This window comes from Petromyzon marinus, unplaced genomic scaffold (assembly GCF_048934315.1).
Source record: "Petromyzon marinus isolate PM22_M1 ecotype Great Lakes invasive population unplaced genomic scaffold, UKy_Petmar_22M1.pri1.0 PM_G_Scaffold_59, whole genome shotgun sequence".
In the NCBI taxonomy this organism is placed as follows: domain Eukaryota; kingdom Metazoa; phylum Chordata; class Hyperoartia; order Petromyzontiformes; family Petromyzontidae; genus Petromyzon; species Petromyzon marinus.
Window position 1 is genome coordinate 1001577 of NW_027423012.1, and position 144179 is coordinate 1145755.

Consider the following 144179-nt stretch of genomic DNA (forward strand, 5'->3'; position numbering starts at 1 on the left):
AATTACTGCAGCGAAATTGACTGCATCACGTTACATCGTATTAACAAGAAGTTATTTTACAAATACGCACCGTCTGCTTAACAGTGTATGTACACCGTACTATTGTTGCATCATTCAAAACGAGTAGGCTGTTGCATGCTGGCGTCTGGGTCAAAATGTAGCAAATTCTAAACATTACGCTACAAATAATAGATCACTGCGTTTCGATGGCAACACAAGCAATCGTCATCACGTGGCACAAGCACAGCAGCAAGAAGAAGCTGCTGGAGTAGGCGCCTACTACTTCAGGAGTTTCTCTTGCTGTGGTTGTCCCACCTGATGACGATTGCTTGTGTTGTGATCTAAACGCCGTGACCTGTTATGTTTCTACCCACGTGGTGACTTTACCGAAATAACTCAAGAGTGTGGATTCCTGCAGTCACGAAAGCTTCGAATCAAGATTAGCTACACACTACACAACTGAGATGACGCATCAATCATCGCCCCCTACTGACAGGCTCTTGTCCACATGCAGGCCGGTGCAGGGCCACCACCTTGTGCCACACAGGGGCAGCTGCTACTTGGGGATGCTCTTCGAGTGTTTCAGACGAGGTACGACACAAAACTCCAAGATGCTGAGGCGGTTCAAAACACAACACGATTCAAAGATGTTTAATTTTAAATCTTCAAAACGGAGCACGGGGCGCTGGCGTGAATGCGTCCTTCGTGTGCCGTAAATGTTGTGACTTTCCTGGCCGAAGGCCCTAAAATGCTCGGACCCTCATTGGTGCACAGCGTCTCAACAGCAGCAGCAGTGGGGTTTGCTTCAAGCGATAGGTACGAACATCCAGACGTGAACCAGCAAGGTGCATTTCTAGTCCTAGTTAGACAAAATCTACGTCAACACGTAAGACAAAACTACAATTCGTGTTGTAGAGAATGTACCTCCTCCTATACGTGTAACTTTCAAGTGGTATGCCTTGTAACGATGAATGATCCGAGCGTGCTCCCTATTTCAAAGACGATGAGTTGCTGCAGAGGCCGACGCTTCGTGAAACACAAAAGCACCCTTTGACCTGTATCACAAGAACAACGGGTCTCACTTGAGATATCTGTACAGGTTACTTCCAAACACACACACATTGTCCTAACATCACTTATTCAATGTGTGACCCTCAGACAAAATGTTACATGTACGCGCACAATCAGACAAGTATTAATTCTAAATGATTGACGGGCATATCAACAACATTGAATTACTGCAGCGAAATTGACTGCATCACGTTACATCGTATTAACAAGAAGTTATTTACAAATACGCACCGTCTGCTTAACAGTGTATGTACACTGTACTATTGTTGCGTCATTCAAAACGAGTAGGCCGTTGCATGCTGGCGTCTGGGTCAAAATGTATCAAATTCTAAACATTACGCTACAAATAATAGATCACGGCGTTTCGATGGCAACACAAGCAATCGTCATCAGGTGGGACAAGCACAGCAGCATTAAGAAGAAACTGCTGGAGTAGGCGCCTACTACTTCAGCAGTTTCTCTTGCTGTGGTTGGCCCACGTGATGACGATTGCTTGTGTTGTGATCTAAACGCCGTGATCTGTTATGTTTCTACCCACGTGGTGACTTTACCGAAATAACTCAAGAGTGTGGATTCCTGCAGTCACTACAGCTTCGAATCAAGATTACCTACAAACAACACAACTGAGATGACGCATCAATCATCGCCCCCTACTGACAGGCTCTTGTCCACATGCAGGCCGGTGCAGGGCCACCACCTTGTGCCACACAGGGGCAGCTGCTACTTGGGGATGCTCTTCGAGTGTTTCAGACGAGGTACGACACGAAACTTTGAGTTGCTGAGGCGATAAAGGAAGCACCGTGTAAATGCAATTGTTATAACATAGTGAATGCTTGGGAGCTTATTGTCTCTCGCTCCTGGTTACAGATCTACCCAACCCATGGGCCCACAAAGTGTTCAACTTCACGTTCTTGTCATTAAAGGCCTGTGACAAAGGTGCATCTATTGGAGCGACATTGTCTCTGGCTTACACATCTACTGGGTCTCCACTTGACTTTGTATTGTCTCGGAGGAAGTCCACCCACACCTCCACTTCCACAAACTGCTGGGAGTTGCCTCACTCTGCCTCACAGTCAGAATTCTCCTCCTGCTTCACGATGTGAAGGTCCCATTTTGGAGTTGAATCTTCACCTTCACATTTTACCTTCACCATCACCTCTTCACATTTCACCATCACCTCTTCATATTTCACCTTCACCTCTTCATATTTCACCTCGATACCTTCAAAAGTGTCCAAGCTGGGATTTTCTTCCGGTTCGTGTTTCATGAGGGATGGGCTCATTGCGGCACTTTGACTTTCACAAGCTGATTTCAGACGCCACTCCTTGTGGATCTTCTGATGCTTCTGTGTTCTCTGGTGTACTTGAAGATTTGATGAATGTGCAAATGCCTTCCCGCAAACACTGCACTTGAAGGGTTTCTCTCCCGTGTGTGTTCTCTGGTGTTTTTTAAGAGCAGATGACTGTGAAAATGCCTTCCCACACACAGTGCACGTGAAGGGTTTCTCTCCCGTGTGTTCTCTGGTGTGCTTTAAGAGCAGATGACTGTGAAAATGGCTTCCCATACACACTGCACTTGAAGGGTTTCTCTCCCGTGTGTGTTCTCTGGTGTTTTTTAAGAGCAGATGACTGTGAAAATGCCTTCCTACAAACACTGCACTTAAAGGGTTTCTCTCCCGTGTGTGTTTTCTGGTGTCTTTGAAGATTATATGAATCTGGAAATGCCTTCCCACACACAGTGCACTTGAAGGGTTTCTCTCCCATGTGTGTTCTCTGGTGTGTTTTAAGACGAGATGACCATGAAAATGCATTCCCACACACACTGCACTTGAAGGGTTTCTCTCCTGTGTGTGTTCTCTGGTGTTTTTTAAGAGTAGATGAATCTGAAAATGTCTTCCCACACACACTGCACCTGAAGGGTTTCTCTCCCGTGTGTGTTCTCTGGTGTGTTACAAGAGGAGATGACTGTGAAAACGCCTTCCCACACACACTGCACCTGAAGGGTTTCTCTCCTATGTGTGTTCTCTGGTGGTTCTGAAAAACTGATGGCCATGCAAATGCCTTGTTACACACAGTACATTTGAAGGGTTTCTCTCCTGTGTGAGTTCTCTGGTGCCGTGTCAAATCTCCAGTCCGATCCGTGCTGTATGCACACCAGTCGCATTGGAGCCTTGTCCTACCGAGCTGCGCTGACTGCATTTACTCCATCAGACCAATTCTGCGGAGGAAGCGTCAGAGGAAGTGTCAGCTGCAGACAGAAAAAAATAATATCCACACCATCTACACGTCAGTATCGAGGCACAGAGGAATGCATATATAGTCACATGTGACTTACACGTTTATATTCATATATTCATGATGTAGTAAAAACTTTCCCAAATTAATCACAGGGCTGTTATGGCACACAATGAGAGGGCAAATGGTTATAAACATGCCTGGAAGCCCTCGTATCTTCAAAATTAGTGTTCACCCAAAACTCCGAGCACACAATTTCGGCTGTCTGGCTACAAAAGGAATATTTATGAGCGCTAAATTCAGCTGACATAGCAAAGGGTGTTGAAAACAATACTATCTGTGTTAATTCATAAATTAATTCATAAATCAATGTTCAATCGCAACTTAGAGGTGTGAATCCAGGCTCAGATCTCCTTGAATGCTGGGATGAACAGTTCCGACTTCAGCTGCATGTGCGTGCTGTGTTAACTTCCTGTTTCCATTCGTATAAAGAGTTCCAGAGGAAAACAAAAGTAAACTATTGTTATGATATAACCTCCGTATTAACAAGAAGTTATTTTACAAATACGCACCGTCTACTTAACCGTGTATGTACACCGTACTATTGTTGCGTCATTCAAAACGAGTAGGCCGTTGCATGCTGGCGTCTGGGTCAAAATGTAGCAAATTTAAAACATTACGCTACAAATAATAGATGACGGCGCTTCGATGGCAACACAAGCAATCGTCATCAGGTGGGACAAGCACAGCAGCAATAAGAGGAAACTGCTGGAGTAGGCGCCTACTACTTCAGCAGTTTCTCTTGCTGTGGTTGTCCCACCTGATGACGATTGTGCGTGTTGTGATCTAAACGCCGTGGTCTGTTATGTTTCTACCCACGTGGTGACTTTACCGAAATAACTAGAGACTGTGGATTCCTGCAGTCACAAAAGCTTCGAATCAAGATTGTCAACAAACTACACAACTGAGATGACGCATCAATCATCCCCCCCTACTGACAGGCTCTTGTCCACATGCAGGCCGGTGCAGGGCCACCACCCTGTGCCACACAGGGACAGCTGCTACTTGGGGATGCTCTTCGAGAGTTTCAGACGAGATACAAAACTCCGAGTTGCCGAGGCGATTAAGTAAGCACCATGTAAAAGCAATTATCATTAGAACATCGTGAATGCTTGGGAGCTTATTGGTTCTCGCTCCTGGTGAGAGATCGACCCAACCCACAGGTCCACAAAGACTGGCCGCTCTTACTCTGCAAGTTGAACCTAGGAGCTGAGTGTTCAACTTCACATTCTTTTCATTAAAGGCCTCTGACAAAGGTGCATCTATTGGAGCGACATCGTCTCTGGCTTACACATCTACCGGGTCTCCACTTGACTTTGGATTGTCTCGGAGGAAGTCCACCCACACCTCCACTTCCACAAACTGCTGGGAGTTGCCTCACTCTGACTCAGAATTCTCCTCCTGCTTTACGTTGCCTCCATCGATGTGAAGGTCCCATTTTGGAGTTGAATCTTCATCTTCACATTTCACCTTCACTTCTTCGCTTTTCACCATCACTTCTTCCCTCTTCAACATCACCTCTTCATATTTCACCTCGATACCTTTAAAAGTGTCCACGCTGGGATTTTCTTCCGGTTCGTGTTTCATGAGGGATGGGCTCATTGCGGCACTTTGACTTTCACAAGCCGATTTCAGACTCCACTCCTTGCGGATCTTCCGATGCTTCTGTGTTCTCTGGTGTACTTGAAGATTTTATGAATGTGCAAACACCTTCTTGCAGAGTGCACCTGAAGGGTTTCTCTCCTGTGTGTCCTCTGGTGTACTTTAAGATGTGATGACTGTGCAAACATCATCCCGCACAAAATGCACTTGAAGGGTTTCTCTCCCGTGTGTGTTCTCTGGTGTTTTTTAACAACAGATGACCGTAAAAACGCCTTCCCACACACAGTGCACTTGAAGGGTTTCTCTCCCGTGTGTGTACTCTGGTGTCTTTGCAGATTTGATGAATGTGCAAATGCCTTCACACACACACTGCACTTGAAGGGTTTCTCTCCCGTGTGTGTTCTCTGGTGTAGTTGAAGATGTGATGACTGTGCAAACGCCTTCCCGCACATTGTGCACTTGAAGGGTTTCTCTCCTGTGTGTGTTCTCTGGTGTTTTTTAACAACAGATGACCGTAAAAACGCCTTCCCACACACAGTACACTTGAAGGGTTTCTCTCCTGTGTGAGTTCTCTTGTGCCGTGTGAAATCTCCAGTTCGATCCGTGCTGTATGCACACCGGTCGCATTGTTGCCTTGTCCTACCGAGCTGTGCTGAATGCATTTGCTCCATCAGACCAATTCTGCAGAGGAAGCGTCAGAGGAAGCGTCAGCTGCAGACAGAAAAAAATAATATCCACACCATCTACACGACCGTATCGAGGCAGAGAGGAATGCATATATATTGTCACATGTGACTTACACGTCTATACTTATTCATATATTCATAATGTAGTAAAAACGTTTCCCAAATTCATCACACAGGCTGTAATGGCACACAATGAGAGGGCAAATGGTTATAAACATGCCTGGAAGCCCTCGTATCTTCAAAATGAATGTTCACCCAAAACTCCGAGCACACAATTTCGGCTGACTGGCTACAAAAGGAATATTTATGAGAGCTAAATTCAGCTGACCTAGCAAAGGGTGTTGAAAATAATACTATTTGTGTTATGCAGAAATTCATAAATTAATGTTCAATCGCAACTTAGAGGTGTGAATCCAGGCTCAGATGTCCTTAAATGCTGGGATGAACAGTTCCGACTTCAGCTGAATGTGTGTGCTGTGTTCACGTCCTGTTTCCATTCTTACAAAGAGTGCCAGAGGAAAACAAAAATAAACTATTGTTTTGATATAACTTCCGTGTTCAACAGAGTTAATAGATCTTCTTTGGTTCTTTTGGTAAAGTCACGTAGAATGAGAAAATAATAAAATAAAACAATAAAATTCTCACGACGTTTCGGCCACAACACAAGTGGCCTTCTTCAGGTGAAAGGAACAGACCTGTCGGGACGACAGAGCTACAATGAACGCTGCTAAGATTCGCAGAGTCTTTTAAGCTGGTTGAGAGAAGTGAGGCACCTTGACAAAGGGGTTTACATAACAGGCTAATTTAGCATAGACTTTACTGCAAACACAAACTTGACACTGTCACACACTGGCACGGGTCAAGAGGCAGTGGCATGTCCAGAACCATGCCTGGCCACCTTCATCTGCTCAGCATTAATGCTTCCTCACTCCACCAAGTAATTAATTGAGGATCAACGAACATAGCCGAGGCTAACTGGAGTTTGCGTGTCTCTCTCCGTGGTGAGATGTTAACTACCTCACCTGGTATACAGGAAGTCGTGGGTTCGATCCCGACCATGACGCCTGCTGTATATTTGGAGTTTGCGCGTCTCTACGTATAGTGTCTTTGACCGATAGACATTGACACACGTATTCTTGGTTCCTTCGGTAAAGTTACGTAGATTAAAAATAACAATAACTGATAATACAATTACATTAAATAAAGACCACTTGTGTTGCAATCAAAACGCGGGTTTTTTTTTGCTTTATTTAATATTTTTATGTTTATTATGTTATTGTTATTTTATTTTCTATCTACGTGACTTTACCGAAAGAACCAAGAATATTAATTCCTGCAGTCACCAAAGTTTTAAGTCAAAACATTGACACACGTTGACAAAGCCTCACCTTGTGTTGTTGTGGGCAGGTCGCTTCTGATAACAAGAGCGGTATAGCAGCTCAAGCGGGCTTGGCCTGCTAACAAAAGAAAATAAAAACTGAGTGAATATTTACAATAAAACAAAGTTACAAAGTGGCGAGCCGGGTGAAGACAAATTAAACTTAAGAGAGATAATTAAAGTGAACACAATCAGGCGAGGGCAGGAGGCAAGGCCCCGCGTGGCTAGGCCCCGCGTTGTAAAGTTCCAACCTGGACATCGATTCCCATGCTCGCTGCTACTCAACTGACATCCCTGAGAGAGAGAGCGAGGCTCTACCTTGGTAAACAACAACAACCACCACCACCACAACCACCACCACCACAACCACAACGATGAGAATTTCTCACCTCGGATTTCAGTGCAAGCGCTCACACGGCAGCTTCCTGTTACCTCGCGACAGCAGGAAGTAGCATGACGTCACTTCCCTCCCACGAGCGGCTCTGTAACTGAATAAATTATGTTAATGAGGCCGGCCCATATGTGGAGGGATGGGGGCGTGGGCGCTGAACCCATCGCAAATAAACTCGCGACGGCTTTAATGGTAACATTATGTTAATGAGCCGCCAGTCACTGGGCGTAGCTTTGCCCAAATAAGGATTGCCACTAGAACGATATCGGCAGTGACACGGGCGGAGGTGACGTCACGCTCAAGAGCGCGGTGGACGGGGGAGGGGTGAATACCTTGGTGACATGACGTCCTAGCGAGGTACACCTCCCCCTGGCGTTTCACGCCGATGAGGTAATGCAGAGTGGTGACGTCACACAGTTGGAGTTTAAGTTGATTTAGATTCATTTTCCATTGCTCCCTCCCTTGGGTGTGTGAGCTCAGCAACAACAACGTGGACATTATTGTGTATACACTGTGTGTGTGTACACTGTGTGTATACACTGTGTCACTGTGTGTCGCTGTGTGTGTCATTGTGTCACTGTGTGCGTGTCACTGTGTGTCAGTGTGCTTGTCACTATGTCACTGTGTGTGTACACTCTGTGTGTATATATACACTGTGTGTGTACCCTGTGTGTGTACACTGGGTGTATCCACTGTATGTACACCGTGTGTACACTGTGTGTGTGTACACTGTGTATACCCTGTGTGTGTGTGTACACTGTGTGTGTGTGTACACTGTGTATACACTGTGTGTGTACACTGCGTGTGTGTAAACTGTGTGTACACTGTGTGTATACACTGTGTGTGTACACTGCGTGTTTGTACACTGTGTGTGTGTACACTGTGTGTGTACATTGTGTGTGTACACTGTGTGTATACACTGTGTGTGTACAGTTTGTGTACACTGTGTGTGCACACTGTGTATGTACACTGTGTGTGTACAATGTGTGTACACTATTTGTATACACTGTGTGTACACTGTATACACTGTGTGTGTGTACACTGTGTGTGTCACTGTGTGTCGCTGTGTGTCACTGTGTCACTGTGTGTCACTGTGTGTATGTGTCACTGTGTGTGTGTACACTGTGTACCCTGTGTGTACACTATGTGTGTACACTGTATGTTTGTACACTGTGTGTACAGTGTGTACACTGTGTGTGTACAGTGTGTGTACACTGTGTGTGTGTACACTGTGTGTATACAGTGTGTGTGTACACTGTGTGTACACTGTGTATACACTGTGTGTACCCTGTGTGTGTACACTGTGTGTGTGCACTGTGCGTGTGTGTACACTGTGTGTACACTGTGTATACACTGTGTGTGTACACTGTGTACAGACACTGTGTGTGTACACTGTGTGTTCACTGTGTGTGTACACTGTGTATACACTGTGTGTGTACACTGTGTGTGTACACTGTGTGTGTGTACACTTTGTGTATACAGTGTGTGTGTACACTGTGTGTACACTCTGTGTACACTCTGTGTACACACTGTGTACACTGTGTGTGTGTACACTGTCTGTGTACACTGTCTGTACATTGTGTGTACACTGTGTATAAACTGTGTGTGTACATTGTGTGTGTACACTGTGTGTGTGTTCACTGTTTGTGTCCGCATTGAACCGAACCCCCGGCAAGGCCATCTACTTAATGACGAGAGAAAATTCACACGAAATGTCCTTTTCAATGAAGTGTTCCAGATGTAAATTGAAACAAGCTTTTAATGAAGAAATACAAATTATCTAATTCAAAACACAACACAATTCAAAGATGTTTCATTTTAAAACTTCAAAACGGAGCATGGGGTACTTGCGTGAATGCGTCCTTCGTGTGCAAATGTTGTGACTTTCCTGGCCTGAAGGCCGTCAATGTGTTGGAGCATTAAATGGTGCACAGCGTCTCAACAACAGCAGTGGGGTTTGCTTCAACCGATAGGTAACGAACATCCAGACGTTAATCAGCAAGGAGCATTTCTAGTCCCAGTTAGACAAAATCTACGTCAACACGTAACACAAAACTACAATTCGTGTTGTAGAGAATGTACCTCCTCCTATACGTGTAACCTTTAAGTGGTATACCTTGTAACTGATGAATGATCCGAGCGTACTACCTATTTCAAAGACAATGAGTTGCTCCAGATGCTTCGTGGAACACAAAAACACCGTTTGACCTGTATCACAAGAACAACGGGTCTCACCTGAGTTCTCTGTACAGGTTACTTCCAAACACACACACACACACACTTTGTCCTAACATCACTTATTCAATGTTTGACCCTTACAGATCAAATGTTACAAGTATGCACAAAACCAGACAAGTATACATTCTAAATTATTGACAGGCATATTAACAAAATTGGATTACTGCAGTGAAATATACTGCATCACATTACATCGTATTAACAAGCTTTGAAAAAAAAGTTGCAGTCTGCTTCAGAGTGTATGTAAAACATATTGTGTCATTCAAAACGAGTAGGCCATTGCATGCTGGCGTCTGAGTGAAAATGTAGCAGATTCTAAACATTACCTACAAACTACACAACTGAGATGACACATCAATCATCGCCCCCTACTGACAGGCTCTTGTCCACATGCAGGCCGGTGCAGGGCCACCACCTTGTGCCACACAGGGGCAGCTGCTACTTGGGGATGCTCTTCGAGTGTTTCAGACGAGGTACGACACAAAACTCCGAGTTGCTGAGGCGATTAAGCAAGCACCGTGTAAAAGCAATTATTAGAACATAGTGAACGCTTGGGAGCTTATTGGCTCTGGCTCCTGGTTAGAGATCTACCCAACCCACGGGTCCACAAAGTGTTCAACTTCACATTGTCATTAAAGGCCTGTGACAAAGGTGCATCTATTGTAGCGACATCGTCTCTGGCTTACACATCTACCGGGTCTCCACTTGACTTTGGATTGTCTCGGAGGAAGTCCACCCACACCTCCACTTCCACAAACTGCTGGGAGTTGCCTCGCTCTGCCTCACAGTCAGAATTCTCCTCCTGCTTCACGTTGCCTCCATCGATGTGAAGGTCCCATTTTGGAGTTGAATCTTCATCTTCACATTTCACCTTCACTTCTTCCCTCTTCACCATCACTTCTTCCCTCTTCACCATCACCTCTTCATATTTCACCTCGAAACCTTTAAAAGTGTCCAAGCTGGTATTTTCGTCCGGTTCTTGTTTCATGAGGGATGGGCTTATTGTGGCACTTTGACTTTGACAAGCTGATTTCAGATTCCACTCCTTGCAGATCTTCTGATGCTTCCGTGTTCTCTGGTGTACTTGAATATTTTATGAATGTGCAAACGCCTTCCCGCAGAGTGCACCTGAAGGGTTTCTCTCCCGTGTGTTATCTGGTGTACTTTAAGATGTGATGACTGTGCAAACATTACCCCACACAGAGTGTACCTCAACGGTTTCTCTCCTGTCTGTGTTCTCTGGTGTACTTGAAGATTTGATTAATGTGCAAATGCTTTCCCGCACACACTGCACTTGAAGGGTTTCTCTCCCGTGTGTTCTCTGGTGTTTTTTAAGAGCAGATGACCGTGAAAATGTCTTCCCACAAACACTGCACTTGAAGGGTTTCTCTCCCGTGTGTTCTCTGGTGTTTTTTAAGAGTAGATGAATCTGAAAATGTCTTCCCACACACACTGCACCTGAAGGGTTTCTCTCCCGTGTGTGTTCTCTGGTGTTTTTTAAGAGCAGATGAATCAGAAAATGTCTTCCCACACACACTGCACAAGAAGGGTTTCTCTCCCGTGTGTGTTCTCTGGTGTGTTTTAAGAACAGATGACCGTGAAAATGTCTTCCCACAAACACTGCACTTGAAGGGATTCTCCCCCGTGTGTGTTCTCTGGTGTTTTTTAAGAGTAGATGAATCTGAAAATGCCTTCCCACACACACTGCACCTGAAGGTTTTCTCTCCCGTGTGTGTTCTCTGGTGTTTTTTAAGAGCAGATGAATCAGAAAATGTCTTCCCACACACACTGCACAAGAAGGGTTTCTCTCCCGTGTGTGTTCTCTGGTGTTTTTTAAGAGCAGATGAATCAGAAAATGTCTTCCCACACACACTGCACAAGAAGGGTTTCTCTCCCGTGTGTGTTCTCTGGTGTGTTTTAAGAGCAGATGACCGTGAAAATGCCTTCACACACACACTGCACTTGAAGGGTTTCTCTCCCGTGTGTGTTCTCTGGTGTGTTTTAAGAGCAAATGAATCTGAAAATGTCTTCACACACAAACTGCACTTGAAGGATTTCTCTCCCGTGTGTGTTCTCTGGTGTGTTTTAAGAGCAGATGACCATGAAAATGTCTTCCCACACACACTGCACCTGAAGGGTTTCTCTCCCGTGTGTGTTCTCTGGTGATTTTTAAGAGTAGATGAATCTGAAAATGTCCTCCCACATACACTGCACTTGAAGGGTTTCTCTCCCATGTGTGTTCTCTGGTGTGTTTTAAGAGTAGATGAATCTGAAAATGTCTTCCCACACACACTGCACTTGAAAGGTTTCTCTCCCGTGTGTGTTCTCTGGTGTCTTTGAAGATGAGATGAATCTGAAAATGCCTTTCCACACAAACTGCACTTGAAGGGTTTCTCTCCCATGTGTGTTCTCTGGTGTGTTTTAAGAGTAGATGAATCTGAAAATGTCTTCCCACACACACTGCACATGAAGGGTCTCTCTCCCGTGTGTGTTCTCTGGTGTGTTTTAAGAGCAAATGAATCTGGAAATGTCTTCCCACACACACTACACTTGAAGGGTTTCTCTCCCGTGTGTGTTCTCTGGTGTTTTTTAAGAGCAGATGAATCAGAAAATGTCTTCCCACACACACTGCACAAGAAGGGTTTCTCTCCCGTGTGTGTTCTCTGGTGTTTTTTAAGAGCAGATGAATCAGAAAATGTCTTCCCACACACACTGCACAAGAAGGGTTTCTCTCCCGTGTGTGTTCTCTGGTGTGTTTTAAGAGCAGATGACCGTGAAAATGCCTTCACACACACACTGCACTTGAAGGGTTTCTCTCCCGTGTGTGTTCTCTGGTGTGTTTTAAGAGCAAATGAATCTGAAAATGTCTTCACACACAAACTGCACTTGAAGGATTTCTCTCCCGTGTGTGTTCTCTGGTGTGTTTTAAGAGCAGATGACCATGAAAATGTCTTCCCACACACACTGCACCTGAAGGGTTTCTCTCCCGTGTGTGTTCTCTGGTGATTTTTAAGAGTAGATGAATCTGAAAATGTCCTCCCACATACACTGCACTTGAAGGGTTTCTCTCCCATGTGTGTTCTCTGGTGTGTTTTAAGAGTAGATGAATCTGAAAATGTCTTCCCACACACACTGCACTTGAAAGGTTTCTCTCCCGTGTGTGTTCTCTGGTGTCTTTGAAGATGAGATGAATCTGAAAATGCCTTTCCACACAAACTGCACTTGAAGGGTTTCTCTCCCATGTGTGTTCTCTGGTGTGTTGCACTTGAAGGATTTCTCTCCCGTGTGTGTTCTCTGGTGTGTTTTAAGAGCAGATGACCATGAAAATGTCTTCCCACACACACTGCACCTGAAGGGTTTCTCTCCCGTGTGTGTTATCTGGTGATTTTTAAGAGTAGATGAATCTGAAAATGTCCTCCCACATACACTGCACTTGAAGGGTTTCTCTCCCATGTGTGTTCTCTGGTGTGTTTTAAGAGTAGATGAATCTGAAAATGTCTTCCCACACACACTGCACTTGAAAGGTTTCTCTCCCGTGTGTGTTCTCTGGTGTCTTTGAAGATGAGATGAATCTGAAAATGCCTTTCCACACAAACTGCACTTGAAGGGTTTCTCTCCCATGTGTGTTCTCTGGTGTGTTTTAAGAGTAAATGAATCTGAAAATGTCTTCCCACACACACTGCACATGAAGGGTCTCTCTCCCGTGTGTGTTCTCTGGTGTGTTTTAAGAGCAAATGAATCTGGAAATGTCTTCCCACACACACTACACTTGAAGGGTTTCTCTCCCGTGTGTGTTCTCTGGTGTCTTTGAAGATGAGATGAATCTGAAAATGCCTTCCCACACACACTGCACTTGAAGGGTTTCTCTCCCGTGTGTGTTCTCTGGTGTGTTTTAAGAGCAAATGAATGTGAAAATGCCTTCCCACACACACTGCACTTGAAGGGTTTCTCTCCCGTGTGTGTTCTCTGGTGTTTTTTAAGAGTAGATGAATCTGAAAATGCCGTCCCACACACACTGCACTTGAAGGGTTTGTCTCCTGTGTGTGTTCTCTGGTGTCTTTGAAGATGAGATGAATCTGAAAATGCCTTTCCACACACACTGCACTTGAAGGATTTCTCTCCCATGTGTGTTCTCTGGTGTGTTTTAAGAGCAAATGAATCTGAAAATGTCTTCCCACACACACTGCACTTGAAGGGTTTCTCTCCCATGTGTGTTCTCTGGTGTCTTTGAAGATGAGATGAATCTGAAAATGCCTTCCCACACACACTGCACTTGAAGGGTTTCTCTCCCGTGTGTGTTCTCTGGTGCGTTTTAAGAGCAAATGAATCTGAAAATGCCTTCCCACATACACTGCACTTGAAGGGTTTCTCTCCCGTGTGTGTTCTCTGGTGTCTTTGAAGATGAGATAAATCTGAAAATGCCTTCCCACACACACTGCACTTGAAGGGTTTCTCTCCCGTGTGTGTTCTCTGGTGCATTTTAAGAGCAAATGAATCTGAAAATGCCTTCCCACATACACTGCACTTGAAGGGTTTCTCTCCCGTGTGTGTTCTCTGGTGTTTTTTAAGAGTAGATGAATCTGAAAATGCCTTCCCACACACACTGCACTTGAAGGGTTTCTCTCCCGTGTGTGTTCTCTGGTGAATTTTAAGAGCAGATGACTGTGAAAATGCCTTCCCACACACAGTGCACTTGAAGGGTTTCTCTCCCGTGTGCATTCTCTGGTGTTTTTTAAGAGTCAATGAATCTGAAAATGCCTTCCCACACACAGTGCACTTGAAGGGTTTCTCTCCCGTGTGTGTTCTCTGGTGTTTTTTAAGAGCCGATGAATCTGAAAATGCCTTGTCACACACAGTGCACTTGAAGGGTTTCTCTCCTGTGCGAGTTCTCTGGTGCTGTGTCAAATTTCCAGTCCGATCCGTGCCGTATGCACGCTGGTCGCATTGTTGACTTGTCGTACCGAGCTGCTGTGCTGAGTGCATTTGCTCCATCAGACCAGGGTCAGCTGCAGACAGAAAATAAGAATATCCACACCATCGACACGTCAGTATCGAGCCATGGAGGAATGAATATATACAGTCACACGTGACTTACACGTCTATATTCATTCATGTATTCATGACTAGCTGTACTACCCGGCTTCGCCCGGGACTTGGATCCACCACGTCCGGCCGCCTTTGTCTCCCCAGTGGCGATGTTCACACCACAACAGTTACTCGTTTGAGGCTGAGTCGACCTAGGGGAGGCCCAGAAGCGGTTCAAATAATCATCGCCGGTGGTGGCCGTGAGCGGAAATCGAACTCGGGTCGCCGGGTTCGTAGTGCGGCGTAGCGCTAACCGCTACACTGCAATGCGTTACGCTTACACACACACACAGACACACACACAGACACACACACACACAGACACACACACACAGACACACACACACAGACACACACAGACAACGCTAACTGCTACACTACAATGCGTGACGCTTCCACATGCGAGGGTCACGTGACAAATTTGACGTTACAGCTCACTTGCCGTGCAAAAAATCTATACATTATTGAGCTCCCCCACCCACCCCTAGAAACAAAAGTGTATTTGTATAATGTATGCACGGTGTACAGTCTGGAAAGTACCCACATGGCAAATTTCCAGTTTGTTGCATGTCGGGAAGTACGCTAAACATTTTGAACAGACAACACACACAATCACAACTTTGCCTTTTATATATACTTGGAGATGCAGTGAAAAACTTTCCCAAAATTCATCACGCGGTTTCAGTTTTTTGATTTTCAGTTTGATTTATTTTGGTTATAGTCCTGTGAGCCATTCGGCTCTTGAATCGGGTGCAACCACAACAAGCAACAAAACAAAAACAGGACCAAGAAAAACATCTTACAGTGACTATGTGTGATTGTGCAAACAGCACTGTCATGGCACGCAATGAGAGGGCAAATGTCATAAATATTCCTGTAAGCCCTCGCATCTTCAACATTAATGTTGCCATAGAAACGTTGTGGGGTTTTTTGCTTCATTGTAAAAAAGAAAAATTATTATCTGTTATTTTATTTTCTATCTACGTGACTTTACCGAAAGAACCAAGAATATTAATTCCTGCAGTCACCAAAGTTTTAAGTCAAAACATTCACACACGTTGACAAAGCCTCACCTTGTGTTGTTGTGGGCAGGTCGCTTCTGATAACAAGAGCGGTATAGCAGCTCAAGCGGGCTTGGCCTGCTAACAAAAGAAAATAAAAACTGAGTGAATATTTACAATAAAACAAAGTTACAAAGTGGCGAGCCGGGTGAAGACAAATTAAACTTAAGCGAGATAATTAAAGTAAACGCAATCAGGCGAGGGCAGGAGGCAAGGCCACGCGTGGCTAGGCCCCGCGTTGTAAAGTTCCAACCTGGACATCGATTCCAATGCTCGCTGCTACTCAACTGACATCCCTACGAGAGAGAGGCTCTACATTGGTAAACAACAACAACCACCACAACAATCACAATCGCAATGAGAATTTCTCACCTCGGATTTCAGTGCAGGAAGCGATAGCTTCCTGTTACCTCGTGACGTCACGCGGCAGCAGGTGACGTGACGTCACTTCTGGAGTACAAAACACGCTCCTCCCACAATGAGCTGCTCCGTAACTAAATAAATTAGAGAATTAATATATTATGGTAATGTGACCCGTCCCATGTGTCGTGGGCAATGAACTGGTCGCAATAAACTCGCGACGGCTTTAACGAATACATTATGTTAATGAGCCACCAGTCACTGGACGTAGCTTTGCCCAAATAAGGATTGGCACTGGAACGCAATCAGCAGTGACCCAAGCGGAGGTGACGTCGCGCTCAAGAGCGCGGTGGAATACTTTGGTTACATGACGTCACTAGCGAGTCACACCTCCCCCTGGCGTTTCACGCCGATGAAGTAATGTTGAGAGGTGACGTCACAGAGCGGGATTGGAGTTTTAGTTGATTTAGATTCATTTCCATTGCTCCCTCCCTTGGGTGCGTGGGCTCAGCTACAAAAACAACGTGGACATTATTGTGTATGCACTGTGTGTGTGTGTGTACACTGTGTGTGTGTACACTGTGTGTGTGTGTACACTGTGTGTGTACACTGTGTGTATATACTGTGTGTGTGTGTACTGTGTGTGTACACTGTGTGTGTGCACTGTGTGTATACACTGTGTGTGTGTACACTGTGTGTGTGTGCACTGTGTGTGTGTACTCTGTGTGCATACACTGTGTGTGTGGACAGTGTGTGTACACTGTGTGTGTGTACACTGTGTGTGTGTACACTGTGTGTGTGTACACTCTGTGTATATACTGTGTGTGTGTACACTGTGTGTATACACTGTGTGTGTATGTACACTGTGTGTATGTACACAATGTGTGTGTGTACACTGTGTGTGTACACTGTGTGTGTGTACACTGTGTGTACACTGTGTGTGTGTACACTGTGTGTGTGTACACAATGTGTGTGTGTACACTGTGTGTGTGTGTACACTGTGTGTGTGTACACTGTGTGTGTACAATGTGTGTGTACACTGTGTGTACACTGTGTGTGTGTTTACACTGTGTGTCTGTGTGTACACTGTGTGTACACTGTCTGTGTGTACTCTGTGTGTGTGTACAGTGTGTACACTGTGCGTACGTACACTGTGTGTGCGTACACTGTGTGTGCGTACACTGTGTGTGTGTACACTGTCTGTGTACACTGTGTGTGTGTGTGTGTGTACACACACACACAGTGTATACTGTGTGTACACACACACACAGTGTATACTGTGTGTGTACTCTGTGTGTGTGTACACTGTGTGTGTGCACACTGTGTGTGTACACTGTGTGTACACTGTGTGTGTACAATGTGTGTGTACACTGTGTGTGTGTACACTGTGTGTACACTGTGTGTGTACACTGTGTGTGTACACAATGTGTGTGTACACTGTGTGTGTGTGTGTACTGTGCGTGTGTGTGTACCGTGTGTGTGTGTCGTGCGTGTGTGTGTGTACTGTGCGTGTGTGTGTACTGTGCGTGTGTGTGTGCGTACCGTGCGTGTGTACTGTGCGTGTGTGTGTACTGTGTTTGTGCTGTGTGTGTGTGTACTGTGCGTGTGTGTGTGCACCGTGTGTGTGTACTGTGTCTGTACTATGTGTGTGTGTACTGTGTGTGTGTGTACTGTGTGTGTGTGTATTGTGTGTGTGTGTACTGTGTGTGTGTGTAACGTGTGTGTGTGTAACGTGTTCGGCGGTAGTCCAGCGGTTAGTACGCTGCTCTACGAACATAACGACCCGAGTTTGATTCCCGCTCACAGCCAACACCCAGTGACGATTATTTGAACCGGTTCTGGGCCTCCCCTAGGTCCACTCAGCCTCAAGTGAGTACCCGGTGTGGTGTGCAAACATCATTACTGGGGAGACAAAGGCGGTCGGGCGCGGTGCTGGCCTACCAACTCCCTTCGCGTGCCGCGCCGGCCTTCATAGGTGGTGCTGCTACTTGTTAACCGCACTTGCCCCAACAGTCTGTTAAGGCTACACGGGGGATCTTTGTCTTTGTATCACCACCCAGGAGTCACGGAGCTTTTGAGGCTCCGAGCCACGTGGGGATCCACAACAGCGTGAGGCGGTGCCACTCACCGGTGAGACTCAGGGATATGTGATTTCTAATCGATAGCCTTCCGTCAGTTAACCCATCGCAACTGCTGAGTCTGTCACGCGACTTCCTCCTTCCAGCGAGCCTTTGACGCTTCATGTGGCCTCAAAGTGTACACATTGTGTACGTATACACAATAATGTCCACGTTGTTGTTGCTGAGTTCACGCACTCAAGGGAGGGGGCAATGGAAAATGAATCTAAATCAACTTAAACTCCATGCCCATGACCTCATAGGCATGAAGTGGCAGCGGGAGGTGTATCTCGCTAGTGACGTCATGTCACCAAGGTATTCACACTCCCCCAACTCCGTCCACAGCGCTCTTGAGCGTGACGTCACCTCCGGCGGTTCATTAACATAATGTATTCGTTGAAGCCGTCGAGAGTTTATTGCGACGGGTTCAGCAGCCACGCCCCTTCCCTCGACATATGGGCTGGGCTCATTAACATAATTTATTCAGTTACAGAGCCGCTCATTGTGACGTGGCTAGGTAACAGGAGGCTACCGATCCACGCTTGCACTGAAATCCGAGGTGAGAAATTCTCATGGTGGTCGTGGTGGTTGTTGTTGTTTACCAAGGTAGAGCCTCTCTCTCTCTCGTAGGGATGTCAGTTGAGTAGCAGCGAGCATGGGAATCAACGTCCAGGTTGGAACTTTACAACGCGGGGCCTAGCCACGCGTGGCCTTGCCTCCTGCCCTCGCCTGATTGCATTCACTTTAATTATCTGGCTTAAGTTTAATTTGTCTTCACCCGGCTCGCCACTTTGTAACTTTGTTTTATTGTAAATATTCACGCAGTTTTTATTTTCTTTTGTTAGCAGGCCAAGCCCGCTTGAGCTGCTATACCGCTCTTGTTATCAGAAGCGACCTGCCCACAACAACACAAGGTGAGGCTTTGTCAACGTGTGTAAATGTTTTGACTTAAAACTTTGGTGACTGCAGGAATTAATATTCTTGGTTCTTTCGGTAAAGTCACGAAGATAGAAAATAAAATAAAATAACAATAAAATAAAAAAACTGAAAATAAAGCAAAAAACCCACGACGTTTCGATCGCAACACAAGTGGTCTTTATCTTATTGAATTTAATCTGTTATTTTTATTTTCTATCTACGTGACTTTACTGAAAGAACCAACAATACGTGTGTCAATGTATCTATCGGTCAAAGATGCTAAGCGTGTGCCGCTGTTGACTCTGAATGTGTGGAGGGGAACACCTTCACCACGGGGAGAGAGACAGAGACACGGATAGCCTCGGCTATGTTGATTGATCCTCGATTCATTACTTGGTGGAGTGAGGAAGAATTAATGCTGAGCAGATGAAGGTGGCCAGGCATGGTTCTGGTCACAGCACCACCTGTTTACCGATGGCAGTGTGTGACAGTGTCAAGTTTGTGTTTGAAGTAAAGTCTATTAATTCTGTTGAACACGGAGGTTATATCAAAACAATAGTTTATTTTTGTTTTCCTCTGGAACTCTTTGTAAGAATGGAAACAGGAGGTGAACACAGCACATACATGCAGCTGAAGTCGGAACTGTTCATCCCAGCATTCAAGGACATATGAGCCTGGATTCACACCTGAGTTGCGATTGAACGTTAATGCATTTCTGCATAACAGAAATAGTATTTTCAACACCCTTTGCTATGTCAGTCGAATTTAGCTTTCCTAAATATTCTTTTTGTAGTCAGACAGCCGAAATTGTGTGCTCGGAGTTTTGGGTTAACATTCATTTTGAAGATATGAGGGCTTCCAGGCATATTTAAGACATTTGCCCTCTCATTGTGATGAATTTGGGAAACGTTTTCACTACATCATGAATATAGTAATAAGTATAGACGTGTAAGTCACGTGTTACTGTGTATATATGCATTCCTCTGTGCCTCTAAACTGACTTGTAAATGGCGTGGATATTCTTATTTTCTGTCTGCAGCTGACGCTTCCTCTGACGCTTCCTCTGCAGAATTGGTTTCATGGAGCAAAGGCAGCAGCTCGGTACGACAAGTCAACAATGCGACCAGCGTGCATACAGCACGGACCGGACTGGAAACTTGACACAGCACCAGAGAACTCACACAGGAGAGAAACCCTTCAAATGCAGTGTGTGTGACAAGGCATTTGCATGGCCATCAGTTCTTGAGACCCACCAGAGAACACACACGGGAGAGAAACCCTTCAAGTGTACTCTGTGCGGCAAGGCGTTTTCAGATTCATGTTATCTTGTAATACACCAGAGAACACACACGGGAGAGAAACCCTTCAAGTGCAGTGTTTGTGGGAAGGCATTTTCACGCTCATTTGTTCTTAAAAAACACCAGAGAACACACACGGGAGAGAAACCCTTCAAGTGTACTCTGTGCGGCAAGGCGTTTTCAGATTCATGTCAACTTGTAATACACCAAAGAACACACACGGGAGAGAAACCCTTCACGTGCACAATGTGCGGGATGGCATTTACACAGTCATATAATCTCTTAACACACCAGAGATCACACACGGGAGAGAAACCCTTCAAGTGCAGTGTTTGTTGGAAGGCATGTTCACGGTCATCTACTCTTAAACAACACCAGAGTACACACACAGGAGAGAAACCCTTCAAGTGTACTCTGTGCGGGAAGGCGTTTTCAGATTCATGTCATCTTGTAACACACCAGAGAACACACACGGGAGAGAAACCCTTCAGGTGCACTCTGTGCGGGAAGGCGTTTGCACATTCATCAAATCTTAATGTACACCAAAGAACACACACGGGAGAGAAAGCCTTCAGGTGCACTCTGTGCGGGATCGCGTTTGCACAGTCACCACATCTTAAAGTACACCAGAGAACACACACGGGAGAGAAACCCTTCAAGTGCAGTGTGTGTGGGAAGGCGTTTGCACATTCATCTGATCTTGTAAAACACCAGAGAACACACACAGAGAAACCCTTCAAGTGCAGTGTGTGCGTGAAGGCATTTGCACATTCATCTGATCTTGTAAAACACCAGAGAACACACACAGGAGAGAAACCCTTCAAGTGTACTCTGTGCGGGAAGCCGTTTGCAGATTCATCAAATCTTCAAGTACACCAGAGAACACAAAAGCATCACAAGGAGCGGAGTCTGAAGTCAGCTTGTGAAAGTCAAAGTGCCGCAATGAGCCCATCCCTCATGAAACAAGAACCGGACGAAAATCCCAGCTTGGACACTTTTAAAGGTATAAAGGTGAAATATGAAGAGGTGAAGGTGAAATATGAAGAGGTGATGGTGAAATGTGAAGAAGTGATGAGCGAAGAAGTGAAGGTAAAATGTGAAGATGAAGATTCAACTCCAAAATGGGACCTTTACAACGTGAAGCAGGAGGAGAATTCTGACTGTGAGGCAGAGTGAGGCAACTCCCAGCAGTTTGTGGAAGTGGAGGTGTGGGTGGACTTACTCCTAGACAATACAAAGTCAAGTGGAGACCCGGTAGATGTGTAAGCCAGAGACGATGTCGCTACAATAGATGCATCTTTGTCACAGGCCTTTCATGACAAGAATGTGAAGTTGAACACTTTGTGGGCCTGTGGGTTGGGTAGATCTCTAACCAGGAGCAAGAGCCAATAAGCTCCTAAGCATTCACTATGTTATAATAATTGCTTTTACATGGTGCTGGCTTAATCGCCTCAGCAACTCGGAGTTTTGTGTCGTACCTCGTCTGAAACACTCGAAGAGCATCCCCAAGTAGCAGCTGCCCCTGTGTGGCACAAGGTGGTGGCCCTGCACCGGCCTGCATGTGGACAAGAGCCTGTCTGTAGGGGGCGATGATTGATGTGTCATCTCAGTTGTGTAGTTTGTAGGTAATGTTTAGAATTTGCTACATTTTCACTCAGACGCCAGCATGCAATGGCCTACTCGTTTTGAATGACACAATGGTATGTTTTACATACACTGAAGCAGACTGTGCAACTCTTTTTTTAAAGCTTCTTGTTAATACGATGTAATGTGATGCAGTATATTTCACTGCAGTAATCCAATTTTGTTAATATGCCTGTCAATAATTTAGAATGAATACTTGTCTGGTTTTGTGCATACTTGTAACATTTGATCTGTAAGGGTCAAACATTGAATAAGTGATGTTAGGACAAAGTGTGTGTGTGTTTGAAAGTAACCTGTACGGAGAACTCAGGTGAGACCCCTTGTTCTTGTGATACAGGTCAAACGGTATTTTTGTGTTCCACGAAGCATCTGGAGCAACTCATTGTCTTTGAAATAGGTGGCACACTCGGATCATTCATCAGTTACAAGGCATACCACTTAAAAGCTACACGTATAGGAGGAGGTACATTCTCTACAACACGAATTATAGTTTTGTCTTACGTGTTGAGGCCACGTGATGTGTCGAAGGCTCTCTGCCAGCTCACAGGACAGACCCAAGTGCCGTGTGCTCAATAAGATGACTGACAGAGGCACCACTCCACCGACTTGGTGTGGTAGACGCTCCGCTCGTTGTCGTGAGCGTCGCTCATCCGCCCTCCGTTGTTACTGGAGGGCGACTGCCTCCAACTGCCCAGCAGCGTACTTCACGAGCCTCCTCCACAGAGGCCGATCTTGACACCGCTGGTACCGGTCATCGGCAAGTCCACTCAACTCCACATCCTTCTGTACAGCATCAGTCCATACATTTTTAAGAGTGTTATCGAAATGCCATGGTACAGACAGATGGGCAGATATGAACGAACAGAGCTAATACATTAATATCTCAACCTTGGTTGGAAAGCGTTAAAAAGGAATGTCTTATTTGACCTGAACTGCATATTGCTTGATTTGAGTTAAGGACAATAAAAAAAAACTAATACAGAGATCGTGCACTCACCGGTCCTGGGCCTTCCCTAGGTCGACTCACTTGGTATTAAATAGGTTTATTTCAGCAACTTAGACTTATTAAATAGCCTTATTAAATAGGCTTATTTTAGCGCGTGAGAGGACCTCCTGTAATACTATGATCTTACCAGATACGGAGACAAATTGGCATTAATGCAGATTTGAGGCTATGCGGATGGCTTTGAACCCAATGCACCCTTCAATGGTAATGCACATAATAGAGACATGCTTTGTTCACTTTTCTAAACCCATGCTTTTAATATAATCTCAAGCAATTTTCTCTGCCAGTCATGTTGCCTGATCTTATTGCACACACACAAATGTCCCCCATACAGCCTGCAACAGACTTCTGGGGCAAGTGCTGTTGGTGAGCTCCTATAAACGCCGGCACGCACGGCACTCGAGGGGGAGGGTGGCCAACACCGCACCTGGCCGCCTTTGTCTCCCCTGATATTTACACATCACACTAGGAAGTCATTCAAGGCTACATCGATGTAGGGAAAACCCAAGACTGGTTTAAATATCTGCCAGTGTTGTGTGTCATGAGCAGGAATCCAATTTTGGTCACCGGGTTACGGAGTGCTGTGCGATAGCCACTAAATTACCGCTCCCCACTCGTACACAACAACAAGAACAAAGATCCCCGGTAGAGCATTAACAGACTCTAGGGGCAAGTGCTGTTAGCGAGCACCTATGAAGGCTGGCACGGCACACGAGGGGGGTGGGTAGCCAGCACCGTGCCCGGCCGCCTTTGTTTCCCGAGTGGCGATGCTCACATCACACTGGGTACTCATTTTTAGGCTGAGTCGACCTAGGGAAGGCCCAGGACCGGTTCAGATAATCGTCACTGGCGGTGTTGGCCGTGAGCGGGAAACGATCCCGGGTCTCCGGGTTCGTAGCACAGCGTAGCGCTAACCGCTGCCCTACCGCTCGTACAAAGATACGCTTAAACACGCGCACGCAAATACACATTCTGTTTGACTAACACTTCTTTCAAACCGTACGTAGCCAAACGTTTCCGTTGTAGAGTTTCTGGATAATGTTTGGAATTACCACAATTTTGACCGTGACACCAGCATGCAATGACCTGTGCGTTGTGAGTGACACAATTCTCTGTTTTACATCCGCCGTGAAGCAGAACAGCGCATAATGTGGTGAATGTTACTGGGGTAGCCAAGTGTGCCTGTCGGATTTGAACTTTGAACCTCTGCAACAAATAGAGAATGCGCTACCATAATTCTGGTTCTTTCGGTAAAGAACACGTAGATAGAAAACAAAAAATAAACGAAATAAAAGATAAAAAAAGATTTTAAAAAATACAAATAAATAAAAATAATACATTTTTAAATATTAATTGATATGATGCCACGGGTCGACTGACTGAGATGACTGGCCAACTACACACACTGTTTGTGTGTGTACGTACACACACACAGTGTATACACAACAATGTCCACGTTGTTGCTGAGTTCACACACCCAAGGGAGGGGGCAATGGAAAATGAATCTAAATCAACTTAAATTGCATCCCCGCTCTGTGACGTCACCACTCAGCATGACCTCATCGGCATGAAGTGCCAGCGGGAGGTGTACTTCGCTAGTGACATCATGTCACCAAGCTATTCACACTCCCCCCAACCCGTCCACAGCGCTCTTGAGCGTGACGTCACCTCCGCTTGGGTCACTGCCGATATCAATCCAGTGCCAATCCTTATTTGGGCAAAGCTACGCCCAGTGACTGCGGTTCATTAACATAATGTGTCCGTTATTGCCGTCGGGTTCAGCAGCCACGCCCCATCCCTCGACATATGGGCCGGGCTCATTAACATAATTTATTCATATTCTTAGTTTTTTCGGTAAAGTCACGTTGAAGAGAAACAACAAAATAACAAAATATATATAAAACAATAAAAAATTCTCACGACGTTTCGACCATAACTCAAACGGTCATCATCAGGTGTGTCGGTTTGCATAAATGTATTTTTAAAACGGCACATTTATTTATTTAAAAAAAACGTTGGCGTCACGCGCAGCGATTGGCAGTTTGCCCAGGACTAGTCCATCTATTTTTTTGAAAAGAGGAGGGGGGAGACGACATTTTTTATAATGTATGCTGTCTGAAAGCCACTGTAAGCGTGAACAATCAATCAAGAACTGAAATGATTTATCAAATCTTTCCAATGATTGCTAAGATAGAATCCATCTTCTCGGTTGAAATTGTCTCTGTGCTTGTATATGTGGATAGCCTCATGAACGAATCTCTCATGGAAGCCAGATGGCTTACAAAGAACCTCCGTCTTGGAAAAGTCAATGGCATGTGAGCCTACTGAATTAGAACAATGATCTGCTACGGCCGAGGTGTTGGTCCTACCGTGTTTAAGGTCTGCTTTATGTTCACGAATGCGGTCCGAGACATGGCGTTTGGTTTCTCCAATGTAACTACTACCACAGAGGCAACTTAGTTTGTAGACACCAGGGTATTGTATGTCCGGAATCACATCTTTTATAGACGGAACCAGATCACGGATTTTATGTAATGTGTTGAAACGGACCTGGATCTTGTGTTTATTCAAGATTTTGGAGATCTTTTTTGTGATCCCAGCAATGTAGGGTAAAGTGATGGTTTTGAAAGGCTCCTCAAGAGGGTTCTTCTTCATGGTTTGAGTGATAGCTTTGCGGATTGTATAGTCGGAGTAACCATTAGCCCTAAGAGCTTGGTGTACGTGCTTGAGTTCACTGCTTATGTGTTCCTGGTCGGATATGCATTGGGCTCTATGATACAGAGTCTTGATGAGAGAATTCTTCTGTGATGGATGGTGGTGGGAATCCGGTTTCAGATAAGCATCCGTATGGGTAGCTTTCCTGTAGACAGAGTGGCTCATTGAACCATCAGGTCTCTTTTTAATTAGGACATCCAAAAAAGGTATCTTGCCATCTATTTCGACTTCCATGGTAAATCTGATGGCTGGGTGTATGGAATTGATGTGGTCGAAGAATTGGTCTAGAGCAGGCCGGCCATGTGGCCAGATGACAAAAGTGTCATCAACGTACCTCTTCCATAAGGTTGGGCGCAGAGTGGCAGTCTGGATGGCGTCAGTCTCAAATTTCTCCATGAAAATGTTAGCTATAACTGGAGAAAGGGGGGAGCCCATTGGGGTGCCCTCTGGACCCACCCCTCGGCACCCCTCGGCACCGCCCCTGGACCCGCCCCTGGACCCACCCCTCGGCACCTCTCGGGACCGCCCCTGGACCCACCCCTGGCCCCACCCCTCGGCACCTCTCGGCACCGCCCCTGTACCCGCCCCTGGACCCACCCCTCGGCACCCCTCGGCACCGCCCCTGGACCCACCCCTCGGCACCGCCCCTGGACCCACCCCTCAGCACCGCCCCTGGACCCACCCCTGGACCCACCCCTCGGCACCCCTCGGCACCGCCCCTGGACCCACCCCTCGGCACCCCTCGGCACTGCCCCTGGACCCACCCATCGGCACCCCTCCTCACCGCCCCTAGACCCACCCCTCGGCACCCCTCGGCACCGCCCCTGGACCCAGCCATCGGCACCCCTCGGCACCGCCCCTGGACCCACCCCTCGGCACCCCTCGGCACCGCCCCTGGACCCCTTCATTTCATGTCCTTGCCTTCCATACTCCAGGTAACTTATTTCACGTGTGTGTATAAAGATATGTAGGCCCGCTGGTCTCTTCGTGAAACTGCAATGAAAAAGCACCAGGGGAGGCAGCTCTCACATCTGCCTCACTGAGGGGGACGTGTCTAACACGCCCCCTCAGTGAGGCCACGCCCACATCAGTGAGGCCACGCCCCCCTCAGTGTGTGAATCTGGCTCTGACACTAGCCAGTGCCTCCCCAGCCATTGACCTCACCGCACGTCACTGATAGAGACCCACGGAGAGCCACAGAAACCAGCACACTCACAGAGACCTACAGAGACCCACACAGAGGTGACGGTGTTGGAGGCGATGACGGTTGTGATGGTTGCTGTGACAGCACAGGAGGGGCCGAGCAAGAATCCGACCGGTGACAACCGCCGGCCATGGAGAGGGGCCGAGGTCGAGGAGGAGAAATCAACCGCGGGAGGATCTCCGACATCTCGGACAGGCTAAGGCAGCTGATTGACGCCGACAGGGGGCAGCAGCGGCCTCCGGACAGGGAGGGCCGGGGGCGGGGGGTCAGCAGCGGGGCCGGAGGCGACAGGGAGTCGAGGAGGGACTCACGGGTGAGGCAGAGGGAGGCGGTGGAGCAGGCGAGGGTTGCGATGGAGCGCGAGGTGTTCTTGAGGGAGCAGTTCTCGCGGCATCGGAGTTCTGTCGAGAGGCGACGGGAGCTACAGGAGCTCGCCAGCCGGGGGCGGAACGTCCACTTCAACCCGACGGAGGAGGCGTGGAGACACGCCGGTGGGGGCACGGCGGGGCGCGGGGGGAGAGGTGGAGGGAGCAGAGTTGGGGGAGGGGGGGTTATAGAGGAGGCGGAGGGAGGAGGGCTGGGTGGAGCGGGGGGAGGGGTGGAGAGAGGGGGAGGAGGAGGGAGGGCGGAGGGAGGGGGTGCAGGGGGGGGCGCGGAGAGGGGTCGGAGGGGGCGTGAGTGGATGGAGCAACTGCGACAGGCAATGACGCTGAGATGGAACCCGTATCATCAGTTCGGGAGGGGGGGGTCAGGAGGGACGAGCAGTGGGTGAGGGAGATAGGGAGGGAAGAGAGGGGTGGGAGGGAGGGGAGGGGTGGAAGGAAGGGAGGGGAGGAGGGAGGGGAGAGAGGGGTGGGAGGGAAGGGGGGAGGGAGGAAGGGGAGGATGGAGGGGGGTGTGTGCGGCCTGCTCCAAGCGTCTCAGCATCGCACCGTGCGGGGGTGGTGAGTGGTGTCAAAATGCCTCCAAGGGACCCCAGGTCTCCACGTGGAATCCTGGGGAGGTTTCCGTCTTTTTGCGTTCGGGCCTCGGACGTGGAGTTGTTGTAGACATGTTGGGCTGAGTTAGCCCCCAACCAGGGATTGAACTGGTGTCCTTCCTCGTTCGATGGTTATCGTTTGTTTGTGGACGTTAATTATTTTGACATTAGGTTTAAAGTTACCTTTGCCGAATGCCACAATTGACACTGGGCGTGCGTTCATTAAAAGCGGTTCGAAATGTGTGGAGGATCGAACTGAATTACCTTATACAGGCTGTGTTTATCTATAGTGGGTATTACATCTGGGTGAAAGGATCCACCAGGGAAGCCTCTGAAACGTTCCCGAAGGTTCCAAGAGGGGCGTGGCCAGAGGCGGGGCTTAGCCTCCGCGGAGCGAATATAAGCCGGGGGCACAGCAACGTTAGGGGTCGGTGTTGAAGATCGAGAGGAGCTCCCCATCGCTGCTGCTGCCCCGCCATCTCCGCCGGCCACGTGGCGGCGAGACCTCCAGTCGCTCAGCCGCTCCCCAGCGCGCCGTCAGCCGGCGGCGTGTTGGTGAGCGGGGTGAGCGCGGGTGGACATCCGCAGAGAGAGAGAGAGATAGAGGAACAAGTCTGTGCCGAATATTTATTAATAAACAAACTTCAAGTCTTTACCGTGTCGGAGCCAGTCATTACATGATTATAAAAATTGTGTGCAGTGCAAGGGGCATGTCCCCGCAGCTGTATGAAATACACTACACTACACACTACTACACTATACACTACACTATACACTACACTATACACTACACTACTCTACACTACACTATACACTACACTACACACTAGTGCTGTGCTAGTACACTATACACTACACTATACACTACACTACACACGAGTGCTGTGCTAGTACACTACACTATACACTACACTACACGCTAGTGCTGTGCTAGTACACTACACGATACATTACTCTACACTACACTATACACTACACTATACACTACACACTAGTGCTGTGCTAGTACACTACACTATACATTACACTACTCTACACTACACACTAGTGCTGTGCTAGTACACTACACTATACACTACACACTAGTGCTGTGCTAGTACACTACACTATACACTACACTACACACTAGTGCTGTGCTAGTACACTACACTATACACTACACTACACACTAGTGCTGTGCTAGTACACTACACTATACACTAAACTACTCTACACTATACTATACACTACACTACACACTAGTGCTGTGCTATTACACTACACTATAAACTACTATACACTACACTACACACTAGTGCTGTGCTAGTACACTACACTATACACTAAACTACTCTACACTACACTATACACTACACTAGTGCTGTGCTAGTACACTACACTATATACTACACTATACACTACACACTAGTGCTGTGCTAGTACACTGCACTATACACTACTCTACACTATACACTATTATACACTACACTACTATACACTACACTATACACTACTCTACACTACACATGCTGTGCTAGTACACTACACTATACTATACACTACACTATACACTGCACTATACACTACACTACTCTACACTACAGACTAGTGCTGTGCTAGTACACTACACTATACACTACACACTAGTGCTCTGTTAGTACACTACACTATACACTAAACTACTCTACACTATACTATACACTACACTACACACTAGTGCTGTGCTATTACACTACACTATAAACTACTATACACTACACTACACACTAGTGCTGTGCTAGTACACTACACTATACACTAAACTACTCTACACTACACTATACACTACACTAGTGCTGTGCTAGTACACTACACTATATACTACACTATACACTACACACTAGTGCTGTGCTAGTACACTGCACTATACACTACTCTACACTATACACTATTATACACTACACTACTATACACTACACTATACACTACACTATACACTACTCTACACTACACATGCTGTGCTAGTACACTACACTATACTCTACACTATACACTACACTATACACTGCACTATACACTACACTACTCTACACTACAGACTAGTGCTGTGCTAGTACACTACACTATACACTACACACTAGTGCTCTGTTAGTACACTACACTATACACTAAACTATACATTACACTATACACTACACTACACACTAGTGCTGTGCTAGTACACTACACTATACACTACACTACTCTACACTACCCTATACACTACGCTATACACTACACTACACACTAGTGCTGTGCTAGTACACTACACTATACACTACACAGTACACTACACTATACACTACACTAGTGCTGTGCTAGTACACTACACTATACACTACACAATACACTACACTACACACTAGTGCTGTGCGAGTACACTACACTATACACTACACTACACACTAGTGCTGTGCTAGTACACTACACTATACACTACACTATACACTACACAATACACTACACTACACGCTAGTGCTGTGCTAGTACACTACACTATACACTACACAGTACACTACACTACACACTAGTGCTGTGCTAGTACACTAAACACTACACTGCACACTAGTGCTGTGCTAGTACAATATACTATACACTACACTATACACTACACTACACACTAGTGCTGTGCTAGAACACTACACTATACACTACACTACACACTAGTGCTATGCTAGTACACTACACTAAACTACTCTACACTACACTATGCACTACTATACACTACACTATACACTACACTACACACTAGTGCTGTGCTAGTACACTACACTATACACTACACTATACACTACACACTATCGCTGTGCTAGTACCATAAACTATACACTACACACTACTATACACTACACTATACACTACACGCTAGTGCTGTGCTAGTACACTACTATATACACTACACTATACACTACTATATACTACACTATACACTACTATATACACTACACTATACACTACACTATACACTACACTATACACTCGTGCTGTGCTAGTGACGAATTGGCACGTTCTGTTTACGTGACAACCCTTACTAGTTGGCTGTGTCGGGTGGTGGCGGGTTTTAACGACACAACATTTATATATTTATGCGATGAAACCCAAAAACTTCTATTATCGATTCACTACGTTATACACAACATATTTGCACTCATAAGTCGCTTGCCTACTCGGTGTTTCGTATCGAATCTCATCTCAAACAATCGAAGGGTGCCCCTAAGTGGCAGCTGCCCCTGTGTGGCACAAGGTGGCCCTACACCAGCCTGCACGTGGGCATGAGTATGTCGGTAAGGAGGCGATCATTGACGCGTCATCTCTCTTGTGGAGATTCTGGATAATGTTACTGGAATTACCACAATTTTGACCGTGACACCAACACGCAATATGACCTGTGCGTTTTGAGTGACACAATACTATGTTTGACATCCGCTGTTAAGCAGACTGCGCATATTGTGGTGAATGTTACTGGGGTGGGCAGGTGTGCCTGTCGGGTTTGAACCTTAAACCTCTGCAACAAATTTGAGAATGCGCTACCATATTCCTGGTTCTTTCGGTAAAGTCACGTAGGTAAAAAACAAAAAATAAACAGAATTAAAGATAAAAATAATAAATTAACATTTTAATAAAATTCGTAACAAGTAAAAATAATAAATTGAAAATAATAAATTGATGAAAAGATGCCATGGGTCGACTGACTGAGATGACTGGCCAATGCACCACCTGTGCCTCCCACTACACACACACAGTGTACACACACACAGTGTACACACACACAGTGTACACACACACAGTGTACGTACACACACAGTGTGTACACACACAGTGTACACACACACACAGTGTACACACACACAGAGTGGACACACACAGAGTGGACACACACACAGTGTACACACAGACACAGTGTATACACACACAGTGTACACAGAGTGGACACACACACAGTATACACACACACAGTGTACACACACAGAGTGTACACACACACAGTGTACACACACACAGACTGTTGGGGCAAGTGCTGTTAGCGAGCACCTAACACAAAGACAAAGATCTCCCGTGTAGCCTTGAACAGAATGTTGGGGCAAGTGCTGTTAGCACCCAACACAAAGACAAAGATCCCCCGTATAACCTGAGCAGACTGTTAGGGCAAGTGCTGTTAGTGAGCACCTAACACAGACCAAGATCCCCCGTGTAGCCTGAACAGAATGTTGGGGCAAGTGCTGTTAGCACCCAACACAAAGACAAAGATCCCCCGTGTAGCCTTGAACAGACTGTGAATAAAAAAATATTTAAAATATCACGAAGTCGTGATTTTTTTTATATATCACGAAGTCGTTTCACATATAAGCAAGGACAAAGGATCATGCAACTTAGTCTTGCAGAGGAGAGGGGTGATGTGTTGCTAGGTGCTGACCGACAGCGTCGCTGAAAGTTTCATTCTACATTTACCCTGATAGTTTAAGTCGCTTTGCAGAGTCAAGGATTTCGATGAGCGATAAGAGATGCGAGAAGCTAAGAGCCGCGCGAATACAATTGATGAGTTCTGAGAGTGAGTGAGGAGCTGCGAGCAGAATCGTGCGCCGCCCGGAGAGAAAGACAAAGGCGGTCGGGCGTGGTGCTGGCCACCCACCCCCTCGTGTGCCGTGCCGGTCTTCATAGGTGCTGCTCGCTAACAGCACTTGCCCCTACAGTCTGTTAAGGCTACACGGGGGATCTTTTGTCTTTTGTGTGTGTGACTGCCGCGCGCCAAAGCACTTGCTCGGATGATGCCAAAAACAAACACCCCACTCACCCACCCAACCAGCCGTGTATATATGTGTGTGTATGTGTGTGTATACAGTGAGGGAAAAAAGTATTTGATGCCCTGCTGATTTTGTAGGTTTGCCCACTGACAAAGAAATGATCAGTCCATAATTTTAATGGTAGGTTTATTTGAACAGTGAGAGACAGAACCAAGTTCACTTTGTTGCGAGGAGTCTGCTTCAATACGCGCCTCCGAGAAAGCACACGCGCCCAAAGGCCAACGTGGGCTCCTCCACCACCACCACCACCACCAAACTATTTGATTTTGAAAACATTGTGAAGTTTGGGGAAGGCGTGTTTAACGCATCTTGAGTCGCGTCGTATTTCAGTGACGGAAGTTATTTTTGACCGATACGGGTCAAGGAATTCTAGATTTGAAGCTTTCGTGACTGCAAGGATCCATACTCTTTGGTTCTATTCGGTAAAGCCACGTAGGTCAAAAAATAAAACAACAAAAATCACGACGTTTCGGCCACAACACCACAAGCGGCCTTCATCAGGTGAAGGGACCTTTAAGCTTAAAGGTCCGTGGTCTGAGCGTGGCTGTTCCACTCCAGCGCTGTCCTCGAGACAGCCTGATCCCTTCACCTGATGAAGGCCGCTTGTGTCGTGGCCGAAGTCGTGATTTTTGTTGTTTTATTTTTTTACCTACGTGGTGACTTTACCGAATAGAACCAAAGAGTACGGGGGTCAAGGGGCCATCGGGTCCCCCCCGTACGCCGCACGCCGCACGCTCGATGCCACGGCTCCCCATGGTGGCTCGCGGCAGGGAGCGAGGCGCCCCAGGCTGACTCGACTCTCGTGTGCGTGACCGACACCCGGTCCTCCTCACTGACACGTTAGACCAGCTGACAGACGGACGAGTTTGTGTTTGATCACGTATGTCGACTCGAACAGAGATTCTGTGCGTACGTGTTTTTTTTAATCTGCATTGATGCTAATAATAATGTATCTTTTTTTTTACTTACATGTAAAAACCCGCCTCGATTACATTTTCAATTTCAAACAGCGCACGTATTGGTGTGTGTGCGTGCGTGTGTCTAATGTACTTATGCGGACACAGCGCCAATCGTACAGAATGATAGAGTAAAACCAGGAATTACAGTGCACAGCAGTGCCTCCTAACCCGGGGTGCACGGACTCCCTGTTGGGGGGGTTCGTTGGGCAGATTTCTTTTTCAGAAGGCAAAATAGAATCGAAAACACAAATTAAGCCGCGGGCACGTGTAAGTGGCAACTTGTCTCATCAAACTCTACGTATTTGTTAACAATTGTAAATATATATAAAACAAAAAAATAACGATGGGATTCCTCCCGTGTATAAATAATCATCCTGATGAACGAATCTGATTCTATTTTGATTTAAAGCTTTCGTGACTGCAGTAATTCATATTCTTAGTTCTTTCGGTAAAGTCACGTTGAAGGGAAGCAACAAAATAATAAAATATATAAATAAATATTTATTGCTTATAGATTTTATTATTTTGTTGTTTCCCTTCAACGTGACTTTACCGAAAGAACTAAGAATATGAATCTGATTCTCTTCTTTGGTTCTTTCGGTTAAAGTCACCACCACGTAGAATGAGAATAAAATAATAGAATTGATCAAATAAAATAACACAATAAAATTCTCACGACGTTTCGGCCACAACACAAGCAGCCTTCATCAGGTGAGCGTGGCTGTGTTCGCTCCAGCGCTGTCCTCCAGACAGTCTCGTCCCTTCACCTGATGAAGGCCGCTTGTGTTGTGGCCGAAACGTCGTGAGAATTTTATCGTGTTATTTCTGTTTATCAATTTATTATTTTATTCTCATTCTACGTGGTGGTGACTTTACCGAGAGAACCAAAGAAGATGAATCCTTGCAGTCACGAAAGCTTTAAATCGGAATCTGATTCTGTGGGGCATGCGCCCGTCCGGAGGGCTCGCTGCGTCGTAAAGCGCTCGGTCCATCGCTGCCCTCCGCGTTTCCGCTTACCCGTGGTTTACAATAAAAATGTCCATCTTGACCGCGTTGTAGACGTCAGCTGCGTAGACACGACACGGAAAGAAACCGACGTCCCAATGTCTAGGGCGAGATCCCGCTGTGTTTCGCGGAAACGTCTTCGTGTGATGCGGGGGGGCGGGGGGGGGGGGCTTGGTTTGTGCCGGTGGTCGAGCGGTCGGGCGGTGGGCGGTGCCCACCGCTCGACCGCGGAGGGGTTTCGATTTGAAGCTTTCGTGACTGCAAGGATTCATCTTCCTTGGTTCTTTCGGTAAAGTCACCACCACGTAGAATGAGAATAAAATAATAAATTGATAAAATAAAATAACACAATACAATTCTCATGACGTTTCGGCCACAACACAAGCAGCCTTCTTCAGGTGAAAGGAACAAACCTGTCGGGACGACAGAGCTTCAATGAATGTGTCGTCCCTACAGGTCTGTTCCTTTCACCTGAAGAAGGCCACTTGTGTTGTGGCCGAAACGTTGTGAGAATTTTATTGTGTTATTTTATTATTTTATTCTCATTCTACATGGTGGTGACTTTACCGAAAGAACCAAAGAACGCGGCGGGGTTGTGCGTCGTACGGTGCCGCGGGCCGGTCCCCGCGCAAAGTGCCGTTGCAGCGGGCGGCCCCTTACACCAGCTCCAGCACCTGAGGACAAAGAGAGTGGGTTGGTGGGGGAAAGACGGCGACGATGATGACGACGACGATGACGATGATGATGGGTACAAGCAACGGACAAGTGAAACGCGTTTGGCGAGCGCCTATTGAGACCGCCACACCGTCGCGGTGGTGGCGATGTGGCCCTGGGGTACACCCCTGGCCTGCTTTTGTCTTCCCCAGTGCCGATGTTTTACACACCGCAGCAGGCAGTCATTTCAGCTCGGGCGAGCTCAAGGGGAGGTTCCTTGAATCGGTTCAACATCACTCGTTCCCGATGTTGGCCGTGGCCGGAAATCGAACCGGGGCTCCTGCGGTTATTCAAAGCACAGCTACACCACCGCTACCCAAGTAACCACACTTACACACACAAGAAAATCCCACCCTTTAGTCATTGTAGCAGCAAGTGTTAACAAGCACCTATTAAATTTTGATTGAAAGCTTTCGTGACTGCAGTAATTCATATTCTTAGCTCTTTCGGTAAAGTCACGTTGAAGGTGACTTTACCGAAAGAGCTAAGAATAAGCACCGATTAAAGCCAACAAGACAAAAAATCAAAGGCAGATATGTCCACTACGAAGATCGGAATGATTTCGTCTCCCCAATGCTGGTGTTCACGCACCACACGACATACTTATTTAAGGCATAGCTTGACCTAGAAGGATGCCCGCTAGCATTTGATACATCGACTCGTCTGTGACGTGAGCCGTGGCAGGGAAGTGAACCTCTCTCAATGGGCTCACAGCACAATGCACACATCACCGCACCAACATTCCCCCACACACACACACACCTGGACGAGTGATCGCAATTGAGCAAACAAAAATAAAATCAGCGGGTCACTGCACATCTCATCATCAGCAACAGGCAATGAACAAAGTCCCCACGAAGGTTATACCGAGTAACGATTCTACCACGCCAAAAAAGTCCCACTTGCAACATGGCCGAAGTTACATCCCTCACACAACATTGCTGCCGTGACATCCCCCATGTCACATGGCCACCATGACAACCCCATGCAACATGGCCGCTGTGATATCCCTCATGCAACGTGGCCATCCTATAGACTGCCATGCATCATGGCCACCGTGAAATCCCCCACATAACATGTCCAGAGTGATGTCCCCCATGCAACATGGCCATAGTAATGTACCCCATACTACATGGCTGCCGTGACATCCCCCATGCAAAATTGCCAAAATGAAGTCACCCGTGCAACATGGCTGCCATAAAGTCCCCTAAGCAACATGGCCACCGTCAAGTCCCCCATGCAAAATGGCGGTAGTGACTTCCCCCCATTCAACGATGGACATGTTTGCTCACTGCTGTTCTCACCTCGAGGCGATTTACTGCGGATAGGGCCGGTGCCGGCTGCTGACAGCGCGCTCCACGTGTTGTCAGAGACTCCCTGCCTCCTTCTCGCTCCAGCTTGGCTCGTCTACACGCACATACACACACAAAAACAATATTGGAGTAGGCTCCTCTACACAGACTTCAAATAAACAGTAGGCCTCAGGGTCGGGGTCGAACCCACGACCTCCTGTATACCAAGTGAGGTTGTTAACATCTCATAGCCACCGTGGTGCCACAGAGTAGTGTACAGGCATCACAAACACTCACTCCATCTCGCGGAGGATCGTTCCACGGTTCGGTTCGCAAGTGCGAGTTGTAAGTCGATGTTAAACAAATATATATTTCATGGAAGCTCGTTCGTAAGTGTGGGTGGTGTTTGTAAGTGTGGGTGGTGTTCGTAAGTGTGGGTGGTGTTCGTAAGTGCTAGTGGTGTTCGTAAGTGCTGGTGGTGTTAGTAAGTCGAGTGTAGGGGCCCATGCGTACCTCCATGGTGCTGATGCTCAGAGTGGCTTTGCTCACGCAGCAGTCCCCAAGGTCTCTGTGTGGAAAGCTGTGAGTGGGGGGGTGGGAGGGGGGTGGAGATGGTGTAGAGAGTCACAACACGAACTCACATCCTCACCACTGTCCCACGTCCCCCCACCAGGAACCCACCATCCTCACCACGAACCCCCATCCTCACTACGAACTCACAACACTGACTCACATTATCACCACAAACTCACATGGACTCACATCCTCACCACGGACCCAGCCTCACAAATAACCCACAACACAGACCTACAAACTTAACACAAACCCACAAGACGGACTGACACACTCACCACGAACCCACAACATGGATCTACACACTGACCACGGACCCACACATACACCATGAGCCCACAACACCGACCCACACACTCACCACGAGCCCACACACTCACCTCGTCAAAGGTTTGGCACGGATGGCTTCAGCAGAAGTTGGACGAAGATGATGAAGCTGAAGCAGCTGAAATTTGAGAAGCGGCCGTCTCCTTCACTCCCGTCTCGAACTGTGAGGAAACACGTGGTGATTGCGACGTCACCGGTGCTGTCAGCCACGCCCCTCCGAGTGACGTCCCAGTGCGAGACCACGCCCCCGGAAGCCGCCTCCCGCCCCGCCTCTTTCGGCGACCCCCACCTCCACCCCCAGCTTCTACTTCCGCTTCCGGTCGGGGCGAATGGCGGCGATGGCGGGAAAAATCTGAACCCTGTCTGGGCCTCCTCGAGGTCGACTCAGCCTGAAGATGCCGACACGGGGCTCTGTGTGAGGTGAGTCTGTGTGTGTCTGTGTGTGGTGAGTCTGTGAGTGTCTGTGTGTGGTGAGTCTGTGAGTCTCTGTGTGTCTGTGTGAGGTGAGTCCGTGGGTCTCTGTGTGTGGTGAGTCTGTGTGTGTCTGTGTGTATCTGTGTGTGTCTGTGTGAGGTGAGTCTCTGGGTCTCTGTGTGTGGTGAGTCTGTGGATCTCTGTGTGTGTCTGTGTGTGGTGAGTTTGTGGGTCTGTGTGTGTGTCTGTGTGTGGTGAGTCTGTGTGTCTCTGTGTGTTGAAGTCTGTGGGTCTCTGTGTGAGGTGAGTGTGTGGGTTTCTGTGTGTGGTGAGGGACATGGTGAGCGCTGTCTGACAGTGCTGAGTGGCACCACGCTCTGTGTGCGGTGCCGACCCCTACAGGATAGGGTGTGAGAGTGCTGGCCATGGGAATGGGGTTACCAAGGGCCATGGCACTTGACCACGAAGGACACGTGACCGGTAAAGTGTACACAGGGCCCCCAGGTGGGGGCTAGGGGTGGTCACGTGTCAGGGCCGGGAACCCGCTAGAGGATTCCAGAAGGTGGTCGTGGCCAAGGGCGGAGCCACCCCCGCCACAGAGGATAAAAGCCGGGTCCCTGAGAGGGACCGGCTGCTGTTGTTCATCCTGAAGAATCTACGTCCTACAAGAGTCACCAACACGTGGACCCGGACCCCGGCCAGGGTCCGGTCCGTCGGAGCTAATTCCCGTGTAATTAGTGTAGATAGCCTGGTGGTCCACCACCATAGGTTGTTCATGTGTTAAGGGGTAGTACCCCGTGTGTCGGTTGAAGAAGTGCATCTGTGACTCAGTTGAATTCATTACACATATTTACTGATGTATCCTTTAACAAAAAGCATTACAAATTGACGTAAGCATTTGCCAGTGTTAGTTAATAAAATTCAGTGTAAAACAGGAAATGGCTGTAGTTGATTACCCCAAACTAATTACAGTATCATTAATTATATGGTTCTATTGTACACTAAACGACGCATGTGTTGCTTGTTGTGGCACAGACCTGCCAATACGGCCTTGTGTGCTTTAAACTCCTGGCCACCAACACGAAGCAGGCAGTCAGTGAAGCGGGAATTGTCCCAGATCTCCCCGAAGTCAACTGCCAGCCGGCAATCTGGCACTTTCAATGTACTCATGCTGGATTGACCAGAAATGTTCACGGAATCCTGCACCACACTAACCTGCATAGACATCAACCAGCTTTGAGAAGGCATTTGATGATTTTTTTTTACAAATCCTCACTTAACTACACATTTTGCATGAAGATGTAGGCTTTGGTTCAATCAAGCAAGCAAATCTGCACAGACATCCTATATCAGAACAAGTGTTGTGAATGCCAAAATAGTGGTCCGTGAAATGTTTTTCATATTAATCAATTTTCATTCTATATTTTTGTCAAGTTATTTTACACTGTATAAACAGTTTAAACAGGTAGTGAGGCCCCTAATTATGGGTTCTGCACAACAACAGAGGAAGTGAACAGCCCTTCTTGATGTGCTTCCTTTCATTATCAAAAATGCTTGTATTTTGTAAAGGATTTTAAAGGTAAAAAATGTAAATCTGGCTGATTAAAAGGACCCCCCTAAGGACAAGAAACATTTACATCAAACTGGCTGATGTCCGAGAATAGGAAAAGGAATTCATGTGGCGATATTTAAACAAAACACTTTATGTAATACCTGACATTCTAGTTTATAAAAATGTCAAGGTTTAAATATAAACACTATCCAGAGGGAGAAAACCTAAAAAAAATTATGCTTGATTATTTAATTGTTGTGCTATGTTAACTCTAGCATCAGTGGAGGAAAAAAGTGCTTGTAAAAACGTTAACAATTTCCTTGTATGGAACAGGGAAAGTAATTATTACAATCTTCAATTAAGTAGAATATTGACTCCAACTGTGCAATTGTAATGAATAAAATAGAAAATTTCACATTAGCTGCAGCATGTCATACTTACTTCACCAAAGAGTGTCAGTTTGTTATCTGGAAGCAAGCTATTAGATTCATCAAGCAAAAAATCTCTTCGAATGTATTTTTTAAATCCCCAGTCTTTTCCTTGGAAAAAGCGGTATGCTCGTGGGCTCTCTGTAAAAAAATAGATTTCAAACAATACTCACCAGTTCTTACAATAAACTGTGGTAATTTCATGTAATGGGAAAAAAAAACTTAATTCTATTTTCAAAGTGTAAAGACAGCAATGTATTCTAAAGCCCTGCGCCACGGTGGCAGTCAACTACCTCGCCTGGTATATAGGTCATGGGTTCAATCTCAACCCTGATGCCTGCATATTTGGAATCTGCATGTTCTCCTTGTGGTTGCATGTATTTTTATCCAGGTCTACCGGTTTTTCCCTCCATATTTATAAAAATCCAGAGTATTTGGCTGCTATACATTTCCACACAATAAGCCATCTCATTAAGCTATCGTTTGTGGCCGGGGCACTTCTGAAAAAGAGCTATGTACAGTGAGGGAAAACAGTATTTGATTCCCTGCTGATTTTGTACGTTTGCCCACTGACAAAGAAATGATCAGTCTATAATTTTAATGGTAGGTTTATTGAACAGTGAGAGACAGAAAAACAACAAAATTCAGAAAAACGCATGTCAAAAATGTTATAAATTGATTTGCATTTTAATGAGGGAAATAAGTATTTGACCCCTCTGCAAAACATGACCTAGTACTTGGTGGCAAAACCCTTGTTGGCAATCACAGAGGTCAGACGTTTCTTGTAGTTGGCCACCTGGTTTGCACACATCTCAGGAGGGATTTTGTCCCACTCCTCTTTGCAGATCTTCTCCAAGTCATTAAGGTTTCGAGGCTGACGTTTGGCAACTCGAACCTTCAGCTCCCTCCACATATTTTCTATGGGATTAAGGTCTGGAGACTGGCTAGGCCACTCCAGGACCTTAATTGTGCTTTTTCTTGAGCCACTCCTTTGTTGCCTTGGCCGTGTGTTTTGGGTTATTGTCATGCTGGAATACCCATACAGGACCCATTTTCAATGCCCTGGCTGAGGGAAGGAGGTTCTCACCCAAGATTTGACGGTACATGGCCCCGTCCATTTTCCCTTTGATGCGGTGAAGTTGTCCCGTCCCCTTAGCAGAAAAACACCCCCAAAGCATAATGTTTACACCTCCATGTTTGACAGTGGGGATGGTGTTCTTGGGGTCATAGGCAGCATTCCTCCTCCTCCAAACACGGCGAGTTGAGTTGATGCCAAAGAGGTCCATTTTGGTCTCATCTGACCACAACACTTTCACCCAATTGTCCTCTGAATCACTCAGATGTTCATTGGCAAGCTTCAGACAGGCATGTATATGTACTTTGTTGAGCAGGGCCCCCTGCGGGCGCTTCAGGATTTCAGTCCTTCATGGCGTAGTGTGTTACCAATTGTTTTCTTGGTGACTATGGTCCCAGCTGCCTTGAGATCATTGACAAGATCCTCCCGTGTAGTTCTGGGCTGATTCCTCACCGTTCTCATGATCATTGCAACCCCACGAGGTGAGATCTTGCATGGGGCTCCAGACCGAGGGAGATTGACAGTTCTTTTGTGTTTCTTCCATTTGCGAATAATCGCATCAACTGTTGTCACCTTCTCACCAAGCTGCTTGGCAATGGTCTTGTAGCCCATTCCAGCCTTGTGTAGGTCTACAATCTTGTCCCTGACATCCTTGGAGAGCTCTTTGGTCTTGGCCATGGTGGAGAGTTTGGAATCTGATTGATTGATTGCTTCTTTTATACAGGTAACAAGCTGAGATTAGGAGCACTCCCTTTAAGAGTGTGCTCCTAATCTCAGCTCGTTACCTGTATAAAAGACACCTGGGAGCCAGAAATCTTTCTGATTGAGAGGGAGTCAAATACTTATTTCCCTCATTAAAATGCCAATCAATTTATAAAATTTTTGACATGCGTTTTTCTGGATTTTGTTGTTATTCTGTCTCTCACTGTTCAAATAAACCTACCATTAAAATTATAGACTGATCAGTTCTTTGTTAGTGGGCAAACGTACAAAATCAGCAGGGCATCAAATACTTTTTTCCCACACTGTAGCTCAGTGGGCCTTGCCTGGTAAAATAAAAATAGTTCAGTTTAGCTTTTAACTTCAAGCTAGATGAAAATCAGACCTGGATTTAAGTGTATGAAGATATAGTTCATATGGATTACGTGAATGTGTTTGTGTATTCATAATGCTTGTCTTTGTAAACATGGTTGTGTGACGTGAGTTACATGTTAACATTACCAAAGACAACACCAAAGCAAATAATAAGAAAAAAACATGAAAGTTAAAAACAAAAAGATAGATTTAGACTCTCAGAAAAATGTTAATAGCCTTAGCAAAGCACAGTAAATGTATGGATGTCATCACTTAAAATAGTTATCGCGCATTGAAAGAGTATCCTGAAAGTAATAAGGCATTTATAAAACAAACAATATGAACCACTAAAGCAAGGTAAAGGAGAAGTGTGAAATGGGATGAAAATGCCAACCTTTGTAAAACCACCAGAAATGAATAAAAAAATGGATGAGAATACAAACAAAAATAATGAAGTTGTAATAAACAGTGAGTGCAAGCAGAAAAAATAAAGCCGTCACTTGATAAATTACAATGGAATAACACATGGTGAAGATTGTAAAACTAGGAAAAGAAATGTCCGTGAATGACAATGTCCAGGTACACTAAGCAAAATAAAATTATTATTGGAGGGTCAATATCATGGAAAACACAAAAAATATGCATAATGGCAACTTCTGAAGGTGGAACAGGATCAAGAGCACTTTTGGAATATGAATTTGATAATGAAAAGTTGCAATGTGCTACAGGATGAAAGATTCCAATCTAGTGCATATTACCTACTATGAAACACTGATTACAAATAGAAACACTGACAAATGGAACAAAACTAAAAAGTACACAAAGCGTGGAGAGAAGTATGTTGAGAATTACAGTGAGAAACTGAAAGAGGAACACGTTGGTCAAATCAAAACAGCAAATTAGAGACATCATATTCACTGTTGTAAATATAGATTGGGCTTGGACAGGACACATCGCTAAATGGGATGGTTGATGGATGAGACTAGTGGTCGAATAGGAAGAAAAGTAGAGTACATGCCCAAGACGATGTCAAACGTAGACAAGGAGATATTAGATCAGCTCATGTGAAGGATGAGGGATGGTGTTCGTAAGGTTTATAAAATGTTTCCAGCAGTCGATAAATAATGGCTGATTATGATATAATCCTGTTACCAAATACACATATGACGTGAATTGATACTTAAATACAAGTAGTTTCACCCATAGCCTTGGTTTCCTCTCCCTTGGCATTAAGAATAGAAACCTTGAACTTGGCGTAGACTTCACTCTTGGGACAGCTGACCAATAACAAGTACAACGATAGGTAATCTTTACTCTTTCGATTTAAAGCTTTCGTGACTGCAATGATTCATCTTCTTTGGTTCTTTCGGTAAAGTCACGTAGAATGAGAATAAAATAATAAATTGATAAAATAAAATAACACAATAATATTCTCACGACGTTTCGGCCACAACACAAGCGGCCTTCATCAGGTGAAGGGGGCGAGACTGTCTGGTAGGACAGTGCTGGAGTGAGAGAGCCACGTTCAGATCACGGCTTTTAAGCTGTGTGAGAGGAACAAAGAGTACGGAAATTTGAGGGCTCTTTGTTCCTCTCACACAGCTTAAAAGCCGTGATCTGAACGTGGCTCTCTCACTCCAGCGCTGTCCTACCAGACAGTCTCACCCCCTTCACCTGATGAAGGCCGCTTGTGTTGTGGCCGAAACGTCGTGAGAATATTATTGTGTTATTTTATTTTATCAATTTATTATTTTATTCTCATTCTACGTGACTTTACCGAAAGAACCAAAGAAGATGAATCTTTACTCTCTTCGTCAAGACCCTTGGGGTTTATGCGTAGGCACCTGATTGAACATATAAACAAGACATATTAGGTGTGTATGTACGCGCAGACTACATTACTAAAACAATATAGTATGAACTAAAACATGCACTATGCAAAATTGTTCTAGTAAAGCACCTCCGTGAGCATTGTGATTTTTTTTAATGTCATAAAATAGCCAGAATTTACTGTACCATTTCAATGTATCATTGGTGCCTGCTGAAAATGTAGAACTCTTGAGAACTTGGCCCATTTCTTCAAGACAGAAGCTGAAATTGTTGATGGTCCACATATAAGAGAACTTTACCACCTTAACCTGAAACACACGAGCACATAACAGCTATAAAGCTCATTCATTACCATAAATACATGACCATTGACAAACCCTCAAGTATTTCACCCACACATCATATTGTGCTCAAAAACACAAACTGTCTATAAGGAAAGAAACATTACTGTAAATGAAAGGGTCTTATTAGTGTTCTGGGATTACCTTGCATGTTCATTACTGCACAGCGTTAACACAACAAGTCTCAACATGTCATAGATTAGAGTGTGCAATAAAAGGCCTTTTTATTTTTTTTATTTGATAAAAACTGCTGCCCCTTTTGTATAAATACACTACCAGTCAAAATCAGAGACAATTATCTAGTATAATGTTGTTAGTGCAATTCTATGAACTTTGCAATCTGATGTACAAAAATAGCCTGTACAATGATAATCCATAATTGCACTTACACATAATTATGAAACCATTTTGGATGGCTTTGCGATGAACAAAAAACGTGTGAAAGTGAAATGCATTAGCCATGCGCATACTTTGACCGGCACAAGACGGAGACCCGTTGAATGTGATTGGCCACAGGGGAACAAGTACCTGTGTGTAGCACCAGCTTTCTGCGATGGGCGCATTGGACATTTCAGACGGAGGTGGGGGGCTCGGGGCCGTGGACATGTTTGCATTGAATGCGAGGGAAGTGACATCATCAGGTGACATTAAGAGGGAAGTGACATCATGAGGTGACATTAAGCAGGAAGTAACATCATCAGGCGACATTAAGAGGGAAGTGACATCATCAGGCGATATTAACATGTAAGTGACATCATCAGGCGATATTAACATGTAAGTGATTACGAGTTAAATGTTCTTGCTGTGGTTTTCACACCTGACGATGATTGCTTGTGTTGCGGTCGAAACGTCGTAAGAATTTTATTGTTTTATATTTTTTATTATTTTATTGTTTCCCTTCTACATGGTGACTTTACCGAAAGAACAAAGAATATGAATCGCTGCAGTCACGGAAGATTTAAATAATTAAATAAAATCGCAAGAGATTGATTATTCGTGCAAAAGAGAGTCGCGTAACCGATCACTCAGGAGTGGGACCTGCGCCTTTAGTGGCACCCCGACGTGAAACGAGCACACGGCACCAACTGTCCCCACTTCCTGAAACGGAACGGGGTTTTACAATCGATGCACGTGCAACTAGTCTCAATGATTGTTGCGCACAGGAGTGCTTCAGGAGAGCATCAGCGAGGTTTTACTGTTCCTCCTCCACTGGAGGGGCGCAGGCTACAGCACAGCGGTTTACCACCAGGCACTCCGTAGTTTGGGTTGTGTGGACACAACATCGCAGGGCTGTGAGACTTCTTGAAGGAGGAGATGTGGCACATCAGCCTGTTGATGTTTTGATTTAAAGCTTTCGTTACTGCAGTAATTCATATTCTTAGCTCTTTCGGTAAAGTCACGTTGAAGGGAAACAATAAAATAATAAAATATATATTGTGTTTTATATATATTTTATTGTTTTATTGTTTCCCTTCAACGTGACTTTACCGAAAGAGCTAAGAATATGAATTAGTGCAGTCACGAAAGCTTTAAATCAAGAGTCCATCTATGTTCTGAAAAGAGGAGGGGGGAGACGAAAAATTAATTTATGCTGTCTGAAAGCCACCGTAAGCGTGAACAATCAATTAAGACCTGAAATGGTTTATCAAATCCTTCCAATGATTGCTAAGCCAGAGTCCATCTTCTCGGTTGAAATTGTCTCTGTGTTTGTATATGTGGATGGCCTCATGAACAAATCTCTCATGGTAGCCAGATGGATTGCAAAGAACCTCTGTCTTGGAGAAATCAATGTCATGTGAGCCTACTGAATTATAACAGTGATCTGCCATGGCCGAGGTGTTGGTCCTACCGTGTTTAAGGTCTGCTTTCTGTTCACGAATGCGGTCCGAGACATGGCGTTTGGTTTCTCCAATGTAACTACTACCACAGAGGCAAACTTAGTTTGTAGACACCAGGGTACTGTATGTCGTGATAGCGAACTAATGCGTATAATGCTCCCACATTTATAATGAACTTAGGTGGGTGACCACTATTGATTCCCATGTCACAGGGCTATACCTAATACATGAAAACTTGAAATGAAACTTGAAATAACAGACTGTTGAGGCAATTGCTGTTGGTGAGTAACAGCGTCCATGAAGGCTGGCACAGCACACGAGCAGTGGGTGGCCAACAGCAGGCCCGGCCACCAGAGACCCACAGAGACCCACAGGGACACATAGAGACTGACAGAGACACACAGAGACCCACAGAGACTCAGAGAGACCGACAGAGACACACAGAGACCCAGAGACACCCACAGAGACACACTGAGATACACAGAGACCAACAGACACAGAGACTCATAGAGACCCACAGGGACACACAGAGACCCGTACAGACCCGTAGAGACTCATAGAGACCCATATAGACCCAGAGTGACTGAGACTCGTAGACACCCATAGAGGCTCAGGGACTCACAGAGACCCATAGAGACACCATCACCACCACCATCATCACAACCATGATCATCACCACCATCACAACCACCACCACGATCACACTGCACCAGGTACTCATTTAAAGCCATGCCGACCCATGGAAAGCGGTTTAAATATTCGGCACCATTATTGGTCGTGAGTGGGGAGGAATTGAACTCTGTTCACTGGGTTCGCAACACAGCGTTGCAAGCCACCACACTGCCGCTCCCCATTAGGACGACGCACACGGCATTGACAACCTTGATGCTTCCGGTTGCTTGCGATGAAGTGACCGGTTGGCTCAGCCTGTCAAGAGCACCGAGCTGTACCGCTGAGACCATGGGTTTGAAATTCAGGCAACTTGCTTGTGATTTTAAACCAGGTTTCTCAAGTGTATTGCATTTGGCTAAATTCCAGCTGAGAATGAAAATATCAGTTTCACTCTCGTACGTGAAACATTTTTCTCGGTGGCAGGGCGTGTGGGGAGGTGCTGCTCATGACTGTTTGGGGGGGGGGGGGGTGGTAGTGACACGTGGCCCCCCAATGATCCGATCAAAATCCCTCATTTCGATCGGATCATTGGGGTTTACAGTGAGGGAAAAAAAGTATTTGATCCCCTGCTGATTTTGTACGTTTGCCCACTGACAAAGAAATATAATTTTAAGAAATATAATTTTAATGGTAGGTTTATTTGAACAGTGAGAGATAGAATAACAACAACAAAATCCAGAAAAATGCATGTCAAAAATGCTATAAATTGATTTGCATTTTAATGAGGGAAATAAGTATTTGACCCCCTCTCAATCAGAAAGATTTCTGGCTCCCAGGTGTCTTTTATACAGGTAACGAGCTGAGATTAGGAGCACACTCTTAGAGGGAGTGCTCCTAATCTCAGCTCGTTACCTGTATAAAAGACACCTGTCCACAGAAGCAATCAATCAATCAATCAGATCCCAAACTCTCCACCAGTCAACGCCCTACCTGGTTGATTGACGTTGAGAGACCACGCCCACACACGTGATCGTCTAACGTGGTCGATTCCCACGTCTACACAGGAGGAATCGATTAATGAAGGTTCATTTTAGACCACTGTTGATTCCCATGTTATCCCAATGCAAATCGATTTTATTAGCCTAAGCCACAAATAAATCGATTCCCATGTTATCCCAATGGAAATCGACTCATACATCCGTAACTCTACTATAATGGATTCCTAATGTTATCCCATTAGGAATCGGCGCGAGTATAGTTAATCGAAATTTAAATCGATTTTCACTGCAGGTGACTTGGCGCAGCAACCACGGTGAGCCGAGCCGATCGATACATCATCGGGTGCCAGGTTGTGGTGGACGTGGGGAGCGGTGGTGCAGTGGTTAGCGCACTGTGTGTGTGTGGGGAGCGGTGGTGCAGTGGTTAGCGCACTGTGTGTGTGTGTGTTGAGTTTGTGTGCGTTGGGGTGGTAGCTGTGAACACAGTGGGTACTGTGTGGTTAGTAGTGACAAGTACATTATTATACAGCAGTGCCTTAAACTTGTTATTAGATTCAAGTATAACGTTGCAATGACTATTGTTTGCTAAACATAACTTAACATTTTTAATGACTGAGTTGAGTTTATGCGTGCGTTGGGGTGGTAGCTGTGAACACAGTGGGGACTGTGTACTCAGTAGTGAGTAGTACATTATTATACAGCAGTGCATCTCATACACACACATCTCATACACACACACACATCTCATACACACACATCTCATACACACACATCTCATACACACACACATCTCATACACACACACCTCATACACACACACATCTCATATACACACATCTCATACACACACACCTCATACACACACACATCTCATACACACACATCTCATACACACACACACATCTCATACACACATGCATCTCATACACACACACATCTCATATACACACACACACATCTCATATACACACACACATCTCATACACACACACACACTCACATGCATCTCATACACACAAAGACAAAGACCCCCGTATAGCCTTAACAGACTCGGGGCAATGGCTGGGAGCCAACACCTATGAAGGCCGGCCCAGCACACGATGGGGTGGGTGGCCAAACACCACGCCCGGCCGCATTTGTCTCCCAAGTGGCGATGTTCACACCCTGCACCAAGTACTCATTTAAGGCTGAGTTGACTTCAAAGACGGAAACAGGAATACTTCTTCACAATTATGGCAAATCGCCTGATGAAGCTGGTTGTAATAATCAGTGAAACGTCATACTCTAATGGTAAATGTTCTGGGTTTACTATCCAATACACCAGTGTGCTGAAGCAGTAACTAATTGGCACGTTTTGTTTACGTGAAATATGCTCTGACTTTAACATAGCTATTTCTGTGACCAGTTACAAGCTAATCACTCAGCTATTTCAATGCTAAATTCTATGCTAATTCCTTTGCCAAGGGGTACCTCTGCGGATGTGTATACTTTAACTTAGCTATTTCAATGAGCCATTTCAATGCTAAATTATATGCTAATTCCTTTGTCAAGGCGCTTTGTGTTTTTCTTCTCACACAGCTTAAAGGTCGTGATCTGAGCGTGGCTTCTCTCACTCCAGCGCTGTCCTCCAGACAGTCTCGTCCCTTCACCTGATGAAGGCCGCTTGTGTTGTGGCCGAAACGTCGTGATTTTTTGTTATTTTATTTTCACCTACGTGACTTTACCCAATAGAACCAAAGAGTATATTTTATACTTTTTGCATTGTTTACAGTCTGGAAGCTACCCACATGGCAAATTTCAAGTTTGTTGCATGTCGGGAAGTATGCTAAACATTTCGAACAGACACACATATTCACAAATTTCCCTTTTATCTATACAGACGAAGGGGTGGGTGACAGCACCACGCCCGGCCGCCTTTGTGTCCCCAGTGGCGATGTTCACACACCACAGCAATTACTCATTTGAGGCTGAGTCGATCTAGGGGAGGCCCAGGAGCGGTTGAAATAATCGTCACCGGTGGTGGCCGTGAGCGAGAATTGAACTCGGGTTGCCGGGTTCGTAGCGCAGTGCGCTAACCGCTACACTACAATGCGTTAAGCTTCCACATGCGTGGGTCACGTGACAGATTTGACGTCACAGCTCACTTGCCGTGCAAAAAAAATGCATTATTGAGCTCCCCCCTCCTCCCCCCAGAAAAAAACACAAAAGTGTATTTTAATAATTTTTGCGTGGTGTACAGTCTGGAAAGTACCCACATGGCAAATTTCAAGTTTGTTGCATGTCGGAAAGTACGCTAAACATTTTGAATAGACACACATAATCACAACTTTGCCTTTTACATATGTATGGAGATAATTTCGGCCAGGGCTGCTCTGTGTCAGCGACTCTGAAAAATCTGCTGACACCCGGCACACCACGTCCAGTGTGTACCTTTCGCTATCGCCGTGGCTACCGGGGCTGTGCTGCCCACTCCACTCCGCACCAGCGACCCGGAAAATATTCAGTGACAGATTAAGCCCTGATTATTATTCACACAATTACACATCCAGTGGAATTTGAACACGTGATTTCGTGCTTACGGGACAAGGTGTTTACTCGGTGGGCCATAGCTGCAGCTCCCCAATGCTGCATAAACCCACGGTTCTTGTTAAAATTCCAGTTACAGTAATGCTACTTTATCAGGCACTGGCTGTATTTCCACTGAAATACACAAGGAGAATTCTCTGTTATTACGAATCTTATCTGACATGTTTAAGTGGTGCTTTTCTGTTCGGTGAAATGTGTTGCTATTAAATGTAATGCGAGCAAAGAGACGTGTTTATTGATCGCTTATCGATCGATTGACTTCATGGCCGAGCGGTAGCGCGTTGCAGATGTTTGTGGTACGAGTCCCACGACCGCCCCGGTTAACGCTGTGGGTGTATGAACTGTAAATATTGCGCACTGTCTGCTTCACAGTCGGATGCTCAAGATCTCGGAGATGTAATTTAAATAAGTAGTATGCCACGTGTGTCTGCACAACTTTGTAAATGCGAAAACTACTGTGGGCTGTCCGTGAAGCGTAGCGCCTCCAGGGTGTAGCCTCGTGTGTACTCTGAGCTTGTTTCGCACCGTACGTAGCCAACCGTGCTCATCGGAGGCGCCTCGCGCTGCACGAATGGAGCGAACGCCAACGTGCACTTGCAAAACCCAAAAGCTTTTCGATTGCCCTCGTTTTGTCCGTTGAAGACGATGCAAGCCGCGCCGCAGGACGATGGCCACGAGCACGAGAAGCCGTGCCTCAGCGAGTCCCGCGCGGCGAAGCTGGTGGAGCGCCTCTACGGGGTGAGCGTGGCGGGGGTGAGCCCGCTGGCGAGCTACGTCGACCAGAACTACCGCGTGCTGGCGCGCGACGGTCGCCAGTTTGTGCTCAAGGTCACCAACACGCGGGACAGCCAGCGGCCGCAGCTGCTCGAGGTGCAGATGGCCATGATGAGGTTCCTGCGGGAGAGGGGCTTCCCCATGCAGGAGGTGGTGGACAACGTCAGCGGGAAGATCATGTCGCTCGAGAGCATCGGTGAGCTGCGCCTGCGTGGGTCCCGGGAGCAGAGACATTGGAGAAGAGATGTACATAATACTAAATCTTGTTCTACTTGATGTGCGTCTCCATCTCTCTTTGTCTCCCCCTACATGCTAAGGCCTCGGCACAGAGACCCTATCTCTCTGTGCTCCGTACGTTGTGTCTCTCTTTGTGTCTCTGTGTGAACTCCCTTCTACTTAGGTGTCTGTATATATATCTGCGGTTCTGTGTTTCCTCTCTCTTAAATTTAGCTCTTCTATGCCTGATGATGATTGCTTGCGTTGCAATCGAAACGTCGTATGCTATTATGTAATTTTATTATTATTTCTTATTTCTACGTGACTTTACCGAAAAAACCAAAGAGTAATTCCTGCAGTCACGAAAGCGACAAATCAAGTTTAATAGATGTACAGTGCAGTACAATTGATTTTGCTGCAACTGAACTCTGGCCCCCACAACGTAGCACCACGCAGCAGCCTGTGATGCCTGTTTAATGCACGATTGTCACCCATAGAAGCCCTAATCCAGGCTCAACCTGCTTAGCTTTCAGATCTTATGATAGGGCACATTCCAGGTGATTTAGTAATAGGCTGATAGTAATCATACGAACACAGCATTGGTTTATACTTGCAAAGACAACGATCAATATCCGAGCATGAGGCGGTGGTATAATACTGGGTCGCACTCCACTGACGATAAGTGATGTAAAAGGATCATACTTTTTAGTTTTTGTGAGGTTGGTGGATGTAACGCACTGCTTGTTGGTACTGGCCCAAGGTCCACATTGTGATATTTTGTAAATTCTTCATATATATATAAAAAAAAACAATGTTTGGTGTGTGGGATGAAACTGGAATGACTGCTCACAGCAAAGCCACACGGACGAGACGATAACATCTGTGGTGAGAGATCAGAAGCACACTTGCTGTTTTCTCATCTACTGACCTGCAGGTTGGTAGATATAATGTTTGTACAGTTCACCGACGCCGCCATTCGCCAACTGCACAGTGTGTTCCACCTCCCCACACCTCCGATGAGCACGGTTGGCTACGTACGTATGGTGCGAAAGAATTTCAACATACTTACGAAACCTAAATCGTAATTTTTGTTTCTGCTTATCTTCCCACGAGACCCTGAGACGTTTTAATGGCACAGAGAAGCAAACGTCAAACTCTTTGCATCGAGTTCCGGATTGGCTGACAAGGGGAACACGTCAAACCAAAACCATGTATTACATGAACAAGCATAGACGGGAGAGAGATGTCACAAGCAATATAATGTAGAGATATGAGAGAGATTTATTCATGATAAAGGTTTTTGGGTGAGATCGCGTTATTAATAAATTTGTCGTAACCCTCCACCACCCGACACAGCCAAACAGTAAAAAATGTGTCACGTTGACAACAGACAAAATAGTTCACTACTTTAGCCCACCGGTGTGATGAGTGAATACACAACATTTACAATATTTGAGTACGACGTTTCGCTGGTAATTACATCCAGCATCATCGGGCAATTCGCCAGAATGGTGAAGCCCTCACTTGCTCCCGGTCTTAAATAGAGCAGCAGGGTGATGTCATCATTTAACTCATTCATAGAGAGATTTAATCAGAAATATATTTATATGGAAGAGATAGGAGAAAGATCTATCCGCAAGAGGAGAGATTTAGAGAAATGCAAACATGTCGATACAGAGCTTATCTCTCCCCCACACCCACTCCGACCTCCTGCATCGCATCACTTCTATTAATATTATTGTAATCATCATCGTTACACTTGTTTTCACAGCAGAGCCTCACTGAGTATCGGGAGGGTCTTGTCAAACTTTTCAGTTGGGGGTAGGGCGCGGGGGCGACGGTTGTCGTGTGTAATTTTAAGTGAGTATTGCTGACTGAGACATGTACTTAATTAGTTCTTGTAAGGCGTGGCGGGATAGTTGTCCTGTAGACCAGAATGAATTAATTTTGGTGGTTCGGGCTTGGCCCACGGGCTGTAGTTGGGACAACACTGGGCTGCTAAACATTTGTAAAGCAAAGTGCTTCATAGCTCATCGGATTCCTCCAGTAAAAGTACATATTCTGATTATAATGCCTGGGCTAGCAGCGCTCCTTTAAACCCAGGCTCGGGGTTCATCGCGTGAGCTGACATCGCCACCCAACGCCGTGTTTGGAATGCGAAGATCACGGAATGCCGCTGACCCTTATATTTACGTGATGGAACGAGCGATAAAAGTCGCCTCCTGATGCAGATGGGGCCCCCATTCACCCTGCTCCTAAGTAATTTGCTCAAGCTGAACCCAGGGAATTCAGCTAGACTCGTGGTGCTGACGTATCCATTCTGGCCCGAACCTGGGCGAATTGCCCCCGGTTCCGGCCAGCGTGCGCTAAGGCGTGAGGGTTGCGTGCCACGTTGCAACTTTGGCGGATGCCTTACGCATGGGTGTGGCGAGGTATTATTCCTCTCAAATGCTTTATTTAGCTACAGCGGTTTAGACAACAAGGCCATATAGGAATGCGAATTTCGGAATGCGTTCGTGTTATTAATTTCTGCGTTATAGTACCGTGAAAGAAAGTCATGAGGAAAAAAACACTCCAATTTACTATTTTTTGGGGGGGGGAACAGAAATACTCGATTCAAGTTGCTTGAGAGATTGGCGTTTTAAAGACTACACGAATTTTATGTGCGTTATATATCGGACTTAGCACGTTCATTATTGTTATTAACCATTTAATACTGAGCAGCAAATTGTCGCTTAATTTCCTAAAAAAAGAATAGTAGCCTTGGCTATCAGTTGAGCAATTCATAAGAGACCCTGTGTAGTATAGCACGTGGGTAATGGACACAGGGCGCAAAGTGGTGAGTTGACACTTTGGCCAGACCTTGGAGGTTCCGATATCAGCTTCCGAACAGCTTTTTATGTTCCAGCAAAAGGAAGCGACGGTGAGATTTCACTAACCGTGGTGACCTCTTGACCTCGGTGGCGACTCCTGCTGTGAATTCTCAGACTGCGGCGAAGGAGAGAAGGAGTTCAACGTGCGGCTGCTCACGTACCTGCCCGGCGTGCCGCTGTCCAGGGTGCTGGCGGATGGCAGCCTGTACTACCAGGTGGGCAAGCTGGCAGCGAGCATCCACCAAGCCCTGCAGCAGGTACGAGCGCACGAGCGCCTCTTGACAGGTGACGTGAGACTGCAGGGATTCATATTCTTGTTGCTTTCGGTAAAGTCACCACCACGTAGAAGGGAAACAATAAAATAATAAAAAATATAAAACAATGAAATTCTCACGACGTTTCGACTGCAACACAAGCAATCGTCATGAGGTGTGAAAACCACAACAAGGAAATTTGAAAAAAAAAAATTCTTGTTGTGGTTTTCACACCTGATGATGAAAAAATGTAGTTGTTTTTTCATTCATTCTTTTATTTTATAGTTTTACCTACGTGACTTTACCGAAAAAAAACAAAGAGAAAATAATAAGTCAAGGAGAACATCTTTTTTGAAACGAAGACTATCCTTTGCTAGCTTGACGTTTTGCTGCCTTTAACTTACATATGTACTCAACTGGCCAATGCGATGTTAATCTCGTATTGCATTTTTTGTCATCTTACCGCCTTCATTTTTAAACATCTGCATAGTTTGAGCACCCGTTCCTGCACTCCCTGCAACGAGACGATTTCATCTGGAACCTGTCAAACACCCACCTGCTCGAGTCCTACCTCTTCACTCTGGACGGCGACCCCAACCAGGGTTTGGTCAGGGAGGTCATCGCCAAGTTCCGCGAGGAGATCCAACCCAACCTGCACAAGTTTACCAGATGTACGCTCGCCTCGCAGCTTCACCCGGGACGTAGCTCCATGCCTCAGGGGGCGAGGGGCGCTTCAGGCCACCGACGAGGCCTTGAAGCCACGACGGGTGCCGCGTACGTGTGTACGTTGAACTTCTTTCGCACCGTACGTAGCCAACCGTGCTAATCGGAGGTGCGGGGGAAGGACAACAAACTAAACACAAAAAATCAGTTCAAAAATAAATTAGTGTTCAATCTAGGTTTAAAAGTGCATAGCTCCAGTGCCTTCCTAATATCGGAAAGAAGAGCTTTTCAGACGGCCGCAGAAGTGCATCTGAAAGCGCGCGATGCGGTGACCGTCTTTGTTTGTTCGATGGTTAGCCACAAGCCGCTGCGAGGATCACCCGAATTCGCGTGATGGTTTATGCTGCTTGACGAGATCAGCAAGGTATTGTGATTCATTTGTGGCAAGCATTTTCTTTGCAATGTGCTTTACGTGATTACTTTTACCCAGCATACACAGATGCATTACAGGGCATGCATGTAATGGGGGACACTCGCACAGACACTGATCACAGGTGAAATCAAATGACAGGGTTATGACATTCAGACGCTACTGTATATAAATCATAATTGTAATTTCTACCAAATCCTTTTTCAATGGATGCTAAATTGTGTTCAACAGTTTTTGTTACACATATACTCATAATAATAATGTACAGCCCTTTGTCAATGCACTATCTGGACGAAGGCATTCCCAGGCTGTGTAGGGTCATGGGGGTTGTTTTGCCACCTTCACCATGCTGGTCGGTGAGGAGGTAGGTAGGATCCCAGGACTGGTTCAGATATCAGTGATGTTCTCCATGGCAGGGAATCAAGGGCTCGTGATGCGGTGTGCATACCACTACACACCGCTCCATATCTCACCCCCGTGCAGGGTTGTACGACGCTGGTGGGTTATTGTAATTCTGTGCCTTTGAAGGCAGGAGAAGTCGGTGATTCACTGAGACTCTGCGGGGGCCGTTCTTAGACTCGCACACGCGGCTTGCGCAACACCAATCGTGCGGCCGGAATAAAAACGGCACGGGCACGAACGATGACGACGGCGACGAGGGGAGGACGGTCAACAATAAAAGACAACGGACGAAATCAAATTCGACGTTCCCCCTCGCCGCAGGCATAATCCACGGTGAATTCAATGACGACAACATCCTGGTGCAGGAGGTGGCCGTGGGAAGCGAGCAGCAGCAGCAGCAGCAGCAGCAGCAGGGGCCCAAGTCGGCGGAGGGAGTGCCGCGGCACCGCGTCTCCGGCATTGTGGACCTCAACTCGATGATGTTCGGCTACCACGTGTACGACCTGGCCATGGCCATCATGTACATGATGGTGGAGAGCGGAGAGGCGATGGAGGCCGGGGGTCACGTCCTAGCCGGCTACGAGAGCGTGCAGGCCCTCACCGAGGACGAGAGGAGGGCCGTTTACTTCCTGGTGGCGTGCAGGTGAGAGCAGAGGTGGGGACACTAAAATCCCAGTCGATCAACAAGTCGGCAGCAAAAACCCTCTTGAATAACAAACGATATTAACCGTAACGACAGCAACGGCGACAACAACAATATGGTCTACTTTTCCCCGCAGGTTCTGCCAGTCGCTGGTCATGGCCCGCTACACGATCCTGCGATACCCGCAGAATGCCGACTACCTGCTGATAACGGCGCGCACCGGCTGGGTGAAGCTACGCGAGCTCTGGACCAGGGGCCTGGAGGACATGCAGAGGCTGTGGTCCGATGTTGCGGCACGGTACAGAAACTAGAACCGCGGTGGAGATCGAGCGAACGGCGAGGAGAGAGAAGGGGGAGTTTGGGGTGGGGGGGGGCCCACCGTGAGACACGTCCTCCCACTCGCCCCACCGGTACCTCCCGAGGCTTCGCAAGGAACCGGTTTCAACTTGATCGTGGCGCCGTTGGTTTTGGACAGTGCGATCTTTGAATACGGAATCTGAAAAATGTGAATTGCTCATGCCAGGCACTTAATGCATAGGGGAGGTTTTTCGTGGCTTCAGGTTGAGGAGGCCACAAGTGCCACCTCGGGTTTTCCAGTCTCGGGCGATGGCGCGCGCGTCCGGTGGATTCGTTGAGTAACTGGAATGCGACGGCATTGGCTTCATCAGCAATACGATCCAAGCGCATTGAGAGACCGTCTAAATCCGCATCGCTGGGAATCGCCCAAAAACAGGAAAGTATTCATTTTCTTCTTTGAAACATTTCGGAGACTTGCGACGATCGTAGACAAGAAGGACGAGGAAAGATTTTGGTCTGGACTTGAACAGGGGGCAGTAAGATGGGAGATCTTAGTTGCTGGTGTGCAGATAATATTATAGGCGATTAGAGGGGGGGGGGGAGAGGTTGGAGCGTTGAGAGCCCATGGAAGATCTTGAAGACATTGAAGGCGTCTTCAAGATCCTCCATCTTGCGGTTGAGTCGGAATTAGGTTGAGAGCACAGTGGAGGGATCCGAGTACCGGGTTGATGCGTTCTCATTGATGGGTACAAGTTTGAAGGTTGGACGATCACTTGCACTTAGGAAGGTGGGAGATTTGTGGAGTCCACAGAGAGGGGTCCCTCCATGATTAATCAACGAGCATGATGAAGGCACGAATAAGATTCGGAGCAGCAGTTACATTGGCGCTTTCTCCAACCGGACAGGGGCACATATCTTCCCGGGATAAACTGCTCCGTATAATTGGTCCCTAGCAAAGGAGCTTCATCATCATCATCAGACTTTTTTTTCACGTTCCAGTTCTCAATGAATCCACCTGTACGCGCCAAGTGACGGGCGGGGAAAGCACAGGGCCGTCACAGACAAAATCCATTGTCGTATTGTGCTTCTATGCTCCCGTGTCCATTCTTGGCCGCCTTTAACTCGCACTGACCGGCACGGTGAATTGTGGTCACGTGACCCCAACGGAGCAGCACGACGTGGGGTGGGGGTCATCCTCATACAGCAGTGGATTGACACGAGGCCTGTACGCGTGCCTCTCAATCTCACGTCACCGGAGGTTGAACAAACCTGAAGTGGAAGCTGTTGTTTCCTCAACCTGGAGGCACTGGTCACCCACTGCCTTGTTGCATATGTACATACGCGGATTTATACATATTTCCATACACATGTACATTTGCTTTCCATAGGTTACGTGTGTATGCATGTGTACATTCATACCTACACACATGCATTCATATGTGCAGATATAAATATATAAGTCCACTAATAATTTACATAGGAACATGTTAGCATATCTATACATTTGTAAATACATTTACAAACATATACCCATGTATGTGTACGCAACACATGCATGGGTATATGTCTGTATGGCGCGTACATTGACACGTATACGTATTTCCATACACATACATTTTTTTCCCATAGGTCATGTGTGTATGCATGCATGTATGTATACAATGTACACATGCATGTATGCATGTGTACATTCATACATAGACACATGCATTCATATGTACAGATATATATTTAAGTCCACTAATAATAAACGTAGGAACATGTTTGCAGATATATACATCTGTAAATACACGTACAAACATATACCCATGTATGTGTACGCAACACATGCATGGGTATATGACATTGCTTACTTAGGCCCATATAATTATATTCGTATGTATAGCACATTGTCCTGTACAGGGTGTGTTGTCCTTGAATGTACCCATAATTAAATAATCGTAATTATACATCTAATTGAACTGTGCGGTTCAAGTTTCAAGTTTGCTATGTTCATGCAGATGAGAACCCAAGAGACCAGGATGGTCTCATGTGAAGACTGACCTGGGCCATTCGGATGGGCAGTAGGGAGAGTGATGAACACCATGTATCCAATTGAGATAATTTGCGGTGTAATTTTCGCCAAACGTGGACCCTGACGCCAGCGCACAGTGGTCCCACTCTTGCGAACTACGCCAAGGGATCTTTAACGTGTCCCCCTGGCTGAAATATTGGCAGCAAAAATAATCCTTACCGTGCTTGCATTTAACGATTGCGAAAACCTCGAGCGAATCCGTGTCGGCAGCACGCACAGAGGCGCGTGCCGAGTGCACAAAAATGTCTCCGCCTTGGTCATTGTGCAAAATCACCAATTCCTAAATAACTGCATCCGTTGGTCATCCATCTTTCTAGAGTGGTCGCCGATAGCAGCACACGAGAAAAGCACGTGATGTTGGCAAACACCTGGGACTTTTAAATCTCGATATGATGCGTGTCAACGCGATGGTCGACATGTGGCGGTCGAGAGGAGGGCATGAGACACAGATGATGAAATCTTCACATTACCAAGTGTGTATGGGTTATGTGATTTCATAAACATAGCTAGGACTGCAGTCTACTGTAATCCATTTCCTTCAGTGATTGGTGGACACCCATGTAACAGGTACATTCACAATCTTATACAGTAAACGTGTACATTGAGACATTAAATGCATGCTGTTAGAATTATGATGTATATGTATTACTATTAGGGATGTTCCAGATTTTCAGATTAATCTGAAAAATATCGCAATCCAGGCTGAGACGTAAAATTTGGGACAAAATAAATAAATATTCTTTATATTGATCTGAAAAAGTGATGTCACAAACAGGTGGCATCACCTTCACGCCAAGAGTGGTGTCACTTGACAGGAGGTAATTGCCACATGACATCACTTGTTAAAACCCCAAAATGCATAAAAATTAGGACATCGTGTAAGTGGTCAAAAATCCATAAGAAGATCCATAATTGTTACAAATGCAAGCAAGTAATTTTTTTTAAATCAGAAAATCACCCATAGTATTTTACATGCATAAGCGTATCTGTACACACAAGTATGGGTGTGCATACACAAATACTAGGCGTGTAGCGATGCATAGACCGTAAACAAACGATTCCTACACCCACAAACGTTCGCATCTAATCGTGCATTTGGGAATTTGTTATTTACAAGTGATGCAAACGACGTCCGAGCGACACCGTACGCATCGCAGTCGGGCCAAGTTGAGTGAACGAAAACCGTAGAGACGAGAACGAAAAAAAGTGTGAAACAATACAAATGCGAGTTTCATCATCGATGGTGACCCACTGCAGGACCGGTGTTTTTATCGGTCGTAGTAACGACGCAGCGGATCAGAATCCTCGATTCCGTATGCTCGCAACACGTGTGGCAAATAGTGAACGTTAGAATCGCCCAGTAAACCGTTTGGCCAACGTTGGCCGAACGTTCACCCCTTGCGCTGGTCCAGATGTTCCACTTTTACTGGGAAACCACTTGCATTCCATCCGTGCAATCCACCTAATTGATCCGGTCACCTAATCCACCGCAGGTACTCGAGGTGCCGCGTTCACCACATTTGGTAATTAAAACCAAATTGTTTAATCTTGAATCTATCGCAGCGCCCGAGTGATGCTGGGTGGTGGGGGGGGGGTAGTCTTATTCGTACATGCCTAATATTTACCTACATGCATAACCTGCGCGCACAGGATAGTACTGGCGTAACGCGTGTAGCCAGTTTTCCGCCTTCAAAAGTGCCTTTATTTTTTAACAAAACAGGAGAGACGCGAGCAGCCCAGCTGCGGAGAGCTATCCTCCGGAAACGATGCTTGCGTTCCTCTGCACGGCTACCTCCTGGGGCGACAACCTGTGGTTAATCCCAACATTGCTCCCTGCCATAGCTGCTCGTGCGTTAGGAACGTATTGTTGCTGCATCCAGCGCTGTTGACAAAACGGCGTTCACAGTTGACATGTAGTTCACATGTAGTTCACATGTAGTTCACACAGAGTTTCAGTGCAGCGTGCAACGTGTGCCTAGCTTTGAACTATTGTGTCGTGTTGTTTTAGTTTCCTGCCCCCCCCCGCCCCCCTCCCCGAATATATTTCACGTTAAGTGTATTTTTTTTCGGCGCAGGTGAGAAGCAAAATAAAAATTGGCGCAAAAACAACTTTCGGCACGTAAAATATAAAAATCGAAAAAATAAAAATATAAATGAATGTTATTGAAGATATTCCCTATGGCGCTTGTCGATGTGATTTCCAATTATGCTGTCAATGTCGCGCATATCCATTTGAAAATCCTGCATAGCAGCGCACCACCCTGTGTGCCACGCACTTACAAAAAGAAATCCCCCGAAAATTCAGTTATTGAAAAACGCGACATGTTTCGAATGCCAACCCCCTTCAAAGCACCGTCTATACGTACACACGCAAACCTGAACAGGCTTAGGCTGAAATTAAGCAACAATGCGGATGCCGAATTTTTTAAATTCTGTCATGTTTGGATTTGACATCCTTCAACACTTCCAGACAATACTTTCGCAGGACCCAAGCTTGCAAACGACAAACACACACACACAAGTTTTAGCCCACGGAATTTTTAAGAGGGCAAATCGCAGTTTTCGGATTTTAAAATCTGATGTCATGTTTGGAATGTGTCACCCTTCAGCATCTCCAGATGCAAACTTGATTAAGTCTGAGTTTGTGAAAAATAAGATGCCCAAGTCTAAAATGTTTTGGTCTTACATTTGAGGGGCCTGTCATTAAAATGGCGGTTTTTCAATTTTTCCAAGTCGTAAATGTCGAGACTCTGCTCTCGTTCTTTAAATTTTAAGCTCTCCAAACGCTTTAGAACATCATTATAATTGACATCGCTCGCTCGGTGAACTTACTCGCCACTGTAATTAGATTGGGGAGGCATGAATGGTTATGTTAATTCGCTTATTATTACTGGAATCTTTAGATGTTAATAATGATTTAGTTGCGGTTGATGATCAAATGTGACGGTGCTGTTGTAGGGTCTCTAGCAATTGCACCACAATCGAGGGGTGTCCCAGAATAACCTGGTAACCCACACTTATTATTCTTCTCTCTAACCCCACGTGTGACTTCTTTGAAGCGCTTGACAATACAACTTTCCCCGTACAGATGTTCCGCACAGTGGCCTTAAAACATTCGCTCGCATCATCTCTTCCATCCCCTTACTCTCTTTTACAAAGCCCTACCTCTCACGAAGGTGTGCTGCTTGTGTGGGTTATCAAGTTTTCCTAACACGCCCGCCAGTTGCAGTAGAATCTGGATATAAGCACACCCTTTACAGAGCAAGGCCACCAGTGTAACGTAAGAATGTGTTGCCATATAAGAACTGTGCTTATAGCAGGTGTGCTTATATCCAGCTACTTATCTGTTTTTATTTGCCAATGATTATTGCCCAGGGTCCACAGCATGGCGACTAGTCGCTCGTGACGCCGACGTGCAGTGTTGTCAACGCAAACCACAATGACATGCGATTTGTGTTCTAGAAGTGTCTGCATGCGACCCCTATTGGCCTGCGGCCTAACCGCGCACCTATCTCGTCTGAGCAGGTTTTGAGCCTGGATACTGCTCGGATGGGCGACCACCTTGCACAAAACACAGGTGCAGTAGTAGTGGGCGTTCTGGGCAGTGCAGCTAAATCCATTTTGTGTCTGTACTCCCCCTGAGCTTTATCAAGACACATTGACGTGTGGTCAGATAACCCCTCACTACCGACTGCTGGGTGGCGTGAGCCCTTATCCAGCAGTGGATTGACAAACGGGGGATGTATACACGCACACGTACGGCTGTGTAGCCAAGACGAAAGATAATCCGTTTGATCTCTTCGAAACAATGGCATTGTAATCGAACAAATTGTTCAGTCATTTTCACAAGTGAGGGGGAGAGAAAGAAGGGGGAGGGGGGGGGTGGACTTTTTCCAACTCTGACCTCTTTTTAGCTCGCTGGTTGCCCCCAGTGGTCCGGCAAAGGCCGTGGTTTTATTCCGGGGGTTTGTGCAGTGCACGGAATTTATAGCGGTCCGCATCCAGTTGGGCCAACCACCACACCCCCCGTACATTCCACGTACAACCAGAGGACCAGAGCCCCCCAAAGTCCATTCAGTCTTCACGCGTGGCGCGCCCGCACACGAGGAGGCCTTACATTTCTCATGGAATATTTTCCGGGTCGCTGGTAGACCGGAGGAGGCACACGTGATTTTTTTTTGTGTAGCCACGGCCGTAGTGTGAGAAGTGCGTACTGGACGTGGTGTGCCGTGTGTGGGACGTGGTTGAAATTAAGCCCCGCTCACATGCGCATCCGTGGGTGATAATAATACTGTCAGAATATTTTTTTTTCCCGTTCATTTACTCAGGAAATCCTGACTGTTTCTGAGATTTTGTATTCATGAAGTTCCAGCGTTCAGATGTTCGACCAATTCCTTTGTAGCTTGTTTGGCTCGTGAGAGGAAACCGGAGTAACTCGGAGATTACCTGTGCATACGAAAGGTGGTGGGGGGGGGGGTAACACTCGACAACTGCATAGATGTTTTATATTTTTATTTTATTGTTTCCCTTCTACGTGACTTTACCAAAATAACCAAGAATATAAAAAGCGTCACCGTACACCGACATCTGTTGGCCAACTTGCAGCACAAGGCCTGAAACGTCTGCTTTTCCCAGACAGTCTTTCAATTAAGCACTAAACCCAGGCTCTTCCCCGGCTGAGCTTCAAAGATCTGACGAGATTTGGTGCATTCTGGGTTAATTTTGTTATTTTGTGAGTTGCGGTTGCATTCAGATATTTTTGTTAATCTAAACTACAGTTGACCTTAGAACCCTCAGACACGGGCGTGGGCAGTCCTGGCCTCGTGAAAGATCAGTGGACTTTCTTGCGTTGCCATGACCTTCCACTCGGCGGACTTTGGGAACGGTAGTGGGGTGGGGGTGGTGGGTGTTTGATGATTTTGCTGTAAAGGTTTCCTCTACAAAAGTGGGACACTCCTGGGTTTTGCCACCAAGTACTAAGTCATGTTTTGCAGAGGGGTCAAATACTTATTTCCCTCATTAAAATGCAAATCAATTTATAACCTTTTTGAAATGCGTTTTTCTGGATTCTTGTTGCTGTTATTCTGTCTCTCACTGTTCAAATAAACCTACCATGAAAATTATAGACTGATCATTTCTTTGTCAGTGGGCAAACGTACAAAATCAGCAGGGGATCAAATACTTTTTTCCCTCACTGTAAGTTCGATTACAGGGAATGACTATAACATGAATTGGAAGTGAGATGTGGACCCCTTCAAACAAACCGCATTGACCAGTGTGGTGCAGTATGGTCAAGCGACCCATATAATATGGGGAAAGGCATCATCCAGCAGTGGATTGATCTGAGGCTGTGAAAATTGGCTAAGCCTCGAACGCAGATGCACCACGTATACACTGCCGCCTCCTGTCTTATGCCATTACCGACGAGAATGTTGCGCTCTCATACTAAATTAAAACTATTTTTTATTTTACCAGGGCCCACTGAGCTATGAAGCTCTTTTTTTTAGAAGTGACCTAGTCACAAATGATAGCTCAACGAAGTGGCTTATCGTGTGAAAATTTCTAGCAGCCAAATACTCCAAACGCATGCTTCTGAATGGGGAGGGAAAAACCGGAGGACTCGGAGAAAAAGCCACACGATCAATGGGGGAACATCCAAATATACAGCAGCAGGCGTCAGGGTCGAGATCGAACCAACGACCTCCTGTATACCAGGCGAGGTAGTTAACATCTGGCCACTGTGCTTGCAGCCCATCTTACCCGAGTGAATGTGAGCTTGCATTCTGTGCTCTGGTAACCCGTAATTGTACACAAGCGAGAGTGAGAAAGTACACCGCCAGTTTTTCAGGTCGCCCTATCCGATGAGAGCGATCAAACACGATGTGCGATTCTCAGAGACAGCAATAATATAATCCCATTCCTCTAGAATTACTGTCAGCTGTGCCCCTATGATAGGAAAGGTTATGCCACTCTTCAGAGGTATGGGGTGCTCTCCTTTCCTTCTCACCTCATCTATGCCAACCGTGTCACGATGTATTTATTTCAATTGTGCCTCTCGTTCGCCAGTCTGATTCTTCAGCTTGTGTACGTCTTGTATCGAGTAATTATCGAATCAAGAAGGCGTCCTGTTCTTACGCGGTGCTAAATGGATCGCTACATCCCAGGACCATGAGAGATGCCAACGGTTTTGGGAGTGGATTATGGCTGATGAAAATGATGATGAACATACACATGAATCCAGAAATCTGAGTTGAATTCGCAGCCGTGACTCACATCAGTGGAGAGTTACATATTTATTCATCGTCCCTGGGACTTCCCCCGTTTACCATCCCACACTGACCAGCGTGGTGAAGTATGGACCCTAAACCCGGCCCTCGACCGCAACGGCGTTGAACCCCACCCGGAGGCCGCGAGGGCACTGGCCGAAATCGTGAACAGACAGCGGTTGCTTGATGCGTGGCGCCTCCAACATCCCGCGCAGCGCCAATACATGTGGTGCAGGTGCGGCGCTCAGGGGCGGATCAGCCTCGCGAGGCTCGACCGCCTCTGCATCAGCCCGGACGGGGCCAACCTGCTCGGCAAGAGTCGGGTGGTCCCGACGGGTTTCTCTGACCACCACATGGTCACCGCACGGCTGCAGCCCCCCCTGGTCGAGCGGCGCAGCAGTTGCTGGGTGGCAACTTAGCGTTTTTGAGGGTTGCAGCGATTTCAGATCTTGCTACGTCTGCAGCGATGGGACTCAAGCCCTTGAGTGCAACGTCGACATGGGCAATGATATCATTAACCGGTGTCTCGGTGTGACAGCAAAGTTTAGACCTTTAGCTAAAACGGATTTCAGACCATCAGAAATGGAACTGTTACTGCGATTAATTACGACTTTGTTGACGTCTATCTTTTCGGTGTGTGGGTCCGATTTTTTGTTGGAGAGGTGATTGAATTTGGAAATCAAATTGTCCCTACATTTGGTCGACATAGTGGCAGCCGAAGAGGTAGTCATATTGTCTACATGTTCCCAATCCGATGTAGAAATTGTTGCTGTTAATGTTAAGTGTGATTTGTAGAGTGTCTTGTCTAACTGATCGAGTTCGGTGCGTGCAAGTCTGATTTTTTCCGAGATAAGAGCGAAGCTAGTTCTAGCTAGAATTCGTTTTGCATTGAGAGAAGTTGCAACAGCAGAGGTTAGTGTAAATGCGGTTGGTATTACCTTAGAATCGCGGCATCTCTTCAGAAAGGTGAGAGACTCGATTAGTTGAGCCTTCTTATCCCGGAGTCTGTTGAATGATCTTAAGGATGTGTGAAATCCCTCCCCGTAGAGGCGGTTAAATTTCGATTTAAAGCTTTCGTGACTGCAAGGATTCATCTTCTTTGGTTCTTTCGGTAAAGTCACGTAGAATGAGAATAAAATAATAATAAACTGGCACGTTTTCTTGCTGATATACTGCGACCTTTCACTGGAAAAACCACCTCTGCGGTACTAAATTCTACTCACCTGGTATCGACAATCAAAGGCATTTCCCTGTCCCCAGACGACCTGCTTGTCAGTTTTGATGTGGTGTCCTTGTTCACCAAAGTCCCGGTACCTGACACCATCGCTATCATTGAAGACCTGGTTCATCAAGGACTGCACACTGATGTACCCCCCCTGGTGAGACATTGCTTAACCAACACACACTTCACCTGGAATGGAACTTTCTACAAACAAACTGAGGGCACCCCAATGGGCTCCCCCCTATCTCCGGTTGTAGCCAACGTATTCATGGAAACATTTGAAACTGACTCCATCCAGACTGCCACTCTATGCCCAACCTTATGGAAGAGGTACGTGGATGTCACCTTTGTCATCTGGCCACATGGCCAGCCTGCTCTAGACCAATTCCGCGACCACATCAATTCCATACACTCAGCCATCAGATTTACCATGGAGGTCGAAAAAGATGGCAAACTACCCTTTTTGGATGTCTTAATTAAAAGGAGACATGATGGTTCAATGAGCCACTCTGTCTACAGGAAAGCCACCCATACAGATGCTTACTTGAAACCGGATTCCCACCACCATCCATCCCAGAAGAACTCCCTCATCAAGACTCTATACCATAGAGCCCAATGCATTTCCGACCAGGAACACATTACCAGTGAACTCAAGCACGTACACCAGGCTCTCAGGGCTAATGGTTACTCCGACTACACAATCCGCAAAGCCATCACTCCAGTCATGAAGAAGGATTCTCTTGTGGAGCCACTCAAAACCATCACCTTACCCTACATTGCAGGGGTCACTAAAAAGATCTCCAAAATCCTGAATAAACACAAGATCCAGGTCCGATTCAACACAATACATAAAATCCGTGATCTAGTTCCATCTGTAAAAGATGCTGTTCCAGACATACAGTACCCAGGCGTTTACAAACTAAAGTGCCTCTGTGGTAGTAGCTACATTGGAGAAACCAAACGACATATCTCGGACCGCATCCGTGAACATAAAGCAGACTTGAAACACGGTAGGACGAACTCCTCTGCCGTGGCAGATCACTGTTATAATTCAGTGGGCTCACATGACATTGACTTCTCCAAGACGGAGGTTCTTTGCAAACCAACCGGCTACCATGAGAGATTCGTTCATGAGGCCATTCACATATACAAGTGTAGGGGTGCTATGGGGAATAAACACATGGCACGGGAAGGTGTGGTTCACCCACACCTTGGTGGCTACAACGTCCACTAAGGCTCCAGTGGGCATAAAGTGCGGGGAGCCAGGGAGCTCGGGGCAGAGTGTGGGGCCCGAGGCTGAAGCAACCAGTGAAGAAAGGCCAGCTAGGTGAGACCCTGGAACTCCTGTGACCGTTGCCCTTTTCAGGGCCGGCACAGCAAGCCAGTGGTGCGGCCCCAGAGCCCCAGAGTCAGAGTCCTTCTAAGGGCCAGTCTGGTCGGCGGGGTGCCGAGATCTGTGCCTAACCAGGGCTGGATCTGATAGCCTCCCTTAGAGCCCTACCAGGAGGAACTGGGAGCCTAGAGCTTAGGCTAGAGAGCCTGGGGTGTGTTCCTGAGTTATACGGGTGGAGGGGCCGCTACCCCTTCTAGTGTAACCCTTGTTAAGGTTTAAATAAATAGTGCTGCTTCTATTCTGCCGTCTCCGTGTCCTGGAACCCACTACAGTAGTATAGTGTATAGTAGTGTATAGTAGTGTAGTGTATAGTAGTGTAGTGTATAGTGTAGTGTATAGTATTGTAGTCGTTAAACACCACCACCGCCTGACACTGCCAATTCGTAAGGTTGCGTCAGTATACAAAATGAGTTCCTCTCCAACATCCAAGCTGTGAGTCCTAAACTCATGCCACATTTTGCTAACTTTCTAAACCCTTACTGGTTGGCCATGCCGGGTGGTGGCGGGTTTAATGACATTCATCACCCAAAAACAACGACTACTGGATGTTAATGTAGATGTTTATTGTTCATGTTGTTATTCCTCGTTATTAAAGAAGCCTACTATTACTGGATGTTAATGTAGATGTTGTTTATATTTCGATTTAAAGCTTTCGTGACTGCAATGATTCATCTTCTTTGGTTCTTTCGGTAAAGTCACGTAGAATGAGAATAAAATAATAAATTGATAAAATAAAATAACACAATAATATTCTCACGACGTTTCGGCCACAACACAAGCGGCCTTCATCAGGTGAAGGGAGCGAGACTGGTAGGACAGCGCTGGAGTGAGAGAGCCACGTTCAGATCACGGCTTTTAAGCTGTGTGAGAGGAACAAAGAGCCTTGACGAAGGAATTAGCATAAAATTTAGCATTGAAATGGCTGAATGATTAGCTTGTGACTGGTCACAGAAATAGCTATGTTAAAAGTTAAAGCATACACATCCGCAGAGGCACCCATTGTTAAAAGGAATTAGCATAGAATTTAGCATTGAAATAGCTAAATTAAGGCATTCGCTTGTAACTGCTACAGAAATAGTTACGTTGAAGTCAGAGCATACACATTCACCGAGGCACTTAGTACAAATCAAAACAGGAGAATTTAGCATTGAAATAACTAGGCGAATTTAGCATTGAAATAACTGGGTGATTTGCTAGTGACTGGTCACAGAAATGACTACACATCTGAGCTATTCACAGTACTATATAGTGAACCAATAAAAACTAAAATATAAATTACCTTCATGTTATCAATAAACTCTATATTCTCCAATCAGCTAAGCTACCAACCATAAGTCGTTATATATCACAATGCTATATGGCGAAAAAATGGGTGGATGCTTACTTGAAACCGGATTCCCACCACCATCGATCCCAGAAGAACTGCCTCATCAAGACTCTATACCATAGAGCCCAATGCATTTCCGACCAGGAACACATTACCAGTGAACTCAAGCACGTACACCAGGCTCTCAGGGCTAATGGCTACTCCGACTACACAATCCGCAAAGCCATCACTCCAGTCATGAAGAAGGATCCTCTTGTGGAGCCACTCAAAACCATCACCTTACCCTACATTGCAGGGGTCACTAAAAAGATCTCCAAAATCCTGAATAAACACAAGATCCAGGTCCGATTCAACACAGTACACAAAATCCGTGATTTAGTTCCATCTGTAAAAGATGCTCTTCCAGACATACAGTACCCGGGCGTTTACAAACTAAAGTGCCTCTGTGGTAGTAGCTACATTGGAGAAACCAAAAGACATATCTCGGACCGCATCCGCGAACATAAAGCAGACTTGAAACACGGTAAGACGAACTCCTCTGCCGTGGCAGATCACTGTTACAATTCAGTGGGCTCACATGACATTGACTTCTCCAAGACGGAGGTTCTTTGCAAACCAACTGGCTACCATGAGAGATTCGTTCATGAGGCCATTCACATATACAAGCACAGAGACAATTTCAACCGAGAAGATGGATTCAGGCTTAGTAACCACTGGAAAGATGTGTTAAATCATTTCTGTTCTTAATTAATTGTAATTTTACGATGACCTTCAGACCGCAGCTCTTTCGCCAGCATTGCCTCTTAATACCTCTCACACCACGGTTAATGGTATGGTTTACAACATGGAGTATACTAGGGCTTCGCAGCTGTCTCTCTCCCCCTCCTCTGTTCCGACCATGGACGAACTCGTCCGTCTGAACGGGGCCCGTAGCTATCCGTGGTACGGAAATTTGAGGGTAAGAATCCACCCATTTTTTCGCCATATAGCATTGTGATATATAACGACTTATGGTTGGTAGCTTAGCTGATTGGAGAATATAGAGTTTATTGATAACATGAAGGTAATTTATATTTTAGTTTTTATTGGTTCACTATATAGTACTGTGAATAGCTCAGATGTGTAGTCATTTCTGTGACCAGTCACTAGCAAATCACCCAGTTATTTCAATGCTAAATTCGCCTAGTTATTTCAATGCTAAATTCTCCTGTTTTGATTTGTACTAAGTGCCTCGGTGAATGTGTATGCTGACTTCAACGTAACTATTTCTGTAGCAGTTACAAGCGAATGCCTTAATTTAGCTATTTCAATGCTAAATTCTATGCTAATTCCTTTTAACAATGGGTGCCTCTGCGGATGTGTATGCTTTAACTTTTAACATAGCTATTTCTGTGACCAGTCACAAGCTAATCATTCAGCCATTTCAATGCTAAATTTTATGCTAATTCCTTCGTCAAGGCTCTTTGTTCCTCTCACACAGCTTAAAAGCCGTGATCTGAACGTGGCTCTCTCACTCCAGCGCTGTCCTACCAGACAGTCTCGCTCCCTTCACCTGATGAAGGCCGCTTGTGTTGTGGCCGAAACGTCGTGAGAATATTATTGTGTTATTTTATTTTATCAATTTATTATTTTATTCTCATTCTACGTGACTTTACCGAAAGAACCAAAGAAGATGTTGTTTATAGTTCATGTTGTTATTCCTCGTTATTAAAGAAGCCTACTACTGCTGGATGTTAATGTAGATGTTGTTTATAGTTCATGTTATTATTCCTCGTTATTAAAGAAGCCTACTACTACTGCCTGTTAATGTAGACGTTTATTGTTCATGTTGTTATTCCTCGTTATTAAAGAAGCCTACTACTACTGGATGTTAATATAGATGTTTATTATTCACGTTGTTATTCCTCGTTATTAAAGAAGCCTACTACTACTGGATGTTAATGTAGATGTTGTTTATAGTTCACGTTATTCCTCGTTATTCAAGAAGCCTACTACTACTGGATGTAGATGTTGTTTATTGTTCACGTTATTCCTCGTTATTAAAGAAGCCTACTACTACTGGATGTTAATGTAGATGTTGTCTATTGTTCAGATTGCCACGTATTCTTGGTTCTTTCGGTAAAGTCACGTAGAAAGGAAACAATAAAATAAGTAGGCTCACATGACATTGACTTCTCCAAGACAGAGGTTCTCTGCAAGCCATGTGGCTACCATGAGATATTCGTTCATGAGGCTATCCACAAACACAGAGACAATTTCAACCGAGAAGATGGATTCTGGCTTAGTAATCATTGGAAGGATTTGATAAACCATTTCGGGTCTTAATTGATTGTTCACGCTTACGTTGGCTTTCAGACCGCATCAATTATTTTCGTCTCCCCCCTCCTCTTTTCCGAACATAGATGGACTCGTCCATCTGAACAAACTTGTCAAATCGCTCTCCGTGGTGCTAACGTTAAAAATAACTGCCACTTTTTTCAAATTTTCTTGCTGTGGTTTTCACAACTGATGATGATTGCTCGTGTTGCAGTCGAAACGTTGTGAGAATTTTATTGTTCTATATTTTTATTATTTTATTGTTTCCCTTCTACGTGGTGACTTTACCGAAAGAATATCAATCCCTGCAGTCACGAAAGCTTCAAATCAAAATTTAGATTGCCACGGTTATAGCTTTTAAATCTTTACTGCGGGAGTTTGCCACCGGCGATGGTTCTCCCAAGATCGCCCTCTCATCGAGGTCAGCCTCCCGTGGGACATCTCCAAGTCTTCGCAGAAACGTGACTGAGCAACTCCTGTTTTTTTTTGTCAGTCGCGTGAAAGTACGCCACTCAATCCCGTAGGCATTGTACACGCGCCAGTCACCCGCCCCTCCTCCGCCGTCGTGAATGCAGGGCGCTTAAAAAAAAACAAACGTCAACGCCTCCGAGAATCTGCAACATCGCCACGGGAAACGCGCCGCCGCCTCCGGGCTCCGGAGAGCCACCTGGAGAAGACCCCGGGCGTAGCGTCGACAGCGACGGGGACGACTCATCGACTTTCTGAAGCCGTTAGGACGAACCGCCGTTGACGCCCGCCAGCGGCGACGACGTCAACAACGCCGAAAGTTGCGAAGGGGCCGAGTCGACGCTCGCGACGGGGTTTAACGAACTCGCGACAGCGCTGTCCTCCAGACAGGTCTCGTCCCTTCACCTGATGAAGGCCGCTTGTGTTGTGGCCGAAACGTCGTGAGAATTTTATTGCGTTATTTTATTTTGTTATTTTATTATTTTATTCTCATTCTACGCGGTGGTGACTTTACCGAAAGAACCAAAGAAGATGAATCCTTGCAGTCACGAAAGCTTTAAATCGAAATTGAACTCGCGACCTTTCCCGATGTATTTCCTTACGCTGAACAAACAAAAAAAAAACAGTACGGAAATGCTCGCAGATTTTTAAGCGCTTTAATTTCGAGCGTACGCTTGACGTCGCCCTTACGGGACGGCACTCGATGAAGCGATATTACAGCAACGAACGGAACAAAACGAACATTTACTTTACAATCGCAACGTATACATTACCACGAAAGTCCACGCCCGTCAGTGACGTTGTACTGCTCCTGTTCTGCCAAGCGTCTTTATTAAACAGTTCATGGCCAAATTTCGATTTAATGCTTTCGTGACTGCAAGGATTCATCTTCTTTGATTCTTTCGGTAAAAGTCACCACCACGTAGAATGAGAATAAAATAATAAATTGATAAAATAACACGATAAAATTCTCACGACGTTTCGTGTTGTGGCCGAAACGTCGTGAGAATTTTATCGTGTTATTTTAATTTATTAATTTATTCTCATTCCACGTGGTGACTTTACCGAAATAACCAAATAAGTTTATGGCCAGTTCATTGCTACCGACGTGAACCATGTGTCGCCTATTCCGAATGACCCAGCTTGTTGTTGTTGTTTAATCACCACTTGACTGGCGTGGCCTTCAAACGTCGACCTACACAGAGTTCGCTCTTCATTGCAAGGCCCGCAGGCCACTGGCGGCCACTGATCGGCCTTTAGCGCGGCCCTCTGATGTGCGCCCTCCCCCCCCCCCCGACAATACACAAATGTGAAAACCCCACCCCCCCCCCCCCCCAATCATCATGATCATGCTGCTGTCAACCCCAGCTGTGGTTTCAAATGTGTGGCCGCCCGACTCAAACTTATGGGAGAAAGTGTCCCCCCCCGCCTCCTCTCTGAAAATTGGTGAAAGACACTTTTATTATTCTTGGTTCTTTCGGTAAAGTCACCGCCGCGTAGAAGGGAAACAATAAAATAATAAAAATATAAAACAATAAAATTCTCACGACGTTTCGACTGCAACAAAAGAAGCAATCATCATCAGGTGTGAACACCACAGCAAGAAAAAATTTTCACCGCCACTTATTCCAAATGTTCTTGCTGTGGTTTTCACACCTGATGATGATTGCTTCTTGTGTTGCAGTCCAAACTTCGTGAGAATTGTATTGTTTTATATTTTTATTATTTTATTGTTTCCCTTCTACGCGGTGGTGACTTTACCGAAAGAACCAAGAATATAAATCCCTGCAGTCACGAAAGCTTTAAATCAACAGAAAGACACTTACTTAAAACTGAACACCCAAAACATTTTAACCGCGGTGGCTAAAAGTCTCCACCCTGGCCACCATTTCGCCAAGAACATTAAACGCAAAACATAGCGTTAAAACGTTAAAACAATGTTAAAACAGCGTCAAAACAACGTTAAAACGTCAAAACAATGTCAAAACGTCAAAACAACGTTAAAACGACGTCAAAACAACGTTAAAGCAACGTTAAAACGTCAAAACGACGTCAAAACGACGTCAAAACAACGTCAAAACGACATCAAAGCGACGTCAAAGCGACGTCAAAACGACGTCAAAATGACGTCAAAATGACGTCAAAGCGAAGTCAAAACGACGTCAAAACGACGTCAAAACGACGTCAAAGCGACGTCAAAACGACGTCAAAACGTCAAAACGATGTTAAAACGACGTCAAAACAACGTTAAAACAACGCCAAAACAACGTTAAAACAACGTTAAAACAACGTTACAACGTCAAAGCAACGTCAAAACGTCAAAACAACGTCAAAACGACGTCGCTCGAAAAAAACCCCCGCTTATTTTAAAATCCTCGGGTTCAAAAGCGTCGACGTCTGGATCCTCAAACCAGTCAAAGATGTTGCCCCACTCTTTTGCAGGACGCTTGCCGGGAGGCAACGCAGGGACCATCCTCCCTCGTTTCACCTTTCTCGTCGACGCGGCTTTTCTTGAGACCTCGCTCGCCTGCGACAAGCGGACACATCGGAGACGCCGCGACAACACCGCCATCGTTAACGGCCGCAAAGACGCGGGGACGCAAACGCAGAGGCGCTCGTAAAGAAGCACGGCGAGATGCTCCGCTTGGGATCACGCCGAGAGACGGTGAAAGGAACAACGTTTTCGTCGTCCGTCCAGCCCGCACCTCCTCCGATTGGCACGGTTGGCTACGCACGGTGGTGCCAAAGAAGTTCAACACGTACGTACGCACGTACGTACGTACGGACAACACGAGGGTCAGATAATGTACACGGGGTTCGTGGCGACGCACCGTGGTGCCAAAGAAGTTCAACACACGCACGTACTGCACGGACAACACGAGGGTCGGATGATACACACGGGGGTTCGTGACGTCGTTCAAACTGTCGAGAGAAGCCGGCCTGGGCAGGAGAGGGACGATGGGACGATGGTCTGGGAAAAAACGGACCGGAGCGGCGCCCAACGGAAGATACTCGGCCGAGGCGGCGCCAACCGAGGAGACGGAGCGACGAGTTGAGCCCCGCGTGCACAGGCGCTAAGTGTGGATCGTTATAGATCTGCAGGATCGCGAGAGAGGTGGCGATTGCGCGGGGAGGCCTCCGTCCGGAAAGTGGAATGATTACGGCCGACGGGAGTCTCCATGCCACAAAAACAAGATTGTAGAAGCGTGAAAACGAGGGCTCCAAACGTCTGACACGAACACAATATTATTGCAAACATTAAACAGCGTTTACATAAAAGAGGGGGGGAGGGGGAGCACTCAAAAGCTCCACACTTGATAGATTCAAGAATCCATGGCTGCACTGCCATCTCCTGACCACCTCGTAGGCCAAGCCTGGTAGTCCCCGGCAGTCTCCCATGCAAGTATTGCACCGGCTAAACCCTGCTTGGCGTCTGAGATTTGACAAGAGTGGGCCCTTTTAAAGATCGGTAAAAATTGTTGGCTTGAATTGGGTGGGTGACCGATCGGGTGACCGGCATTGACGCTGCAATACGCGGACTAGGAATGGGAGCGACCGTCTAGAAGCAATGCAATGAGATAAGCAGACAATAGAAGTGACGCTGCTATACGTGGACTGGGAATGAGACGCCTAGAAGCAATGCAATGAGATAAGCAGACAATAGAAGTGACGCTGCTATACGCGGACTGGGAATGAGACGCCTAGAAGCAATGCAATGAGACAAGTGGACAATAGAAGAAATAAAACAAACTTTCGTGTTGTTTTATTTTTACCGAAAGAACCAAGAATATGAATCCAATACTATGCAGGCATATCCTCGGCAACTTCGCAGCAACACCTGATATCGTTAGCAGACCCCCGCAAGGTATATTCAACATTTGCCATGAACAATTTTGCCAAAAATTTAAAGTGTAGTGGTAAAGCCTCACTCGGATTGTGTCCGTGTCATCGTCATCGGAGTCACCTGACCCCTCGGCATCACCAAGGTTCTGAGGGAAATGTAAACAGTGATTAGAAACAAATTAACTTGGGCAGCTTCAGAGGTCAAATCAATTTCTAGGTTCACCTCCTCCAACCACATTTTGCCACACCGCGTGCACTCCAGCCACGACCAATTTCATTCCACAAATGCCTCAATGACGTAGCTGCTGCAACTTGGCACAGCCACGTTTCAAAGCTTGCCTGAGTCGTTTCAAGGCCCCGGTTACGGATATTCAGTTGAGGAAATTGTTTCCATTAAAAGTGAAGTCGCTTGAAGTAATCAATCCCATTCATTAAAACAGCTCATTCGGGGGGGGGGGGGCGACGGAGCCGGGGGGGGGGCGACGTTTCGGCCACAACACAAGCAGCCGTCCTCAGGTGAAGCAACAGAACTGTCGGGAAGACGGCGCTCCAGTGAACACCGCTAAGCTTGGCAGTGTCTTTTAAGCTGGGAGGGAGGAGCAGAGCACCTTGACAAAGGAGTTTACATATCAACAGAAGGATTTAGCATTGAAGTAGCTGTGTTAATGTGTTGGATTAGCAGGGTGTTAAAGTGACAAATTAGCATGTAACTGGGAGATTAGCATGATGTTAATGTGAGGAATTAGCATGTAACTGGGAGATTAGCATGATGTTAATGTGATGAATTAGCATGTAACTGGGAGATTAGCATGATGTTAATGTGAGGAATTAGCATGTAACTGGGAGATTAGCATGATGTTAACGTGAGGGACTAGCATGTAACTGGGAGATTAACATGTTATTGTGAGGAATTAGCATGTAACTGGGAGATTAGCAGGATGTTAATGTGAGGAATTAGCATGTAACTGGGAGATTAACAGGATGTTAATGTGATGAATTAGCATGTAACTGGGAGATTAGCATGATGCTAACGTAAGGGACTAGAATGTAACTGGGAGATTAGCATGATGTTAATGTGAGGGACTAGCATGTGACATAAACAGTTCAGGTTGAACCTGGTCCAGGCACCATTGGTGCCGCGTCAGCGAAACCTCGACATCCACATGAGGAAGACGTCGGAGACTCTCACCTTGCCTGCTGCCCTGGCCTTGCCGGTTCGCTTGGACGGCATCGCGCCAGACGCACTTTCTCTCAGCTGTTCATCCGCCTAACGAGCATTCGTAAATATCGACGACGATAAATCTTGATGTAAAGCTTTCGTGACTGCAGCGATTCATACCCTTAGCTCTTTCGGTGAAGTCACGTTGAAGGGAAACGATAAAATATACGTAAAACAATAAAAAAAATTCTCACAACGTTTCGACCGTAACGCAAACGGTCGTCATCAGGTATGAAAAAACCAATGGCAAGAAACATTTGAAAGAAGTGGCGGTTTGTATTTATTTATTTATAAACGGTGCTTGCATTTATTTATTTTTAAAACGTTAGCGCCACGGAAAAAAGCGATTTGGCAGTTTGTTTATAAGGAAGAGTCAATCCATGTTCGTAAAAGATCCTACAATTTAACAAAACATATTCGGCCTTGCTGGAATACGGCGTTAAGACAAAAGGCTTCCTGAAATTTTTTTTACGTAATTTACTTTACAAAAAAAAAATCAGTTCTCCCGTCCGCGCATCGCACGGGCAAATCTGAAATCTGCGTCGAGGTGTTGCACGTTGAGATGTTTGAGAATTCAGAAACCCGTCCCCCTGGTCACGGGCATGCTTTGTGAGCGCTCCGTCTCTGGCACATCCATCCTACGGTTATTTAACAAAATGCTTCAAGCTCGCCACGATGTTTATTCCACCTCCACGCACCCAGTGACCTCGGCCTTTCGTTCCGCTTCATGGTGATGGAGACTAGCATTAAACTGCAGAGTAGAGATTGTTTGTTTTATTTAAAATTTATATTTTAATGCCAATTGTCAAATTAATGCCTTAAGATTCCAATTACACAGCCATGCAATTATCAAGCAACTATTTTCTTTAGATTATAGCAAATGTTTAATTATCTGCGGCATGCCAGTCAGCCCCCATAACGGGAAAGGCTCTCCCCCCAGTTGTTCCGGCGTTGAGTGTTTTGACTGCGCGCCGTACATTAGGAGGAATGCCTCGAATCAGCACGAACATCCACAAGTGACCCTGGCATGAGGCGAATCATCCGTGGGGTCAAGCGAGCCGCTCCTTCCCCTACGAGAGTGGATCGAGTCCCATTGCGGCGTCCAAAGAATCTCGATCAAAGCGGTCGCGTTAACTCACCGTCAAATCCATGCCTTCCGAGCTCTCAAAGTCCGACCTGTAGGGTGACTTTCGCTTTTTATTCACCATCTTCGCCGTGGCAAGGGGCTCGCGAACGCCCTTGGAAGCCGAATTGGCCACTGTTGCTGGTGCGGGCAAAGGTGGAATCTTGCAGATCACACGATACACAGACAAAGATCCCCCATTTAGGTCTCGCAGGCTGTAGGAGTGAAGTCTTGTAGATCACACGACACACAGACAAAGATCCCACATTTAGGTCTCGCAGGCTGTAGGAGTGAAGTCTTTAAGGTCACACGACACACGGACAAAGATCCCACATTTAGGTCTCGCAGGCTGTAGGAGTGAATTCTTGCAGATCACACGACACACAGACAAAGATCCCACATTTAGGTCTCGCAGGCTGTAGGAGTGAAGTCTTGCAGATCACAGGACACACAGACAAAGATCCCACATTTAGGTCTCGCAGGCTACAGGAGTGAAGTCTTGTAGGTCACACGACACACAGACAAAGATCCCACATTTAGGTCTCGCAGGCTACAGGAGTGGAGTCTTGTAGGTCACACGACACACGGACAAAGATCCCCCATTTAGGTCTCGCAGGCTGTAGGAGTGAAGTATTGTAGGTCACACGACACACAGACAAAGATCCCACATATAGGTCTCGCAGGCTGTAGGAGTGAAGTCTTGTAGATCACACGACACACGGACAAAGATCCCACATTTAGGTCTCGCAGGCTGTAGGAGTGAAGTCTTGTAGATCACACGACACACAGACAAAGATCCCACATTTAGGTCTCGCAGGCTACAGGAGTGAAGTCTTGTAGATCACACGACACACAGACAAAGATCCCACATTTAGGTCTCGCAGGCTACAGGAGTGAAGTCTTGTAGATCACACGACACACAGACAAAGATCCCACATTTAGGTCTCGCAGGCTACAGGAGTGAAGTCTTGAAGGTCACACGACACACAGACAAAGATCCCACATTTAGGTCTCGCAGGCTGTAGGAGTGAAGTATTGTAGATCACACGACACACAGACAAAGATCCCACATTTAGGTCTCGCAGGCTACAGGAGTGAAGTCTTGTAGATCACACAACACACAAAGATCCCACATTTAGGTCTCGCAGGCTGTAGGAGTGAAGTCTTGTAGATCACACGACACACAGACAAAGATCCCACATTTAGGTCTCGCAGGCTGTAGGAGTGAAGTCTTGTAGATCACACGACACACGGACAAAGATCCCACATTTAGATCTCGCAGGCTGTAGGAGTGAAGTCTTGTAGATCACACGACACACAGACAAAGATCCCACATTTAGGTCTCGCAGGCTACAGGAGTGAAGTCTTGTAGATCACACGACACACAGACAAAGATCCCACATTTAGGTCTCGCAGGCTACAAGAGTGAAGTCTTGTAGATCACACGACACACAGACAAAGATCCCACATTTAGGTCTCGCAGGCTACAGGAGTGAAGTCTTGAAGGTCACACGACACACAGACAAAGATCCCACATTTAGGTCTCGCAGGCTGTAGGAGTGAAGTCTTGTAGATCACACGACACACAGACAAAGATCCCACATTTAGGTCTCGCAGGCTACAGGAGTGAAGTCTTGTAGATCACACAACACACAAAGATCCCACATTTAGGTCTCGCAGGCTGTAGGAGTGAAGTCTTGTAGATCACACGACACACAGACAAAGATCCCACATTTAGGTCTCGCAGGCTGTAGGAGTGAAGTCTTGTAGATCACACGACACACAGACAAAGATCCCACATTTAGGTCTCGCAGGCTACAGGAGTGAAGTCTTGTAGATCACACAACACACAAAGATCCCACATTTAGGTCTCGCAGGCTGTAGGAGTGAAGTCTTGTAGATCACACGACACACAGACAAAGATCCCACATTTAGGTCTCGCAGGCTGTAGGAGTGAAGTCTTGTAGATCACACGACACATAAAGATCCCACATTTAGGTCTCGCAGGCTACAGGAGTGAAGTCTTGAAGGTCACACGACACACAGACAATGATCCCACATTTAGGTATCGCAGGCTGTAGGAGTGAAGTCTTGCAGATCACAGGACACACAGACAAAGATCCCACATTTAGGTCTCGCAGGCTGTAGGAGTGAAGTCTTGTAGATCACACAACACACAAAGATCCCACATTTAGGTCTCGCAGGCTGTAGGAGTGAAGTCTTGTAGATCACACGACACACAGACAGAGATCCCACAATTAGGTCTCGCAGGCTACAGGGGTGAAGTCTTGTAGATCACACGACACACAGACAAAGATCCCACATTTAGGTCTCGCAGGCTACAGGAGTGAAGTCTTGCAGGTCACACGACACACAAAGATCCCACATTTAGGTCTCGCAGGCTGTAGGAGTGAAGTCTTGCAGATCACACGACACACAGACAAAGATCCCACATTTAGGTCTCGCAGGCTGTAGGGGTGAAGTCTTGTAGATCACACGACACACAGACAAAGATCCCACATTTAGGTCTCGCAGGCTACAGGAGTGATTGTAGGTCACACGGACACACAGACAAAGATCCCACATTTAGGTCTCGCAGGCTGTAGGAGTGGAGTCTTGCAGATCACACGACACACAGACAAAGATCCCACATTTAGGTCTCGCAGGCAGCAGGGGTGAAGTCTTGAAGATCACATGGACACACAGACAAAGATCCCACATTTAAGTCTCGCAGGCTGTAGGAGTGAAGTCTTGTAGGTCACACGGACACACAGACAAAGATCCCACATTTAGGTCTCCCAGGCTACAGGGGTGAAGTCTTGAAGATCACACGACACACAGACAAAGATCCCACATTTAGGTCTCGCAGGCTGTAGGGGTGAAGTCTTGTAGATCACACGACACACAGACAAAGATTCCACATTTAGGTCTCGCAGGCTGTAGGAGTGAAGTCTTGAAGGTCACACGACACACAAAGATCCCACATTTAGGTCTCGCAGGCTGTAGGAGTGAAGTCTTGAAGATCACACGGACACACAGACAAAGATCCCACATTTAAGTCTCGCAGGCTGTAGGAGTGAAGTCTTGTAGGTCACACGGACACACAGACAAAGATCCCACATTTAGGTCTCCCAGGCTACAGGGGTGAAGTCTTGAAGATCACACGACACACAGACAAAGATCCCACATTTAGGTCTCGCAGGCTGTAGGGGTGAAGTCTTGTAGATCACACGACACACAGACAAAGATTCCACATTTAGGTCTCGCAGGCTGTAGGAGTGAAGTCTTGAAGGTCACACGACACACAAAGATCCCACATTTAGGTCTCGCAGGCTGTAGGAGTGAAGTCTTGTAGATCACACGACACACGGACAAAGATCCCACATTTAGGTCTCGCAGGCTGTAGGAGTGAAGTCTTGAAGGTCACACGACACACGGACAAAGATCCCACATTTAGGTCTCCCAGGCTACAGGGGTGAAGTCTTGAAGATCACACGACACAGACAAAGATCCCACATTTAGGTCTCGCAGGCTGTAGGGGTGAAGTCTTGTAGATCACACGACACACAGACAAAGATCCCACATTTAGGTCTCGCAGGCTGTAGGAGTGAAGTCTTGAAGGTCACACGACACACAGACAAAGATCCCACATTTAGGTCTCGCAGGCTACAGGAGTGATTGTAGGTCACACGGACACACAGACAAAGATCCCACATTTAGGTCTCGCAGGCTGTAGGAGTGGAGTCTTGCAGATCACACGACACACAGACAAAGATCCCACATTTAGGTCTCGCAGGCTACAGGGGTGCTGTGCCGATCGCAAACGCCGAACATCGGCGCCTAACGCAGCGGGATTTATTTAACGAGCCCGACTCATCGAGTAGAGACCCAGAAAAATCTGGACTTGAAGTTGTCGCGACCGCAGGGACCCACGCTCTTTGGTTCTTTGGGTAAAAGTCACGCGGTAGGCAGAAAACAAAATAAATTAAATCACGACGTTTCGGGCGCGCGACGCCGGCGACTTCGGGTCGGCTGCGACACGTCAATGTTGGCTTCCCCACGGGGATGAACGCGAGAAATCAAATCGCCACGGCGAAGCTGCGGGCTCATTTGAGGGGCGAGTTCCATCGGCAAGCGGGAGCCAGTATATTTTTTCAAGTAGTGGTACCCCAAACTTTTGCGGCTTCTTAAAAAAATCCCTTTTCACACCACCACCAGCATGTGGACTCCACCTTGCCCCCTCGCCAGCCTGCACAGGTTGACCCTCTGCCCACCTTTCATCATGCTAAGTCCGCCTATTAAATGCTAATTTTTACGCTAATTCCTTTGTCAAGGCACCTTAATTACTCTCACACAGCTTAAAGGTCCGCGGTCTGAGCGTGGCTGTGTTTCACTCCAGCGCTGTCCTCGAGACAGTCTGGACCCTTCACCTGATGAAGGCCGCTTGTGTTGTGGCCGAAACGTCGTGATTTTTGATGTTTTATTTTTTTACCAATGTGACTTTACCGAATAGAACCAAAGAGTATGGATCCTTGCAGTCACGAAAGATTCAAATCTAGAAGGGAGCCAGACTCTTTGTGACTTTCGGTAAAGTCACGTGGTGGGTGATAAAAATATGAAATAAAAACATTGAAATAAATCACGACGTTTCGATTGCAACACAAGCAATCATCATCAGGTGTGACAACCACAGCAAGGACATTGTTTACTCAAGTGGGAGAGAGACCAGGGGTTAGTTAACTGCCCGAACCCTGGTCACTCTGTCTCTCTGTATCTGTGTCTCTGTCTCCGTGTCTCTGTGGCTGTCTCTCTGTCTCCGTGTCTCTGTGGCTGTCTCTCTGTCTCTGTGGTTGTCTCTCTGTGTCTCCGTGTCTCTGTCTCCGTGTCTCTGTGGCTGTCTTCTCTATCTCCGTGTCTCTGTCTCTGTGGTTGTCTCTCTGTGAGTGTCTCCGTGTCTCTGTGGCTGTCTCTCTGTCTCTGTCTCTGTGGTTGTCTCTCTGTGAGTGTCTCAGTGTCTCTGTGGTTGTCTCTCTGAGTGTCTCAGTGTCTCTGTCTCAGTGTCTCTGTGGCTGTCTCTCTGTGAGTGTCCGTGTCTCTGTCTCTGTGTGTGGTTGTCTCTCTGTCTCAGTGTCTCTGTGGTTGTCTCTCTGTGAGTGTCTCAGTGTCTCTGTGGTTGTCTGTCTCCGTGTCTCTGTGGTTGTCTCTCTGTGAGTGTCTCCGTGTCTCTGTGGTTGTCTCTCTGTCTCCGTGTCTCTGTGGTTGTCTCTCTGTGAGTGTCTCCGTGTCTCTGTGGTTGTCTCTCTGTGAGTGTATCAGTGTCTCTGTGGCTGTCTCTCTGTCTCCGTCTTTGTCTCTGTGGCTGTCTCTCTGTCTCTGTGGTTGTCTCTCTGTCTAAGTGTCTCTGTGGTTGTCTCTCTCTTTGGTTGTCTCTGTCTCCGTGTCTCTGTGGTTTTCTCTGTGATTGTCTCTGTCTCTGTGTCTGTCTCAGTGTCTCTGTCTGTCTCTCTGTCTCCGTGTCTCTGTGGTTGTCTCTCTGTGTCTCCGTGTCTCTGTGTGTCTCCGTGTCTCTCTGTGTGTCTCCCTGTGAGTGTCTCCGTGTCTGTGTCTCCCTGTGTGTCTCCATGTCTCTCTGTGTCTCCCTGTGTGTCTCCATGTGAGTGTCTCCGTGTCTCTCTGTCTCCCTGTGTCTCCGTGTCTCTGTCTCTGTGTCTCCCTGTGTGTCTCCGTGTCTCTCTGTGTCTCCCTGTGTGAGTGTCTCCCCAACTGCGGTTACAAGTTACCTTCCGCTTCAACTCTTCCTTTAACTTCGCTATCTCTGCTCTCATTTCATCAGACTGAGCCTTGTTCTGTTTTTCGTACACAAACAAAAAACGTCACGGTGATTGACATCGCACGCTTGAGTTTTGTACACACGCCAAGAGCCTCGTCTGTAACGCAGGCGCCACTGGGGATATGAACGACACACGCATTATAAGCTACACTATGAGACCTCCTTTGCCAGTAGCAAGATATAGTAATAGGTTTTTACCCTTTTATCTGGCACAAAAAACTGACACCTTTATACAAGGCATCATGTTTGCAATAACCACAACACAATCAGTCAAAATGCAAACAAAAAGAGACAACTCTGATAATATTGGCACTGTCCTTGAAATTGATTGGTCCACACCCGAAACGGCTTTTCATAGAGCCTAGTCTCCACTGGTGTTGGACCAGATGACGCCTTTTGGCCCTTAGTCTCCACGAAAAGCCGTTTCGGGTGTGGACCAATCAAATTCAAGGACAGTGCATATTATTATCAGAGTTGTCTCTTGTTTGCATTTTGACTGCTTGTGTTGTGGTTATTGCAAACATGATCCCTTGTATAAAGGTGTCAGTTTTGGTGCCAGACAAAAGGGTAAAAATCTATTACATTATAAGCTACTCAAGGAAACTTCACGTGCATCTCTGTACGTGTTTCTGTGCCTCCCTATCTGTGTGTCTGTCACGTGGCTCAGTATCTCAGAAGAGTGGGGAGCGGTAGCGTAGCGGTTAGTGCGTCGCGCTACGAACCCCGCGGCCAACACCGTCAGTGACGATTATCTGAACCGGTCCTGGGTCTCCCCTAGGTCGACTCAAGCTCAAATGAGTACCTGGTGTAGCGGTGTGTAGTAAACATCGCGAGCACTGGGGAGACAAAGGCGGTCGGGCGTGGCGCCGGTCACCCACCCCCTCGTGTGCCGTTCCGGCCTTCATAGGTGCTGCTACTCGCTAACAGCACTTGCCCCTGCAGTCTGTTAAGGCTACACGGTGGGGAATCTCTGTCTCTGTGTCTCTGCGTGCATCTCAGTGTCGACTACTTTCACGATAATTGAACTGCAGATCCGTGGAGTGTTTCACGGGTAACGCAACTGAGCGGACCGTCTCTCGGTTAGATTTGTACGCGGTGTGCGACCGTGCAAAACGGAGCGCTCGCTCTGCCTTCACCAAATTGTCACCGTTCTGATTTAAAGCTTTCGTGACTGCAGTGATTCACATTCTTGGTTCTTTCGGAAAAGTCACCACGTAGAAGGGAAACAATAAAAAATATATAAAAAACAAAATTATTATTTTATTGTTTCCCTTCAACGTGACTTTACCGAAAGAACCAAGAATATGTCACCGTTGTGTTTCTACGATGAGTCTTTAATCTGCTGCGTGACTTGGCAACATGGCTCGCCTGCCACAGCGTCACCGGGGATCGTGAGGCTGGGGTGAACGTGAGCGCGGCGACTCCCAACGACGATTCACCGAATGGGGAAGATCCAAGCAAATGGTGCAACAAACGGGAAACTTACCGACGTTCGCGCACGTTCAAGTGCTTCCTGATATTTGTGGTCGAGAGAAGAATAGTCTTTGTCTTTAGCTTCCAGCTTCCGGTCACACTCGCGCTTTACGTCAGGGATCGCCGCGAAAAACAAAAAAAATAATCGCGAAACATTTTAACGGCATTTACCAACTGCACAAAACACTCAGGAAATGCTTGTAGATGTGTGTGTAACACTTGTAGATGTGTGTGTAACACTTGTAGATGTAACACTTGTAGATGTAACACTTGTAGATGTAACACTTGTAGATGTAACACTTGTAGATGTAACACTTGTAGATGTGTGTGTAACACTTGTAGATGTAACACTTGTAGATGTAACACTTGTAGATGTAACACTTGTAGATGTAACACTTGTAGATGTAACACTTGTAGATGTGTGTGTGTGCTTGGGCTACGGTTAAAATTGCGTCTCGATGTAATCTTGCGAACATGTCGCGAACACTGTAGGGGCGGAAGACGGCGCTTCGAAAATTCTAAGACGGACTCGCCGCTGAAAATAAATAAATAAACCTGCAAGATAAGTAAGTTGAAACATAAACGCCGGCGAATGTACGTTCACAGAGCTCCAACGCATCTGTCAATAAAACCGCCCCAAAGAGGAACAAGATAAGACACGAAGGGGCCGTCTAGAACGCTCTCCCTTTTGATATTAGGAAGCTACCGGAGCGACTCACTTTGAAATCTAGATTCGAGGAAAAACTAATTTCTACCGGACATCTGTGAAAAAGAGCTTTACGGCTCATCTGATTCCTCCTGGAGTATAAAGAAATATTCAAATTGTTGCTGCTTAGTCTGTTGTCCTCCCACCTACGCCTGCGGTAAACACGGGTTGGCTACGTACGGTGCAAAAGATGTTCAGCATTAATCGGATGGTAACACCGGCATATAATATATATAAATATCGATTTAAAGCTTTCGTGACTGCAGGGATTCATATTCTTGGTTCTTTCGGTAAAGTCACCACCACGTAGAAGGGAAACAATAAAATAATAAAAAAATATAAAACAATAAAATTCTCACGACGTTTCGACTGCAACACAAGACGCAATCATCATCAGGTGTGAAAACCACAGCAAGAACAATTTGAAATTTTCTTGCTGTGGTTTTCAAATGTTCTTGCTGTGGTTTTCACACCTGATGATGATTGCTTCTTGTGTTGCAGTCGAAACGTCGTGATATATTTTATCGTTTTATATTTTTATTATTTTATTGTTTCCCTTCTACGTGGTGGTGACTTTACTGAAAGAACCAAGATTATGTTCCTGTTGCTGTTAAGAAGAGGGCCATTGCAGAGCGTGCTAAGTTATTTTACAATCCAACACTGCCGATGAACTATCAGAAGACAAAAAGGCATTTCCTTATTTTCCTTTTACAAACTTTGCAGTTATTTTGAAGCAGCTTAAAAACACACGTGAGGGCGTATCCAGGACGAAGTGCCAACTTCCGCACGTTACCTTCCACTCTTCCACCACCGCAGTCATTTCTGTGATTTTGAACTGTGCGGTTTCTTCCGCTCTGATTTTCGCCTCCTCAATCTCAGCTGAAATGTTCCGGGATCTTATCTGGAAGAGGGAGATTTCAACAACGGTCACGCTATGCGCCTCGGATTTTGACTCGGTTAAGAAATTCATTACGAAATGCCGTGAAGGCAAAATCTTTGCCGCTTTTTTATATATATAACATCGACGCAAGTTGACGCTCCGCGTGTAGAAACGTAACATCTGCCACGGCACCATTAGGCTCCACCGCACTTGTGTAAATCACAGCTCGCACGCGACAACACGCAGCATCCTCTTCGTCATGAGCGGTGGGTTTGGCTGTCTGCGAATCCGGCACCCTTCGAAGCAAGGCCAAGGTCGTTGATCGTTTGCAGAAACCCCCCGAACCCAACTTCTGTTGATAAGGAGGGGTCAAGAAAATACACGGAAATCAGGTTGCGCAAACCTGCGAATGAATTGCCCTCATGTGAGCGGCGAATCTTTGGCCGGACGCTCCGGTTTTGATATACCGGACGCAAAACGCTCACGGATGATGGGGACGTGGCCAACGATCTCCAAGCAGAACTCTTACGTGATCGGTGAAAAGAGCTCGAGACTTGGTGAGGTTTTTACTTAATAAATGGCACTCTTATTAGTTTTAGCATTAACTGCTTTTTGTTGTGTTTAGGGTTGTTGTCCTGTCCCCCCCCCGCACCTCCGATCAGCACGGTTGGCTACGTACGGCGCGGAAGAAGTTCAACGTACATACGAAGACTCGCACGTAAACCCATAGACTCACACAGAAATCCACAGACTCACACATAAACCCATAGGCTCACACAGAAATCCACAGACTCACACATAAACTCATAGACTCACACATAAACCCATAGACTCACACAGAAATCCACAGACTCACACATAAACCCATAGACTCACACAGAAATCCACAGACTCACACAGAAACCCATAGACTCACACAGAAATCCACAGACTCACACATAAACCCATAGACTCACACAGAAATCCACAGACTCACACAGAAATCCACAGACTCACACAGAAACCCATAGACTCACACAGAAATCCTCAGACTCACACATAAACCCATAGACTCACACAGAAATCCACAGACTCACATAAACACACAGACTCACACAGAAATCCACAGACTCACACAGAAATCCACAGACTCACACAGAAATCCACAGACTTGCACATAAACCCATAGACTCACACATAAACCCACAGACTCACACATAAACCCACAGACTCACATAAACCCACAGACTCACACATAAACCCATAGACTCACACATAATCCCACAGACTCACACATAAACCTATAGACTCACACATAAACCCACAGACTCACATAAACCCATAGACTCACACAGAAACCAACAGACTCACACAGAAATCCACAGACTCACAGAAACCCATAGACTCACACAAACCCATAGACTCACACATAAACCCACAGACTCACACAGAAACCCATAGACTCACACATAAACCCACAGACTCACACATAAACCCATAGACTCACACAGAAACCCATAGACTCACACATAAACCCATAGACTCACACATAAACCCACAGACTCACACATAAACCCACAGACTCACACATAAACCCATAGACTCACACAGAAATCCACAGACTCACATAAACACACAGACTCACACAGAAATCCACAGACTCACACAGAAATCCACAGACTCACACAGAAATCCACAGACTCACACAGAAATCCACAGACTTGCACATAAACCCATAGACTCACACATAAACCCACAGACTCACACATAAACCCACAGACTCACATAAACCCACAGACTCACACATAAACCCATAGACTCACACATAATCCCACAGACTCACACATAAACCTATAGACTCACACATAAACCCACAGACTCACATAAACCCATAGACTCACACAGAAACCAACAGACTCACACAGAAATCCACAGACTCACAGAAACCCATAGACTCACACAAACCCATAGACTCACACATAAACCCACAGACTCACACAGAAACCCATAGACTCACACATAAACCCACAGACTCACACATAAACCCATAGACTCACACAGAAACCCATAGACTCACACATAAACCCATAGACTCACACATAAACCCACAGACTCACACATAAACCCACAGACTCACACATAAACCCATAGACTCACACATAAACCCACAGACTCACACATAAACCCACAGACTCACACAGAAATCCAGACTCACAGAAACGCATCATTTGCTGTCTTTCCCCCGCACCTCCGATCAGCACGGTTGGCTACGTACGGCACGGAAAAAGTCCAACGTACTATACATTATACTCGATGCGATTTTTTTTACCAAGACTAAAACTGGAGGTAAACAACATTTGTCAATATACATTATTGGAAACCTCATTTGCCAGTAACAAAATATGATAATTGTTTTTTTACCCTTTTATCTGGCAACAAAACTGACACCTTTTTTACAAGGAGTCATGTTCACATTGACCACAATACCTGCGGTCGGAACGCGTCTTCTGGTCCAACACCAATGTGAGACGAGGCTCTAAAGAAAGCTGTCTCGAGTGTGGACCAATCAATTTCAAGGACAGTGCCACATACATTATCAGAGTTGTTGTTTGGTGTTTGCGTTCCGACCGCAGGTATTGTGGTCAATGTAAACATGACTCCTTGTAAAAAAAAAGGTGTCAGTTTTGTTGCCAGATAAAAGGGTAAAAAAACAATTATCACAACAACATTTGTCAAGTTCATTTCGCAAACCTCCTCCAAGTGTCTTATCTGCTCCATGTAGTCCGCTAACTCCGCGATCGCGTTGTCGCGTGCTCGGTCGTCCTGCCGCTGCCGCTCAAGCGAGTCGATCTCAGACTCCAAATCCTTGATCTGCAAAGTGAAGTGAACTCGGTCAGGGCGAACATTTGCAGTCACGGTAACGACTGCTTAGGTTTTTAGATGTTAAAAAGGGGGTTGTTTTAGAAGTGCTGTCAACGTTAATAGGTCACCACGCCCTGTCTGCTCTTTATAAAGTCAACAACAACAACGCCGGACTTACACATTCTGCGCCTACAGTATCGCACGTAAACCGGCTTCAGACATTGACTCACAACGGCACACGTCACACAAAAACCCCTGCCACCTTCGGCATGAACCACTAACAACTTACTGTTAAATTTTGATTTAAAGCTTTCGTGACTGCAGTGATTCATATTCTTAGCTCTTTCGGTTAAAGTCACGTTGAAGGGAAACAATAAAATAATAAAATATATATAAAACAATAAAAAATTCTCACGACGTTTCGACCATGACACAAACGGTCGTCACCAGGTGTGTCGGTTTGCATAAATTTATTTATTTTTAAACGGTGTATTTATTTATAAAAAAACGTCAGCACCACGCGCAGCGATTTGACAATTTATTTAGAAGGACTAGTCCATCTATGTTCTGCAAAGAGGAGGGGGGAGACGAAAAATTAATGAATGCTGTCTGAAAGCCACCATAAGCGTGAACAATCAATTAAGACCTGAAATGGTTTATCAAATCCTTCCAATGATTGCTAAGCCAGAATCCATCTTCTCAGTTGAACTTGTCTCTGTGCTTGTATATGTGGATAGCCTCATGAACGAATCTCTCATGGCAGCCAGATGGCTTAAATAAATAAATAAAACACCGTCCGGAGATAAATAAATAAATGCGGACCACCACTTCCTTCAAATGTTTCTTGCCGTTGCTTTTCACACCTGATGACGACCGTTTGTGTTATGGTCGAAACGTCGTGATAATTTTTTTATTGTTTTATATATATTTTATTATTTTATTGTTTCCCTTTAACGTGACTTTAACCGAAAGAGCTAAGAATATGAACTTACTGTTAAATGAAATACAGTAAGCTTTATCCACGGTTGTCCTTAGCCTCCCCCGCACCTCCGATTAAGAACGGTTGGCTATGTGCGGTGGGAAAGAAGTTCAATATACGGGTGGAGGAGTCCATGTTATAATCCGGGAAATACGATATACAATTTTTTTTATCAGCCGGTGTTAGTGAAATAAGAAAGTCGGTGTCTTTTTTTGGTATGAAAAATAACAAGAATAGATTTTACCTTTTCTGGGTATATACAACAGGAGGTGTTTTTTATTGTTTGCATTTTTACTGCAGGTATTGTGGTTAATGCAGCGACATGAAAGCTCGTAAAAAGGTTTCAGTTTTGTTGCCAGAAAAAAGGGGGAAAATCCCTCTTATTATATTTTGGTACTGGCAAAGGAGGTCTAATGATGATGTAGATGCTCACCCCGAGCCCTCATTACTTTGATAGTGGCATTGTCTTTGAGCTGTGTGACGCCTTTTGGCGTCATCTGGTCGAGCACCAAATGGGTCGAGGCTCAAAAGAAAGCCGTCCCTTGGTGTGGACCAATCAGTTTCAAGGACAATGGATCATATTATCATAGTGTGTGTTTTAATAATGATGATGATGAAGTATGTGTTTTGTTTGCATTTCGACTGCAAGTATTGTGGTTAATGCAGCGACATGAATCCTTAATAATAGGGTTTTTCCCCTTTTATCTGGCAACAAAACTAAAACCTTTTTACAAGGATCCATGTCGCTGCATTAACCACAATACGTGCAGTCAAAATGTTTGCATTTTGACTGCAGGTATTGTGGTTAATGCAGCGACATGAATCCTCGTAAAAAGGTTTCAGTTTTGTTGCCAGAAAAAAGAGGAAAAACCCCTATTATTATTACAGCAGCAGGTGTTTAAGATGTTCCAACTCCAAGTAGACACCTTCTGCAAGGTCTCAAGCACCGCATTAACCACCATGTACCTGCGGCGAACACATCGAACGCAAACACGCTCCGGTAATGATACATGCGTTGCCACGGAAACGTTTTGGCGCTCACCTTGTTTTCATTGCGGCTGTCCTTCCGGCGGTGCGCCTCCCGCTGCTCGTCCAGCTCGTGAACCTGTTGCGGTTCGCGTGCAACAGACGTGTTGGGGGTTGATGACCCTCACCTCCTGATTGAAACGAGGCTCGCAAACTTCTTCTTAAAACAGACCGCGCGGCAAAACACTCCCACGGACTGTGTTCATCGCCACCGTGCGGCCGCTTTGCCACCGACCAACGAGCGTAACTGTCCGAGGTGACCGACCGGTACTATTCAAGCGCGGCGTCTTTAAACGTTGAATGTGTCAGGTGACACAATTAGTGCTGGAAATGTGCACCGGTCAAGCCCTTATCAGTGTATACCTTATCACAGACCAATTCAGACCTTATCGGTCACCCTGTGCCTTTATATATCTCAATGTTCATCCTATACACTACACACGACACAATACACTACACACCAGTCAAGCCCTTATCAGTGTCTACCTTATCACGGACCAATTCAGACCTTATCGGTCACCCCGTGCCTTTATAAATCTCAATGTTCATCCTATACACTACACTACACACTATACACAACACCTTACACTACACACCAGTCAACCCCTTATCAGTGTCTACCTTATCACAGACCAATTCAGACCTTATCGGTCACCCCGTGCCTTTATAAATCTCAATGTTCATCCTATACACTACACTACACACTATACACAACACTATACACTACATACCAGTCAACCCCTTATCAGTGTCTACCTTATCACAGACCAATTCAGACCTTATTGGTCACCACGTGCCTTTATAAATCTCAATGTTTGTCCTATACACTACACTACACACTATACACTACATACCAGTCAAGCCCTTATCAGTGTCTACCTTATCACACACCAATTCAGACCTTGTCGGTCACCCCGTGCCTTTATAAATCTCAATGTTCATCCTGTACACTACACTACACACTATACACAACACTATACACTACACTACACACTATACACTACACTACACACTACACACCAGTCAACCCCTTATCAGTGTCTACCTTATCACAGACCAATTCAGACCTTATCGGTCACCCCGTGTCTTTATAAATCTCAATGTTCATCCTATACACTACACACTATACACGACACCTTACACTACACACCAGTCAACCCCTTATCAGTGTCTACCTTATCACGGACCAATTCAGACCTTATCGGTCACCCCGTGCCTTTATAAATCTCAATGTTCATCCCATACACTACACACTATACACGACACTATACACTACATACCAGTCAAGCCCTTATCAGTGTCTACCTTATCACAGACCAATTCAGACCTTATTGGTCACCACGTGCCTTTATAAATCTCAATGTTCATCCTATACACTACACTACACACTATACACGACACTATACACTACACACCAGTCAAGCCCTTATCAGTGTCTACCTTATCACAGACCAATTCAGACCTTATCGGTCACCCAGTGCCTTTATAAATCTAAATGTTCATTCAATACACAGCACTACACACTATACACTACACTATACACTACACACCAGTCAACCCCTTATCAGTGTCTACCTTATCACGGACCAATTCAGACCTTATTGGTCACCACGTGCCTTTATAAATCTCAATGTTTATCCTATACACTACACTACACACTATACACTACATACCAGTCAAGCCCTTATCAGTGTCTACCTTATCACACACCAATTCAGACCTTGTCGGTCACCCCGTGCCTTTATAAATCTCAATGTTCATCCTGTACACTACACTACACACTATACACAACACTATACACTACACTACACACTATACACTACACTACACACTATACACTACACACCAGTCAACCCCTTATCAGTGTCTACCTTATCACAGACCAATTCAGACCTTATCGGTCACCCCGTGCCTTTATAAATCTCAATGTTCATCCCATACACTACACACTATACACGACACTATACACTACATACCAGTCAACCCCTTATCAGTGTCTACCTTATCACAGACCAATTCAGACCTTATCAGTCACCCCGTGTCTTTATAAATCTCAATGTTCATCCTATACACTACACTACACACTATACACGACACTATACACTACATACCAGTAAAGCCCTTATCAGTGTCTACCTTATCACAGACCAATTCAGACCTTGTCGGTCACCCCGTGCCTTTATAAATCTCAATGTTCATCCTATACACTACACTACACACTATACACAACACTATACACTACACTACACACTATACACGACACTATACACTACATAGCAGTCAACCCCTTATCAGTGTCTACCTTATCACAGACCAATTCAGACCTTATCGGTCACCCCGTGCCTTTATAAATCTCAATGTTCATCCTATACACTACACTACACACTATACACAACACTATACACTACACACCAGTCAAGCCCTTTTCAGTGTCTACCTTATCACAGACCAATTCAGACCTTATGGGTCACCACGTGCCTTTATAAATCTCAATGTTCATCCTATACACTACACTACACACTATACACGACACTATACACTACAAATCCTCGACTCACTGAGAACGAGGTAATGCCCCCCCATTAAAGAACTAGAGGAATCATAAATTGATCAGAATAGACTACGTGGCAGTCTGCGTAAAAAAATATACAGGGTGCGTATCTTAAAACTATACTCAAGTTTACTGAGACGCAAAACTTGGGTACACTTTTAAGACGAATTTCAGAATAGTCCTCATTGTTTCAACTGTCACACCAGAGGATTGATCCGTCTACTTCTGGATTGGAAACCTAGTGTGCTAACCAATACATTATGATAATCAATGATTTAAAGCACTTCGTAGAGTACTGTTTTATGTTTCGTATTTACCAAGTTTGTATATTTCTGTACGTGGGCTTCAAGCTGTGCATGATGTTGCGTTTTGGCAGATTCCAACTCTTCCCTGGATTAAAAGAAAAAAAAACATCATTGCAGGCATAGTGATCGTCCCACACGATTCCCCGGGACAGAGTAATCAAGAAGGCGGGAGCAAACACATCCACGCGACGATTGGTTAGGGAACGGGGAGCCAAGAGGATTGGCCCGGAACATTCAAAAGGTAAAAGAGCGAGAGGGTTGGGTGGGCGTCAGGTGGGACGGTTAGGCCAGGTTCCATAGTTCCATTTGCATTTATTTGGTATAGCCCTGTGAGCCATTTGGCTCTTGAATCAGGTGCAACCACAACAAACAAAAAACATGAACAAGAAAACATCTTAAAGTGATTATGTGACTGTGCAAACAGAAAATCCAGGAAAAAACATCAAAATATTCCTGAAATAGCACCGTACACCAACTCTGTGTGCAAAAATCCCAGTGGGATGCAAGTCAAACAACAACAACCACAATACAACTTAGATTAAGGCCATCAGTCTAACTCCGTACTACAATAAACAAAAACATGGCCAAACCAAATAAACTTTTCAAAATCACCAAAATAAAAGCCATAAATGCAATGTAACAGTGATCATAGGGACTGTGACCGAATTTTTTACAATAAACTACATAAATAACATGCAACACCAAACCCTAGAGCCATATTTTAGGCCACTGATTAGCAGTGGCAGCTAGAGGTGTACAACTCCTCCAGAGCAGTTTTGAGTGAAGATCTCATAGGTAGTGATGGAAGTTGCAGGTGAGGGTGAGAGAGAGGTGACGATTGGTGGAGTGCAACGAGGGGCGGAGCCAGGAAGAGGTTAAAAGAGGGGGCGGGAGGCGGAGTTGGGGTCGTTGCGGGAGAGAGAGAGCGGGGATGAAGGTGTGGACCCATGCCGTGAAATAAAGACCTTACCATGTGGATAAAGGGCCAGAGTCTTCTTTCACAGAGATGGGAGTTGTGTTTGTAACAAAAGTATGTCATCCACAAAAAGGAAAATATTGTGAATTGAAAAGCCCCCCCAAAAAAATAGGCAGGAACAACTTACTTTAGTATTATTATTTGGTTCTTTCGGTAAAGTCACCACGTAGAAATAGAAAATAATAAATTACATAATATCATACGACGTTTCGATTGCAAAGCAAGCAATCATCATCAGGTACAAATGAAAGAGAAACAATTCCTAGTAAACTTAGAAATATAATGCAATACAGCGCAGAATGTCGGCTGACATAACAGTCAACACCCTACCTGGTTGATTACGTTTAAGAGAGAGATAAGACACAGAACCGGAGACACATACATATACAGACGCATAAGCGGAAAGAGTTAACACAGAGACAGAGAGAGAGACACATGTATGGGCATGGTTCTTTGCGGTAAAGTCACCACGTAGAAGGGAAACAATAAAATAATAAAAATATAAAACAATATAATTCTCACGACGTTTCGACTGCAACGCAAGAAGCAATCGTCGTCAGGTGTGAAAACCACAGCTGGAAATTTTCAACGAAGTTTATGAATCAGAACTTACGTTAGGTTTTTATTAATCGATTCCAACTTTTGAACTTTGACCTGTAACGCAGCTTCGTTGCGCTTTGTCGTCTGAAAACGAGAGCGTGGATCATTTTGTAAAAACAGTTTTGCGGTCTGCAATGTCCCACAAAGATGTGCATCGTGCGTACGTCCGAGCCAGAATACCTCAATGATGTCGGTAAGTTCCTCGTTTTGTTTCGCCACGCGAGAGAACAGCTCGGTCAGTTCCTCGTTTTCCAAAATAACCAGCCCCAACCTGTTTCTGATGTCAAGGCTGCATATTCTGTTAAAAATTCAAGATCGTTCGGGTACTTTTATTTCACACGCGGTTACTTAGCTCCAGGATATAAAAAAAACCATAAGCAACAGTTGTGTAAATCCAAGAGAGGAGCAATTTATTCTCTGGATTGTACGATGCTGTGGAATGTTTGATGCACCATAAACCTTGGCCCAGTGTCAATAAAGCTAACAAACACACACATCGATATTGGGTAACATTATACTATAATCAGTAAGAACTTGTTTGCGATATCTACTATTTTCAGGTTTTATTTTATCTATCGTTTGAGTCAATTGACAAGCATTCATCCGAGAAAAAATAAAACCATGATTTTTAAACACACTGCCAAACTGTCTCAAAGCTTCACGATTTTTTGTCTGAAAGCTATTTATGGAACCAACGCTTAAGCTACACACACACACACAGACAGACGACATTGCCTGGGACTTGACACCTGTCAAGCACGCCGATTATTCACCGGCGTTTTATATCTTTAACCCGTCGATGCCATGCGTTTCAATAAACTCTACTTCCCTGGTGTCTACTTCCTGAACTCGGATAACCCTGTGGGGCAGTGGCTCTTCACAACCTGAGGGTGCGAGATTCCCTTTCTGGGGGGGTGCGAGACACGGCCAGATTTGTTTTCTTTAGAAGGTGAAAAAACAAAACGCAAATTTAGCGCGGATACGTTAGTACAACTACTTTGTTTCATCAACCCCTGTGTATTTATTGTGGCCTTACGTCCCACAGCGGGTGCAGAGGAGTTGCTGTGTACAGTAAAACCTTGGATTGCGAGTAACTTGGCCTGCGAGTGTTTGGCGAGACGGGCTACATTTGTAAATAAATATTAACTTGATAAACGAGCGAGGTTCTCGCAATACGCGCAGCGCACGTGTAGACACGCTTTGTACTGCCGGGCGTCACGTGATCACAACTGATGTACCGAGTGCTCTGATTATACGCGAGTGCTTTGGATTACAAAACACGTTTCCGGAACGAATCGTGCTCGCGATCCCACGGTTTCTACCGTATCGACGTCGTACGACGTTGTTAACGGCTGAGAGCCACAGGGGGTGGCAGGCTGCGGTCAAGGTGAAGAGACACCGCTCTCGGGGGAAGGACGGCCGGGGGTCGAAACGATAAAAGGGAGAGAGGGCGAAGGGGGAGAAGGAGGGGAACGCCTAAATGCGCCCGAATGAGCGAGCTGAAAAATAACGCTCCAACATTTACCTCTCCTGAGACAGCTCTGATTCCAGGACGTTCGCCACGTTCAAGGCGTCTCTGAGGTCATTCTCCAAGACGCGCTCTTTTGCTTTCGCTCCGTTGAGTTCGCTCTGGAAGTTAAACGACGCCCCAAGATGCGGCGCCGGGCGACGCGAATTGCCACATTTGTGCGCGCAAAAAAGAGCATCCGCAGCGACGACAATTGACGCAATTCTACACGCGTTTGCAAACGATAACGCTCACAGGGAAGTGTTGCGCGGGTTATTATTTTACCCGTAGATTTAAGAAACGTTCGAAATACCTTGCTTTCGTTTTTCAGCGTTTCCATGGCGGCTATCCGCTGTTCCATTTGACAGACGGCTTCTTGGAGTGAAGCTCTCTCTCGTTTGAACGCGTCTAAGGATTCCTTCACGCAAGACACGACACGAGACCAACACCTCCTACGATACCCCAAGATGTGTTTATTGCACCACGGTGGGCGTAAGCTCTCGGATGCCGTAGCAATAGGTTTTACCCTTTTAACTGGCACCAAAAACTGACACCTTTATTCAAGGCATCATGTCTGCAATAACCGCAACACAAGCAGTCAAAATGCAAACAAAAAGACAACTCTGATAATGATATTGGCACTGTCCTTGAATTTGATTGGTCCACACCCGAGACGGCTTTTCTTAGAGCCTAGTCTCCACTGGTGTTGGACCAGAAGACGCCAAAAGGCGTACAACTCAAAAACAACGCACTATCAGAGTATTGAAGGCTCGGGGTGAGCATTTACATTATGAGACCTCCTTTGCCAGTAACAAGATATAGTAATAGGTTTTTACCCTTTTAACTGGCACAAAAAACTCAAATTCAAGGACAGTGCCAATATTATTATCAGAGTTGTCTCTTTTGTTTGCATTTTGACTGCTTGTGTTGTGGTTATTGCAGACATGATGCCTTGAATAAAGGTGTCAGTTTTTCGTACCAGTTTGAAAGGGTAGAACCTATTACTATATCTTGTTACAGGCAAAGGAGGTCTCATAATGTAAATGCTCTCGGATGCCGTCTGAACGTTCCCTTTCTCTCCCCCCTCCCCCCCCCCCCACGTGCTCCCCGAGCCTCTCGGGAGCCCAACGTGAAACGCCTTGCCAAGCAAAACAAAAAATATTGGGACGCGACCCAAAGGCCGTTGTGAGCACAGCGACGGAGACCGACGCAGTGGCCGGCGTTCCGTGTTTGATAAAATCGAAAAGCATCGTTAGACCTCCTTTGCCAGTGCCAAAATATAATAATATAATAGGGGTTTTCCCCCTTTTTTCTGGCAACGAAACTGAAACCTTTTTTTACAAGGATTCATGTCGCTGCATCGACCACAATACCTGCAGTCAAAACGCAAACAAAAAAACCTACTATGATAATATATATGTGGCATTGTCCTTGAAACTGATTGGTCCACACCTAGGGATGGCTTTCTTTTGAGCCTCGACCCAATTGGTGCTAGACCACATGACACCAAAAGGCGTCACACAGCTCAAAGACAATGCACTATCAAGGTAATGAGGGCTCGGGGTGAGCATCTACATCATTGGACCTCCTTTGCCAGTGCCAAAATATAATAATATAGGGGTTTTCCCCCTTTTTTCTGGCAACAAAACTGAAACCTTTTTTTACGAGGAGTCACGTCGCTGCATTGACCACAATATACCTGCAGTCAAAATTCAAACAAAAAACCTATGATAATATATGTGGCATTGTCCTTGAAACTGATTGGTCCATGCCAAAAGGCGTCACACAGCTCAAAAACAATGTACGCCTTTTGGCGTCATCTTGTCGAGCACCAATTGGGTCGAGGCTCAAAAGAAAGCCGTCCCTTGGTGTGGACCAATCAGTTTCAAGGACAATGCCACATATATATTATCATAGTAGGTTTTTTGTTTGCATTTTGACTGCAGGTGTTGTGGTTAATGCAGTGACGTGAATCCTCGTAAAAAGATTTCAGTTTTATTGCCAGAAAAAAGGGGAAAAACCCTATTATTATTATAAATCGAAAAGCAATTGTGTTTTTTTTTTGGGTAACAAAGTGCGAGCCCCAATACGGCAACGCTGCATAGCTTGCTCAAGCAGGTGACTTCGCTGGCGGAAAACAATCCCAACGCAATTGAACCATTTCAGAGAAGTGGGGCGGGTGGGAAGATAAATCTAAATCATTTAATGTAGCTGCTACAAAGCTTTGGAACCATCTAGCATCGTCTCTTAGCACCTTCACTCTGTCATCTCTGTCCTCACCTAAACCGACTGTTAAGATCACAAAAGTTTCAAATGTGAATGTAAATAGTATAATCTAATTGATTTATTTTAAAAATGTAAACCTGTGTAATTGTTCAAATAGAATGATTTGCTGAGCCACCATTGACAAAGGAGCTTTTTTGGCTCATTGGGCTTTACTTGGCTAATGAACTTGTGAACTACAATCGCGACGTTGAACGTCGTCCGCTCTTCTGGCTGATATTGCGATAGACGACATTGAAATGTGCTCACCAGCGTTTCGCGATGTTTCACGTCGTTATTGTCGCTTGCAATCTTCAAATTATCTAAAAATAATAATCGAGTGATAATATTAATTAAGGATTACCAATAAACGTTGGACAACGATGAAAATGTATTAAACAGACGTTAACAATGTACACTCCTGATAGAGGTCAAATGTCGCACGTGCGATAAATAATTAACACTCGCAATGGTCACTGACACTCTCAAAACGTTGCCTACCTATTTCTGTATTTTTTTCACAAATATTTCTTTCAAGCCTGCTACGAATCTCAGCTTCTTCGCTGCGCCTGATAAAAAAAAAAACATAACAAGACATCTGCCTCATTTAATTGTTTAAAAAAATGTCATACGCAACGCAGCACACAATCAATGCAAGACGAAAATCGTCCCCGTGTAGCCTTAACAGACTGTTGGGTCAAGTGCTGCTCGCGAGCATCATTGAAGGCCGGCACGGTACACGAGGGGGTGGGTGGCCAGCACCACGCCCGGCCGCCTTTGTCTCCCCAGTGGCGATGTTCACACACCGCACCAGGGTACTCATTTGAGGCCGAGTTGAGTGGAGGCCCGGGACCGGTTCGGATAATCGTCACGCGGACGTTGTGTTCGTGATGTGCGGCAGAAGCCAGATTAAACGATGCAGAAAACTGCATCGGTGAACAAACTGTACTCTATTATTGGTTCTTTTGGTAAAGTCACCACGTAGAAGGGAAACAATAAAATAATAAAAATATAAAACGATAAAATTCTCACGTGTGAAAACCACATATCAAGAAAATTTTCTTGCAGTGGTTTTCACACCTGAAGACGACCGTTTGAGTAATGGTCGAAACGTCGTGAGAATTTTTAATTGTTTTATATATATTTTATTATTTTGTTGTTTCCCTTCAACGTGACTTTACCGAAAAAACTAAGAATATGTACTGTATTTGTTTTGCTTTACAGATACAACAACAGTCAGAGATGTTCTACGCAATGCAGCGCCTTCCCCTTAGTAGCTCCCAACGTCTGAAATTCACAAACTTGAAAACTCGCTAATAACTTAATTGGGAGAAACACGAAGCAACTGTCGCCCCCTACTGCAAAATAATTGCAGACCCAGCGCATCGTGGCTGCTTCTCCCTCTCCCCCCTCCTCCGTTCCGAACAATGATGGACTCGTCCGTCTGAACAAAGCTCGTCGCTTTCCGTGGTGCTAACGTTGAAACAAGGAAAAAATAAACCGGCATGCTAATCCCTCACACTAACATTCTGCCTTTAACATCCTGCTAATCCAACACATTAACACAGCTATTTCAATGCTAAATTGTTCTGTTGATATGTAAACTCGGACTTTAACACCCTGCTAATCCAACACATTAACACAGCTACTTCAATGCTAAATCCTTCTGTTGATATGTAAACTCTGATTTTAACATAGCTACTTCCGTGACCAGTCACATGCTGATCCCTCACACTAACATCATGCTAATCTCCCAGTTACATGCTAATTTCTGACTTTAACATCTTGCTAATCCAACACATTAACACAGCTACATCAATGCTAAATCCTTCTGTTGATATGTAAACTCGGACTTTAACATAGCTACTACCGTGACCAGTTACATGCTAATTCCTCACATTAACATCCTGCTAATCTCCCAGTTACATGCTAATTCCTCACATCAACATCATGCTAATCTCCCAGTTACATGCTAATTCCTCACATTAACATCCTGCTAATCTCCCAGTTACATGCTAATTCCTCACATTAACATCATGCTAATCCAACACATTAACTTAGCTACTTCAATGCTAAATCCTTCTGTTGATATGTAAACTCCTTCGTCAAGGGGCTCTGCTCCTCCCACCCAGCTTAAAAGACACTGCCAAGCTTAGCAGTGTTCACTCGAGCGCCGTCTTCCCGACAGTTCTGTTCCTTCACCTAAGGAAGGCTACTTGTGTTGTGGCCGAAACGTCATGAGAATTGTATTTTATGTTTTATTTTTATTATTTTATTTCCATTCTACGTGGTGGTGACTTTACCGAAAGAACCAAGAATATGAATCCCTGCAGTCACGAAAGCTTTAAATGGAAATTTAAACTGTACTGTATTTGTTTTGCTTTACAGATACCACAACAGTCAGAGATGTTCTACGCAATGCAGCGCCTTCTCCTTAGTAGCTCCCAACGTCTGCAATTCACAAACTTGAAAACTCGCTAATAACTTAATTGGGGGAAACACGAAGCAATTGTCGCCCCCTACTGCAAAACAATTGCAGACCCCCTTCTAAACGTGAACACTGCGGGGCAGTGTCCTTCACTGCAAGGCCGGCGGGCCACGAGCGGCCCCTGGTGGCCTCTTGTGCGGCCCCTGACAATACCCAGATCTGAAATCACCTCCCCATCGTCGTCGTCGTCCTCGTGTGCTGCTGTCAAACCCAGCGGTGTTAAAACGTGTGGCGGCCCTCACGCTGTACCGTGTCTTATCGGCGGACGTGCCCCACCCCCCCCGACCCGCCCTTGCCCTCCGCCACCTCTGAAAATGAGTGAAGAACACCGCCGTGGGGCTTTCCTGCATCAACCAGCGTAGTACGTGACAATAGCGACGCAACGATAATTAACGTCTTCTTTGGTTCTTTCGGTAAAGTCACCACCACGTAGAATGATAATAAAATAATAAATTGATAAAATGACACGATAAAATTCTCACGACGTTTCGGGCCACGACACAAGCGGCCTTCATCAGGTGAAGGGACGAGAATGTCTGGAGGACAGCGCTGGAGCGCTGAGGCAGTCTCGTCCCTTCACCTGATGAAGGCCGCTTGTGTTGTGGCCGAAACGTCGTGAGAATTTTATCGTGTAACTTTATTTTATTATTTTATTATTTAATACAATTAATCCTTGCAGTCACGAATGCTTTAAATCGATGAATAACGTCTCGGCACGCGACACGTGCCGTGTTGTAAAAGTTCACCACTTGCCTCTGGCTGGCTGCTGCTGTCAACTCTTCGTTTGCCGTCTCCAGGTTTTGCACAATCACGTTCAGGTCCCGACGTTCGTGCTGCAGCTTGTCGCACGACAGCCGCAGCTCCGCGGTGCTTGCGGTGAACTCTCGCTCCTTCTCCGCAAAACTTCTCTCCGCGTTTTGCATCCCAGCCTGCATTCAGACCGTACGATGATGAAATCGATGAGGCGGGTGACCCGCTGCATTTGTTCAGATACAGTGAAAAAAGCTTGAGACTTTTCCAAAAAGGCTAAGAGAAAACCATTCCTTATTCTTGGTTCTTTCGGTAAAGTCGCCACGTAGAAGGGAAACTATAAAATGATTAAAATATCAAACAATTAAATTCTCACGACGTTTCGACGGCAACACAAGCAATCATCATCAGGTGTGAAAACCACAGCAAGAACATTTGGAATAAGTGGCGGTGAAAATTTTTTCTTGCTGTGGTGTTCACACCTGATGATGATTGCTTGAGTTGCCGTCGAAACGTCGTGAGAATTTTATTGTTGTATATTTTTATTATTTTATTGTTTCCCTTCTACGTGGCGACTTTACCCGAAAGAACCAAGAATATGAATCCCTGCAGTGACCAAAGCTTTAAATCAAAAAGAAAACCATTCCGTTAAAAATATCCAGTTAAGGAATGCAGACAATATTAGCGATGTAATAAATATGAACGGATACATATTCTTAGCTTTTTCAGTAAAGTCACGTTGAAAGGAAACAATAAAAATAATAAAATATATATAAAACAATAAAAATTCTCACGACGTTTCGACCATAACACAAACGGTCATCATCAGGTGTGTCGGTTTGCATTAATGTATTTATTTTTAAAACACCGTTTAAACACCGTTTTAAAATAAATAAATTAATGCAAACCGACACACCTGATAACGACCGTTTGTGTTATGGTCGAAACGTCGTGAGAATTTTTATTGTTTTAAATATATTTTATTATTTTGTTTCCCTTCAACGTGGTGACTTTACCGAAAGAGCTAAGAATATGAATCGATGCAGTCACGAAAGCTTTAAATAAAAAAAATGAACGGATAGGTCACCTGCAGCGTGCTTTCAACTTCCCGACGGCGATTTACTTCGAGTTTCAGGGTACCACTTTCTTTCTGCGTTTGCTCAAGCCGTGCTTCAAAGTTGCCTGTTAATTCACGCAAAACAAACGAAATCGGGATCGACTTTCACGGTCGGGACGTGCAGACATTTGCCCACCGCGCACACGCACAAACACATCCAGGCTCGTTGGCAATAAAAAGCGGGCAAGTTGAAGTGTGCTCTCACGCTCTGTTTCTTCGAGTCGAGCGCAGCTTTCAATGGAATCTTGCAGCTTTTGCGAGGCCGTTTTGAGCTCTTCATTTTTTAACTCCAACAGCTCGGACATTTCTTTGGCCTAAGAGCGATAAGACGGAACTCTCTGTTTGCTAACTACTGAACGACAACGATAATAATACGACTTTACGCACGGATCTATGAAATGACCTACTGCTGGGCAAGGCGAGTTTTCTGGTTTGCAAGTCATCATTGAAGTCAGATAAGTTGTGTTTACCAGACTGAAATGAACTTGAGAAATCAAGACAAAGAGGTAGAAATGTGCACATCCCATATATTTCGTTGAACAAATGCGTTTAGGGCACTGAATACGTTCTAAAGTGGAAATAATTCACATTTTAAGCATTATATTGTTATACAGACGTTTGTAAATTGTAAAAGCAATGTATGAACCCTGTACACAATGGCAATAGTAGGCATTAAAGGCAATAGTTTGGGATAGGAACATTAATATATCAGTTTTTATTTGAAGGTGATCTTGATCTTCAAAGGATATTTTATGATTGAGACAGGCATGCCTTTAGGAGCTACATTTCTTACATTTGAAATCAACAAAAATGTATGAGCCTGAATTATAACAGACCCTTGGGGTTTGAGCTATATATATACACACTGGTTTGTAAAAGGTAATGCATGGTCGTTTAATCCAATATTTTTTTTATCCCAACGTGCATTTAAAATGTGAGCAAAAGCGATCAGCTCATGAATTCACACGAACCTGGCTTTCTTTAATCGTCAACTTGTTTACAAAGTCCCACTGCGCTCTTCCCATCGCGTCCACAGCTGCTTCCACTGCGTACGACACACGCGCGTCGTACGTTCAACAAAGTGGCTGAGCGCGTCAATATTCATCCAGTAAAAACCACAACGGTCATCGATCATCATCGACGGTGCTCTACGTATTACTGAGCAGCCGTGCACTGCGTCACCCGGCACGAGACTCACCTTTGCCCAACGCAATATTCTTGTCATTTTGAGACTTTAAATTCAATTCGCTGAAAGTCACCGCAAACGTCTTTAAGAGAGGATGACAGCGGGGATCCAGCATTAATGTTAAATGTGCACGTGCGTACGTTTATACCGTTACACGTTTCTCAAGAAATACAATTAAATGAAATTTTTTTTAAAAAGCATCACACATTTTACCTTCAGTTCTGCTTTCAGCGACGAATGAACAGCTTCCACTTCTTCCTGTTCTGTTTCAGCTGCCATTATCACCGTGCGGACGTGACCCACGTGAGTCAACGACAAGCAAGTTTAATCGCTAAACGTGTTACACCGTCAACGTCCATTATCACCGTACGCACGTGACCCACGTGAGTCAACGACAATCAAGTTTAATCACTAAACGTGTTACACCGTCAACGTCCATTATCACCGTACGCACGTGACCCACGTGAGTCAACGACAAGCAAGTTTAATCACTAAACGTGTTACACCGTCAACGTCCATTATCACCGTACGCACGTGACCCACGTGAGTCAACGACAAGCAAGTTTAATCACTAAACGTGTAACACCGGCAACGTCCAATGGTCGGCGAATGTTGAGAATGTACCTCTGGTTAATGTTTGTTGCACTGAAGAGGACTGGCCCTTCAGATCGTCACACATCTGCCTGGTGGCACGGATCCTTACGGACACGGGCACATTGCAAGGACGGCGGGTCAGAAAACCTTCGTAGGAACGTATCCGCCATTTTAAGGCAAAGCGCATTGCAGAAGAAGATATTCTTGGTTCTTTCGGTGAAGTCACGTAGAAGGGAAACAACAAAATAAAAACTCACCGTGATTTTGTTGTTTTCTGTGACTTTACCGAAAGAACCAAAGAGCGTGAATTCCTGCAGTCGCGAAAGTTTTTAAAATGAAAATGCAGAGAGGATGTTGGTGTCATCAACAAGTCGCTCGTTTGTTCTGCCGGCGTGACCTCTGACCTCCACCCAGTAGTCCACTCAGGGGCGGAGCAACAGGGGGGAATGGGGGGGGGTCAGCCCCCCCCCTGAAAATTTGGGGAAGTCGGTAAATCGGGATAACCGGATATCCGGCTGCTGCAAAATGCCGCAGGCTGCCACCTTGTGATGCCACCTTGTATGCTGCCCTGCAGGCTGTCACCTTGTGCTGCCCTGCAGGCTGTCACCTTGTGCTGCCCTGTAGGCTGCCACCTCGTGTGCTGCCCTGCAGGCTACCACCTTGTGTGCTGCCCTGCAGGCTACCACCTCGTGTGCTGCCCTCCAGGCTACCACCTTATGATGTCACCTTGTGCTGCCCTGCAGACTGCCACCTTGTGCTGCTGCCCTGCAGGCTGCCACCTTGTGATGTCACCTTGTGTGCTGCCACCTCGTGCTGCCCTACAGGCTGCCACCTTTTGCTGCCCTGCAGGCTGCCACCTTGTGTGCTGCCCTGCAGGCTGCCACCTTGTGCTGCCCTGCAGGCTACCACCTTGTGCTGCCACCTTGTGATGTCACCTTGTGATGTCACCTCGTGCTGCCCTGCAGGCTGCCACCTTGTGCTGCCCTGCAGGCTGCCACCTTGTGCTGCTGCCCTGCAGGCTGCCACCTTGTGTGCTGCCCTGCAGGCTGCTTGAGCGGCAGCCTTGCGAACTTATCGAACTTACTGGCCACGTCGGCGGCTCCGACCTATTAATAAACTCCGCAGCTCAAATCCAATAATTAGTTTTATACGTTTGTGGTGCCCATTGGAAAACACAAACACACTGAGATATCTCAGAATGTTGAAGTCAGCAACCCCCCCAAAGTCAAATCCTGGCTCCTCGCCCCTGAGTCCACCGGACATCTCTGAAATCTACCGGACATTTGTTACAAAAAAAACGAGCTTCATTGCTCTTCGGGTTTCTCCAGTAAGTTGAGGAACCTAAACAGAGGACAGAGATGACATTCGAGGGAAATGAATAACTTCTTACTTCTCCATTAAATCTCCTTTGATGTCAATCACGTCTTGAAGTTGCGCGCTGAGGTGTACATTTTCAAGCTGAAAGGAAACTCGACACACACACTTCGCTGAGGTGACGCATACCGCTTCAACACAGTTGTCTGATAATTGTTATCTGACACACAGCACTGATAATGACGTTCGGGTTTCATAAAGCATCGTCAATCATGCAGACAAAGCGATCGCCGAGGAACCACAGACACGAATCTTATTGCTGTCCAGTTGAAGCTACAAACAGATCAGAAGCACCTTTAAATCATTGTCTTGGCAAACCAAGTGTTTCTCTATTTTAGTTAACAATGACGAATGATGAGTGGACACAATTACCAATCATAATGATGACTATGGGGAATCCACAAAAACAACCTAATCGTGATTATAACCAGACGAAATTAATGAGGCTGAAACAATATGCAGACTAAGATAATGTAGCAACGTTATTTGAGATGCCACTGCATCTCCCATTGAGCACGGTTGGCTACGTACGGTGTGAAAGAAGTTCAACATACACACACGTAGCACGGTTGGCGACGTACGGTGTGAAAGAAGTTCAACAAACACACACATAGCACGGTTGGCTACGTACAGTGTGAAAGATGTTCAACATACACACACACGTAGCACGGTTGGCTACGTACGGTGTGAAAGAAGTTCAACATACACACAGTGCACTGAGGAAAACCAAACCTGATCATTGGCTACGTGTCTACGTCAAAAGATTGATGAAGTTTACCGATTAGCTGACAATAAATGTTTGGGTTTGGAGAAATGAGGAGCCACTCACACCAACATTGAATGAAAGCGTTTCACTGCTTTAGTCGACAGGACTAAGAGATTTATTTTTGGTTCTTTCGGTAAAGTCACCACGTAGAAGGGAAACAATAAAGTAATAAAAAAATAAAACAATAAAATTCTCACGACGTTTCGACGGCAACACAAGCAATCATCGTCAGGTGTGAAAACCACAGCAAGAAAATTTTAAAAAAGTGGCGGTGACATTTTTTTCTTGCGGTGGTTTTCACACCTGATGATGATCGCTTGCGTTGCAGTCGAAACGTCGTGAGAATTTTATTGTTTTAAATTTTTATTATTTTATTTTTTCCCTTCTACGTGGCGACTTTACCGAAAGAATCAAGAAGACGAAGAAGAGATTTGAAGTTTACGTCACTGCAGGAATCCATAATCTTTGGTTCATTCGGTAAAGTCACCACCACGTAGAAGGGAAACAATAAAATAATAAAAAATATAAAACAATAAAAGTCTCACGACGTTTCGACTGCAACACAAGCAATCATCATCAGGTGTGAAAACCACAGCAAGAATTTTTTTTTAAAGAGCGGCGGTGAAAATTGTTTTCTTGCTGTGGTTTTCACACCTGACGATGATCGCTTGCGTTGCAGTCGAAACGTCGTGATAATTTGATCGTTTTACATTTTTATTATTTTATTGTTTCCCTTCTACGTGGCGGTAACTTTACCGAAAGAACCAAGAATATGAATCCCTGCAGTCACGAAATATTTAAATAAAAATTTAATAAGACTAAGAGATTTGAAGTTTTTCGTCACCGCAGGAATCCACAGTCTTTGCTTTCATTCAAGTAAAGTCGCGTAGCGCGTATAAAAAAACAACACAAAATAATAAATCAAATCACGACGTTTCCATCGCGACATCACAGGCGGCGGTCGTCCTCAGGTGAAAATAAAATTAAACCTCTTGCTGCTGCTGTTGTTGTTGTGACAGGACTCTCTCGCTGGTTCAGCAGTTCCACTGCAGGGATTACTTTTTTTACCGCCCTAGGACAAAGCGCTTGAGGTGTTGCGATCGAAACGTCGTGGACATTTTATCATCTTTATACCTACCACGTGACTTTACCGAAGTAACCAAAGATTAAAGGCCAAGAGAATGACCGCGCGCAATGCACAAATACTCCGCGGAAACTCGACAAGTCGTCGGCCCGCAAACCAACTCAGCCACCCCTAGCGACAAAATGCATTCGCTTATCTCTAAATAGCAGTAACACTAAATCACTCATATTACGGGAATACAAACGCTTTTTTTAGGGGGGGCGCATTTAGACCCGAGGGTTAAGGTCGTTTTTCCTCACCTAATTTTTAAATATCACGAGTTTAATTTAATAATAATGACGTACATTGTAATTACTCTCCGGATCAGCCTGCATCACAACCCCGCGAACCACCCGGAGGAGCATGGAGGACCACCGGTGGTACGGGGGAGGGAGGGAGGGTGACCACACTGTGAGAAGCACTGCTTTAGAGAAATAAGACCACTTACTGCTGCTGCTGTTGCCCACCTGTGTTACTCACAGCCCTGAGTACCACCCGGAGGAGCGTGGTGGACCACCGGTGATACCGGGGGTGAGTGACCACACTGAGAAGCACTGCTTTAGAGAAATGAGACCACTTACTGCTGCTGCTACCCACCTGTGTTTGTCGAGTTGATTTCTGCAGAGCGTCGGCCGTCTCCTGGGCCATTCTGACAGCTTCCTCCTTTTTGCTGAGCTCAGAGTGAACTCTGACCTTCCACATGTTCAACTTGTTCATTTCACAGCGCAAAGAATTGTACGTCCTTGACACGTGATCTTTATTCTGTGAAGAAAAAAAAAAAAACACAACACACGGCATGAGGAGCGTGTGTCAGCAGCTTCCCAAGCCGTAGTGTCGTGAACACATCAAGATTTTCCGCTACCCGATGACCGATTATTCGCGATAAACGTTCTTGGGTTGGCTCGCGTAAGTGTGTGTCGTTACCCTCCACCACCCGACCCAGCCAGTGAGGTTTGTCACGTAAACAAAACGCGCCAGTGAATTACTACTTCGGCCCACCGGTGTGTCGGAGAGTAAATCCACAACATTTACACATTCATACTTTACGCGATATAACCCAAAAAACATTTATTATACGAATATAATTGGTCGCGAAAGCCTACGTGTTGAACTGATTATTATTACTCCATTTCAACCGAAAACTCGATCAAGTCATGTACAAGAACAAATACACGTTTTTTATTTTTTTTAATTAACTTTCCCTTAAAACGTCTTTGCCAAGTGCTGTGAACGTAAAAAGGTTTAAGGCGCAGATCTGAAATTGTTTGATCGTAATCACTGCTGGCAAAAGGGCCTCCACTAGAGGGCGCTCAGTAGAGGCTGAACTCTTCCACGCTGTTCAAGACGTCTTGGAAGAGAAACCCTCACTAGGGGCTGAACTCTTCCACGCTGGGGAGACGTCTTGGTAGAGAAACCCTCACTAGGGGCTGAACTCTTCCACGCTGTTCAAGACGTCTTGGAAGTGAAACCCTCACTAGGGGCTGAACTCTTCCACGCTGGGGAGACGTCTTGGTAGAGAAACCCTCACTAGAGGCTGAACTCTTCCACGCTGTTCAAGACGTCTAGGAAGAGAAACCCTCCCTAGGGGCTGAACTCTTCCACGCTGTGGAGACGTCTTGGTAGAGAAACCCTCACTAGGGGCTGAACTCTTCCACGCTGTTCAAGACGTCTTGGAAGTGAAACCCTCACTAGGGGCTGAACTCTTCCACGCTGGGGAGACGTCTTGGTAGAGAAACCCTCACTAGGGGCTGAACTCTTCCACGCTGTTCAAGACGTCTTGGAAGTGAAACCCTCACTAGGGGCTGAACTCTTCCACGCTGGGGAGACGTCTTGGTAGAGAAACCCTCACTAGGGGCTGAACTCTTCCACGCTGTTCAAGACGTCTTGGAAGTGAAACCCTCACTAGGGGCTGAACTCTTCCACGCTGTTCAAGACGTCTTGGTAGAGAAACCCTCACTAGAGGCTGAACTCTTCCACGCTGTTCAAGACGTCTTGGAAGAGAAACCCTCCCTAGGGCCTGAACTCTTCCACGCTGTTCAAGACGTCTTAAAGGAAGAGAAACCTTCACTAGGGGCTGAACTCTTCCACGCTGTTCAAGACGTCTTGGTAGAGAAACGCTCACGAGGGGCTGAACTCTTCCACGCTGTTCAAGACGTCTTGGTAGAGAAACCCTTACTAGGGGCTGAACTCTTCCATGCTGTTCAAGACGTCTTGGAAGAGAAACCCTCACTAGGGGCTGAACTCTTCCATGCTGTTCAAGACGTTTTGGTAGAGAAACCCTCACTAGGGGCTGAACTCTTCCACGCTGTTCAAGACGTCTTGGAAGTGAAACCCTCACTAGGGGCTGAACTCTTCCACGCTGTTCAAGACATTTTGGTAGAGAAACCCTCACTAGGGGCTGAACTCTTCCACGCTGGGGAGACGTCTTGGTAGAGAAACCCTCACTAGGGGCTGAACTCTTCCACGCTGTTCAAGACGTCTTGGTAGAGGAACCCTCACTAGGGGCTGAACTCTTCCACGCTGTTCAAGACGTCTTGGTAGAGAAACCCTCACTAGGGGCTGAACTCTTCCACGCTGTTCAAGACGTCTTGGTAGAGAAACCCTCACTAGGGGCTGAACTCTTCCACGCTGTTCAAGACGTCTTAGAAGAGAAACCCTCACTAGGGGCTGTACTCATCCACGCTGTTCAAGACGTCTTAAAGGAAGAGAAACCGTCACTAGGGGCTGAACTCTTCCACGCCATTCAAGACGTCTTGGTAGAGGAACCCTCACTAGGGGCAGAACTCTTCCACGCTGTTCAAGACGTCTTGGTAGAGAAACCCTTACTAGGGGCTGAACTCTTCCACGCTGTTCAAGACGTCTTGGAAGAGAAACCCTCACTAGGGGCTGAACTCTTCCATGCTGTTCAAGACGTCTTGGTAGAGAAACCCTCACTAGGGGCTGAACTCTTCCACGCTGTTCAAGACGTCTTGGAAGTGAAACCCTCACTAGGGGCTGAACTCTTCCACGCTGTTCAAGACATTTTGGTAGAGAAACCCTCACTAGGGGCTGAACTCTTCCACGCTGGGGAGACGTCTTGGTAGAGAAACCCTCACTAGGGGCTGAACTCTTCCACGCTGTTCAAGACGTCTTGGTAGAGAAACCCTCACTAGGGGCTGAACTCTTCCACGCTGTTCAAGACGTCTTGGAAGAGAAACCCTCACTAGGGGCTGAACTCTTCCACGCTGTTCAAGACGTCTTGGTAGAGGAACCCTCACTAGGGGCTGAACTCTTCCACGCTGTTCAAGACGTCTTGGTAGAGGAACCCTCACTAGGGGCTGAACTCTTCCACGCTGTTCAAGACGTCTTGGAAGTGAAACCCTCACTAGGGGCTGAACTCTTCCACGCTGTTCAAGACGTCTTGGAAGTGAAACCCGCACTAGGGGCTGAACTCTTCCACGCTGTTCAAGACGTCTTGGTAGAGAAACCCTCACTAGGGGCTGAACGCTTCCACGCTGTTCAAGACGTCTTAAAGGAAGAGAAACCCTCACTAGGGGCTGAACTCTTCCACGCTGTTCAAGACGTCTTGGTAGAGAAACCCTCACTAGGGGCTGAACTCTTCCACGCTGTTCAAGACGTCTTGGAAGAGAAACCCTCACTAGGGGCTGAACCCTTCCACGCTGTTCAAGACGTCTTGGTAGAGAAACCCTCACTAGGGGCTGAACTCTTCCACGCTGTTCAAGACGTCTTAAAGGAAGAGAAACCTTCACTAGGGGCTGAACTCTTCCACGCTGTTCAAGACGTCTTGGTAGAGAAATGCTCACTAGGGGCTGAACTCTTCCACGCTGCTCAAGACGTCTTGGTAGAGAAACCCTTACTAGGGGCTGAACTCTTCCACGCTGTTCAAGACGTCTTGGAAGAGAAACCCTCACTAGGGGCTGAACTCTTCCACGCTGTTCAAGACGTCTTGGTAGAGGAACCCTCACTAGGGGCTGAACTCTTCCACGCTGTTCAAGACGTCTTGGTAGAGGAACCCTCACTAGGGGCTGAACTCTTCCATGCTGTTCAAGACGTTTTGGTAGAGAAACCCTCACTAGGGGCTGAACTCTTCCACGCTGTTCAAGACGTCTTGGAAGTTAAACCCTCACTAGGGGCTGAACTCTTCCACGCTGTTCAAGACATTTTGGTAGACAAACCCTCACTAGGGGCTGAACTCTTCCACACTGTTCAAGACGTCTTGGTAGAGGAACCCTCACTAGGGGCTGAACTCTTCCACGCTGTTCAAGACGTCTTGGTAGAGAAACCCTCACTAGGGGCTGAACTCTTCCACGCTGTTCAAGACGTCTTGGAAGAGAAACCCTCACTAGGGGCTGAACTCTTCCACGCTGTTCAAGACGTCTTGGTAGAGGAACCCTCACTAGGGGCTGAACTCTTCCACGCTGTTCAAGACGTCTTGGTAGAGGAACCCTCACTAGGGGCTGAACTCTTCCACGCTGTTCAAGACGTCTTGGAAGTGAAACCCTCACTAGGGGCTGAACTCTTCCACGCTGTTCAAGACGTCTTGGAAGTGAAACCCGCACTAGGGGCTGAACTCTTCCACGCTGTTCAAGACGTCTTGGTAGAGAAACCCTCACTAGGGGCTGAACGCTTCCATGCTGTTCAAGACGTCTTAAAGGAAGAGAAACCCTCACTAGGGGCTGAACTCTTCCACGCTGTTCAAGACGTCTTGGTAGAGAAACCCTCACTAGGGGCTGAACTCTTCCACGCTGTTCAAGACGTCTTGGAAGAGAAACCCTCACTAGGGGCTGAACCCTTCCACGCTGTTCAAGACGTCTTGGTAGAGAAACCCTCACTAGGGGCTGAACTCTTCCACGCTGTTCAAGACGTCTTAAAGGAAGAGAAACCTTCACTAGGGGCTGAACTCTTCCACGCTGTTCAAGACGTCTTGGTAGAGAAACGCTCACTAGGGGCTGAACTCTTCCACGCTGCTCAAGACGTCTTGGTAGAGAAACCCTTACTAGGGGCTGAACTCTTCCACGCTGTTCAAGACGTCTTGGAAGAGAAACCCTCACTAGGGGCTGAACTCTTCCACGCTGTTCAAGACGTCTTGGTAGAGGAACCCTCACTAGGGGCTGAACTCTTCCACGCTGTTCAAGACGTCTTGGTAGAGGAACCCTCACTAGGGGCTGAACTCTTCCATGCTGTTCAAGACGTTTTGGTAGAGAAACCCTCACTAGGGGCTGAACTCTTCCACGCTGTTCAAGACGTCTTGGAAGTTAAACCCTCACTAGGGGCTGAACTCTTCCACGCTGTTCAAGACATTTTGGTAGACAAACCCTCACTAGGGGCTGAACTCTTCCACACTGTTCAAGACGTCTTGGTAGAGGAACCCTCACTAGGGGCTGAACTCTTCCACGCTGTTCAAGACGTCTTGGTAGAGAAACCCTCACTAGGGGCTGAACTCTTCCACGCTGTTCAAGACGTCTTGGAAGAGAAACCCTCACTAGGGGCTGAACTCTTCCACGCTGTTCAAGACGTCTTGGTAGAGAAACCCTCACTAGGGGCTGAATTCTTCCACGCTGTTCAAGACGTCTTGGAAGAGAAACCCTCACTAGGGGCTGTACTCATCCACGCTGTTCAAGACGTCTTAAAGGAAGAGAAACCGTCACTAGGGGCTGAACTCTTCCACGCCATTCAAGACGTCTTGGTAGAGGAACCCTCACTAGGGGCTGAACTCTTCCACGCTGTTCAAGACGTCTTGGTAGAGAAACCCTCACTAGGGGCTGAACTCTTCCATGCTGTTCAAGACATCTTGGAAGAGAAACCCTCACTAGGGGCTGAACTCTTCCACGCTGTTCAAGACGTCTTGGAAGAGAAACCCTCACTAGGGGCTGAACTCTTCCACGCTGTTCAAGACGTCTTGGTAGAGAAACCCTCACTAGGGGCTGAACTCTTCCACGCTGTTCAAGACGTCTTGGTAGAGGAACCCTCACTAGGGGCTGTACTCTTCCACGCTGTTCAAGACGTCTTGGTAGAGAAACCCTCACTAGAGACTGAACTCTTCCACGCTGTTCAAGATGTCTTGGTAGAGAAGCCCTCACTAGGGGCTGAACTCTTCCACGCTGTTCAAGACGTCTTGGAAGTGAAACCCTCACTAGGGGCTGAACTCTTCCACGCTGTTCAAGACGTTATGGTAGAGAAACCCTCACTAGGGGCTGAACTCTTCCACGCTGGGGAGACGTCTTGGTAGAAAAACCCTCACTAGGGGCTGAACTCTTCCACGCTGTTCAAGACGTCTTGGTAGAGGAACCCTCACTAGGGGCTGAACTCTTCCACGCTGTTCAAGACGTCTTGGAAGAGGAACCCTCACTAGGGGCTGAACTCTTCCACGCTGTTCAGGACGTCTTGGAAGAGGAACCCTCACTAGGGGCTGAATTCTTCCACGCTGTTCAAGACGTCTTGGCAGAGAAACCCTCACTAGGGGCTGAACTCATCCACGCTGTTCAAGACGTCTTAAAGGAAGAGAAACCGTCACTAGGGGCTGAACTCTTCCACGCCATTCAAGACGTCTTGGTAGAGGAACCCTCACTAGGGGCTGAACTCTTCCACGCTGTTCAAGACGTCTTGGTAGAGAAACCCTCACTAGGGGCTGAACTCTTCCATGCTGTTCAAGACATCTTGGAAGAGAAACCCTCACTAGGGGCTGAACTCTTCCACGCTGTTCAAGACGTCTTGGAAGAGAAACCCTCACTAGGGGCTGAACTCTTCCACGCTGTTCAAGACGTCTTGGTAGAGAAACCCTCACTAGGGGCTGAACTCTTCCACGCTGTTCAAGACGTCTTGGTAGAGGAACCCTCACTAGGGGCTGTACTCTTCCACGCTGTTCAAGACGTCTTGGTAGAGAAACCCTCACTAGAGACTGAACTCTTCCACGCTGTTCAAGATGTCTTGGTAGAGAAGCCCTCACTAGGGGCTGAACTCTTCCACGCTGTTCAAGACGTCTTGGAAGTGAAACCCTCACTAGGGGCTGAACTCTTCCACGCTGTTCAAGACGTTATGGTAGAGAAACCCTCACTAGGGGCTGAACTCTTCCACGCTGGGGAGACGTCTTGGTAGAGAAACCCTCACTAGGGGCTGAACTCTTCCACGCTGTTCAAGACGTCTTGGTAGAGGAACCCTCACTAGGGGCTGAACTCTTCCACGCTGTTCAAGACGTCTTGGAAGAGGAACCCTCACTAGGGGCTGAACTCTTCCACGCTGTTCAAGACGTCTTGGAAGAGAAACCCTCACTAGGGGCTGAACTCTTCCACGCTGTTCAAGACGTCTTGGTAGAGAAACCCTCACTAGGGGCTGAATTCTTCCACGCTGTTCAAGACGTCTTGGAAGAGAAACCCTCACTAGGGGCTGTACTCATCCACGCTGTTCAAGACGTCTTAAAGGAAGAGAAACCGTCACTAGGGGCTGAACTCTTCCACGACATTCAAGACGTCTTGGTAGAGGAACCCTCACTAGGGGCTGAACTCTTCCACGCTGTTCAAGACGTCTTGGTAGAGAAACCCTCACTAGGGGCTGAACTCTTCCATGCTGTTCAAGACATCTTGGAAGAGAAACCCTCACTAGGGGCTGAACTCTTCCACGCTGTTCAAGACGTCTTGGAAGATAAACCCTCACTAGGGGCTGAACTCTTCCACGCTGTTCAAGACGTCTTGGTAGAGAAACCTCACTAGGGGCTGAACTCTTCCACGCTGTTCAAGACGTCTTGGTAGAGGAACCCTCACTAGGGGCTGTACTCTTCCACGCTGTTCAAGACGTCTTGGTAGAGAAACCCTCACTAGAGACTGAACTCTTCCACGCTGTTCAAGATGTCTTGGTAGAGAAGCCCTCACTAGGGGCTGAACTCTTCCACGCTGTTCAAGACGTCTTGGAAGTGAAACCCGCACTAGGGGCTGAACTCTTCCACGCTGTTCAAGACGTCTTGGTAGAGAAACCCTCACTAGGGGCTGAACGCTTCCACGCTGTTCAAGACGTCTTAAAGGAAGAGAAACCCTCACTAGGGGCTGAACTCTTCCACGCTGTTCAAGACGTCTTGGTAGAGAAACCCTCACTAGGGGCTGAACTCTTCCACGCTGTTCAAGACGTCTTGGAAGAGAAACCCTCACTAGGGGCTGAACCCTTCCACGCTGTTCAAGACGTCTTGGTAGAGAAACCCTCACTAGGGGCTGAACTCTTCCACGCTGTTCAAGACGTCTTAAAGGAAGAGAAACCTTCACTAGGGGCTGAACTCTTCCACGCTGTTCAAGACGTCTTGGTAGAGAAACGCTCACTAGGGGCTGAACTCTTCCACGCTGCTCAAGACGTCTTGGTAGAGAAACCCTTACTAGGGGCTGAACTCTTCCACGCTGTTCAAGACGTCTTGGAAGAGAAACCCTCACTAGGGGCTGAACTCTTCCACGCTGTTTAAGACGTCTTGGTAGAGGAACCCTCACTAGGGGCTGAACTCTTCCACGCTGTTCAAGACGTCTTGGTAGAGGAACCCTCACTAGGGGCTGAACTCTTCCATGCTGTTCAAGACGTTTTGGTAGAGAAACCCTCACTAGGGGCTGAACTCTTCCACGCTGTTCAAGACGTCTTGGAAGTTAAACCCTCACTAGGGGCTGAACTCTTCCACGCTGTTCAAGACATTTTGGTAGACAAACCCTCACTAGGGGCTGAACTCTTCCACACTGTTCAAGACGTCTTGGTAGAGGAACCCTCACTAGGGGCTGAACTCTTCCACGCTGTTCAAGACGTCTTGGTAGAGAAACCCTCACTAGGGGCTGAACTCTTCCACGCTGTTCAAGACGTCTTGGAAGAGAAACCCTCACTAGGGGCTGAACTCTTCCACGCTGTTCAAGACGTCTTGGTAGAGGAACCCTCACTAGGGGCTGAACTCTTCCACGCTGTTCAAGACGTCTTGGTAGAGGAACCCTCACTAGGGGCTGAACTCTTCCACGCTGTTCAAGACGTCTTGGAAGTGAAACCCTCACTAGGGGCTGAACTCTTCCACGCTGTTCAAGACGTCTTGGAAGTGAAACCCGCACTAGGGGCTGAACTCTTCCACGCTGTTCAAGACGTCTTGGTAGAGAAACCCTCACTAGGGGCTGAACGCTTCCATGCTGTTCAAGACGTCTTAAAGGAAGAGAAACCCTCACTAGGGGCTGAACTCTTCCACGCTGTTCAAGACGTCTTGGTAGAGAAACCCTCACTAGGGGCTGAACTCTTCCACGCTGTTCAAGACGTCTTGGAAGAGAAACCCTCACTAGGGGCTGAACCCTTCCACGCTGTTCAAGACGTCTTGGTAGAGAAACCCTCACTAGGGGCTGAACTCTTCCACGCTGTTCAAGACGTCTTAAAGGAAGAGAAACCTTCACTAGGGGCTGAACTCTTCCACGCTGTTCAAGACGTCTTGGTAGAGAAACGCTCACTAGGGGCTGAACTCTTCCACGCTGCTCAAGACGTCTTGGTAGAGAAACCCTTACTAGGGGCTGAACTCTTCCACGCTGTTCAAGACGTCTTGGAAGAGAAACCCTCACTAGGGGCTGAACTCTTCCACGCTGTTCAAGACGTCTTGGTAGAGGAACCCTCACTAGGGGCTGAACTCTTCCACGCTGTTCAAGACGTCTTGGTAGAGGAACCCTCACTAGGGGCTGAACTCTTCCATGCTGTTCAAGACGTTTTGGTAGAGAAACCCTCACTAGGGGCTGAACTCTTCCACGCTGTTCAAGACGTCTTGGAAGTTAAACCCTCACTAGGGGCTGAACTCTTCCACGCTGTTCAAGACATTTTGGTAGACAAACCCTCACTAGGGGCTGAACTCTTCCACACTGTTCAAGACGTCTTGGTAGAGGAACCCTCACTAGGGGCTGAACTCTTCCACGCTGTTCAAGACGTCTTGGTAGAGAAACCCTCACTAGGGGCTGAACTCTTCCACGCTGTTCAAGACGTCTTGGAAGAGAAACCCTCACTAGGGGCTGAACTCTTCCACGCTGTTCAAGACGTCTTGGTAGAGGAACCCTCACTAGGGGCTGAACTCTTCCACGCTGTTCAAGACGTCTTGGTAGAGGAACCCTCACTAGGGGCTGAACTCTTCCACGCTGTTCAAGACGTCTTGGAAGTGAAACCCTCACTAGGGGCTGAACTCTTCCACGCTGTTCAAGACGTCTTGGAAGTGAAACCCGCACTAGGGGCTGAACTCTTCCACGCTGTTCAAGACGTCTTGGTAGAGAAACCCTCACTAGGGGCTGAACGCTTCCATGCTGTTCAAGACGTCTTAAAGGAAGAGAAACCCTCACTAGGGGCTGAACTCTTCCACGCTGTTCAAGACGTCTTGGTAGAGAAACCCTCACTAGGGGCTGAACTCTTCCACGCTGTTCAAGACGTCTTGGAAGAGAAACCCTCACTAGGGGCTGAACCCTTCCACGCTGTTCAAGACGTCTTGGTAGAGAAACCCTCACTAGGGGCTGAACTCTTCCACGCTGTTCAAGACGTCTTAAAGGAAGAGAAACCTTCACTAGGGGCTGAACTCTTCCACGCTGTTCAAGACGTCTTGGTAGAGAAACGCTCACTAGGGGCTGAACTCTTCCACGCTGCTCAAGACGTCTTGGTAGAGAAACCCTTACTAGGGGCTGAACTCTTCCACGCTGTTCAAGACGTCTTGGAAGAGAAACCCTCACTAGGGGCTGAACTCTTCCACGCTGTTCAAGACGTCTTGGTAGAGGAACCCTCACTAGGGGCTGAACTCTTCCACGCTGTTCAAGACGTCTTGGTAGAGGAACCCTCACTAGGGGCTGAACTCTTCCATGCTGTTCAAGACGTTTTGGTAGAGAAACCCTCACTAGGGGCTGAACTCTTCCACGCTGTTCAAGACGTCTTGGAAGTTAAACCCTCACTAGGGGCTGAACTCTTCCACGCTGTTCAAGACATTTTGGTAGACAAACCCTCACTAGGGGCTGAACTCTTCCACACTGTTCAAGACGTCTTGGTAGAGGAACCCTCACTAGGGGCTGAACTCTTCCACGCTGTTCAAGACGTCTTGGTAGAGAAACCCTCACTAGGGGCTGAACTCTTCCACGCTGTTCAAGACGTCTTGGAAGAGAAACCCTCACTAGGGGCTGAACTCTTCCACGCTGTTCAAGACGTCTTGGTAGAGAAACCCTCACTAGGGGCTGAATTCTTCCACGCTGTTCAAGACGTCTTGGAAGAGAAACCCTCACTAGGGGCTGTACTCATCCACGCTGTTCAAGACGTCTTAAAGGAAGAGAAACCGTCACTAGGGGCTGAACTCTTCCACGCCATTCAAGACGTCTTGGTAGAGGAACCCTCACTAGGGGCTGAACTCTTCCACGCTGTTCAAGACGTCTTGGTAGAGAAACCCTCACTAGGGGCTGAACTCTTCCATGCTGTTCAAGACATCTTGGAAGAGAAACCCTCACTAGGGGCTGAACTCTTCCACGCTGTTCAAGACGTCTTGGAAGAGAAACCCTCACTAGGGGCTGAACTCTTCCACGCTGTTCAAGACGTCTTGGTAGAGAAACCCTCACTAGGGGCTGAACTCTTCCACGCTGTTCAAGACGTCTTGGTAGAGGAACCCTCACTAGGGGCTGTACTCTTCCACGCTGTTCAAGACGTCTTGGTAGAGAAACCCTCACTAGAGACTGAACTCTTCCACGCTGTTCAAGATGTCTTGGTAGAGAAGCCCTCACTAGGGGCTGAACTCTTCCACGCTGTTCAAGACGTCTTGGAAGTGAAACCCTCACTAGGGGCTGAACTCTTCCACGCTGTTCAAGACGTTATGGTAGAGAAACCCTCACTAGGGGCTGAACTCTTCCACGCTGGGGAGACGTCTTGGTAGAAAAACCCTCACTAGGGGCTGAACTCTTCCACGCTGTTCAAGACGTCTTGGTAGAGGAACCCTCACTAGGGGCTGAACTCTTCCACGCTGTTCAAGACGTCTTGGAAGAGGAACCCTCACTAGGGGCTGAACTCTTCCACGCTGTTCAGGACGTCTTGGAAGAGGAACCCTCACTAGGGGCTGAATTCTTCCATGCTGTTCAAGACGTCTTGGCAGAGAAACCCTCACTAGGGGCTGAACTCATCCACGCTGTTCAAGACGTCTTAAAGGAAGAGAAACCGTCACTAGGGGCTGAACTCTTCCACGCCATTCAAGACGTCTTGGTAGAGGAACCCTCACTAGGGGCTGAACTCTTCCACGCTGTTCAAGACGTCTTGGTAGAGAAACCCTCACTAGGGGCTGAACTCTTCCATGCTGTTCAAGACATCTTGGAAGAGAAACCCTCACTAGGGGCTGAACTCTTCCACGCTGTTCAAGACGTCTTGGAAGAGAAACCCTCACTAGGGGCTGAACTCTTCCACGCTGTTCAAGACGTCTTGGTAGAGAAACCCTCACTAGGGGCTGAACTCTTCCACGCTGTTCAAGACGTCTTGGTAGAGGAACCATCACTAGGGGCTGTACTCTTCCACGCTGTTCAAGACGTCTTGGTAGAGAAACCCTCACTAGAGACTGAACTCTTCCACGCTGTTCAAGATGTCTTGGTAGAGAAGCCCTCACTAGGGGCTGAACTCTTCCACGCTGTTCAAGACGTCTTGGAAGTGAAACCCTCACTAGGGGCTGAACTCTTCCACGCTGTTCAAGACGTTATGGTAGAGAAACCCTCACTAGGGGCTGAACTCTTCCACGCTGGGGAGACGTCTTGGTAGAGAAACCCTCACTAGGGGCTGAACTCTTCCACGCTGTTCAAGACGTCTTGGTAGAGGAACCCTCACTAGGGGCTGAACTCTTCCACGCTGTTCAAGACGTCTTGGAAGAGGAACCCTCACTAGGGGCTGAACTCTTCCACGCTGTTCAAGACGTCTTGGAAGAGAAACCCTCACTAGGGGCTGAACTCTTCCACGCTGTTCAAGACGTCTTGGTAGAGAAACCCTCACTAGGGGCTGAATTCTTCCACGCTGTTCAAGACGTCTTGGAAGAGAAACCCTCACTAGGGGCTGTACTCATCCACGCTGTTCAAGACGTCTTAAAGGAAGAGAAACCGTCACTAGGGGCTGAACTCTTCCACGACATTCAAGACGTCTTGGTAGAGGAACCCTCACTAGGGGCTGAACTCTTCCACGCTGTTCAAGACGTCTTGGTAGAGAAACCCTCACTAGGGGCTGAACTCTTCCATGCTGTTCAAGACATCTTGGAAGAGAAACCCTCACTAGGGGCTGAACTCTTCCACGCTGTTCAAGACGTCTTGGAAGATAAACCCTCACTAGGGGCTGAACTCTTCCACGCTGTTCAAGACGTCTTGGTAGAGAAACCCTCACTAGGGGCTGAACTCTTCCACGCTGTTCAAGACGTCTTGGTAGAGGAACCCTCACTAGGGGCTGTACTCTTCCACGCTGTTCAAGACGTCTTGGTAGAGAAACCCTCACTAGAGACTGAACTCTTCCACGCTGTTCAAGATGTCTTGGTAGAGAAGCCCTCACTAGGGGCTGAACTCTTCCACGCTGTTCAAGACGTCTTGGAAGTGAAACCCTCACTAGGGGCTGAACTCTTCCACGCTGTTCAAGACGTTATGGTAGAGAAACCCTCACTAGGGGCTGAACTCTTCCACGCTGGGGAGACGTCTTGGTAGAGAAACCCTCACTAGGGGCTGAACTCTTCCACGCTGTTCAAGACGTCTTGGTAGAGGAACCCTCACTAGGGGCTGAACTCTTCCACGCTGTTCAAGACGTCTTGGAAGAGGAACCCTCACTAGGGGCTGAACTCTTCCACGCTGTTCAGGACGTCTTGGAAGAGGAACCCTCACTAGGGGCTGAACTCTTCCACGCTGTTCAAGACGTCTTGGCAGAGAAACCCTCACTAGGGGCTGAACTCATCCACGCTGTTCAAGACGTCTTAAAGGAAGAGAAACCGTCACTAGGGGCTGAACTCTTCCACGCCATTCAAGACGTCTTGGTAGAGGAACCCTCACTAGGGGCTGAACTCTTCCACGCTGTTCAAGACGTCTTGGTAGAGAAACCCTCACTAGGGGCTGAACTCTTCCATGCTGTTCAAGACATCTTGGAAGAGAAACCCTCACTAGGGGCTGAACTCTTCCACGCTGTTCAAGACGTCTTGGAAGAGAAACCCTCACTAGGGGCTGAACTCTTCCACGCTGTTCAAGACGTCTTGGTAGAGAAACCCTCACTAGGGGCTGAACTCTTCCACGCTGTTCAAGACGTCTTGGTAGAGGAACCCTCACTAGGGGCTGTACTCTTCCACGCTGTTCAAGACGTCTTGGTAGAGAAACCCTCACTAGAGACTGAACTCTTCCACGCTGTTCAAGATGTCTTGGTAGAGAAGCCCTCACTAGGGGCTGAACTCTTCCACGCTGTTCAAGACGTCTTGGAAGTGAAACCCTCACTAGGGGCTGAACTCTTCCACGCTGTTCAAGACGTTATGGTAGAGAAACCCTCACTAGGGGCTGAACTCTTCCACGCTGGGGAGACGTCTTGGTAGAGAAACCCTCACTAGGGGCTGAACTCTTCCACGCTGTTCAAGACGTCTTGGTAGAGGAACCCTCACTAGGGGCTGAACTCTTCCACGCTGTTCAAGACGTCTTGGAAGAGGAACCCTCACTAGGGGCTGAACTCTTCCACGCTGTTCAGGACGTCTTGGAAGAGGAACCCTCACTAGGGGCTGAACTCTTCCACGCTGTTCAAGACGTCTTGGCAGAGAAACCCTCACTAGGGGCTGAACTCTTCCACGCTGTTCAAGACGTCTTGGTAGAGAAACCCTCACTAGGGGCTGAACTCTTCCACGCTGTTCAAGACGTCTTGGAAGAGAAACCCTCACTAGGGGCTGAACTCTTCCACGCTGTTCAAGACGTCTTGGTAGAGAAACCCTCACTAGGGGCTGAACTCTTCCACGCTGTTCAAGACGTCTTGGAAGAGAAACCCTCACTAGGGGCTGAACTCTTCCACGCTGTTCAAGACGTCTTGGAATTGAAACCCTCACTAGGGGCTGAACTCTTCCATGCCATTCAAGACGTCTTGGTAGAGGAACCCTCACTAGGGGCTGAACTCTTCCACGCTGTTCAAGACGTCTTGGTAGAGAAACCCTCACTAGGGGCTGAACTCTTCCACGCTGTTCAAGACGTCTTAAAGGAAGAGAAACCTTCACTAGGGGCTGAACTCTTCCACGCTGTTCAAGACGTCTTGGTAGAGAAACGCTCACTAGGGGCTGAACTCTTCCACGCTGTTCAAGACGTCTTGGTAGAGAAACCCTTACTAGGGGCTGAACTCTTCCACGCTGTTCAAGACGTCTTGGAAGAGAAACCCTCACTAGGGGCTGAACTCTTCCATGCTGTTCAAGACGTTTTGGTAGAGAAACCCTCACTAGGGGCTGAACTCTTCCACGCTGTTCAAGACGTCTTGGAAGTTAAACCCTCACTAGGGGCTGAACTCTTCCACGCTGTTCAAGACATTTTGGTAGAGAAACCCTCACTAGGGGCTGAACTCTTCCACGCTGTTCAAGACGTCTTGGAAGAGAAACCCTCACTAGGGGCTGAACTCTTCCACGCTGTTCAAGACGTCTTGGTAGAGAAACCCTCACTAGGGGCTGAACTCTTCCACGCTGTTCAAGACGTCTTAAAGGAAGAGAAAACTTCACTAGGGGCTGAACTCTTCCACGCTGTTCAAGACGTCTTGGTAGAGAAACGCTCACTAGGGGCTGAACTCTTCCACGCTGTTCAAGACGTCTTGGAAGAGAAACCCTCACTAGGGGCTGAACTCTTCCATGCTGTTCAAGACGTTTTGGTAGAGAAACCCTCACCAGGGGCTGAACTCTTCCACGCTGTTCAAGACGTCTTGGAAGTTAAACCCTCACTAGGGGCTGAACTCTTCCACGCTGTTCAAGACATTTTGGTAGAGAAACCCTCACTAGGGGCTGAACTATTCCACGCTGTTCAAGACGTCTTGGTAGAGGAACCCTCACTAGGGGCTGAACTCTTCCACGCTGTTCAAGACGTCTTGGTAGAGAAACCCTCACTAGGGGCTGAACTCTTCCACGCTGTTCAAGACGTCTTGGAAGAGAAACCCTCACTAGGGGCTGAACTCTTCCACGCTGTTCAAGACGTCTTGGTAGAGGAACCCTCACTAGGGGCTGTACTCTTCCACGCTGTTCAAGACGTCTTGGTAGAGAAACCCTCACTAGAGACTGAACTCTTCCACGCTGTTCAAGATGTCTTGGTAGAGAAGCCCTCACTAGGGGCTGAACTCTTCCACGCTGTTCAAGACGTCTTGGAAGTGAAACCCTCACTAGGGGCTGAACTCTTCCACGCTGTTCAAGACGTTATGGTAGAGAAACCCTCACTAGGGGCTGAACTCTTCCACGCTGGGGAGACGTCTTGGTAGAGAAACCCTCACTAGGGGCTGAACTCTTCCACGCTGTTCAAGACGTCTTGGTAGAGGAACCCTCACTAGGGGCTGAACTCTTCCACGCTGTTCAAGACGTCTTGGAAGAGGAACCCTCACTAGGGGCTGAACTCTTCCACGATGTTCAGGACGTCTTGGAAGAGGAACCCTCACTAGGGGCTGAACTCTTCCACGCTGTTCAAGACGTCTTGGCAGAGAAACCCTCACTAGGGGCTGAACTCTTCCACGCTGTTCAAGACGTCTTGGTAGAGAAACCCTCACTAGGGGCTGAACTCTTCCACGCTGTTCAAGACGTCTTGGAAGAGAAACCCTCACTAGGGGCTGAACTCTTCCACGCTGTTCAAGACGTCTTGGTAGAGAAACCCTCACTAGGGGCTGAACTCTTCCACGCTGTTCAAGACGTCTTGGAAGAGAAACCCTCACTAGGGGCTGAACTCTTCCACGCTGTTCAAGACGTCTTGGTAGAGAAACCCTCACTAGGGGCTGAACTCTTCCACGCTGTTCAAGACGTCTTAAAGGAAGAGAAACCTTCACTAGGGGCTGAACTCTTCCACGCTGTTCAAGACGTCTTGGTAGAGAAACGCTCACTAGGGGCTGAACTCTTCCACGCTGTTCAAGACGTCTTGGTAGAGAAACCCTTACTAGGGGCTGAACTCTTCCACGCTGTTCAAGACGTCTTGGAAGAGAAACCCTCACTAGGGGCTGAACTCTTCCACGCTGTTCAAGACGTTTTGGTAGAGAAACCCTCACTAGGGGCTGAACTCTTCCACGCTGTTCAAGACGTCTTGGAAGTTAAACCCTCACTAGGGGCTGAACTCTTCCACGCTGTTCAAGACATTTTGGTAGAGAAACCCTCACTAGGGGCTGAACTCTTCCACGCTGTTCAAGACGTCTTGGAAGAGAAACCCTCACTAGGGGCTGAACTCTTCCACGCTGTTCAAGACGTCTTGGTAGAGAAACCCTCACTAGGGGCTGAACTCTTCCACGCTGTTCAAGACGTCTTAAAGGAAGAGAAAACTTCACTAGGGGCTGAACTCTTCCACGCTGTTCAAGACGTCTTGGTAGAGAAACGCTCACTAGGGGCTGAACTCTTCCACGCTGTTCAAGACGTCTTGGTAGAGAAACCCTTACTAGGGGCTGAACTCTTCCACGCTGTTCAAGACGTCTTGGAAGAGAAACCCTCACTAGGGGCTGAACTCTTCCATGCTGTTCAAGACGTTTTGGTAGAGAAACCCTCACCAGGGGCTGAACTCTTCCACGCTGTTCAAGACGTCTTGGAAGTTAAACCCTCACTAGGGGCTGAACTCTTCCACGCTGTTCAAGACATTTTGGTAGAGAAACCCTCACTAGGGGCTGAACTATTCCACGCTGTTCAAGACGTCTTGGTAGAGGAACCCTCACTAGGGGCTGAACTCTTCCACGCTGTTCAAGACGTCTTGGTAGAGAAACCCTCACTAGGGGCTGAACTCTTCCACGCTGTTCAAGACGTCTTGGAAGAGAAACCCTCACTAGGGGCTGAACTCTTCCACGCTGTTCAAGACGTCTTGGTAGAGAAACCCTCACTAGGGGCTGAACTCTTCCACGCTGTTCAAGACGTCTTGGAAGAGAAACCCTCACTAGGGGCTGTACTCATCCACGCTGTTCACGACGTCTTAAAGGAAGAGAAACCGTCACTAGGGGCTGAACTCTTCCACGCCATTCAAGACGTCTTGGTAGAGGAACCCTCACTAGGGGCTGAACTCTTCCACGCTGTTCAAGACGTCTTGGTAGAGAAACCCTTACTAGGGGCTGAACTCTTCCACGCTGTTCAAGACGTCTTGGAAGAGAAACCCTCACTAGGGGCTGAACTCTTCCATGCTGTTCAAGACGTTTTGGTAGAGAAACCCTCACTAGGGGCTGAACTCTTCCACGCTGTTCAAGACGTCTTGGAAGTGAAACCCTCACTAGCGGCTGAACTCTTCCACGCTGTTCAAGACATTTTGGTAGAGAAACCCTCACTAGGGGCTGAACTCTTCCACGCTGGGGAGACGTCTTGGTAGAGAAACCCTCACTAGGGGCTGAACTCTTCCACGCTGTTCAAGACGTCTTGGTAGAGAAACCCTCACTAGGGGCTGAACTCTTCCACGCTGTTCAAGACGTCTTGGAAGAGAAACCCTCACTAGGGGCTGAACTCTTCCACGCTGTTCAAGACGTCTTGGTAGAGGAACCCTCACTAGGGGCTGTACTCTTCCACGCTGTTCAAGACGTCTTGGTAGAGGAACCCTCACTAGGGGCTGAACTCTTCCACGCTGTTCAAGACGTCTTGGAAGTGAAACCCTCACTAGGGGCTGAACTCTTCCACGCTGTTCAAGACGTCTTGGAAGTGAAACCCGCACTAGGGGCTGAACTCTTCCACGCTGTTCAAGACGTCTTGGTAGAGAAACCCTCACTAGGGGCTGAACGCTTCCACGCTGTTCAAGACGTCTTAAAGGAAGAGAAACCCTCACTAGGGGCTGAACTCTTCCACGCTGTTCAAGACGTCTTGGTAGAGAAACCCTCACTAGGGACTGAACTCTTCCACGCTGTTCAAGACGTCTTGGAAGAGAAACCCTCACTAGGGGCTGAACTCTTCCACGCTGTTCAAGACGTCTTGGTAGAGAAACCCTCACTAGGGGCTGAACTCTTCCACGCTGTTCAAGACGTCTTAAAGGAAGAGAAACCTTCACTAGGGGCTGAACTCTTCCACGCTGTTCAAGACGTCTTGGTAGAGAAACGCACACTAGGGGCTGAACTCTTCCACGCTGCTCAAGACGTCTTGGTAGAGAAACCCTTACTAGGGGCTGAACTCTTCCACGCTGTTCAAGACGTCTTGGTAGAGAAACCCTCACTAGGGGCTGAACTCTTCCACGCTGTTCAAGACGTCTTAAAGGAAGAGAAACCTTCACTAGGGGCTGAACTCTTCCACGCTGTTCAAGACGTCTTGGTAGAGAAACGCTCACTAGGGGCTGAACTCTTCCACGCTGTTCAAGACGTCTTGGTAGAGAAACCCTTACTAGGGGCTGAACTCTTCCACGCTGTTCAAGACGTCTTGGAAGAGAAACCCTCACTAGGGGCTGAACTCTTCCATGCTGTTCAAGACGTTTTGGTAGAGAAACCCTCACCAGGGGCTGAACTCTTCCACGCTGTTCAAGACGTCTTGGAAGTTAAACCCTCACTAGGGGCTGAACTCTTCCACGCTGTTCAAGACATTTTGGTAGAGAAACCCTCACTAGGGGCTGAACTATTCCACGCTGTTCAAGACGTCTTGGTAGAGGAACCCTCACTAGGGGCTGAACTCTTCCACGCTGTTCAAGACGTCTTGGTAGAGAAACCCTCACTAGGGGCTGAACTCTTCCACGCTGTTCAAGACGTCTTGGAAGAGAAACCCTCACTAGGGGCTGAACTCTTCCACGCTGTTCAAGACGTCTTGGTAGAGAAACCCTCACTAGGGGCTGAACTCTTCCACGCTGTTCAAGACGTCTTGGAAGAGAAACCCTCACTAGGGGCTGTACTCATCCACGCTGTTCACGACGTCTTAAAGGAAGAGAAACCGTCACTAGGGGCTGAACTCTTCCACGCCATTCAAGACGTCTTGGTAGAGGAACCCTCACTAGGGGCTGAACTCTTCCACGCTGTTCAAGACGTCTTGGTAGAGAAACCCTCACTAGGGGCTGAACTCTTCCACGCTGTTCAAGACGTCTTGGAAGAGAAACCCTCACTAGGGGCTGAACTCTTCCACGCTGTTCAAGACGTCTTGGTAGAGAAACCCTCACTAGGGGCTGAACTCTTCCACGCTGTTCAAGACGTCTTAAAGGAAGAGAAACCTTCACTAGGGGCTGAACTCTTCCACGCTGTTCAAGACGTCTTGGTAGAGAAACGCTCACTAGGGGCTGAACTCTTCCACGCTGTTCAAGACGTCTTGGTAGAGAAACCCTTACTAGGGGCTGAACTCTTCCACGCTGTTCAAGACGTCTTGGAAGAGAAACCCTCACTAGGGGCTGAACTCTTCCATGCTGTTCAAGACGTTTTGGTAGAGAAACCCTCACTAGGGGCTGAACTCTTCCACGCTGTTCAAGACATTTTGGTAGAGAAACCCTCACTAGGGGCTGAACTATTCCACGCTGTTCAAGACATTTTGGTAGAGAAACCCTCACTAGGGGCTGAACTATTCCACGCTGTTCAAGACGTCTTGGTAGAGGAACCCTCACTAGGGGCTGAACTCTTCCACGCTGTTCAAGACGTCTTGGTAGAGAAACCCTCACTAGGGGCTGAACTCTTCCACGCTGTTCAAGACGTCTTGGAAGAGAAACCCTCACTAGGGGCTGAACTCTTCCACGCTGTTCAAGACGTCTTGGTAGAGAAACCCTCACTAGGGGCTGTACTCATCCACGCTGTTCAAGACGTCTTGGAAGAGAAACCCTCACTAGGGGCTGTACTCATCCACGCTGTTCACGACGTCTTAAAGGAAGAGAAACCGTCACTAGGGGCTGAACTCTTCCACGCCATTCAAGACGTCTTGGTAGAGGAACCCTCACTAGGGGCTGAACTCTTCCACGCTGTTCAAGACGTCTTGGTAGAGAAACCCTTACTAGGGGCTGAACTCTTCCACGCTGTTCAAGACGTCTTGGAAGAGAAACCCTCACTAGGGGCTGAACTCTTCCATGCTGTTCAAGACGTTTTGGTAGAGAAACCCTCACTAGGGGCTGAACTCTTCCACGCTGTTCAAGACGTCTTGGAAGTGAAACCCTCACTAGCGGCTGAACTCTTCCACGCTGTTCAAGACATTTTGGTAGAGAAACCCTCACTAGGGGCTGAACTCTTCCACGCTGGGGAGACGTCTTGGTAGAGAAACCCTCACTAGGGGCTGAACTCTTCCACGCTGTTCAAGACGTCTTGGTAGAGAAACCCTCACTAGGGGCTGAACTCTTCCACGCTGTTCAAGACGTCTTGGAAGAGAAACCCTCACTAGGGGCTGAACTCTTCCACGCTGTTCAAGACGTCTTGGTAGAGGAACCCTCACTAGGGGCTGTACTCTTCCACGCTGTTCAAGACGTCTTGGTAGAGGAACCCTCACTAGGGGCTGAACTCTTCCACGCTGTTCAAGACGTCTTGGAAGTGAAACCCTCACTAGGGGCTGAACTCTTCCACGCTGTTCAAGACGTCTTGGAAGTGAAACCCGCACTAGGGGCTGAACTCTTCCACGCTGTTCAAGACGTCTTGGTAGAGAAACCCTCACTAGGGGCTGAACGCTTCCACGCTGTTCAAGACGTCTTAAAGGAAGAGAAACCCTCACTAGGGGCTGAACTCTTCCACGCTGTTCAAGACGTCTTGGTAGAGAAACCCTCACTAGGGGCTGAACTCTTCCACGCTGTTCAAGACGTCTTGGAAGAGAAACCCTCACTAGGGGCTGAACTCTTCCACGCTGTTCAAGACGTCTTGGTAGAGAAACCCTCACTAGGGGCTGAACTCTTCCACGCTGTTCAAGACGTCTTAAAGGAAGAGAAACCTTCACTAGGGGCTGAACTCTTCCACGCTGTTCAAGACGTCTTGGTAGAGAAACGCTCACTAGGGGCTGAACTCTTCCACGCTGCTCAAGACGTCTTGGTAGAGAAACCCTTACTAGGGGCTGAACTCTTCCACGCTGTTCAAGACGTCTTGGAAGAGAAACCCTCACTAGGGGCTGAACTCTTCCACGCTGTTCAAGACGTCTTGGTAGAGGAACCCTCACTAGGGGCTGAACTCTTCCACGCTGTTCAAGACGTCTTGGTAGAGGAACCCTCACTAGGGGCTGAACTCTTCCATGCTGTTCAAGACGTTTTGGTAGAGAAACCCTCACTAGGGGCTGAACTCTTCCACGCTGTTCAAGACGTCTTGGAAGTTAAACCCTCACTAGGGGCTGAACTCTTCCACGCTGTTCAAGACATTTTGGTAGACAAACCCTCACTAGGGGCTGAACTCTTCCACACTGTTCAAGACGTCTTGGTAGAGGAACCCTCACTAGGGGCTGAACTCTTCCACGCTGTTCAAGACGTCTTGGTAGAGAAACCCTCACTAGGGGCTGAACTCTTCCACGCTGTTCAAGACGTCTTGGAAGAGAAACCCTCACTAGGGGCTGAACTCTTCCACGCTGTTCAAGACGTCTTGGTAGAGAAACCCTCACTAGGGGCTGAATTCTTCCACGCTGTTCAAGACGTCTTGGAAGAGAAACCCTCACTAGGGGCTGTACTCATCCACGCTGTTCAAGACGTCTTAAACGAAGAGAAACCGTCACTAGGGGCTGAACTCTTCCACGCCATTCAAGACGTCTTGGTAGAGGAACCCTCACTAGGGGCTGAACTCTTCCACGCTGTTCAAGACGTCTTGGTAGAGAAACCCTCACTAGGGGCTGAACTCTTCCACGCTGTTCAAGACATCTTGGAAGAGAAACCCTCACTAGGGGCTGAACTCTTCCACGCTGTTCAAGACGTCTTGGAAGAGAAACCCTCACTAGGGGCTGAACTCTTCCACGCTGTTCAAGACGTCTTGGTAGAGAAACCCTCACTAGGGGCTGAACTCTTCCACGCTGTTCAAGACGTCTTGGTAGAGGAACCCTCACTAGGGGCTGTACTCTTCCACGCTGTTCAAGACGTCTTGGTAGAGGAACCCTCACTAGGGGCTGAACTCTTCCACGCTGTTCAAGACGTCTCGGTAGAGAAACCCTCACTAGAGACTGAACTCTTCCACGCTGTTCAAGATGTCTTGGTAGAGAAGCCCTCACTAGGGGCTGAACTCTTCCACGCTGTTCAAGACGTCTTGGAAGTGAAACCCTCACTAGGGGCTGAACTCTTCCACGCTGTTCAAGACGTTATGGTAGAGAAACCCTCACTAGGGGCTGAACTCTTCCATGCTGGGGAGACGTCTTGGTAGAGAAACCCTCACTAGGGGCTGAACTCTTCCACGCTGTTCAAGACGTCTTGGTAGAGGAACCCTCACTAGGGGCTGAACTCTTCCACGCTGTTCAAGACGTCTTGGAAGAGGAACCCTCACTAGGGGCTGAACTCTTCCACGCTGTTCAGGACGTCTTGGAAGAGGAACCCTCACTAGGGGCTGAACTCTTCCACGCTGTTCAAGACGTCTTGGCAGAGAAACCCTCACTAGGGGCTGAACTCTTCCACGCTGTTCAAGACGTCTTGGTAGAGAAACCCTCACTAGGGGCTGAACTCTTCCACGCTGTTCAAGACGTCTTGGAAGAGAAACCCTCACTAGGGGCTGAACTCTTCCACGCTGTTCAAGACGTCTTGGTAGAGAAACCCTCACTAGGGGCTGAACTCTTCCACGCTGTTCAAGACGTCTTGGAAGAGAAACCCTCACTAGGGGCTGAACTCTTCCACGCTGTTCAAGACGTCTTGGAATTGAAACCCTCACTAGGGGCTGAACTCTTCCATGCCATTCAAGACGTCTTGGTAGAGGAACCCTCACTAGGGGCTGAACTCTTCCACGCTGTTCAAGACGTCTTGGTAGAGAAACCCTCACTAGGGGCTGAACTCTTCCACGCTGTTCAAGACGTCTTAAAGGAAGAGAAACCTTCACTAGGGGCTGAACTCTTCCACGCTGTTCAAGACGTCTTGGTAGAGAAACGCTCACTAGGGGCTGAACTCTTCCACGCTGTTCAAGACGTCTTGGTAGAGAAACCCTTACTAGGGGCTGAACTCTTCCACGCTGTTCAAGACGTCTTGGAAGAGAAACCCTCACTAGGGGCTGAACTCTTCCATGCTGTTCAAGACGTTTTGGTAGAGAAACCCTCACTAGGGGCTGAACTCTTCCACGCTGTTCAAGACGTCTTGGAAGTTAAACCCTCACTAGGGGCTGAACTCTTCCACGCTGTTCAAGACATTTTGGTAGAGAAACCCTCACTAGGGGCTGAACTCTTCCACGCTGTTCAAGACGTCTTGGTAGAGGAACCCTCACTAGGGGCTGAACTCTTCCACGCTGTTCAAGACGTCTTGGTAGAGAAACCCTCACTAGGGGCTGAACTCTTCCACGCTGTTCAAGACGTCTTGGAAGAGAAACCCTGACTAGGGGCTGAACTCTTCCACGCTGTTCAAGACGTCTTGGTAGAGAAACCCTCACTAGGGGCTGAACTCTTCCACGCTGTTCAAGACGTCTTGGAAGCGAAACCCTCACTAGGGGCTGTACTCATCCACGCTGTTCAAGACGTCTTAAAGGAAGAGAAACCGTCACTAGGGGCTGAACTCTTCCACGCCATTCAAGACGTCTTGGTAGAGGAACCCTCACTAGGGGCTGAACTCTTCCACGCTGTTCAAGACGTCTTGGTAGAGAAACCCTCACTAGGGGCTGAACTCTTCCATGCTGTTCAAGACATCTTGGAAGAGAAACCCTCACTAGGGGCTGAACTCTTCCACGCTGTTCAAGACGTCTTGGAAGAGAAACCCTCACTAGGGGCTGAACTCTTCCACGCTGTTCAAGACGTCTTTGTAGAGAAACCCTCACTAGGGGCTGAACTCTTCCACGCTGTTCAAGACGTCTTGGTAGAGGAACCCTCACTAGGAGCTGTACTCTTCCACGCTGTTCAAGACGTCTTGGTAGAGGAACCCTCACTAGGGGCTGAACTCTTCCACGCTGTTCAAGACGTCTTGGTAGAGAAACCCTCACTAGAGACTGAACTCTTCCACGCTGTTCAAGATGTCTTGGTAGAGAAGCCCTCACTAGGGGCTGAACTCTTCCACGCTGTTCAAGACGTCTTGGAAGTGAAACCCTCACTAGGGGCTGAACTCTTCCACGCTGTTCAAGACGTTTTGGTAGAGAAACCCTCACTAGGGGCTGAACTCTTCCACGCTGGGGAGACGTGTTGGTAGAGAAACCCTCACTAGGGGCTGAACTCTTCCACGCTGTTCAAGACGTCTTGGTAGAGGAACCCTCACTAGGGGCTGAACTCTTCCACGCTGTTCAAGACGTCTTGGAAGAGGAACCCTCACTAGGGGCTGAACTCTTCCACGCTGTTCAGGACGTCTTGGAAGAGGAACCCTCACTAGGGGCTGAACTCTTCCACGCTGTTCAAGACGTCTTGGCAGAGAAACCCTCACTAGGGGCTGAACTCTTCCACGCTGTTCAAGACGTCTTGGTAGAGAAACCCTCACTAGGGGCTGAACTCTTCCACGCTGTTCAAGACGTCTTGGAAGAGAAACCCTCACTAGGGGCTGAACTCTTCCACGCTGTTCAAGACGTTTTGGTAGAGAAACCCTCACTAGGGGCTGAACTCTTCCACGCTGGGGAGACGTCTTGGTAGAGAAACCCTCACTAGGGGCTGAACTCTTCCACGCTGTTCAAGACGTCTTGGTAGAGGAACCCTCACTAGGGGCTGAACTCTTCCACGCTGTTCAAGACGTCTTGGAAGAGGAACCCTCACTAGGGGCTGAACTCTTCCACGCTGTTCAGGACGTCTTGGAAGAGGAACCCTCACTAGGGGCTGAACTCTTCCACGCTGTTCAAGACGTCTTGGCAGAGAAACCCTCACTAGGGGCTGAACTCTTCCACGCTGTTCAAGACGTCTTGGTAGAGAAACCCTCACTAGGGGCTGAACTCTTCCACGCTGTTCAAGACGTCTTGGAAGAGAAACCCTCACTAGGGGCTGAACTCTTCCACGCTGTTCAAGACATTTTGGTAGAGAAACCCTCACTAGGGGCTGAACTCTTCCACGCTGTTCAAGACGTCTTGGTAGAGGAACCCTCACTAGGGGCTAAACTCTTCCACGCTGTTCAAGACGTCTTGGTAGAGAAACCCTCACTAGGGGCTGAACTCTTCCACGCTGTTCAAGACGTCTTGGAAGTTAAACCCTCACTAGGGGCTGAACTCTTCCACGCTGTTCAAGACATTTTGGTAGAGAAACCCTCACTAGGGGCTGAACTCTTCCACGCTGTTCAAGACGTCTTGGTAGAGGAACCCTCACTAGGGGCTGAACTCTTCCACGCTGTTCAAGACGTCTTGGTAGAGAAACCCTCACTAGGGGCTGAACTCTTCCACGCTGTTCAAGACGTCTTGGAAGAGAAACCCTGACTAGGGGCTGAACTCTTCCACGCTGTTCAAGACGTCTTGGTAGAGAAACCCTCACTAGGGGCTGAACTCTTCCACGCTGTTCAAGACGTCTTGGAAGCGAAACCCTCACTAGGGGCTGTACTCATCCACGCTGTTCAAGACGTCTTAAAGGAAGAGAAACCGTCACTAGGGGCTGAACTCTTCCACGCCATTCAAGACGTCTTGGTAGAGGAACCCTCACTAGGGGCTGAACTCTTCCACGCTGTTCAAGACGTCTTGGTAGAGAAACCCTCACTAGGGGCTGAACTCTTCCATGCTGTTCAAGACATCTTGGAAGAGAAACCCTCACTAGGGGCTGAACTCTTCCACGCTGTTCAAGACGTCTTGGAAGAGAAACCCTCACTAGGGGCTGAACTCTTCCACGCTGTTCAAGACGTCTTTGTAGAGAAACCCTCACTAGGGGCTGAACTCTTCCACGCTGTTCAAGACGTCTTGGTAGAGGAACCCTCACTAGGAGCTGTACTCTTCCACGCTGTTCAAGACGTCTTGGTAGAGGAACCCTCACTAGGGGCTGAACTCTTCCACGCTGTTCAAGACGTCTTGGTAGAGAAACCCTCACTAGAGACTGAACTCTTCCACGCTGTTCAAGATGTCTTGGTAGAGAAGCCCTCACTAGGGGCTGAACTCTTCCACGCTGTTCAAGACGTCTTGGAAGTGAAACCCTCACTAGGGGCTGAACTCTTCCACGCTGTTCAAGACGTTTTGGTAGAGAAACCCTCACTAGGGGCTGAACTCTTCCACGCTGGGGAGACGTGTTGGTAGAGAAACCCTCACTAGGGGCTGAACTCTTCCACGCTGTTCAAGACGTCTTGGTAGAGGAACCCTCACTAGGGGCTGAACTCTTCCACGCTGTTCAAGACGTCTTGGAAGAGGAACCCTCACTAGGGGCTGAACTCTTCCACGCTGTTCAGGACGTCTTGGAAGAGGAACCCTCACTAGGGGCTGAACTCTTCCACGCTGTTCAAGACGTCTTGGCAGAGAAACCCTCACTAGGGGCTGAACTCTTCCACGCTGTTCAAGACGTCTTGGTAGAGAAACCCTCACTAGGGGCTGAACTCTTCCACGCTGTTCAAGACGTCTTGGAAGAGAAACCCTCACTAGGGGCTGAACTCTTCCACGCTGTTCAAGACGTTTTGGTAGAGAAACCCTCACTAGGGGCTGAACTCTTCCACGCTGGGGAGACGTCTTGGTAGAGAAACCCTCACTAGGGGCTGAACTCTTCCACGCTGTTCAAGACGTCTTGGTAGAGGAACCCTCACTAGGGGCTGAACTCTTCCACGCTGTTCAAGACGTCTTGGAAGAGGAACCCTCACTAGGGGCTGAACTCTTCCACGCTGTTCAGGACGTCTTGGAAGAGGAACCCTCACTAGGGGCTGAACTCTTCCACGCTGTTCAAGACGTCTTGGCAGAGAAACCCTCACTAGGGGCTGAACTCTTCCACGCTGTTCAAGACGTCTTGGTAGAGAAACCCTCACTAGGGGCTGAACTCTTCCACGCTGTTCAAGACGTCTTGGAAGAGAAACCCTCACTAGGGGCTGAACTCTTCCACGCTGTTCAAGACATTTTGGTAGAGAAACCCTCACTAGGGGCTGAACTCTTCCACGCTGTTCAAGACGTCTTGGTAGAGGAACCCTCACTAGGGGCTAAACTCTTCCACGCTGTTCAAGACGTCTTGGTAGAGAAACCCTCACTAGAGACTGAACTCTTCCACGCTGTTCAAGATGTCTTGGTAGAGAAGCCCTCACTAGGGGCTGAACTCTTCCACGCTGTTCAAGACGTCTTGGAAGTGAAACCCTCACTAGGGGCTGAACTCTTCCACGCTGTTCAAGACGTTTTGGTAGAGAAACCCTCACTAGGGGCTGAACTCTTCCACGCTGGGGAGACGTGTTGGTAGAGAAACCCTCACTAGGGGCTGAACTCTTCCACGCTGTTCAAGACGTCTTGGTAGAGGAACCCTCACTAGGGGCTGAACTCTTCCACGCTGTTCAAGACGTCTTGGAAGAGGAACCCTCACTAGGGGCTGAACTCTTCCACGCTGTTCAGGACGTCTTGGAAGAGGAACCCTCACTAGGGGCTGAACTCTTCCACGCTGTTCAAGACGTCTTGGCAGAGAAACCCTCACTAGGGGCTGAACTCTTCCACGCTGTTCAAGACGTCTTGGTAGAGAAACCCTCACTAGGGGCTGAACTCTTCCACGCTGTTCAAGACGTCTTGGAAGAGAAACCCTCACTAGGGGCTGAACTCTTCCACGCTGTTCAAGACGTTTTGGTAGAGAAACCCTCACTAGGGGCTGAACTCTTCCACGCTGGGGAGACGTCTTGGTAGAGAAACCCTCACTAGGGGCTGAACTCTTCCACGCTGTTCAAGACGTCTTGGTAGAGGAACCCTCACTAGGGGCTGAACTCTTCCACGCTGTTCAAGACGTCTTGGAAGAGGAACCCTCACTAGGGGCTGAACTCTTCCACGCTGTTCAGGACGTCTTGGAAGAGGAACCCTCACTAGGGGCTGAACTCTTCCACGCTGTTCAAGACGTCTTGGCAGAGAAACCCTCACTAGGGGCTGAACTCTTCCACGCTGTTCAAGACGTCTTGGTAGAGAAACCCTCACTAGGGGCTGAACTCTTCCACGCTGTTCAAGACGTCTTGGAAGAGAAACCCTCACTAGGGGCTGAACTCTTCCACGCTGTTCAAGACATTTTGGTAGAGAAACCCTCACTAGGGGCTGAACTCTTCCACGCTGTTCAAGACGTCTTGGTAGAGGAACCCTCACTAGGGGCTAAACTCTTCCACGCTGTTCAAGACGTCTTGGTAGAGAAACCCTCACTAGGGGCTGAACTCTTCCACGCTGTTCAAGACGTCTTGGTAGAGGAACCCTCACTAGGGGCTGTACTCTTCCACGCTGTTCAAGACGTCTTGGTAGAGGAACCCTCACTAGGGGCTGAACTCTTCCACGCTGTTCAAGACGTCTCGGTAGAGAAACCCTCACTAGAGACTGAACTCTTCCACGCTGTTCAAGATGTCTTGGTAGAGAAGCCCTCACTAGGGGCTGAACTCTTCCACGCTGTTCAAGACGTCTTGGAAGTGAAACCCTCACTAGGGGCTGAACTCTTCCACGCTGTTCAAGACGTTATGGTAGAGAAACCCTCACTAGGGGCTGAACTCTTCCATGCTGGGGAGACGTCTTGGTAGAGAAACCCTCACTAGGGGCTGAACTCTTCCACGCTGTTCAAGACGTCTTGGTAGAGGAACCCTCACTAGGGGCTGAACTCTTCCACGCTGTTCAAGACGTCTTGGAAGAGGAACCCTCACTAGGGGCTGAACTCTTCCACGCTGTTCAGGACGTCTTGGAAGAGGAACCCTCACTAGGGGCTGAACTCTTCCACGCTGTTCAAGACGTCTTGGCAGAGAAACCCTCACTAGGGGCTGAACTCTTCCACGCTGTTCAAGACGTCTTGGTAGAGAAACCCTCACTAGGGGCTGAACTCTTCCACGCTGTTCAAGACGTCTTGGAAGAGAAACCCTCACTAGGGGCTGAACTCTTCCACGCTGTTCAAGACGTCTTGGTAGAGAAACCCTCACTAGGGGCTGAACTCTTCCACGCTGTTCAAGACGTCTTGGAAGAGAAACCCTCACTAGGGGCTGAACTCTTCCACGCTGTTCAAGACGTCTTGGAATTGAAACCCTCACTAGGGGCTGAACTCTTCCATGCCATTCAAGACGTCTTGGTAGAGGAACCCTCACTAGGGGCTGAACTCTTCCACGCTGTTCAAGACGTCTTGGTAGAGAAACCCTCACTAGGGGCTGAACTCTTCCACGCTGTTCAAGACGTCTTAAAGGAAGAGAAACCTTCACTAGGGGCTGAACTCTTCCACGCTGTTCAAGACGTCTTGGTAGAGAAACGCTCACTAGGGGCTGAACTCTTCCACGCTGTTCAAGACGTCTTGGTAGAGAAACCCTTACTAGGGGCTGAACTCTTCCACGCTGTTCAAGACGTCTTGGAAGAGAAACCCTCACTAGGGGCTGAACTCTTCCATGCTGTTCAAGACGTTTTGGTAGAGAAACCCTCACTAGGGGCTGAACTCTTCCACGCTGTTCAAGACGTCTTGGAAGTTAAACCCTCACTAGGGGCTGAACTCTTCCACGCTGTTCAAGACATTTTGGTAGAGAAACCCTCACTAGGGGCTGAACTCTTCCACGCTGTTCAAGACGTCTTGGTAGAGGAACCCTCACTAGGGGCTGAACTCTTCCACGCTGTTCAAGACGTCTTGGTAGAGAAACCCTCACTAGGGGCTGAACTCTTCCACGCTGTTCAAGACGTCTTGGAAGAGAAACCCTGACTAGGGGCTGAACTCTTCCACGCTGTTCAAGACGTCTTGGTAGAGAAACCCTCACTAGGGGCTGAACTCTTCCACGCTGTTCAAGACGTCTTGGAAGCGAAACCCTCACTAGGGGCTGTACTCATCCACGCTGTTCAAGACGTCTTAAAGGAAGAGAAACCGTCACTAGGGGCTGAACTCTTCCACGCCATTCAAGACGTCTTGGTAGAGGAACCCTCACTAGGGGCTGAACTCTTCCACGCTGTTCAAGACGTCTTGGTAGAGAAACCCTCACTAGGGGCTGAACTCTTCCATGCTGTTCAAGACATCTTGGAAGAGAAACCCTCACTAGGGGCTGAACTCTTCCACGCTGTTCAAGACGTCTTGGAAGAGAAACCCTCACTAGGGGCTGAACTCTTCCACGCTGTTCAAGACGTCTTTGTAGAGAAACCCTCACTAGGGGCTGAACTCTTCCACGCTGTTCAAGACGTCTTGGTAGAGGAACCCTCACTAGGAGCTGTACTCTTCCACGCTGTTCAAGACGTCTTGGTAGAGGAACCCTCACTAGGGGCTGAACTCTTCCACGCTGTTCAAGACGTCTTGGTAGAGAAACCCTCACTAGAGACTGAACTCTTCCACGCTGTTCAAGATGTCTTGGTAGAGAAGCCCTCACTAGGGGCTGAACTCTTCCACGCTGTTCAAGACGTCTTGGAAGTGAAACCCTCACTAGGGGCTGAACTCTTCCACGCTGTTCAAGACGTTTTGGTAGAGAAACCCTCACTAGGGGCTGAACTCTTCCACGCTGGGGAGACGTGTTGGTAGAGAAACCCTCACTAGGGGCTGAACTCTTCCACGCTGTTCAAGACGTCTTGGTAGAGGAACCCTCACTAGGGGCTGAACTCTTCCACGCTGTTCAAGACGTCTTGGAAGAGGAACCCTCACTAGGGGCTGAACTCTTCCACGCTGTTCAGGACGTCTTGGAAGAGGAACCCTCACTAGGGGCTGAACTCTTCCACGCTGTTCAAGACGTCTTGGCAGAGAAACCCTCACTAGGGGCTGAACTCTTCCACGCTGTTCAAGACGTCTTGGTAGAGAAACCCTCACTAGGGGCTGAACTCTTCCACGCTGTTCAAGACGTCTTGGAAGAGAAACCCTCACTAGGGGCTGAACTCTTCCACGCTGTTCAAGACGTTTTGGTAGAGAAACCCTCACTAGGGGCTGAACTCTTCCACGCTGGGGAGACGTCTTGGTAGAGAAACCCTCACTAGGGGCTGAACTCTTCCACGCTGTTCAAGACGTCTTGGTAGAGGAACCCTCACTAGGGGCTGAACTCTTCCACGCTGTTCAAGACGTCTTGGAAGAGGAACCCTCACTAGGGGCTGAACTCTTCCACGCTGTTCAGGACGTCTTGGAAGAGGAACCCTCACTAGGGGCTGAACTCTTCCACGCTGTTCAAGACGTCTTGGCAGAGAAACCCTCACTAGGGGCTGAACTCTTCCACGCTGTTCAAGACGTCTTGGTAGAGAAACCCTCACTAGGGGCTGAACTCTTCCACGCTGTTCAAGACGTCTTGGAAGAGAAACCCTCACTAGGGGCTGAACTCTTCCACGCTGTTCAAGACATTTTGGTAGAGAAACCCTCACTAGGGGCTGAACTCTTCCACGCTGTTCAAGACGTCTTGGTAGAGGAACCCTCACTAGGGGCTAAACTCTTCCACGCTGTTCAAGACGTCTTGGTAGAGAAACCCTCACTAGGGGCTGAACTCTTCCACGCTGTTCAAGACGTCTTGGAAGAGAAACCCTCACTAGGGGCTGAACTCTTCCACGCTGTTCAAGACGTCTTGGTAGAGAAACCCTCACTAGGGGCTGAACTCTTCCACGCTGTTCAAGACGTCTTGGAAGAGAAACCCTCACTAGGGGCTGTACTCATCCACGCTGTTCAAGACGTCTTAAAGGAAGAGAAACCGTCACTAGGGGCTGAACTCTTCCACGCCATTCAAGACGTCTTGGTAGAGGAACCCTCACTAGGGGCTGAACTCTTCCACGCTGTTCAAGACGTCTTGGTAGAGAAACCCTCACTAGGGGCTGAACTCTTCCACGCTGTTCAAGACATCTTGGAAGAGAAACCCTCACTAGGGGCTGAACTCTTCCACGCTGGGGAGACGTCTTGGTAGAGAAACCCTCACTAGGGGCTGAACTCTTCCACGCTGTTCAAGACGTCTTGGTAGAGGAACCCTCACTAGGGGCTGAACTCTTCCACGCTGTTCAAGACGTCTTGGAAGAGGAACCCTCACTAGGGGCTGAACTCTTCCACGCTGTTCAGGACGTCTTGGAAGAGGAACCCTCACTAGGGGCTGAACTCTTCCACGCTGTTCAAGACGTCTTGGCAGAGAAACCCTCACTAGGGGCTGAACTCTTCCACGCTGTTCAAGACGTCTTGGTAGAGAAACCCTCACTAGGGGCTGAACTCTTCCACGCTGTTCAAGACGTCTTGGAAGAGAAACCCTCACTAGGGGCTGAACTCTTCCACGCTGTTCAAGACATTTTGGTAGAGAAACCATCACTAGGGGCTGAACTCTTCCACGCTGTTCAAGACGTCTTGGTAGAGGAACCCTCACTAGGGGCTAAACTCTTCCACGCTGTTCAAGACGTCTTGGTAGAGAAACCCTCACTAGGGGCTGAACTCTTCCACGCTGTTCAAGACGTCTTGGAAGAGAAACCCTCACTAGGGGCTGAACTCTTCCACGCTGTTCAAGACGTCTTGGTAGAGAAACCCTCACTAGGGGCTGAACTCTTCCACGCTGTTCAAGACGTCTTGGTAGAGAAACCCTCACTAGGGGCTGAACTCTTCCACGCTGTTCAAGACGTCTTAAAGGAAGAGAAACCTTCACTAGGGGCTGAACTCTTCCACGCTGTTCAAGACGTCTTGGTAGAGAAACGCTCACTAGGGGCTGAACTCTTCCACGCTGTTCAAGACGTCTTGGTAGAGAAACCCTTACTAGGGGCTGAACTCTTCCACGCTGTTCAAGACGTCTTGGAAGAGAAACCCTCACTAGGGGCTGAACTCTTCCATGCTGTTCAAGACGTTTTGGTAGAGAAACCCTCACTAGGGGCTGAACTCTTCCACGCTGTTCAAGACGTCTTGGAAGTTAAACCCTCACTAGGGGCTGAACTCTTCCACGCTGTTCAAGACATTTTGGTAGAGAAACCCTCACTAGGGGCTGAACTCTTCCACGCTGTTCAAGACGTCTTGGTAGAGGAACCCTCACTAGGGGCTGAACTCTTCCACGCTGTTCAAGACGTCTTGGTAGAGAAACCCTCACTAGGGGCTGAACTCTTCCACGCTGTTCAAGACGTCTTGGAAGAGAAACCCTGACTAGGGGCTGAACTCTTCCACGCTGTTCAAGACGTCTTGGTAGAGAAACCCTCACTAGGGGCTGAACTCTTCCACGCTGTTCAAGACGTCTTGGAAGCGAAACCCTCACTAGGGGCTGTACTCATCCACGCTGTTCAAGACGTCTTAAAGGAAGAGAAACCGTCACTAGGGGCTGAACTCTTCCACGCCATTCAAGACGTCTTGGTAGAGGAACCCTCACTAGGGGCTGAACTCTTCCACGCTGTTCAAGACGTCTTGGTAGAGAAACCCTCACTAGGGGCTGAACTCTTCCATGCTGTTCAAGACATCTTGGAAGAGAAACCCTCACTAGGGGCTGAACT

At 47.0% G+C, this 144179-nt stretch overlaps 3 protein-coding genes and 2 long non-coding RNA genes across 6 annotated transcripts; 1 reads left to right on the forward strand and 4 right to left on the reverse strand.

Moving 5' to 3' along the window:
- Nucleotides 1-35275: 35275 nt before the first annotated feature.
- On the reverse strand, nt 35276-37398 carry LOC142918247 (uncharacterized). The gene is made up of 3 exons (XR_012937449.1): nt 37330-37398; nt 36829-36931; nt 35276-35484 (listed from the first exon to the last, which is right to left on the reverse strand). It is a non-coding gene; the product is annotated as an uncharacterized LOC142918247 (long non-coding RNA).
- Nucleotides 37399-44068: 6670 nt separating this feature from the next.
- Nucleotides 44069-45027, reverse strand: LOC142918248 (uncharacterized). The gene is made up of 3 exons (XR_012937450.1): nt 44959-45027; nt 44276-44397; nt 44069-44103 (listed from the first exon to the last, which is right to left on the reverse strand). It is a non-coding gene; the product is annotated as an uncharacterized LOC142918248 (long non-coding RNA).
- Nucleotides 45028-51109: 6082 nt separating this feature from the next.
- On the forward strand, nt 51110-64213 carry LOC142918261 (hydroxylysine kinase-like). Its single transcript, XM_076062400.1, has 5 exons — nt 51110-51434; nt 54442-54584; nt 55072-55252; nt 56398-56719; nt 56856-64213. Exons 1-5 carry the CDS (start codon nt 51110-51112, stop codon nt 57028-57030), a joined length of 1146 nt encoding a protein of 381 aa, XP_075918515.1. The 3' UTR covers nt 57031-64213.
- A 10106-nt stretch (nt 64214-74319) lies between these two features.
- LOC142918262 (uncharacterized) lies at nt 74320-100768 on the reverse strand. 2 transcript variants are annotated; one of them, XM_076062401.1, is made up of 16 exons: nt 100705-100768; nt 100474-100526; nt 98255-98359; nt 97960-98063; nt 96615-96732; nt 96448-96518; nt 94871-94943; nt 92019-92081; nt 89887-90006; nt 87070-87177; nt 85584-85676; nt 84048-84113; nt 78284-78430; nt 77115-77192; nt 76012-76071; nt 74320-74609 (listed from the first exon to the last, which is right to left on the reverse strand). In XM_076062401.1, the coding sequence occupies exons 3-16, from the start codon at nt 98300-98302 to the stop codon at nt 74412-74414; spliced, it is 1347 nt and encodes a 448-aa protein (XP_075918516.1). In that variant the 5' UTR covers nt 98303-98359; nt 100474-100526; nt 100705-100768; the 3' UTR covers nt 74320-74411. The 2 variants fall into 2 exon arrangements, with proteins under 2 accessions (XP_075918516.1, XP_075918517.1); XM_076062402.1 differs by lacking the exon at nt 84048-84113.
- A 2012-nt stretch (nt 100769-102780) lies between these two features.
- LOC142918266 (synaptonemal complex protein 1-like) lies at nt 102781-110359 on the reverse strand. Its single transcript, XM_076062405.1, has 10 exons — nt 110199-110359; nt 107729-107796; nt 106369-106442; nt 105958-106016; nt 105757-105826; nt 105530-105603; nt 104764-104872; nt 104529-104623; nt 103438-103620; nt 102781-102834 (listed from the first exon to the last, which is right to left on the reverse strand). The coding sequence occupies exons 1-10, from the start codon at nt 110316-110318 to the stop codon at nt 102781-102783; spliced, it is 906 nt and encodes a 301-aa protein (XP_075918520.1). The 5' UTR covers nt 110319-110359.
- Nucleotides 110360-144179: the final 33820 nt, after the last annotated feature.

Bases quoted from the DNA above. Each gene is read 5' to 3' on its own strand.
- LOC142918261 (XM_076062400.1), top strand. From the start codon at position 51,110: ATGCAAGCCGCGCCGCAGGACGATGGCCACGAGCACGAGAAGCCGTGC. The intron at 55,253-56,397 runs GTACGCTCGCCT...CCCTCGCCGCAG, and splicing joins CCTGCACAAGTTTACCAGAT to GCATAATCCACGGTGAATTC. The intron at 56,720-56,855 runs GTGAGAGCAGAG...TTTTCCCCGCAG, and splicing joins TACTTCCTGGTGGCGTGCAG to GTTCTGCCAGTCGCTGGTCA.
- LOC142918262 (XM_076062401.1), bottom strand. From the start codon at position 98,302: ATGGAACAGCGGATAGCCGCCATGGAAACGCTGAAAAACGAAAGCAAG. The intron at 92,082-94,870 runs GTAAATACGAAA...GAACCGCAACAG, and splicing joins TACAGAAATATACAAACTTG to GTTCACGAGCTGGACGAGCA. The intron at 78,431-84,047 runs GTAACTTGTAAC...GTGATCTGCAAG, and splicing joins AGGAAGAGTTGAAGCGGAAG to ATTCCACCTTTGCCCGCACC.
- LOC142918266 (XM_076062405.1), bottom strand. From the start codon at position 110,318: ATGAACAAGTTGAACATGTGGAAGGTCAGAGTTCACTCTGAGCTCAGC. The intron at 105,827-105,957 runs GTAAAATGTGTG...CCTCTCTTAAAG, and splicing joins CGCTGAAAGCAGAACTGAAG to ACGTTTGCGGTGACTTTCAG. The intron at 105,604-105,756 runs GTGAGTCTCGTG...TGTCGTACGCAG, and splicing joins GAATATTGCGTTGGGCAAAG to TGGAAGCAGCTGTGGACGCG.